This window comes from Colossoma macropomum, unplaced genomic scaffold, assembly GCF_904425465.1.
Source record: "Colossoma macropomum unplaced genomic scaffold, Colossoma_macropomum, whole genome shotgun sequence".
Classification (NCBI taxonomy): domain Eukaryota; kingdom Metazoa; phylum Chordata; class Actinopteri; order Characiformes; family Serrasalmidae; genus Colossoma; species Colossoma macropomum.
This window is the reverse complement of record NW_023494794.1, coordinates 30,210,063-30,313,914: the sequence shown is the minus strand read 5'-3', so window position 1 is coordinate 30,313,914 and position 103,852 is coordinate 30,210,063. Positions and strand designations below refer to the sequence as shown.

Here is a 103,852-nt window from a genome sequence, read left to right as displayed (position 1 = left end):
ATAATAATACAAGGAAGTCTGATCTTACATTTTCAAATAGTAATTAGTGGCCTCTATATAGTAACTTGTAGTACCTTGTGGTCTCAATATATTAATGTAAAGATTACATTTACATTTACTTCATGTAATTGATAGACACAGACCCAGATTATTGTTCTTCAAGCTTAGTGTGTCATTCATGGATGCAAAATATTCCAAAAATTAAATTGTAGTTTAAAGAGACCCTAAAGTGACATAGTGATTTTATTTAAAAAGCGTGGCCACAAATTACCATTTTGAGGTCACAAGTTAAGGTTCTATCAACTCATGGCCTCAATATATTAATGTGTGGCCTCAATATATTAATTTGTGGCCTCAACATAGTAACTCATGGCCTCGATATATTTATTTGTGTCCGCAATATAGTAACATGTGGCCTCAATATAGTAATTAGTACCTTCAACATATTAAGTCGTGGCCTATATAGAGTAACTCATGAACAGAATATATTAATTTGCGGCCTCAATACAGTAATTAGTGGCCTCAATATATTAATACATAAAGTCAATATAATAACTTGAGGCCTCAACATATTAATTTGTGGCCTCAGTATAGAAATTAGTGACCTCAATATAATAATGTGTGGCCTCAATACAGTAATTTGTGGCCTCAATATATCAATAAGTGGCCTCAATACAGTAACTTATGGCCTCAATATAGTAATTAGTGGTCTGCATATATTAATAAGAGGGCTCAATATAGTGACATGTGGCCTCAATATATTAATGAGTGGCCTCTATATATTAATGTATGGACTCAATACAGTAACTTATGGCCTCAATATAGTAATTAGTGGTCTGCATATATTAATAAGAGGGCTCAATATAGTGACGTGCGGCCTCAATATATTAATGAGTGGCTTCTATATATTAATGTATGGACTCAAAATAGTAATTTATGGCCTCAATATATTAATTTGTGGCCACATTATTAAAAATAAACACCATGTCATCCTTAGGGCTCTGTAGTAGTTATTATTAATTGTGTTGTTTTTTCCTTCAGAATGCAGCACCGCTACTGTTTATTATTTCATGACACTGAGGCTGACCAGCCCCTCAATTTAAGGGCAGCTCTCAAAAAAGCCTGGAGAAGAATGTCTGTTTTGTTGTCTACTTTCAAAGTTTTAGGCAATTAAAACTCATACATACACTATTATTATTATCTAATGCGTATATTTAGTGATTGAACTTTGCATCCATAAGTAATATTTGAGGTCCTGTGGGAACTGATCTCCCCTCTCGGTGGCGCAAATGGTTCAGTCTGAGCCTGAACTGCAGCAGCTGTTAAGGTGAAGCCATTCCGAGATCATCAAAGCAGAGAAAGCAAAGAGAAAGCAGGCACAGCGAGCTTCTGCAGAGGCAGGGTGAACTTACAGCTCAGCAAAAGCTGGTGAAAGGTTTAGTCTTGTGTTCAGTCCTGTAGCTCTGCAGTTTATCAGTAATGAACGACTCATTGCTGATGTAATGGAGACACTGTGCTGCCTTAAAGGGGAACTCCACTGATTTTTCAAAATTCCTCCATAATTCAGTGTGTAAGATGTAAACAGAGCGGTTCAGAGCAGTTCAGATTGGTTTGGCATGAAACATTCTTTTCTAGATAAACTTCCCGAGTCAGAACTGTTTATTATTTCAGATTTTCCACTATTTTCCATCATCAACATTCCATATAAACTCAGAAGACTCGTGTAGGTTCACTGGTGGTTCTGGATAGTAAATAAAATGTCTATATTTGTGTTGTAGTCATGGCGACCCCTGATTCCTATCACCACCACTGTAAAGACATCTGAACCATTTCACACCAAAATACTCTGAATCTCTCTGTTTTCATCCAACACACTGAATTATGGAGGAATTTTGAAAAATTGGTGGAGTTCCTCTTTAAGCTTAGCTTGCATTAGCCGAGCTAATAAGCTGAGCTAGCTCATCACAGAGGACCAAAGGAAAAATATTGATCCGTTTGGACCAAAAAGAGAGCAGAGTGGGGAACACAAGTCTGAAAAATGTGCCCACAGGCTACAATCAGCGATAAACTGATCATAATTCTCATAATTACGTTATTTGTCAACATAACATTTAACATTAGCTTTAACGTAGATTCGCTTTAAATCGTTATTAAATGTTGCAGAAAAACCTCCAGACTCTAAAATATCACCCTCGACCATAAGATCCTTCAGGATTATATATGTAATGAGTTTTATTCGGTGTAAAAGTGGATTATTTTGGATGTAAACAGCGCCTCTGTAACAGAAAGAGGTGCAGAAAGCGTTATTTTTTCGCTACCCGTATTCAGACAAGCCCCGCCTCTTCCTGCGCTCTGATTGGCTATTACATTCAGCCCGTCAAGCCCGCCGTATTCTGAGAAGCCCTTTGGCTGCTTGTTAGTTTGAAAGTTAAAGTGACAGCCAATCCGATCGCAGCAGGGGCGGGACTTTCTCCCTCTGGGTGTAACGCTCGTCAGAACGAACTTGTAGCCAATCGCAGCGGGAATGCGCGGTGCGGCCAGCCAATCAGAGCGCAGAAGGCTGATTTAAAAGCGGCGGGGCCGGATCGCGGCGCAGACGGCGAGTGAGATGTGAAAGTGGCGGTTCTGACTGAGTTCAGTCCGCAGTTGTTGGTGTGAAACTCCTGAACAGTCAGATCGGCTCCCGCAGCGCTTCCACTGAGACCTCGCGCTCTTTCATCACCTGCTCCCTCCATTCAGACTGAAAGAACGATCAGAGGAATTTAAGAAGTTCTCGATCATCTCCTCTGATCTGCGTCACCACACTGACCCCCGCGACCTCCACACAGGGGTCTTACTGCTCACCAGCTTCGACAATATAATACAATATCATTTACCTCCCATATCATTTACTGGTTTACACACAGTGCACCTTCACAGCACGCATCAGTGTGTAGATATATACACACACATATAGTATAATATATATGCTTATTAAGGGTATACTTAATTATATATATATAATTAAGTATACCCTTAATAAGCATACCCTTATTATATATAGCATTTATATAATATACTGCAAATGCAATCTACTGTTACTACAGTATAAAAACAATGTAACATTATTATAATGTTAATACAGTATAACATGAATCTGATATAATGTTAATTGTTAATAGAATATAATGTTAGTGCAGTATAATGTTAGGGGGTAAAACTATATAATAATATTAATAAGCATACCCTTATTACATATAGCATTAATATATATATATATATATATATATATATATATATATATATATATATATACATATAGCATTAAAATATATATATATATATATATATATATATATATATATATATATATATATATATATTTTAACCTGCTAACATTATACTGCATTATATTCTATTATTATTAACACTATATCAGATTAATGTTATTAAATGTTATATGTAATAACGGTACACTGTTATACTGTTTCAGCTTTATTAACATTACACTGTATTAATGTTATACTGTAGTGATGATCTGCTGCATTAGCATTACACTGTTTTAACACTGTATTACACTGTTGTGTTGAATTAGCGTTCTATTACATTAACATTATACTGTATCAACATTATATTGTATTAATGTTGTATTAATCTTATATGAACAGCATACTGCCTTAATATTATGTTGTATTGTAGTAATGTTATATTAACATTATAATAATGTTGTGTATTGTATCAATGTTATATTAATGCTATATTATGTTGTGATAATGCTATATTAATGCTATACTGTGTTAATGCTGTATCATGTTGTGTTGTATTAATACTATATTATGCTGAACTGTATAAATGCTATATTATGTTGTATTAATGCTATATTACGTTGAGTTAATGTTATACTATATTAATGCTGTATAATGTTGTGTTGTATTAATGCTATATTAATGCTATACTATATTAATGCTGTATAATGTTGTGTTGTATTAATGCTATACTATATTAATGCTGTATAATGTTGTGTTGTATTAATGCTATACTATATTAATGCTGTATAATGTTGTGTTGTATTAATGCTATATTAATGCTGTATAATGTTGTGTTGTATTAATGCTATACTATATTAATGCTGTATAATGTTGTGTTGTATTAATGCTATACTATATTAATGCTGTGTCATGTTGTGTTGGATTAATGCTATATTAATGCTATACTGTATTAATGCTGTATCATGTTGTGTTGTATTAATGCTATATTAATGCTATACTATATTAATGCTGTATCATGTTGTGTTGTATTAATGCTATATTAATGCTATACTATATTAATGTTGTGTCATGTTGTGTTGGATTAATGCTATATTAATGCTATACTATATTAATGCTGTATCATGTTGTGTTGTATTAATGCTATATTAATGCTATACTGTATTAATGCTGTATCATGTTGTGTTGTATTAATGCTATACTGTATTAATGCTGTATCATGTTGTGTTGTATTAATGCTATACTGTATTAATGCTGTATCATGTTGTGTTGTATTAATGCTATATTAATGCTATACTGTATTAATGCTGTCATGTTGTGTTGTATTAATGCTATATTAATGCTATACTGTATTAATGCTGTGTTGTGTACTCGGCTCTGCGCTGGCTGATCTCTGTAACCTGAACACAGAACTGTACACATATTAAAGGTCTAACAATGCACAATTTTAACACCATGACAATAGTCGGCAGTTTCTGCACAATAATATGACACATTACTGACGCAGAAATAAAAAAAAAGACCACATTAATTTTGCAATTTTTAAAACAAACTCTACCAAAGTGCAGAGTCAGCATAAATAACACACACGAGTCATCTGTGTGGAAGATTAAGACAAATAAATGTGGATGAAATGGTTCAGCTGCACTGGGGGGTTATTTACTTTGTGTTTTTGTCGTTTAGGAGTGTTACTGAGTGTTTTTATTATTCTGATTTATGTCAATATCACAAACACATTTACAGCATAAAATCTAACAGGTGCGTATGGTATTGAAACCCCCTGTTCTGAAAAAAATGATCATTAATATGCATATTATATTATATATGTTTAATACTGGAGCACCATTTATTGACCATACAGCTCTGTGCACACTTAAAATGGCACTTTTCACAAGTAACTCACTTTTTGGTTAACTTTTAGTGCACAATTTACATTCATTAACTGAATTTAACACATTTGGGAAAAAATAAAACACAAAGTATGAAAATGTGCCCCAACTTTTGCACATTTTGTTTTATTTTTCCCCAACATGTAAAACTCAGTAAACAAACAGTAACTGTGTATTAAACTGTGCAGTAGTGTGTCTCTGTAGAGGATGTGTAAACTTATTCACACAGAGTAAATCAACAATCATATGAAGTTTGACCAGGGGTGCACACACTTTTGCACACTGCTGTAAATAAAGAATAAAGTCATGAAGAAACACCATAAAAATCTGAGTATTTATATAACAGGCTAAACTGAAAGCTCAGGTTATTAAAGCTGATCGTCATCGTTCAGTTCTCCTCTTAATGAAGCAGAACTGTGGAACTTTAGAACATCTTCATAACGTTCTCCTCGAGCTCTTCACCTTTCTGATCCGAGAGATAAACAAGAGGAACGTTCTAAGATGAGAGCCACACCCAGCCGCCGTTTTCCCGCCATTCTCTTCTCTCAGATGGATTAAATTAGTATAATAATAATGCTCCTATATGAGAGAGTTAATCTCAGCACGGACACTTTCAGAACCACGACTTCTACATTACGCTGAATTATTCACCTCACTATTATGATTATTACTACAGCAGCACTGCGCACTATGACTGGCTCAGTCCGTCACACTTTAAAACCACAATACAAACAAAAATACAGCACAAAATGCTGATTAAACGAACCAAACAGCTAAAATTAATAAGAAATCAAATTCAGAATTTTTCCCAGCCTGTTTATATCACTAAAATCGATGCACTGCTGAATAAATATGAAATTGGTATGTTTCCCTGTGTTTAATCTGGAGTATAATCTCACCTGCACCTCTGCTGAGGGTTAGAGTTCTCAGTCCAAACTCAGAAATACAGAAATATTTCAAAATTCGTCTATATTTACAAAAACAACTATGACTGCAGGTTTTTAATTGAACTTTTACCCTTTAAATGTCAAATTTACCTACATGACAAATCCAGCACCCCTGCAAAATCCAAAAAGCTGATTCTAAAGTTTCAGCATCACCAAAACTGACCAACATAATCAATAACAAATATCAAAAAATGTAAATATTAAAAGCTTTAATCCCAAAAACCCAAAAACTCGCTCTGCTGTTTTATTCCACAGTAAAAGCAGCTCAGCACAAACTCCATTTCATGTGCATTTCCTCACTGGCTTTCCCTTTCACCACAAAATCCCACTGAAATTCCACAAATAAGCACACTGTGCGGCATCGGAGGCTCTAATTATCCAAAAACAGAGGAGAAGTGTGAGAAAATCGGCACCTTAATTATCTAATTAAAGCAAAGTCACACAAACCTGAGCTCAGTGTCCCTGTAGCACCTTCCTAAAATGGCTGACTATGTCAGCCTGAACACTGGATAAAACTTTTTCTTCCGGGAATCGGCCAAAAAACGCTGCCCAACTCGTCAGTCGACGTTGTGAAAACGTCTAAAAAGCGAAATTTATGTTTTTTATAAGTAATCGTGAGTAAACACTGCAGTGTTGTATGTTTATATCTGCTCAGAGGAGCACATGTCCTCTAGCATGTAGCAGCTCAGAGCTGCAGCACCAGCTCTGCTAAATATTTCGGCTAAAATTCGTGAACGTGGCGAATTTTTACCGAAATTAGCTAGAAGCAATGAAAATGTATCCTCGATTTGATTAAATAGATAAATTTAATCGACTACGAGCTATAAATAGCACTCAGACAGAGCTACTCACCTGCAACCATAGTCTTCAGTTTCTGCATCAAAAAACGAACAAAAAAAGTCGTAATCGAGGTTCGAAGTCGAAGGCAATTCCGCGTCCATCGTCGGCGAGAAACGTACGTCCGTTTAGCGCTATTTTCAACAAGTTTGTGTCGATTAAAGGCGCATGCGTGGATTTGAACTGCAAAGTTGTCAAATAACAGTCAAAAACGTCACAAAATGGGCGCAACAGGCAACCAATAGAATTTCGTACATTTTTCGGATGCGCGGCGCCGCCGGATATGTTATAGATTTGCCGGGAATTCGGAATTTCGGGAATAAAATCGCATATTGAGAAGCCCTGTAGCACCTCCAGGAGAAGGAAGACAGTCTCCAAACAGGGGTGCTTTGACATTTTCAGCATTAAATTAGTTAACGAGGTGGAATTACGGTACGTACGATAAAACGGCCACTTATTCGGGCGAAGTTGACAAAGAAAAACAGGAACGAAAACAAACCTCCGGCGCAAGGAGATGCGGTAGTCCTGTCCAGATGATGATGATGTGCCAATCCATTCATCTCAGACACAGCTGCACTTTCATTTTGAGTCGTTCTCTTCCGGACGAATGAAAACAGACGTGAATAAAGCAGTCCAGGAGTCCAGAGACTGTCCGCCGCGCACCGTTTATTTTTGTGTATTTTTTAAATTTTTTTTATTTCTGGAAAGACGCATCTCCTGATTCACCAGCGTTCTCTTCCTCCCGCCCCCTCCCTCCTCCCTTCTCTCTCTCGCTCTCTCGCTCTCCCTCGCTCGCTCAGAGAGAGAAAAAACTGCACAGTCAACTTCCGCCTCGCTCGGCTCACAAATGGCTGCCCTACATACGAACCTGTTACTCATCTCAGCCTGAAGTTAACAGCGTGTTTACTCTGATTTATGGCGAACGTCGTCGCCCGCTGGATCCACAGTCAGCCGCTCTGACTGACACTCGCTCCCTCTTTCAATTTCTCATCACCATCACTCTCTTCCCGCCTGTTCGACACGTGATCTTTCATCATCTAACCTTATTTGACTGCTGTGGATCTCACACCCACATCAACTGTCAGCGAGACGAAAACAGACCAGCTGACGGTCAGAAGCTCCAGAGAAACGGGGACTGAAACCTGTTCTGCGGCAGAACCACCGCTGTAACCAGATAAAGGCTGCAGCCAGGCTGCTTTTTAGGGCTTGTCCAGATTATTTGGACACTCGAGTGACCCACAGGTGTCGCTGTGAAAAAGTATTCACCCCCTCTGGTTGCTTCTGTTTTTGTCATGTATGTCACACTGAACAGTTTCAGATCTGATTTCAAATTTAATACACAAACAAAACCCTGTTAAAACCAAAATACAGTTTTTAATGCTGATTTCATTTACTGAAAAAAAAACACCAACTGCACCATGTGGCCCTGAGTTAATCAGCCAATTAAACAAATTTAGGTGATAACTGGGATCAATAGAACTACACGCTTAAAAAGACAGTGCTTCAAAGGTTCTTTAGCAAAGACAGTGGTTCTATATAGAACCATGAACACTCAGAGAACCATGTGCATGCATAAAGTGTACATTGCATGGTTCAGATGGAGAATGTGTTGGTTCTGTACGGCATCAAAAAGGGCAGAACCGATTTTGGGGTTACATAGAACCAACATATTCTCCATCCAAACCATGCAAAGAACCATTTAAGCATGCAAATGGTTCTTTGAGTGTTCATGGTTCTATTCAGAACCACTGTCTTTGCTAAAGAACCCTTGAAGAACCACCTTTTGTAAGGGTGTAAACACACCCAGGCTTGATTAACCTAAACATCTGAATACAAACATCACTAACAGAACCTTTCCAGCTGGGCTGGGCAATACGGCGATATTTATCGTTATCGTGATAAACTACGCATAATCAGAATATTTCGTATATCAATATTTTGGGCTTGTCATGAAAATCGTCTGTAGTTAAAGAACAACGGCCGACTGCATGTTTCATTACAAATAGAGCTCTAATGATTTGTACTTGTGGTTTCTGATAGTATGTTAAAGACGGCTCTACTGTTTGTTTCTGTCTGTTCTGACTTCTTAAATCTCAGAAAAGCTAAAGATTCAGACATTGTGAAAAATCTCTGAAGCATCGTGGTGTTACATTTTTTTAAAGTCGCGCACCTCCACCTCCCAGGATAGTGAAGTTGGTCAAAAGGTCTCACCAAGCAGCGCACTGTGCCAAAAGAAACTGTGGAAGAAATGACTGAAATATATCAGTCTGGAAAGATTACAAAGCCATTTCTGACTCCAGAGAACCACAGTGAGAGCCGCCATCACCAAACGGAGGAAACCTGGAACAGTGGAACATCTTCCCAGAAGTGGCCGGTGTGGAATCCACTCATATATCCCTTGATCTTACTTCTGTTTTTGGTCACAATTTTTGCAATTTTATTGAATGAATCACTTATATCAGAGTTTTCAACCAACAAATCTGGGAGGAACCTCGAGACCCAGGTAGACACATATGTGCCTGATTTATGGTAACTTCAAATATATTCATGAATAAATGCAGTGAAGCGAGAACTCACTGAATTCAAGCAGTGACATCTTTTACAGTTAACTGTAATTTCTTGCATGATAATGAAAATGTTCTTACAGCAACTCTGCTTGAGGGTCCTTGGGAAGTGAAATCAGGATGAGGATGTGAGACTGGGCTTCCAAAATTCCTCCAAAAAACACATCCAGGAAGTCCCAAAAGAACCCAGAGGAACATTTAAGAAACTGCAGGCCTTGCTATCCTCAGATAAGGTCAGCAATCATGCATCCATCATTAGAAAGAATGGTGGGCAAAAACAGAATCTATGGGAGAGCCGCAAGGCGAAAACCACTGCTAACCAAGAGAAACTTAAAGGCTCATCTTACATATGCCAAAAAATACCTCGATGACCCCCTCAAGCCTTTTTGGAATATTGTTCTGTGGACTGATGGGTAGAAAGTGGAACTTTTTTAGAAGACAGGGATCCTGTTACATCTGGCGTAAAACTATAAAAGCATTCTTAAATAAGAACATCACACCAGCAGTAAAACATGGTGGTGGTAGTGCGATGGCGTGCAGATGCTTTGGTGAGTCAGGGCCTGGGGACCTGCCCTAACTGAAATAACCATGAATTCTGCTTTCTAGCAGGAAATCCAGCAGGAGAACATCTGTTCATTAGTCCGTGATCTGAAATGCTGTTGGGTTCTGCAGCAAGACAACGACCTGAAGCACCTCTGAACGGTTCCAAAGGAACAGAATAAAGGTTTTGGAAGTCAAAGTCCTGAATTAAAGCAGTTCTACGTAGCAGAGTGGGCCAGAATTCCTCCGGGTACAGGAAGTGTTTGGTTGAAACTGTTGCTACAGAACCAGTTATTAAGTTTAGGCAGCAATTCCGTTGTTATTTGGGTGATTTTGGTGTTGCAAAAGTTTTTTTTCTTTGACAAATTCAATGATCATTTTAAAACATTTTATAACCTCAATGTCTTATATTACATTTCATTTGAGGATCTGAAACCATTCAGTGACAAAAATGCAAATCTAGAGGAAATGAGGAGGGGCAAAAACTTTTACAGCACTGTACAATCTCCCACCAGCCGAGCGAGTCTGTCAGAGCTGGCTCTGGTCTCCTGGTTCTGGTCGCTTCGACACACGACATAAAAGTTGTTTCCTCATGTTCTCGTTGCCTTACATTATGTTTTGTAGGAGAATCTGAAACCATTCAGAGATGAATATGCAAATACAGAGGAAATCAGGGGGAAATACTTTTTATAGCAATTTACAATGTACTCACAGAAATCACGTCACAGTTTCGGAAGTAAACGGCCGTGCAATGAAATCTGCTCCAGTATATGTCCCATAAACTCTATTTCCCATTTTATATTCGCTTTCTAGTAGTACTAAACTCTAATCAGCAGTCAGAGGAATATATCACAGTAATGATGAAAATATCACATTAAGAATGAAAATATCACAGTAATGATGAAAATATCACATTAAGAATGAAAATATCACAGTAATGATGAAAATCTCACAGTAAAGAAAACTCAAACTGGACAAATGGTCGTAGATGTCACTGATATTAATGGTAAAAATGTTAAAGGTATCAGTGAATTCATACACGTTGTAGGCTGTGAATATCAGAGTTACCGTCTCTAGAGATTCAGACCTTTGATATCCGTTCATTACGCTGGTTTTCAGCTTTCTACTTCTAATTAAGTGTGTGAGATAAAAAGGGGGGATTCAAAGCAGTTCAGGTACATTTTTCCTTCATCGAGGTACAAACAGTGTAAATGTTCCTCAAAGCTCCAACAGTGGTTTTTAGGTCTGATTGTGAACCTTAAATAAGTTTCTCCAGGTGAAAAGTTTGTATTTGTACCTTTTCATAACCGAATGTTTTAAACAGAACAGTAAAATAAAAGCCTGGAGACGAGACGGGGTGTGTGGAGTCAGTACAGCTTAGAACATATCATTCAGTGGATTATGGTTCAGTTATGTTCCCTGACTGAAGGTACTGAGATGGACTCTTGAGGGTTCCACCCCAGTGACAAGAGGGGAACTGACCCAGTAGCTTTATTTCTGAGAGTGAATGGTTCAGATGTCTTTACAGTGGTGGTGATAGGAACCAGGGGTCGCCATGACTACAACACAGATATAGACATTTTATTTACTATCCAGAACCACCAGTGAACCTACACGAGTCTTCTGAGGTTATATGGAATGTTGATGATGGAAAATAGTGGAAAATCTGAAATAATAAGTTTTCTTTGGGGACTATTTTGCCTCACAGCGCCCTGCATGTATCCCTCCACCATGAATTGAGTTTAAGGCCGAAATCTTCTCAACACTATACAGGGCTGCTTTTTAGTTTTGGTTTAATTAGCAGTCACACTGTCATACAGAGACGCTGGTCTTTGGGAGCCGTGCTGTATTCTGGTCTAACTGAGCTCATAGGTTTATATCCAGTACTGTACAAACGTCAGAAATCACCCGTCATTCATTTAATTTCCGATCAAAACAGCCATTAAGTATAAATTATACAGAAAAAAGAAAAATTCAACAGGACATTCCACAGAATCCTCACCAGCTAAATCTCCTCTCAGCTGTGTGAGTCAGTGAGTCACTCTTTCCCTTCATTCCAGCTTCCATTCTTTTCAGGAGACTCACTTTCAGCTCCTCAAAGAATCTGCAGACACACCTCCAAAGTTCAGTCTTAGAAGCTGGTTGATCATTTTCTGAAGTAATCAAACACATTCAGTGGTGTTGAGGTCTGGACTCTGGGGTGGTCAGTCCATCGTTCAGCTTCTTTGTTTGATGTGTCCGTCTCCTTTTCTCAGTGAGGTTCTTCTTGATCAGCTACACATCCTTTCAGACCCACAGCGCTGAGTCGTCTTCTCACAGTGGAAGGATGGACAGAAACACCTGTGGATGTTTTCAGATCTGATCAGCTTGATTTTCTCCTCTCTCTCAGAGATGAAAGCTTTAAGTGCTGTTTATCTGATGGGGGCAGTTTGGTGGTCGACCAGCTCTTCCAGGTGGTTGTTAGGAGGCACATTTTCTCTGGAGCTTTTAATCAGTTTTCAAAACTAGTGTTTTTATCACCCATTATCCTTTAACTCTCTCCTTCCTTATGCAACTGGATTATCTGATCTGTCTCATATCTTATAATCTCCTCACAGATATCAGCTGAAAAATCAATAACTTACTTAATGGCTGTTCTGACTCTGACTTTTGCAGCGCTACATACGGTAAGTGGAGCTGATAGAACAGAGAATGAAAGGTAGGTATGCACAATAAAGTGGACGGTGAGTGAGGATTTTACACATGAATATTATATATGTATTAGTGTATTAGCATATCATTAGCATATTTTCATTTGAAAATACTCAGAAAAGTACAAACACATCAAAACATCACTGAAACAGCTCAGAACAGTTTGATGTGGTGGGGTTTTCTGAGTGTGCAGGAAAAGAGATAATTACAGACTGAAACTGTGTGTATGTGTTTGAACTGGTACACTGTGTATGCAGGTGTGTGTGTGTGTGTTGTGTCAGGCAGGAAGAGCAGTGAGGTTCAACCGTTACACTTCTACACCATTTATTATAAATAAATAAATATATATAGTTATTTATTTTTATGTTAATAAAATATATTAATAAAAATAACAGTAGAACATTTAAGAATGAATATAAGTGTATATTCTACTGAATTAGTTCACACTGCGCTCCCACATCAAACTATTAAAAAATCTTAAAATAAATAAGTTAAAATATTTACAATCTTTTTTTCTGATCTATTCAAATAGACATTAATAGAGACAGTAATAAGCTAAATATGTCGCTGTTGTCGGAAGAAAGCCTCGTATCTCCATTTTTGACGTTTTTCAGTTTTTGGCATAATTTGAAAATGAATGACCCTGAAAAAACGTCTGGTTCCATTGACTTACATTAAAAGTAAAGTATGTTTTTTCCTTCTCCTGTAAAGTTACCATTTTTGGAGATACGAGGTTTTGATCCGACAGCAGTGATAAACAACATCATAATTTATAGGGTGCTTTTTAATTGAGAGGAGTCTGTCCCAAACCCTAAACCCCTAAATTTACACTTCTGAAAATAATACAAAACCTTCATTATTCTGTTTATTATTTTTATATATACTTCTTTACGATGTTTGTTTTAACCTGATGCTGAAAGATTTAGATTCATCATGAGTTTAATTTGTAAATAAAAAAGCTGTCCCACGTTTTTATGTCATTACTGAAATACAAGGAGCTTTAATCTGTGGGCCTTATTTTAGCCACGCCCCTGCATTTCAGAGCAGGAAGTGAGGCTGCATCCCTGTCCCTCATGGCCACATGGTGAGCAGTTAGATCCCATTGTTTTAAAGGAAATGTGTCCCAAAATCTGTGCACCATGAAGGTCACTTGGGGTCTTCTTCATGAGGCAATACCCTGGCCACTCGTTTATAAGAGCATGTCAAAGTAAAAGTCCTTTGTTTTTGGTTGTGCCGCCCGACATTTTGAGAAGTAAGAACTTGCAGATAAAAGTTTTTCAGTGATTTCAGCACTTTTAACGTTGCCTTATTTTGCAACATGGTTTTTATTTTAAAGTTTTCAAACATACAATCATGCCAAACTTTTATTTACAATTTTTACTGTTTTTAAAATGTTATAACTAAATTACCTTTTTTGATAGTTAACTGAATCAGCATATGTGGTTGGACGGTTGCTCCACCTGAAATTTTTAGACTTCTGGAGGCAGAAATAAAAACTAAAATGAATTTTTCATGGAAGTAAAATTTAGTAGAATTTTAGTAGAAAGTAGAATTTTATATTTATGTAATACTTGATTTACATAAAAATGGCGCTGTTGAATAATTTGATATATCATGTATTTATTACATTATTTTGTGGGAAAATAATATACTTGGACACAAAAAATGATGTCATATATATATATATATATATATATATGTAGACAATGTAAAAAATAAACTACTGTGGCATGTACAAAAGTTTGGACACCCTTCCTAATGTCAAGTCTCATGACTTTAACTGACTCATTAAGACTGGTTAGGCGGGTCATTAGGATCTGTCAGCTGATGTTGATTCCAGAGTGTAATAAATTCTCTGACTCTTCAAACTTCATGCCAACACTCATGAGCTCCTCTACGATGCTGAGGATCTGAAAATGAAGCTAACAGCTGCCTACAAAGCAGGACAAGACAACAAGAAGATATCAAAGCACTTCCAGCTCACAGTTTCCACTGTCTGAAATATCAGCAAGTAAGTAATGGCAGTTAAGGGGAACTGTGGAAGCCAGGGCAGGATCTACAACTCTCAGATAGAAAAGTTTGTATGCTGGACAGAAAGGCAAAGCAAAACCCCCACATGACAGTAAAGGACCTGCAAGAAGGTTTAGCTGATAGAGGAGTGGTGGAGCTCCGTTCTACTGTACAGCTCTGCTCACACAAACATGATCTGCACGGAAGAGTCATCAGATGGAAACCTGACCTGCAACCTAATAATAAAAGTCAACGTCTGAAGAGTACAAAACAACATCTGGATCAGCCAGAGGCATTTTGGAAATGAGTGCTGTGGACTGATGGAATTAAACTAGAACTCTGTTGCCACAAACACTAAAGGAATGCTTGGGAAAAAAAAGGAGCAGCGTTTAATGAAAAGAACATTGTGCCAACTGTTAAGTATGAGGGCGGATCTGTTATGCTTTGGGGTTCTGTGGCAGCCAGTGTGTAGATGGAAGAATGGATTCCAGTAAATATCAGCCAGTTCTGGAAATGTGACACAGTCAGAGAAGAAGCTGAAGCTGAAAAGAGGCTTTTACAGCAGGACGATGATCCAAAACACAACTCAAAATCCACCACTAAATACTTCAGTAAACTCAAGCTGAAGCTTCTGGAATCTCCCTCACAGTCGCCTGGCTGTTGGAAATCTGTGAGTAGATCTTCAAACATGCTATGAATGCAAGAATATCGCAGAACTAGAACCGTTCTGTGAGGAAGAGTGGGTAAAAATTCCTAAAACAAGAACAGAAAGACTCGAAGCTTGATACAAAAAGCATTTACAGGCTGTGATTTCTGCTAAAAGGGGTGTTAGTACCAACTAAGTAGGGTGTCCAAACTTTTACACATTATTTTTTTCTATTTTAATCACATTTAGAGTAACTGTGCATGAAAAACTGCATACAGAAAAGGGTAAATAGTTTGCGGCAGAGACATTTCTTCATTTTTTTACGTCAAAAATCAATAAAATATATAACCTGTCCTTTTTTTGGGTTTCATTTCAGTCTGTTGTGCTGGTTCAGCTGCTGTTCTGCTGTACTGTTGATCACTCCTCTCACTGTGGAGCTTTAGAGTTTTATTTTACACCAAAAGGATCCGAAATGTGAAGAACAGAGACGTCAGTCTCTATATAATCTCTCATTTACCAGCTTGTTATCCAAATTTCCCCTGCACCTTAAAAATGGTGCAGCTACGGTTTGTAACAGCTGCACCTTTAATAAGGTGTAGCAGAAAATCCAGATAAGAAGATACCAGATTCCAGCCTCATATTTCCTCCACTTTGTTTTTCCTTTCTTCTTTGACTGTATTCTGATATGACGTGTGTTGGAGGACGTGTTTGGGAGACTCTACGCTCTGATATCATTCAGCGCTCAGCCGATAATCCGTGGTGTAGTTTTCGTATCAGTGTCTGTGTGTGTGATCTCACACAGTTAAATGAGTATCTTTGTCCCTCCACCGGTTCAAACCTGCTGAAACCGACACGGCGAGTTTTCGCCAACTCTGCGCTAAACACGAGGAAGAAATCTGGTGCTTACCACAAACTTCATGGTACTTTCCACAAGACACTCTCACTGACTGATCTGGGAGCAGTTAGCTTCACGGTTAACCTCTTAGACCCTGAACGGCCTCAACACACCACTTACACCACACATACACACACACACACACACGGCGGGTGGAGAGGTGAGAACCGGGTGCAGAATTATTACATCAGCGCTTGGTGACTTCAGAGGAATCTGTATCCGCTGATTCAGAGTCTAAATACAGAGAGAACAGCATGAATCACCAGCTAACGACAAAGAACTGACCTCTAAACCCACTCAGAGTGACCGCTGCCCTCCCACACACACACACACACACACACACACACACACACACACACACAAACAAACACACACACACACACCCTGTGATTGGCTCAGTGAAATCTGTGAAGCTCAATTTCATCAGGTCTTAAACCTGCTTTTATTCTCTCTCAGCAGCGTGTCATGCACTCCAAATGCTCTAAATAAGTGACTTATTTCTCAAAATATTGACTTAATATCTCTGAATAACATCTTTTTCCTTATATAATGCCTTATTTTCTCAAAATATTCACTTACTAGCACAAAGTTAATTATTTTTAAATACTGACTTAGATTAAATTATTAATTTACTAGTAAAAGATGTTATTTTTAAATACTGACTTAGTATTAATCAATATATCAAAAATTGCCTTGATCTCTCAAACTAATGACTCAGCATCTTATAAAATGACTTACTTGCTCAAAATACTGACACCATCAAAAAAAGATTTTTTTGTATTTTTTTTTTTAAATAATGAATTATTATCTCAAAATATTGACTTCTTAAGATTTTGAAATGCTGTTAATAACATTCGATTTCAAGAACATGGCTATTTTGTATAAGTATTTTGGAATAAAAGGTCATTATTATGAGATCCAACAACGTTATTTAATGACTATAATGCTATATTAACACAGCGAGTCATTATTTTTAGATAGTCAATATTTAAGTCAGTATATGACAAACTGCTGCCAGAAAGTGAGAAGGAGGAAAAACGGGTGATTTTCTTCTCCTCTACAGGGTGAGGAGGCACTTCCACAGATATAATCCACAAAAATCCCCTTTTCCCCAAACACGCTGTTATAAAAATCAGTCCATTATTGATTATTAGCAGTTTGTCTTTTATTGCGCGCCAGAAAACACTAAATAAATACAGTCTCCGTTCCAGGCGTGTGTGTGTGTGTGTGTGTGTGTGTGTGTGTGTGTGTGTGTGTGTGTGTGTGTGTGTTCACGCTCTATTTCAGACGACAGGAGCAAAATCAATGTATAATTTTTCCTCATAATGGTTTATTACCGTTGTGTGAGATCTGATTTTAAGTGCAATTTCATCAAACTGAGTTAAAAATATCACATTTTAATTAAATTAAAATATTGTTTTGTTTTTATTTTTAGGAAAATAACTCTTCCTCCCCGTTTTTCGCGTGGCCATGTGTGTTGGGGAATTTATCAGTATCTACACAAAGTGCCCTGAGAGCTTTACTCCCTATTAAAAATAATAAAGCAGGAAAAGCTCAGACTTCCTGCCTCAGATCACACACAGCCGAGTGTTTACAGCTGTTATGCCTGTCAGTTTAAACTGCCTTTCAGTCTGTACTGTGTGCTCTCTTACTAAGGTTAAGCCTGTGTTTATTGTTATTGTCAGTATTTTTTATTTGGCACGACTGCTGAACATAAGAACATCAAACAGAACTCACTGCACTGATAACAGCTTAAAGGAATATTTCAGTATTTTTTCATCCTGATCTCTATCTGCTGTACCTGTAACGTACAGTTAAATACCACAGACAGTTATTTCCGTACGTTTCCCTGAACTTAGAAAATAACAGAAAACGTATTAGCATAAAACATACTTTCAATGGAAGTCAATGGGCAGTTGCTGAATTCCATCGATAAATGGTTAAATAATATGTGAGGCTGAAAAATTTCAATTCTGTTAGAGTGAACTGGCAAAAGCAGCTCTGATTTCATTCGCTTTCACTAAGATTTCTAGTATCCATGGCGATCAGGAGGCGGAGCCTCTGAAAAATAATGCATCACCACAGAATCCAGTCTCTGGAAAACTAGTCCCACGTCTGAAAGAACCAGTTCTTTGTTTTCCTATTAAATAAATCAATTCTAATTTAAATTATTATTAATTTTAATTAAACTTCATATCAAGTCATTATATAATACCTCCTTTTTTACAAATGCATTTTTAGTGCATCAAAAAATAATTAATTTCAAACACATTTTAATTAATTTCAAAGTGTGACAGTCTGAAAATGTCAGGTGGTGTGATTGTCCAACCACCAACCATATATGCAGATTAAATAAACTATTAAAAAGGATAATTTATATTTAAAAAATTAAATTCGAAATAAAATACTTTGATTTTATGTTTCACACCTTTAAAAGCACAATTAGTCGCAGAGACATGCAGCTTATGAAAAGTTTTGAAAAACTTTCAACTGACAACAAAGGACTTTTATTCTGGCATGACTTTAAGGAAGAGTGGGCCGAGATCATCAGCCTTTTTACAAATACTGTAATTTCTGAATCGTGGTTCAGCTGCTTCAGCTCAGTCAGGAGGTGCGACCCCAGCCAAACTATGAACGTGTTATTATTACATTAATGTTCATCATTTGAAACAAAATTACGTATAACCTTGTGTCCAAGTACAAAGGCTAGTTAGCACCCCTTTAGTAGCTGTAAATAACTTTAAAATACGTAATTCATTTCATTGTGTGGCTGCACCACATGACTTCTTCTCAAAAGACTAATTTTATACTATTATTAAAATAAATATCAAGTAATATCCATATTAAACTGATTCTTTTTAATAAGAAGTTCATAAATTTCATGTTAAAAGTCTTTTTTGGCATGACTGCAGCTTCATTTAGAAATTTCAACTGAATAAATCATGAAAAGGCTCTGTAAAAATACGGCACAAGCTCAGGAACTGCCCACTGTCTTCTGCTATAAGCGAGTTTGATGCTACTATGTTTTCTGATCTTTTTTCGGTTCAGGGAAACGTGTTGAAGTTACTGTCTGAGCTACTCGGCTCTGAGCTACAGGTACAGCAGACGGAGAGCAGGACGAGAAACAGTGAAGTTCTCCTTTGAAGCACCTGCCCACTGACGGTATATAAGAGTGATGACCCTGTGCTAGTGAATATTAGCGGATGCAGAAATGAAGTATGAAGCTAACAGACGTTTGTCCTCATGCTGATTAACTATCATAAACGTTCTCTACGCTAAAGCGTTACTGCGGTACTGTGTGGTTGTGACGTGCTGAAGCTGGAGTGAGTCAAACCCAAATCTAACACCACAATCTCCGCCACCTGGTAGGCCGGCTATTTGCCATGGTGATAGAACCTCTGTCCTGACTGGCTGTGAGAGAGGTAGGCGTGGCGTGGGGGCGGCTGGGCGGAGCTCTGAAACGTGGCCTGATAAAAACAGAGAAACATACACGACACGTCAGATCCGGTTCAGAAACTCTGTAGGCAGGAATAAATGGAGACGCCACTCAAACTGATAAAGTTCTACAGTCTCATATGAACAAACGCTGCATGAGATGTTCTGGGTTCTGCCAGCAATACAGACCTAGAGTTAACACTTCAGATGCAGAACACACAGACATATATACAGTACAGTACTGTGCTTAAGATTCAGACACCACAGCAAAATTATTCTTTACTTCATTATGTAAAATCAGGAGCTGCTGATAGAATCTAATAAATCCAAGTAATGTCCGGAGACGTCCAGGAGAAATCTAGAACCAGACTTTCAAATACTTTTTTCAAAACAAACAAAAAAATTGGTTCTTTTTACTGTATTTACTGGGTTAATTTGCATTTACTCTATTATGTTATATAGTGTTTTTACTGTGTTTATTTGCATTTATTCTAATGTTATACCGCATTTTTACTGTATTTATGTTTATTTGCATATATTATGTTATACAGCGTTTTTATTGTATTGTTTATTTGCATTTATACACAGACATATATACATATATAATTTGTTTATTCGCACTTATTCTAATGTTACACAGCATTTTTTACTGTATTTATGTTTATTTGCACTTATTCTAATGTTGTACAGCATTTTTACTATATTTATGTTTACGTGCATTGATTCTAATGTTATACAGTGTTTTTACTGTATTTAGGTTTACTTGCACATATTGTATGTGTATTTTTGTTTATTTGCATCTAGATTTTAAGTTAACAGTAGTTAAATTAAAGTCAACAGTAGCTAATTATTATTATTTAACAACATCAAATATTTAATAGTGTGCGTGTCAGAAATTGTCGCAACAGCCCGAGTATCATTGTTCTCTACGGCCGGTACCGATACAGTATTTAAGTTCTGGCATCAGCACCGACACTGAGAGGAGAAGATTTTATTACGCCTCGATGTCTGGATCCATAAACTATCAGCACTATAACCTGCACCTTGTCTCGGCATAAACTCAGCCTAAACCCTGTGTAAAGGTGTAGTGTAGGCCGGGCTTTACGGGCTGGTGTCCAGCTGAACTCACCGCGTGTGCTGGCTGTGGGGGGGCCGTGTGTGTGAACGCTCCCGGGGAGGCCGGCCTGGGTGGGTGGGCATATGGCAAGCCAGTCTGGCCAAAAACAAACACAAAGAGAACAAACAAACCCTTAGCATATGGCGAGCGTTAAAGTAAACAGTCAAACAGAAGAGCAGAACGAGACGGAAGCTCCTTCTGGCTTCTGCAGAAATACAACAGCTTTATCAGCTCACAGCATAACTCAACATTAAAGACTGTTTACTGTCACTCAGCGGCACTGCTGGAGTTTTGGATTTGAACTCTAACAAATTCCACAGAACGTACAACATTAATATGGATGATATGATTATTATGGGGCTGGAATGAATGAACAACTGGCTCTAAATGTAGGTATTGTGATATAAACTGAGTCTGTTCTACAGTTTCTCATTAGGCTGAATGAATAACCGACTCTAAATGTAGGTATTGTGATATACACTGGTATAATGGGATTTGTACCAGCTTGTCTAACTCCACAGCAGTAGGTACAGATTTGTTATTTGTTAAGTTGAATCTAAAGAAGCTGCTGGGCTGAAGGAATGGGTGTTCCCATCCTTTCCAGATCTGCCAGACCGCCCAGAGCGCTGGCCAAGAACAATCAACGTAACAGACTGACTCACTGACCAAACGGCTCCCCGCTCCTCTCCCTACACAATGCATTTAAGAGTCCGGATAAACCACACCGGCCTCGACTCAGCCTCCTTCATGTCCTCATACTGTCTGAACACTCCTATCTGCTGGGACTTTCCTCTCACAAACAGCTGAACATAACCACACAAACAGATTCTGTCATTTCCATCCAGGGTGCAAATGTCTGACCTCACTAGGAATGAGTCAGAATTTTGGAACGTTATACGTTCTCATATTTAAGATGAACTGTCTGAACTCTCCACTCCACCAGGGGGCGGTGTAGAGCTGCATCTTATGTTTTGGTCAGAGGTTCTAATCTGTTTAGTCCAATGAAGAAAACAGAGAAAATACCACACACCGTCTATAGACTAATGGTCACCATCTTAAGACTACTGCAGCCGTCTAAAGACTACTGCACACCGTCTAAAGACTACTGCACACCGTCTAAAGACTAATGGACACCGTCTAAAGACTAATGGACACCGTCTATAGGCTACTGCACACCGTCTAAAGACTAATGGACACCGTCTATAGGCTACTGCACACTGTCTAAAGACTAATGGACACCGTCTATAGGCTACTGCAGCCGTCTAAAGGCTACTGCACACCGTCTATAGGCTACTGCAGCCGTCTAAAGGCTACTGCACACCGTCTAAAGACTACTGCACACCGTCTAAAGGCTACTGCAGCCGTCTAAAGACTACTGCACACCGTCTAAAGACTACTGCAGCCGTCTAAAGACTACTGCACACCGTCTAAAGACTACTGCAGCCGTCTAAAGACTACTGCACACCGTCTAAAGACTACTGCACATCGTCTAAAGACTACTGCAGCCGTCTAAAGACTACTGCACATCGTCTAAAGACTACTGCAGCCGTCTAAAGACTACTGCACACCGTCTAAAGACTACTGCACATCGTCTAAAGACTACTGCACACCGTCTAAAGACTACTGCACATCGTCTAAAGACTACTGCACACCGTCTAAAGCCTACTGCACACCGTCTAAAGACTACTGCAGCCGTCTAAAGGCTACTGCACACCGTCTAAAGACTACTGCAGCCGTCTAAAGACTACTGCACACCGTCTAAAGACTACTGCAGCCGTCTAAAGGCTACTGCACACCGTCTAAAGACTACTGCACATCGTCTAAAGACTACTGCAGCCGTCTAAAGACTACTGCACACCGTCTAAAGACTACTGCAGCCGTCTAAAGACTACTGCACACCGTCTAAAGACTACTGCAGCCGTCTAAAGACTACTGCAGCCGTCTAAAGACTACTGCACACCGTCTAAAGACTACTGCACATCGTCTAAAGACTACTGCACACCGTCTAAAGACTACTGCACATCGTCTAAAGACTACTGCAGCCGTCTAAAGACTACTGCACATCGTCTAAAGACTACTGCAGCCGTCTAAAGACTACTGCACACCGTCTAAAGACTACTGCACATCGTCTAAAGACTACTGCACACCGTCTAAAGACTACTGCACATCGTCTAAAGACTACTGCAGCCGTCTAAAGCCTACTGCACACCGTCTAAAGACTACTGCAGCCGTCTAAAGGCTACTGCACACCGTCTAAAGACTACTGCACATCGTCTAAAGACTACTGCACATCGTCTAAAGACTACTGCAGCCGTCTAAAGGCTACTGCACACCGTCTAAAGGCTACTGCACACTGTCTAAAGGCTACTGCACACCGTCTAAAGACTACTGCAGCCGTCTAAAGGCTACTGCACACCGTCTAAAGGCTACTGCAGCCGTCTAAAGGCTATTGCAGCCGTCTAAAGGCTATTGCAGCCGTCTAAAGGCTACTGCACACCGTCTAAAGGCTACTGCAGCCATCTAAAGGCTACTGCAGCCATCTAAAGGCTACTGCACACTGTCTAAAGACTACTGCACACCGTCTGAAGACTACTGCACACCGTCTAAAGACTACTGCACACCGTCTAAAGACTACTGCAGCCGTCTAAAGGCTACTGCACACCGTCTGAAGACTACTGCACACCGTCTAAAGACTAACGGACACTGTCTAAAGACTAATGGACACCATCTAAAGGCTACTGTACACCGTCTAAAGACTAATGGACACCGTCCAAAGGCTACTGCACACCGTCTAAAGACTACTGCAGCCGTCTAAAGGCTACTGCACACTGAAGTCTACTGCACACCGTCTAAAGACTAACGGACACTGCCTAAAGACTAACAGACACCATCTAAAGACTAATGGACACCGTCTATAGGCTACTGCACATCATCTAAAGGCTACTGTATGCAGTCTAAAGACTACCGCACACCATCTAAAGGCTACTGCACAGTCTAAAGACTACTGCACACCATCTAAAGGCTACTGCATGCAGTCTAAAGACTACTACACACCGTCTAAAGACTACTGCAGCCATCTAAAAACTACCGCACGCCGTCTAAAGGCTACTGAACACCGTCCAAAGACTACTGCAGCCATCTAAAAACTACCGCACGCCGTCTAAAGGCTACTGAACACCGTCCAAAGGCTACTGCACACCGTCTAAAGACTACTGCAGCCGTCTAAAGGCTACTGCACACTGAAGTCTACTGCACACCGTCTAAAGACTAACGGACACTGCCTAAAGACTAACAGACACCATCTAAAGACTAATGGACACCGTCTATAGGCTACTGCACATCATCTAAAGGCTACTGTATGCAGTCTAAAGACTACCGCACACCATCTAAAGGCTACTGCACAGTCTAAAGACTACTGCACACCATCTAAAGGCTACTGCATGCAGTCTAAAGACTACTACACACCGTCTAAAGACTACTGCAGCCATCTAAAAACTACCGCACGCCGTCTAAAGGCTACTGAACACCGTCCAAAGACTACTGCAGCCATCTAAAGGATACGGCACGCTGTCTAAAGGCTACCGAACACCGTCTGAAGACTACTGCAGCCATCTAAAGACTACCGCACGCCGTCTAAAGGCTACTGAACACCGTCTAAGGACTACTGCAGCCATTTAAAGGATACGGCACGCTGTCTAAAGGCTACCGAACACCGTCTAAAGTCTACTGCACAACAAACGAAAAGCTCCGCACAGCGCAGCAGACTGTACGAACAGCACAGTTTGTATAAAACATTCAACATCATTTAGTGCAGCAGTTCTCAAATTGAGGGTCACAAAAAAATCTCAAATTGAAATTAGTAATTTTAAATTTGATCAATTTTTTTAATCTAGTTAAGATGTAGCAAGCAGAACTTGTTTAAAATGGTATTTGGAATGTTACAGAACATCGCCACATACAACTGTATGCAAAAGTTTGGGCAGCCTCAGCCAAACGATGTTTGTGTTGACTGTCTAAGTGTAAATAATCCTCTACAGAAAACACCCTTCTGTACATTTAATCCACAATTTCTGTTTATTTGCTGAATTTAACATATTGGAAAAAAATTAAACATGTAAATTAAATGTGCCATGACTTTTGCATGGACCACATTTTATGTTTTATTTTTTCCAGTCTGCACAAAAATATTGTTTTATTCACTTTCCTTTTTTATCTCCACAGAAAGAAGCGTTATATTTCTCTGTAATGCTGATCCAGGTAGATTTGGTGGCGATTTATACATTTATGAATGTTTATGTATCGGCATCAGTGGAAAAATATCAGATATCAGCCCACAGTTACTGTATCTGGGCATGCAGTATTATTATAATGATAAACATTCCAAATAATTTACAGTGTTCATGTTTTGTTTTTGCTTTTTTTGTTACTTTAATTCTTCATAATTATTTTGTTCTTTGAGGGGAAAGTACTTTGAACCTCTTTTTTTATTTCTCACAAGCTGGTACTTTTTGCTTCTAATCTATCTTCAATTTTAAAATGTATAAAATCTGAGTGCTGTCTTTTCCACATTTGCCAGACCACCTAGTGCACCAACCAAAACCAGTGATCGTGTTAAACAGGCTCCCTGACCTGCTGCCCTCTGCTGAAGGACAGAACGCCTACACAGTGGCAACTCTGTTAGTCTGCTGTGGCTACAACAATTATAACACACAAAGTGGGCAAATATTTCAGCATTGACCGCAGCAATAAATGACCTGCTGCTGTAAAGAGGGACCACTGTTCTCTCGCTGTTCACTTAATGACACTGAGCTACTGACACAGATCATATCCAACACTGGTGTTCTCTAACGTTAGCCAGCAAACCATATTACACACTTCAGCAAACACCAGTCACAGTGTGACTAAACAAACCTACGTCCTCCGGTATTAAAGAGCCCATAGCCTACATTTCCTGTGATTTCATTTTTGTGCCTGAGGTTTAATTAGATTATTATTCAGCTTCTCTTTATCCCTTAGAAGTAATGAAGCCATTTATGTCACTGTCCATTTAAGACAGAAAGTCAATGAGCTCTGTTCTGATTGGCTGAATTCAAACAACAGTCCAGGCCAGGCTTAAACACTCAGCATGAGCTTCAGCATGAATGTGTGGGGCTAAACTGCTGTAGGCTGAATGGGTGGGGCTAAACTGCTGTAGCTGAATGGGTGGGGCTAAACTGCTGTAGGCTGAATGGGTGGAGCTAAACTGCTGTAGGCTGAATGGGTGGAGCTAAACTGCTGTAGGCTGAATGGGTGGAGCTAAACTGCTGTAGGCTGAATGGTGGGGCTAAACTGTTGTAGGCTGAATGGGTGGGGCTAAACTGCTGTAGCTGAATGGGTGGGGCTAAACTGCTGTAGGCTGAATGGGTGGAGCTAAACTGCTGTAGGCTGAATGGTGGGGCTAAACTGTTGTAGGCTGAATGGGTGGAGCTAAACTGCTGTAGGCTGAATGGGTGGGGCTAAACTGCTGTAGGCTGAATGGGTGGGGCTAAACTGCTGTAGGCTGAATGGGCAGGGCTAAACAGCTGTAGGCTGAAAGGGTGGGGCTAAACTGCTGTAGGCTGAATGGGCGGGGCTAAACAGCTGTAGGCTGAAAGGGTGGGGCTAATCTGCTGTAGGCTGAATGGGTGGGGCTAAACCGATGTAGGCTGAATGGGTAAAGCTAAACTGCTGTAGGCTGAATGGGCGGGGCTAAACAGCTGTAGGCTGAAAGGGTGGGGCTAAACTGTGGTGCTCTCTCACCTTGGCAGAAGGGATCTGGACAGCGATGGACGGAGTGGGCAGCAAACCGGCCGCACTAGCATGGAGAGCCTGGGGATGCATGGGCCTCAGGGTGCTCTAAATAGACATACATACTGAATGAAAAACCGACTCTAAATGTACGTATTGTGATATAAACTGAGTCTGTTCTACAGTTTCTCATTAGGCTGAATGAATAACCGACTCTAAATGTAGGTATTGTGATATAAACTGAGTCTGTTCTACAGTTTCTCATTAGGCTGAATGAATAACCGACTCTAAATGTAGGTATTGTGATATAAACTCCTCCTGAATAAAGTCCTGATTGAACTCACAGAGTCAGTAAAGCCAGACTGCTGGTTAGCGTGCTCCAACTGCTTCTGCAGAGGAATACCAGCGCTCGGAATAAAACCTACAGAGTGACAATGAGAGAGAGAGAGAGAGAGAGACAGAGAGAGAGAGAGAGAGAGACAGAGAGACAGAGAGAGACAGAGAGAGAGAGAGAGAGAGAGACAGAGAGAGACAGAGAGAGAGACAGAGAGAGAGAGAGAGAGAGAGAGAGAGAGAGAGAGAGAGAGGTACTACAAGTTAATTAAGTTACTTAAAATGTAAAAATAAAACAGAACAGAATACCTGTGTGCGGTGTTGGTGTGTGTGTTACTCAGTGGTCTGCTGGACCCACCACATTATTGGTTTATTAAATCAATACAGCCATAATTCATGTAAAAATGCCAGATGTTTAAAATATCGCACGTATCCAGCATAGGGTTCTCCTTTAGCAGCTGTAGCCAGTCAGCAGCCTGTCCATGTTGTCCACCCTCACACACACACACACACACACACATATATATACAAACACACACACACACACTAACAGCAGGCCATGTAGGAGGAGAACAGAGTGAAGGACACAGCACCTCCACACTTTTACTCCCCGTGGGTTCACCCAACACCACATGCGTAGTATAAATGTGTGGGGGGTGAACAGAGTGAAGACACTGAAAATGGGTTATTTTATATGTTCTCCACTGAAAATGAGCAAAGGACCAGAATCTGAGGCTGAAATAATAATAAATCACATCATTTTCTCTTTTGGTAAACTTTGAAAATTGAGTCCCACAGACCCGAAAACCACACAAGGGTTAAATTAATAAATAACATTAACAGACTGAGAACCTAAGCTTGGCCCTGACCACCAGCTGGTCCTGTTTTAGGGCTATTCATGGACACTTAAGCCACAAACTGACTCAACACAAAGATGCAAAAGCAAATGATGGCGCTCAGCCAACGCACTGCAAACGCTGGGTCCTTCTGTACAAACTCACTGTGCGCTCTTACGTTACTGTGGCAGTTAAAACACTCAGTACTGAAGGGGGCGCTAGAGGACAAACCCGAGAGGATCTTCTGTTATTCCAACAGCCTCAACAGCTAAACATGGACAGTAGAGGAGAGTGAGCTGCTTTAGCTCTTCTGCTGGAACTGAAGGGCCATAAAGGATCATATTTTTATGTTTATGTAAGCCGACTTTGTGTGACACTCAGCAGCTCGTCTGTTATGGCAGCTGGAAAACAAGCTGGCGGTACGAGACCACTTGAACAGACTTGGCTGTCGTTATAGCGCCCCTTGCTGTAACACTCAGAATGCAGCTTGCGCTTGTGCGTTGTGACACCAGAGCCAGGTCTAGCCTCTTCCTGTTTCCCCCATTATATCAAAAACAAGACTGCTAAACAGCAGAGGGCGCCCATGAGCGTGTCCTCAATGAATGAAGGCAAAAGGAGATAAACGGCTAAAAAATGGAAAGTTAAATAGTTTCTAATCACTGAACCAGAACTTTCCTCTAATTTTAGAAAGTAGAAGGATGTATTTCACGACAACACCAAAGAAAACTCACCTGAATGTTTTCTTTTTTTCTACAGCAACTACTGCTGACTGGTTAACATTACTGCTACTGAGTGCTGATTGGTTAGCATTACTGCTACTGAGTGCTGATTGGTTAACATTACTGCTACTGAGTGCTGATTGGTTAACATTACTGCTACTGAGTGCTGATTGGTTAACATTACTGCTACCGAGCGCTGATTGGTTGGTGAGCGGAGCAGCTCATTGGCTGTTTGCGGTCACTGACGTCATGAATGTACATGAGCCGCCATTTAAACTCCTGTAACTCGGGTTTAAAAGCTCTTAATAATATAACAGCAGTGTTAAAGTGTTTTATGCTGTTCAGGAAATGATCGAATTCTTTTACATTACAATGTTTAATCATTTATAAACTATGATTTTGCTCAAATGCTCCATATCAACCCATTCATTTTGGACTCGCTCGGGAGCGCCCTCTAGCGTCTGAGAAACCCAGAAGATATTACAGAGTGGCAATTCTCCTCTCTACAAGTTCTCTGGTGGCATATTTTTGAACGCAACTATGTACGAAACCCCGTCTGCGAAGCTCGAAGCGTTTGCATCCTTGTGTGAAGTATGTTTCAGGACTTACAGAGGAGGTGGTTCCAAAAGTTAATGAAAATGATTTAAAAACATAAAAAGAGTAGCGCATCGTCACTGCTGGGACAAAATACACGTTTTTGTCCAACAGCAACTACATGATGAGTGATACTGTACATCACATTTACGTTTATAGTACTATACACTTCTATACACCCCCCACCTGGCTGAGAGGTGAAGTGGCTGTGTACGGTGTAGCCCTGTTGCTGATGGGGCAGGTACTGCATAGCCGGGAATGCTGACGCACCTGCAACAACACAAGCACAGCTTTCTCATTTAAACACAGTCATTCAAACAAATGAAATGTGCAGATCATAAATGTTAATGCTAATTGTGGACGAAAGCAAGTAATGACTGTTTCGCGCTTTGGTGAACTTTTCTTCCCACTGAGCTTTACTCCTGACCGATTTACATTAGGAAATGTGTATAATAATCATTGATAAATCGGTATTAAATAATATTTAGTATCGTACAGCCAGACCTCTGATCTGTTGACTGCTGGCGTAGCTGACCGGCACAGGCTGGCTGGGGGTGAAGGGGGAGGCGTGTTGTTGCTGGGTGACCCCGTAAGGCCCATGACCCGGCTGAGCTCCGGAAAACTGCCCGTGATCCGCTCCAGGAGCGCTGAACCCTTGCTGGGACTGATAATGACGACCCTACAGAGAGAAACAGAGTCACATAAACAGAAGTCAGCCTAATCAGTAATACTCCACGGTCCAATCCCATTTCACCCCTCGCCCCCACCACTTAGCCCTAGTCCTCTGTTTTGTGCAGTCATGTCTAGGAGGAGGGTGTCCCTATTTTTTGAGACAGAGCTGTTCACGCCAGAAGCAAAATATTTCCACAATGGTTTCGTTTTCGCAACTCGCAAGTGAAAAGTGTCGCAGGACGTGTTAGCCAACGCTGAGATCTGTTAGCTGATGTAACAGAATAAAAGTTGACATTCTCCTCCAAGCAAGCTGCACTCCTGTTATGCTGTGTTAGCGGCAGTTTGAGAAGATGTGGTGGAGCTTCACTTGTTTCAGAAGAAGCATGTGCTGGCCTTCACCTTCTCAGCTTTGTAGCATAGGACACCTAGTTAACGGAGGAACTGGTCGCAACGAAAATGAAGAGGAACTAGAAAAAATGCAAAAATAAATAAATAAATAACCTTAAAAAGTGTGTGGCTCAGCTTCAGTCCTGATTCTCTGGACCAGATCAGGACAACTCTAGGAGAAACACTAAAATGAGCAGGACAGGAACTGAATCAGGGCTTGGAACCACTGTGTAACTTGGAAGTCCATTACAAATTTTAGTTTAACCTCTTTGGATCAGAGACAAAGTCAAACTTATGAAGCCTCAAACTAGTGCTGCAGGCGAGACCATTAGAGGCGAATGAGAGCACAAACAGTGTTAAAGGCAGCAAATGAAATTAATAAATAAAAAATAAAACATGGCAAAACAGTTGAAGACTTAAACTATACACTTTCTTTTAGTTATGAACATGTAAAGTCCAATAATTCAGAATCTACTCCTGGCCCTGACCACCAGCTGGTCCTGTAAGGCTGTGGCAAAGTCTTCAAGAACACTAACGGTCAATTTACGGGCAGTTTTCTCATCTTTTCCTGACTATGAGGAAACCTCAGGCACGCCTGTTAAGTCTCCCGCTGGTCTGGGGTCAGTTTTCGCTCCACATTTTCTTTGTGCGTGCAGCTTTAAGGCCGTTGGCTCTGACCCCAGATCAGTCTAGCTGCTGTGGGTGAAACTACTGAGTCATCATCCAGAGTCATCCGGAGAACAGCGCCAAATTTCCACACACCCACAAATCTGACCAACCACGCGCTGCATCCGCTCTTCAGGAGCACTCTGATTGGCTGGCTGAGACAAACGAATACTCGAGAGCCAAGAGAGCTTTATTCCACTCCGGCCTGCCAAATTTAGAAGCGCTGCACTTTGACATACTTGGCAGAGATGCAAATGGAGAAAAATCCAGATGGAGAAACCTGTAAAAGTAATCAAGTATATATTTTTATATAATAATAAGATTTCCTTCATTACAGGAGGAGACTTAAGCATCTTAACAGGTGCGTGTTAAGAGGTGTGGCCAGTTTCAGCTCTTCAGCTCTAAGTGTTCTCAGGGCGATGACTCAGCAGTTTCTCTGCACGTAAAACAAACTCAAACTCCTCTAAATCGGCCTCGAACTCCAGAGGTGGTCCAAGTACGGTTTGTTTCTGGTTTGTTTTGTGGTCTGATTGATTTGTTCATTGTGAAACCAAACTATCCTTGAAATAAACCCGCAGTCAACCATAATCGACACTCTTCAAGGGTTCTCTGTTAAAGAAAATATAGAACCATGAACAGGCAAAGAAGTCACCCTTCAGATTGATGGAGAATGTGTTATAGATGGTTTTTATATAAAGCTTTTTAAAAAGGGTTCTATATATCATCAAAAGGGTGCTTCTATGATTACGAGGTCAAGCTTGTTACCATACAAGAACCCTTTTTGGCGCTATATAGAACGATGAACATTCAAAGAACCCTTTGCATGATTAAATAGTTCTTTGCATAGTGAAATGGTTCTTCAGATTGATGGAGAATGTGCTAAAGATGGTTCTATATAGCACCAAAAAGGCTTCTTCTATTGTTACCAGATTGATGTCGTAATAATAGAAGCACGGTTTTCATGATATTTAGGACCCTTTTCAAAAAAGATCTACGTAAAACCAAGTACAACACCATCTCCATTAATCTAAAGAACAATTTCATGATGCAAAGAACCCTTTAAACACGCAAATTGTTCTTTGAGTGTTCATGGTTCTTTACAGAACCACTGTCTTTACTAAAGGACTGTTAAAGAACCATCTTGTTGAAGAGTGTACCGTAACTGCAATCTGTCCCACAGGTGACAGTAATAGTGGGCCAAACGTAAATTAATTAATTTAGGTTTTTTTCTTTATTTCTTCATTCAGTCGTGTCCTCTTCCCCCCGTTAGGTAGGTCTCCCACTATCACACGATGCTACCAAGCTGGGAGGGTGATTCTAACACGTTCTTCATCGAGACACGAGAAGATCCGCCACATCTTTTCAAACTAAATCAACGTCACTGGAGCTCAACACGCTTGGAGGAGAACACTAACTGCCTATTCTGCTAGTGATCTCTGAGTGAAGGGAGCTGAGCGAGGACCATCCACCTCCTCCAGAGTGGAGCTTGAAATATCTGTCTAAACTCGACTGCTCACATTGTTCATTTTCCAAATATGTGTCCGTCTCCGGTCGGCTGCAAATGTGGACTTCTCAAAGTCCGTCTCTCAGAATTTACCATCATTTCACAGCTTTGGTTTCACGCCTTTCTTTATTCTGCACTACTTTCACCACCTTAAAACAGCTTCCTGGAGGCTCCCGAGTGGCGCAACCGTCTAAGCGTTGGCCCTATCATCAGGAGATCGCGAGTTCGATCCCTGGTGATGCTACAGCCGTCTGTAGCCGGGAGTCCGAGAGAGCACAATTGGCCTCGCTCTCTCTGGGTGGGTAGGATGGCCCCTCCTTCTCCCCCCATCACTCAGCGCGATGCTAGTCAGCGCAGGCGTCTGTTAGCTGACGTAACAGATCTGGCGGTTGGCGCTTTCCTCCGAGCGCGTTCGGCTGTCCAGTGACGTTGCGTGAGCGGCAGTTCGAAAAGAAGCGGTGGTTGGTTTCACAGGTCTCGGAGGAAGCCTGTGTTAGCCTTCACCCTCCTAGCGTTGATAGCGTCGTGTGATTGGGGGAGTCCTAACTAGCGGGTGGAATTGGAGACGACTAAATTGGGGAGAAAAAAAAAAAAAAACAGCTTCCGATCTGCACGAGAACCCAAACTTTGACAAAATGGAGAACCCAATTTTTGGCAAATGGAGGATTAAACTTACTATTTAGCACAAGAAAAAGTGAGGGAGAGTGAATCTTCACCGTCAAAAGGAAAACATGAAGAAGAAAACTAAATCGGGACAGACGACGACAGAAAACCTGATGGCCACCGTAGGTTCTGCTACACGCTTGGAAAGGGAGGGGTGAGGGAGGGGGATTCAGCTGGGTGCAATCTGCAACCTCACCGCTAGATGACGCTAAATCTTACACGCTGCACCTTTAAAAACTTACCCGACTCGTCTGGACCTGTACAGGACCTGTACACACTGTAAAACACAATAATTGCGATAACCTCATTTTCTTTTAATATTTTTCCTTCAATATTTTTTAATTACTAATACAAATGAAGTAACACACACTATTTCTTGTATAATCCTCAGTTACTGAGGTAAATCTAGTTGAGTCAAATTAGATAAATCCTACAGATGGAAAAGTCTTGTACCCAAAAAGCTTTTCAGCATTCTTATCGTTTTTGTTATCCATCCATCCATCCATCATCTAAACCGCTTATCCTTCTGGGTCGCGGTGGGGTGCTGGAGCCTATCCCAGCTGTCATTGGGCTGAAGGCAGGATACACCCTGGACAGGTCGCCAGTCCATCGCAGGGCGTTTTTGTTAGTTACTGTTAATTCTCGTTTTTCTAATTTATAAGTATAATTCTCTTTGCAAAATGTTTTTTTATGTGAGAGCGAATAATTCTTAACCTAAATAATTTAAGAGTACGCAGGGCTTGAAAAAGTAGAGCACTGCCAACTAATTTAAGTTTACAGTGCAGGTCGCCACCACGTCAGGAAGGATAAACTGGAGATGAGCATAAACATGTCCTAATCTCAAGTCACAGCGTCCATCTCAAGGAACGTCACAGGCTTCACAGAGACACCGTAAAACTATTATCCCTAAGTGTTAATATATTCCTAAATATATTGTGAAATATATATATTGTGAAATATATTCCTAAACAAGATATTCTGTATTACGAAAACTCAAATTTGACTGAGGGAGATAATCTACATGCTTTCACAATGAAAGGTGATCTTTGTCTTGCAAGCCAGACGTCCAGCATCACCAGAGAGTCCGGTAGGTTTTGTCACCCAACGTGGCCAACATGGAGGAAGAGACCACCAACAGGTGCGTTTTCACATTTGGCCACATTCCAGCACTCTCAAAGCAATGGCATTTTTGAGCATGTGAAAATGACTCAAACTCCTCTAGAGAGACCCGACGCTCCAGATGTGGTCTAAACTGGTTCATTTTGTGGTCTGACTGATTTGTAGATTGAGAAAACAAGCAGTCTCTGAAATAAACCTCCAGCGAGAGACTATCCTCGTCCGTCAAGCCAGATGTCCGGCAAGCCAGATGTCCGGCAAGCCAGATGTCGGGCTATCATTAGACAGTCCGGTAGGTTTCTTCACTCAACATGGACAAGAACCGCCTACTTTGATAGAAATAGATCATGTGACTGACAAGCAAAGTGACCATCCTCAGATGGTCTATATTTACATTTGTGGCATCTAGCAGCTCCTATCCAGAGTGATGTAGATGAACGCAGCACGCTATATGAATCATTGTTTTGCATTATGTGCTACAACAAAAACACACCCGGAGGAAACAGCTCAGTGGGAAATGCTGTGCTGGCTATCTGAATGAGTTTAAAAGATGGGATATCATAAACTTCACACTTCTGTCTGGTCAGCAGCTATACTTGGCTCCAGGATGAAGGTTCCTCTTGAACGTTTGAATGGCTCCTCTTGCATGCAGTGCTCTACTTAATAATAATAATAATAATAATAATAATAATAATAATATTTTCATTTATAAAGCACTTTCATAACGGTGGCAGCTCAGAGTGCTTTACAGACAGGTGATAAAGCTTAACAGTAATAGAAGAAACTATGAGTTTTAAAATCATATAAGACAATAACAAAGCTAAAAAAATAAATACCAAAGAGACAGTTTTAATTAAATGCTTAAAATTAAAGAGGTTCATTTTCAGCTGTTTCTTAAAACTGAGCTTGACTGTCTAAAACGTTTTCTGTGTTTTACTGAAGGAGTTCAGAAGGTCAGAATCTGCAGATCTAAGATCATAAACAGACACACATTCAGGAGCTTTAAGGGCATTTAGAGCTTTAAAAACCAGCAGCAGAGCTTTAAAGTCTGTAACGGGGTGATATGAGCTCTCTGTGTTGGTGCTGTGAGGATCCGTGCTGCTGAGTTCTGTACGGGTTCTAGAGGATGGACTGTTTTCTCCAGTTAGAAGATCATTACAGTGATCAACTCTGCTGAACACGTTTCTCTGCGTTGCTCTGAGAGAGAAAAGGCTGAACTTTAGTGATTTTCTCACATGATAAAAAGCTGATTTAGTGACTGTGTTTACATGCAGATTAAACAGAGCTCAGAGTCTCAGATCACACCCAGGTTTCTACTGCAGGTTTAGAACCAAGGATCAGTATTTCAGTTTTTTCGTGATTTAGTTGTAGAATTTTTTTTAAATATGTGACACACAGCAAGTTAGTCTACAGAGTCTTGATCATCAGAAGGAATGAAAATCTATAACTGTGTGTCGTCAGCACAGCTATGAAAATTCATATGTTTCCTAACTACATCACCTAGAGGTAACAGTATAAAGAGAAAAGCAATGGCCCTAAAACTGAACCCTGTGGGACTCCACAGGAAATGTTAAATTTCAGCTTTTAGCATCGGAATCATCAGTCTGAGCTGATTTTATACAGCCTATGTTGGGTAACCAAACACAGTGACTTATGGGTGAAGCAAAGCTACCCATCACATGAATATTTAGCTGAAGAAAAAAGAAAGCAAACGATATACGGAGACTCATATTTAAATGATTATGTGATGGAATGTATGAAATCGCCTTGAGAGCTGGATGTGGCACGTAGGCCGGTAGAGACCTTTGTGTTGAAGTACTGGGAATTTCAGTTCATCAGCACAGCGTTAAGCTTAAAAGATCAAACTTCTTCCAAGTTTTGCATCTTGTCCTCATTACGAGTGCATGTGAAGTCCCAGCTGGTCTGGGGTCAGTTTTTGCTCCATGTTTCCTTTGTACATGTTGTATTAAGGCCGTTGGCTCTGACCCGGTGGGTGAAACCACTGAGTCATCATCCAGAGTCATCCGGAGAACAGCGCCAAATTTCCACACACCCACAAATCTGACCAACCACACGCTGCATCTGCTCCTCCAGAGCGCCCCGATTGGCTGGCTGAAACAAACGAATACTCGAGAGCCAAGAAAGCTTTATTCCACTCCGGCCTGCCAAATTTAGCAGCGCTGCACTTTGACATTTTTGGAAAATGTGTGTCACTGAAACCGGAGATAGAGAGAATATAGATGGAGAAAGAAACAGGCTAAAGAAATAACCAACACACCTCGTTTCATTAAATGAACTTAAGCAGCTTAACAGGTGTGTTTTAGGGTGTTTTCACATTTAGCCACTTTAAGTGCTCTCAGAGCGATGACTCAAGTTTCTTTGTGCACAAGTGAACATTAAACAAACTCACACTGCTCTAAATCGACCCCAAACTCCAGAGGTGGTGTAACTGCGGTTCATTTGTGGTTTCTTTTTGGGATTCTTAGAAAACAAACAGTCCCTAAAATAACCCTGAAGTCATACATAACCCAGCGAGCAACTCCACACAGCGCGTCCCACAGGAGATAATACTAGTGGGCCAAATTTAACTGTAAAATGACTCAGTATATCCTTTGATCTAACACAAAGTTGTTGTTTTAAGACATACCTTTTGATCTTACACACAGCCTTTGAGCTAACATATATGCTTTGATGTAACACAAAGCTTTTGATCAAAGATATATTCTCTGATGTAACACAGCCTTTTAGTGAACATATATCTTTTAATGTAACACAGAGCCTTTGAAGAAACACACAGCATTTGATTTAGCACACAGTCTTTGATCTGGTAAATGCCTCTTGATCTAACATCTCTGTCAAAATGAGTGTCCTGTAGCTCATAGGTCAAAACCTAAACTACATCCAAAACCACTTACTACTGTACCGCACATTCTATGCTAATGGATGGACATCTATTGGTGGTTGTCATGTGCCCGCCCAGATGACGGCAGCGAGAGCCGGCAGGAAGGTGGGAGCCACACTACGAACGAGGATGAACCCCGACGAGGTCCTGCAGTGAGGCCACATTAATTCGCCTCACGTTCGACCCGGGCGGACGAGCTGCGGTTCGGTGGCAGTGACAAGGATGCGGAGCAACGAGCTCTCGTTCCCTCTCGGCTCAGGTGCTCACTTTTAAAAACAGCAGAGAGGAAACAGAGAAAGAGGGAATGAGAGCTCGTTGCTCCACCTCCTCGTCACCGCCCCCGCTCCGCAGCTCGTCCGCCCAGATTGAACGTGAGGCAAATTAAAGTGGCCTCACTGCGGGACTGGAGGTGGCGCCCAGGAGGCAGGGCTCGGGACTCGCGCACTGTCCCCCACTCACTCGCTGTGTTTCTCTTCCAGCCGTCCTCGTCAGGGTTCGTCCTCACTGGAAGTGCGGGCCCCGCCTTCCTGCCAGCTCTTGCGGCCGTCATCGGGGCCCGGGGGACGGGTGCATGGCAGTGGTGTACTATGTTTGAAATACTATTTGGTGTGGAGCTATGCTCTCAGTTTTGGACGCAGTTGAAGATTTTTCATTTTTTTACGTAAATATAACATTTAAAAAAACAGTTACAGACATTCTAAACCACTCTGCTTAAAGTCGATCATTATTGTTGTTGTTGTTTATTTCAGTTTTTGATCCAGTTAATTTATTTCAGCTTTAGAAAGTAAGTTTTTTTTAAACAGGAGTCTCTTTAATTGAGGTTTATTATCTGCTGGTATGAGAAAACACAGAGAGATCGTACTCACAGAAATGACCGGAGGCTGGAACAGCTGTTTATTACGCTCTCCTAACAGAGCCGCCGGACGGCCGTGACTTACTGGACTCGCTGAGAGAGAGAAGAGAGACAGACAGGCAAACAGAATTATTCATTTATTCAGTATCTGCTATGAATTATTCCGTATCTACTATAGATTATTCAGTATCTACTATAGATTATTCAGTATCTACTACAGATTATTCAGTATCTACCATGAATTATTTAGTATTTACTATGAATTATTCAGTGTCCACTCTGAATTATCCAGTTCTTACCCTGCATGCTCAGGAGGTGCTGGCCCGAGTGGATGGCCATGTTGGGCTGATAGGCAGCTGAGGGCAGAGTCGTCATGTCGCTGTGAGAACACAAACATAATAAATATCAACTTCTGCTTAGCAAAACAGCACCAGAGCTGTTTAGACTAGTGCGGCTCTGAGTGGATGATACGATATTAAGATATTAGCTGTGCTGCTGACCGATCTTCTGCTGAGCTCTGTTCTCTCCTCCTGTCTGTTCACTGCAGTTTTTACTGTCGCTGTATTTTAGACACTGTCCTCAACCTGTCCTTACGGAAATTCCTGACCAAGTCGCAGAACCGTTCCTCAAAAAAAAATGTTCCACCATTTTTAAAGTTTCTCCTTCGCCATGTCCACAGACCCACGGCTGTGGTCGTGTCTTGCTTGAACTATCGGCTACGCTGCCCCGGCGATTTCCGACAGTACCGCTCTGTTTATCTGTATCCATAAGCTTTCAGAGAACCTGCACAAATGAACGCAGAGATCCGAACAGCCTTAAGAGTCATTTATGCTCAACGCTGCGCACTGCGTAAAGCTACAGACAAGCAGCTTTAAGCTTTGAGCAAGATCAGCTGTTTGAGTCCCCACAGCGCCCACTAATGGATTTATAGGTTGACTACTGTGGGCAGCCAAACAGCTGAGCCTTAGTTAAAACTTACCTGCTACCTGCCTGTAGCTGTACACAGTGCACATGTTCACTCATAGGCCTGATCCACACATACTGCGTCTGTGCAGCGAGAGCGACACGGAAAGTCTTGCTTTTCATTTCGCTGCCCGTGTTAACTAGTCAGCACTTTCACACAGTCCCAGACGCCACAGTGAAGCGGTGCAGTGTTTAGAGAATAGATCTGGCGCCGAAAATACGCTGAAATAAGCCACGAAAATCAATGAAAATTAAGCTTAAAACGCTATCTTTTTATTTTATTTAATTCATGATGAAATACCAGTTAAACATTTTAATGCATGCTGTAAACACATTTTTCTCGGTTGGTCTACCAGGCTTGATCCTTTTGCCTAATCAGAAGTCAGAATGCTGTTGAGGATAAACAAACATAACGTGCACTTTCATAAATGATATTTTTATTGAGCAGAGTGACTGATGTGACCTTTTATCCGTCTGTATAACTTTCTCGCTGCTCTGCTCTGCAGCTCAAACACTGTATGTATGAAAGGCCAGTGCGTTTGAGCTACAGCTTTTTTGAGGAGAGGATGTGTGACCTGGTCAGAAATTTAAAACATCTATGATGTCACGTCGCATAGGGACAAACTGTTGATACAGAACAGCTGGTAGGCTTATTATCACAACCTCCCCCACCGTCGCCATGTTTGTTGTTAGAAGCTTTTGACTCTGGACTGCCCTCTAGTGGATGTACCGCTTAACATCCATGCCAACGTACAGGACGCACTGAAGTATGTGGGCAGTGATGGCGTATGTATTTTCGTACATAAATTGAGCTACATGAGTCTGCTGCCTGTGTATTCAGGCGTTTCATTTTCTCACCTCTGTTCTTTCCTCCTGCGCTTCTCCTCCTCATGCAGAACCTTCTTCAGCTGCAGGAAGAGCTGGTGCTTTTCCTCCTGAAGACCCTGCAGCTTCTCCCCCATCTTCATTATCTGAGAAGTACAAGAGGAACTGTAGTGTACTTCAGTAATAAATGCAGAGTTTGGAAAAATTCTACTGCAGTGCAGGAGAAACACTGACCTGCTCCTTGGTCTCCTCTAAAGACATCCTCTCCTCCATCTCTTTCTTTCTCTTCCTCTCCTCCTCCTCCTTCATCTTCTGCTCCATCATTTTATCCACCTCCTCCTCTTCTGTAAGACAGAACACAGAACACTGTCTGTAAACACCTGCTCTGATCATTAACAGGTGCACTAATTTTTGACTTGCTTAAGTAAATGATCTCACTGCACACTAACATTAGAAGAAATACACAGAAACAAACATGATTCAGAAATCAGCCTGAGCTGAAACACTCCTTATAACTTCAGTGTGAAGGGGTGAGGAAGAATGGGCAGAAACTGCTGTAGGGTGAATGGGTGGGGCTAAACTGCTGTAGCTGAATGGGCGGGGCCAAACTGCTGTAGGCTGAATGGGTGGGGCTAAACTGCTGTAGCTAAATGGGCGGGGCCAAACTGCTATACGCTGAATGGGCGGAGCTAAACTGCTGTAGCTGAATGGGTGGGGCTAAACTGCTGTAGCTGAATGGTGGAGCTAAACTGCTGTAGCTGAATGGGCGGAGCTAAACTGCTGTAGGCTGAATGGGCGGAGCTAAACTGCTGTAGCTGAACGGTGGAGCTAAACTGCTGTAGGCTGAATGGGCGGGGCCAAACTGCTATACGCTGAATGGGCGGAGCTAAACTGCTGTAGGCTGAATGGTGGGGCTAAACTGCTGTAGCTGAATGGGTGGGGCTAAACTGCTGTAGCTGAATGGTGGAGCTAAACTGCTGTAGCTGAATGGTGGAGCTAAACTGCTGTAGCTGAATGGGCGGAGCTAAACTGCTGTAGGCTGAATGGGCGGAGCTAAACTGCTGTAGCTGAATGGTGGAGCTAAACTGCTGTAGGCTGAATGGGCGGGGCCAAACTGCTATACGCTGAATGGGCGGAGCTAAACTGCTGTAGGCTGAATGGGCGGGGCCAAACTGCTATACGCTGAATGGGCGGAGCTAAACTGCTGTAGCTGAATGGTGGGTCTAAACTGCTGTAGGCTGAATGGGCGGGGCCAAACTGCTATACGCTGAATGGGCGGAGCTAAACTGCTGTAGCTGAATGGTGGGGCCAAACTGCTGTAGCTGAATGGTGGGGCCAAACTGCTGTAGCTGAATGGGCGGAGCTACACTGCTGTGCTCACCCTGCCTCTTCCTCTCTCTCTCCCTCATGATGTGTTTGTGTAAAGCTCGCGCCATCGCGTTCGACAGCTTCGGCCTCTCCAGCAGCGCGGGCATGATGGCAGGGACTGGAGGGGCCAGCTGGGGCCAAAAACAACAACAAAACAACAGGTTAAACAGAATAATAACAAATCTACAGATTAATGAGAAAAAACAACAACAAATCAGGTTAAAGTCGGAGAGACAAAATTACACGATCTAGTATTTCCAACTCTAGTGCTGCAGCCCACTTACACACCAATAATAATAACAATAATAATACTAATAATAATAATAATAATTGTATGTTTGTTGTTGCAGCACCTTTCTCACACTTTACAATTACAATAAGGCATTGAAAAAGTCAGCAGGATTTAAAATATGATTTATCATAATACAAACAAACAGGCAAATAACCACTGCAGATTCATCTAAAGGCTCAATTTAATGGACTTCTATGTTTTAAATGGAGTAACTGACTAACTGAGTTACACTGACAGCCATAATCGTACACATGTAGCACCCTCACTGTAACCTGGCGTTCTGTGCATTTTATCATGCATATTAGTAACTGATCAGGTTCTTCTGGAGCAGAACAAAATGCGCAATTGGAGATGCTGCACTGATAATAGAGAACGTTCTAATAAACAAGATAAACAGATCAGACAGTTTATTATACAATAAACAAGCAAAGCTACAAACGTTACTGTAAAACCAATAAGAAGACATTCAGAGACTACTCCAGCCCAAAGTAAAGGAACCACAGGAACCCTGATCTGCTCTGACAAGTCAGCTAGAACCTTTCACAGCATATACAGAACAGCTCAAGTAAAGCTAGAACATTTCAAAGCATGCACAGAACGGTTACAGCAAGGCTAGAAACTTTTATAGCATGCTTAGACAAAGCTAGAACCTTTCGAAGCATGCACAGAATGATTAAAGCTCAGCTAGAACCTTCTATAGCATGCACAGAACAGTTAAAACAAAGCCAAAACCTGTCACAGCACGCACAGAACCTTTAAAGCAAAGCTAGAGTATCTTACAGTATGCCTAAACAAAGCTAGAACCTTCCACAGCATGCAGAACCGTTAACGCAAAGCTAGAACCTTCCACAGCAGGCAGAACCATTAAAGCAAAGCTAGAACCTTCTACAGCATACACGGAACGGTTGAAGTCAAGCTAGAACCTGTCATAGCACGCGAAGAACAGTTAAACAAAGCTATAATATCTTAAAGTTAGCATCCCTAAAAAGCTAGTTAGAACCTTCCATAGCATACAGAACCGTTAAGGCAAAGCTAGAAACTTCTGTAACATACACAGAACGATTAATGTAAAGCTAGAGCCCTTCACAGCATACAGAACGGCTAAAGCAAAGCTAGAACCTTCCACAGCACACACGACAGCCGAACAGAGTGACTGTGCGGCGTTATTAATGTTTAATAAGCGCGCTGTCTGAGCTCCGCGTCTCTATAAAGCGAGTATAAACTGATATAAACGGTCTGAGCGGTTTGGGTCTCAGACTCTGATCTGACCACTTCTAAACACGCCGTCCGCCCAGCGGGGCTCTCCTGCCCGAACCCCGCAGGCCTGCGCGGGTAAACGGAGGACTTTATTTAAACTTATTTAGAGTTTAATTCACATTAAAACCAGGCCGAGCGGCTCCGTTAGCCGCTAGCATGCTAAGCTAACTCCCCTCAGCAGAGCCAGTCAGCGGCGCTCGGACGCACTTTTATCCGTTTGGTGGCTCTGGTGCGGCTGAAGGTCAGTAAATCTCTCTGGTCGCCGTTTTTGGGCCTTTAAAAGGTTTTTCAGCTCCACAAACTCAACATTTAAAAACGGAGACAGGCCAAAAACGCAGCTGAGACGCACTTCCGGTCAGGGGGGCGTGTCCGCGGCGCCTGCGCGGAAACACTTCGTAATTTTACACTATTTTATTATCAATTATTGTTTTTATTTATTTATTTATTTATTTGCTTGGGTCCTTACTGTACATACATTGCCTGTTTATTATTATTTATTTTAATTATGCATTTATTATTGTTTATTATATATTTATTATTCTTGTCGTTACTTATTGCTTATTTTTATTTATTTTTACTTTCATATCAAATAAGACCATAATTAAAACAAATGCTGAACAGTAATTTCTAGTGTTAGTTATTTCTTCATTAAATTCTCATTTTTTCTCCTTTAATCAATCCTTTTTTATTATTTCTAAAATAAACCATTTTAAAATGGTCATTATTATATAAAAGATATCAGCAATGACAGTATTATTACCCTTTTTAATAATGATGATAAAATGAACTGTTAACAGACTCCCTTGGCCCCTTTCTCTCTCAAAACTATAACTCAGTATAATGTATATAATTATGAATGTAATTAAACAAAAATAAAAATAAAGCTCTAATAGCCAGTGAACTGATTTACAGGTAATTCACAGGTGAAGCACAGTTAGACATTTTTAGGACACTGAACTGAAGCTACATTTATCACCATGAACTAAAATATCACTTCATCACATTCATATCACATTCATCCCGTAAGATTTTGATTCTGAATATCTTAAATATTATGTATCATTATTGTTTATTTATTCTTTCATTATTGTTGTCTTTACTTTCATTTAATTTCATATAAAATAACACAGTAAATGACCAATAATTTCTCATTTTAACAATAATAAAACTGTGTTACTGCATCACTGCAAACTGCATCACTGAAAACAGGAAACTCAGCTTTTTTCATTATATCTCAGTGAACTCGGTGTAAAATGTGAATGTAAAAGAGCTGCAGAATGAAAAGAATAAGCCACACAGTCATTTTCCCATCACGTTTATAATGTTTGCAAGATCAAGCTGAATGACAGAGCTTCTGCATAAACAAATAAAATAAAAAAAAATCATAACTCTCACAAATCATATCTGCCCAATTACCAAGTCTCCACCATATATGAATCACTCAGGATATACAGTGTCCATTTCACCAAAGCAAAAAGCAAACGTGCGAGACGACGACAGAGCCGAACCTCATAAACCAGGAACTCAAACAAAAACCTTTCTGTGAAAAACAAACTGAATAAAAAACAATCAGATCATCGCTGGAAATGATTCACGCACAGAACGCGTCATTATAAACAGAACACAGTCAGTGTATCAAACTGTGGGAGTCCAGTTACATCAGCGGAGAGGATAAGAGACCAAAGAGACGAGCAAGAAAAATAATAAAATACAGAAAGACAAAAGGTAAAAACAATAAAAAAGTGAAATAAAAATTAATTAAAAAAGGCAGAAGAGAGACAGGAACAACATGAAAGGATAAAAGGAGAAAATAAACAAAAAACTAAAAATACAAAACCGTAGAATGTAAAGTGAAAAAAATGATGGGAGAGAAAATAAAAAGAAATTTAAACAGAAAAGTGAAAGAGAGAGAGAGAGAGAGAGAGAGAGAGTTAGTGGTGTTTGTGTGTTTCAGGTAGACGAGAGGAGAGAAGTGAGGAGCAGAAGTGAAAGTGCATTAAACATACACACTCAGGTGGGCTGCTCTGTTTATTACTGTGTTTATCAGGTCTGTGTGTGTGGGGGGGGGGCGTGTGAACAGTAGGGGGTTAGACGGGCGTCTCTCTGTCGCCGTACACGCTCTCGTCACTGTACGCGATGTAGAGGAAGAAATCCTCCTCGTGATGCTCCTGTAACACACACAGTCACACACAGATTTTACATTTAAAAGGTAAACAAGCAGCTGAACTCGACATGCTGAGATCACAGAACCTCAAATGATAAGTTGACACATTTAAACACACATTTAAACACACATCACTCTCCTGTTAACTTAACACTACAAGCTCAACAAACTCCACATTTCAAGTTAACCTGGTTAGTTTTTCACATTAAAAGTCTTTGTATTTTGACGGCATATTTCTCTCACACTGTTATTATAGTAATATTTATGAACCTGACAGCACTAAACAAACACAGCACAAACAACGGACACAGATACAGTTTAAAACTGGCAAGCTGAATATATTAAAGCTATCAAAATAAAAGTGTGAAAAACAGGGCTGGGCGATTAATCAAACATCAGTTTCAGTTAAGATTCTGGTAATGAGTATGAAAACAAGATAATCCAGATAAAACAGTTATTGTGCTGCAATCTGATCCACAGCGATGCTCTTGTTTAGTCGTGTGTTATGAATCCAGCACACGCCTTTACTCTTTAGTACTGAACGGCAGAATTCATAGTACTGAAGTGAAAAAGTACTGAATCTCAATACTCAATACTCGGCAGGTCCAGCTTTAGTTTAGTTCAAACACCTCAGTGTCGCTGCCGGACTCAGAATAGTCCACCAACCAAAAATATCCAGCCCACAGCGTCCTGTGGGCAGCGTCCTGTGACCACTGATGAAGGACTAGAGGATGACCAACACAAACTGTGCAGCAGCAGATGAGCTATAGTCTCTGACTTTACATCTACAAGGTGGACCGACAAGGTAGGAGTGTCTAATAGAGTGGACAGTGAGTGGACACAGTGTTTAAAAACTCCAGCAGCACTGCTGTGTCTGATCCACTCGTACCAGCGCAACACACACTAACACATCACCACGTCAGTGTTACTGCAGTGCTGAGAATAATCCACCACCCAAATAGTACCTGCTCTGTGAGGGTCCATGGGGGTCCTGACCACTGAAGAACAGGGTAAAAGCGGGCTAACAAAGTATCAGAGAAACAGATGGACTACAGTCTGTAACTGTAGAACTACAAAGTGCACCTATATAGTAAGTGGAGCTGATAAAGTGGACAATGAGCGTAGAAACAAGGAGGTGGTCGTGTTTTGTATTTAAATTCTATAAGGGGGCTACGCACCTAAGATTTTGACTCACCTTGCACCTGTGTAATGTGATGCAACAATAAATGTGATTTGATTTACTTAGAAAAAAAACACTGAATTTGTGCAGAGGACAGAGGAAGACTCAGTGTCCCACTGTATGGGCCCTTTAATGATAGCAGGCAATAAAGTTAGCACTTCTTTCTGCTGCTGTTCTCAGCCGGAGCAGCACATGAACGTCTGTTAGAGATCTGCCACCAGACAAGGCCCAACAAAACCATGTTTATTGCTCATTTTTAACACGTCGGCCTCGGGTTTGTTTTCTAACGCATCACAAATCTACCACAGTAGGTTTGAGTGTTTGAGTGAATATTCATAAACAATAATAAGGTCAGACAGACTGAAGGTGAGACCAAAGAAGGCTGTACCTGGTAGAGCAGCCCCATGGTGGCGGACGTGGGAGGAATGACGTTGTTGACGAAGAAGAAGAGCGCGTCTTCAGCCCTCAGGTGGATCCTCTTTCGGATCAGGAAGTAAAACTGTCCCACTTCAGAAAAACAAAACAACAAAAGTTAAAGGGGAACTCCACCAATTTTTAAAAAATTCTTCATAATTAAGTGGTTAAGATATAAACAGAGCTGTTCATAGTGGTTTGGTGTGAAACGCTCTGTTCTAGAGAAACTTACTGAGTTAGAACTGTTCACAGTGGTGGTGATAGGAACCAGACGTCCACCTCTAAAAGCTCCCTCACAGAAAGTTCCTACATGAAACGGTTATGAATTCACTGCCTGATGACTGAGACACTGTTTTATGATAGTTTAGAGAACTTAAACTCCATTCATGGTGGAGGGATACATGCAGGGCGCTGTGAGGCAAAATAGTCCCCAAAGAAAACTTATTATTTCAGATTTTCCACTATTTTCCATCATCAACATTCCATATAACCTCAGAAGACTCGTGTAGGTTCACTGGTGGTTCTCGATAGTAAATAAAATGTCTATATCTGTGTTGTAGTCATGGCGACCCCTGGTTCCTATCACCACCACTGTAAAGACATCTGAACCATTTCACAACAAACCATTTTGAATCACTGAATTACGTAGAAATGTTTTAAAAAAGTGGAATTCCCCTTTCATATTGCAGAGTAAACAGGCTTTCACAGGCCTGGTTTCACTGCAGGAAACAGTTTTAGATGATTTACAGTGAATTTCAGTATAAAATGTGCTCCAGCTGTTCACCTGTGAGGTCAGATGGCACCAGATACTTCTTTTTATCCAGATCTCCTATTCTGGCTTTGGGAGCTTTCTCAACAATCACCTGGAAAAGGAGAAGAAGAAGAGCAGGACAAAGAAAATTAGAAAGAGAGAGATTAGACCGAGTCTGATCCAGAAGAAATCCCCTGATTAGGGTTCAGAGGGCCTGCACTGCTCTTCTCCAGCTTCTGTCTGACTACAAAACATCTCAGTTTCAGTGATTTCATGATTTTAGCCAAATAATAATCAACAAAACAAACATGAACGTCTTATTTTGGCACTGGATCGTTAATTTGACCTCCAGCAGTTCTATAAAGGATCTTTAATCCAAGTATAGTGATCTAAAACGACTTAAATGAACGTTTAAGCACAAAATAATGCCTAATTTCTCCTCTACACTCTTAAAAAGGTGGTTCTTCAAGGGTTCTTTAGAAAAGGGAATAGTTCTATTTAGAACCACTAGTTCTATACAGAGCCATTTGCATGTTTAAAAGGTTCTCGGCATGGCGAAATGGTTCTTGAGATTGATGAAGAGACAGAGAATGTGTTGTATATTGGTCTATATAGCACCAAATAGGGTTCTTCTATTGTTACAAGCTTGATATCGTACACAATAGGAGAACCCTAGTTGGTGCTAACATATAGAATCATTTTCAAAACCTCATGGTTCTAAACAGAACCATTGCCGTTACTGAAGAACCCTTGAAGAACTATCTTTATACAAAACACCTCAGTTTCAGTGATTTAATGATTTTAGCCAAATAATAGTGAACAAAACTGAAACATACACGTCTAATTCAGCTACTGGTTCGTTTATTTGACCTCCACCAGTTCTATAAAGGAGCTTTAATCCAAATGTAGTGATCTAAAACGACATAAATCAACATTTAAGGACGATTTTGACCAAAATCAGTCCTTCATCTCTCCTCTATTGTTGCTCTGTTGATTCCTGCTAAGCTAAAATGCTAAGCTAGCAAGCAGCCAGTGCGTTTCTAGCTTTTATATCGGAAAACAGCGAAATATATCGGTGACAATCGACACAGGACTTCACTACAGCGCAGTGTAGACGGTTAAGGTGGACATTAGGCGGTTTAAATGCGCTCCGGCGGTGGATTCTGCTTTGTCATTGAGAGGTTGCTACGCTAAGCGAAGCTCGCCGTGTTGTTGTGGTGAACAGCTGGTGGGGATGCGGACTCACGGGCACTCTGTCCGGGTACTTCTTTCTGATTTTCTCCCCCTCAGACCGCCTCTTCTCGAAGGGATGCTCTTCTTTGTACAGAAACTTCATGGTTGGAGAGTTTGAGGTGAGAAAACCCGTGAAAAATTCGTCCTCTGCTGGATTTTGGCCGCTAGAGACGGAGAAGCAGCAGCGCTCTGACTCGGTATTTACAAACTGGCCTCGGCTGCGTTCCAATAAGCGCACTTGCGAGGACGCTTGGCTAGTGGGCGGAGCCCTGGCTGCCCGCTATGACGTCACTGGCTCGCTGCACCAGCTGTACGCAAGTTCAAACGAAAGCTAGTTGTAATCAGGGTTGGGATAGCTACTGAAAAATGAGCAGTTAGCCACTTTCCCTAAATGTGTATCTAACTACGATTTAGCTACCTTTCCAGAAAAAGTAGTGGCCACTTTTTAGCTACTTTCAAAGCGCGACTGTCACTGTTTGTGATTCTCCACCTGACACACCAAACAAGCCCAACTGACAGAGTGAACAGGTCACTGCATTTAATCATGAGCCAGAAAGAAACAGTTAAAAAGCTGCAAATCTACAAAAAGATCACCAAACAGTGAGTTTAAGTGACTAACAATCAAACTTACACAACCAAAGGCCTGATATCCAACAAAAACCTAGGCTAAAGGCAAAGTCAGTCATTCCAGGCTTTTCCTAACAAAACTCAACAGAAATAACTGAATACAAACCAAACAACTTTGTGTGAAGCATCGTCAACTGCTGAACTGAAACTGCTCCAATTTACACATTTCAGCCAGATCTGTACAGACAGACACGACATTCAGAGTCCTTCAGCAACTCTTCAGCCTCAGAATCCTCATCAGTGACTCTGGCTCTGTTTGGGGTGAATCAGGCCTGAATAGTCTCCACTGCTGCAGAGCTGCTGCGGCTCCACAGCAGAACTAGATTTTTAATAATCATAATATGATCAACATAATAATCCTCCTTTACTGTAAAACCATTATAACACACAGTTCTAACACAGTTTAACAGTAAATGGTCTTAAACTCTGGAGTTAATGTAGAACTGCTAATTCACCCTTTAATGCTGCAGACTGACATGCAGACTGCTGGTCACCATAGCAACACAGACAGTCTCGCTTGTAGCTAACGAAACAGCAAAGAGAGAGACTTAAGATGAACATAGATAATTTGGAGATGAATGAACTTATTTACAGTTATAATCACTCCAGCTGGTTTCCTGATACGTTTAATCTGCAACAACTCATGAAGCTGAAGTCGCTTCTCGTTCTCCAGCTTCTCGTTCAAATTCTCCCATTCCACCTTAAATGGCACAGCAGTACTGGCACCTCAGGCACCATTTAAGGTGGAACAGGACAATTTGAATGAGAGGCTGGAGAACGAGAAGCGACTTCAGCCTCGTAAAAAGTCGAATGATGAGAAACATTTTACAAGAAACTCGTGGAAAAGTTTCCTGACTGAGATGCGAGAAAAGCGGCTACAGCTGAGCTAAAGCTTAAAGCAGAGCAGAGCGAGTCTGAGTTTGTGTTTATATTCTATTTTTAGCCTGTAGGCTGAGCTGAGCCTATTAGTAAGGGGTGGTCAGCATGTGACCGTTTGCTCGACCTGTCCACAGCTCAGTCAGGGTTACACAGTCGCCACCAGCCCAGTTACTGACCACGTTCTGTGGTTCAGATTTTGCGTAGATTACCTGAAGCTTGTAGTGAAATTGTAGTGAAATGATCACTATAGCTACACAAACATTTGTAGGCGCTACAGCTGTTAGCTACATTTCATACAACTGTAGCGGCTACAGCTACAAACATTTGTAGTTAGCTACAAAAAGTAGCGCTACTTAGCTACTCCCCCATCCCTGGTTGTAATTTAAGTGTTTACTAAGTTCAGATTTATCATCACTAAATCAGAACGAGCTGCACTACAGACTAGTTTAACGCTGAGTTCAGTAGCTGCTAAATATTTACGCCCCCTCAGCAGCTGTAGGTTTTGGGGAAACCATCAGTGACCATGTAGAATGAGCACAAACCAAAACATGACGTCACTGCTGAGGAAAGGATCATCGGGAGCCATTAGGATTAACGGTTTTGCTGTCTAATAGGAATTGGCTCAATGGTTTCCAATACAGCCCACTAGTTTCATGTAGAACACCTTTAGAACCCATTAGGAAACCATCAAATGCATTTAGAATAAGCTGTTGGTCACCTCTTAAACCATTAGGATCCTTTACACTGTGATATCAACCTAAAAAGACAAAACACATTACAGAACCATCAGGAACCGACAGTCACACTTAATGGTTTCTATGTTTTTTTTCAGTAGGCTTATTTTTGGTTAGGTCCACACTTAAAAAAGATGGTTCTTCAAGGGTTCTTTATAAAAGAAAATGGATCTATATAGAACCATGAACACGCAAAGAACCATTGGCACGATTAAAAGCTTCTTGGCATCATGAAAGTGTTCTTCAGACTGACGGAGAATGTGCTGTAGATGGTTCTATATGGAACCTTTTTGATAAAAGTTCTTCGGTTGTTACAAGCTTGACATCGTAACAATAGAAGAACCCTTTCTGGTGCTATATAGAACCATTTTCTACTAAAGAACCCTTTGCACAACATTTTTTTAAGAGTGCTGTGCAAACACTGCCCCTGCGTACAGAGTCCAGTCAGCATTCAGTACCATGTTCTTAACTGCTGAACGTCGCTAGTTTATTGGCCACAATTGTGCTCTGTTTTGGTTTCTGGTTTTGGGCAGCAGAAGGCGGGCATTACTGCTACTGAGTGCTGATTGGTTGGCGAGCGGAGCAGCTCATTGGCTGTTCACGCTCACTGACGTCATTAATGTACATGGCGCTTGTTTCTACCCTCATTGTCCATTTTATCAGCTCCACTTACTATATAGGTGCACTTTGTAGTTCTACAGTTACAGACTGTAGTCCATCTGTTTCTCTGATACTTTGTTAGCCCCCTTTTACCCTGTTCTTCAGTGGTCAGGACCCCCATGGACTCTCACAAAGCAGGTACTATTTGGGTGGTGGGTCATTCTCAGCACTGCAGTAACACTGACGGTGGTGGTGGTGTGTTAGTGTGTGTTGTGCTGGTCTGAGTGGATCAGACACAGCAGTGCTGCTGGAGTTTTTAAACACCTCAGTGTCACTGCTGGACTGAGAATAGTCCACCAACCAAAAATATCCAGCCAACAGCATCCTGTGGGCAGCGTCCTGTGACCACTGATGAAGGACTAGAGGATGACCAACACAAACTGTGCAGCGGCAGATGAGCTATCGTCTCTGACTTTACATCTACAAGGTGGACTGACAAGGTAGGAGTGTCTAATAGAGTGGACAGTGAGTGGACACAGTGTTTAAAACCTCCAGCAGCACTGCTGTGTCTGATCCACTCAGACCAGCGCAACACACACTAACACACCACCACCACGTCAGTGTTACTGCAGTGCTGAGAATGACCCACCACCCAAATAGTACCTGCTTTGTGAGAGTCCATGGGGGTCCTGACCACTGAAGAACAGGGTAAAAGGGGGCTAACAAAGTATCAGAGAAACAGATGGACTACAGTCTGTAACTGTAGAACTACAAAGTGCACCTATATAGTAAGTGGAGCTGATAAAATGGACAATGAGCGTAGAAACAAGGAGGTGGTCAGAATGTTGTGCCTGATCGATGTATAACCATTGGAATAGTCCATTATAACCATATATATATATATATATGGTTATAACCGACTATTCCATGTTGTTACATGCCTAGTATGAACAAGGCAATAAAGTGATAATTACATGTTATAAAGGAGATTCTTCAATATGAACTGAGCACCGCACAGACTCAGCAGCACACAGTGCTAACGCTAATGCTCCAGTGTTGAGTAATCACTCAGAAAAAGTGAGTATTTAGTCCTCCTGAAATGTAATAGGACCACATTACCTGCTCATCACCTCACTGAGCCAAATCACCTCAGCAGATTATTCCACTATCAGGACAGGCAATGATTGTTTTCAGCATCATTTCTTAAAAACAAGCAAGACGATCTATCAGTACAGCGAGATCATTTCACCAGATACAATTACTAAAACTGTCCAAGATAAATAATCTAACAACATACTCAAAATGAGGAATGTTATGGTTATTAGAAATCATCATTATTTGCAGCGTTAAAATGTAAAAATGTGCCTCCAGGGGCCCAAACACTTAAAAAAGAACCATGACCACGCACAGAACCATCTGCATGCTTAATAGTGAAATAGTTCTTCAGATTGATGGCGAATGTGTTGTACATGGTTCAAGGTAGTGCCAAGAAGGTCCTTCTATCATAACAAGCTTCATCACAGTAGCAGAACCCTTTTCGGTGCTATATAGAACCATATTGCTGTCGGAACAAAACCTTGTCTCTCCATTTTTGACGTTTTTCAGTTTTTGACACAGTTTGAAAATGCCTATTGCCCTTTATATTGTATGTAAATTTCATGATAAATGGACCAAAAGAACTGATCCAAAATGACTTGTAATAAAGTCTGGTTCCATTGATTTACATTAAAAGTACAGTATGTTTTTTCCTTCTCCTGTAAAGTTACCATTTTGGGAATACAAGGTTTTCTTCCGACAACAGCGACATACAACACATTCTCCATCAATCTGAAGAGCCACTTCACCATGTAAGCATGCAAAAGGTTCTCTGTGTGTTCATGGTTCTATATAGAACCACTGTCTTTATTAAAGAACTCTTAAAGAACCATCTTTTTAAAGAGTGCATGCCTGTCTGTTAGCTGGCGCCCCTGAATCACTATATCGGCTCCTCTGTATGGACAGTGTTAAGGACAGTGTTATGGACAGTGTTAAGGACAGTGTGTTCTGTGTTGCTGCTGTTGCACCAAAATTGGCTCGTTTGAATCAATACAGTGTGTTTATCTGTGTGTGAAGTGTTTGTTTAGAGAGCAGACTGTGTTTGACCGTCTCAGCGAATCAGAAACAGTCTGACGTTCGATCTACAGCTGGAAGGAAAAGTGGAGACGTCACCGTCCTCCAGTTATCGGGCAGTGTACTGTCACGGTCAGGCCCGTTTCCTGCCCTGAGTGGTCAGCAGTTGCTTAGATCCACAATTATGACTGTGTCAGTCACTCTATTGGCAGAAAAGTACACATGAACACAGAGTCGATGGCTTTGATTTGTTTTCGTTCTATTACTTTACCATTAGCATATATTAAATTTCTTTCTGGATCCGTTTTCATTCGTCCTGCTGGGCTGATCCACCGGCTGGTCCACCAGCTGCTACTGACTGAAACCACCAATATGGTTAAATACTGTATATAAAGAAAAACAGCACAGGAATCCACAATACCACAATCATAATACACTTCCTGTAGTGTATTACAGTCTGTCAGAGTGACTGTGTGGATCATATAAACATTATAGAGCTTTTTAAATGGAACAGTAGAAGCCATATCGCCCCCTACACTTCCTGTAGAGTATTACAGTCTGTCAGAGTGACTGTGTGGATCATATGAACATTATAGAGCTTTTTAAATGAAACAGTAGAAGCCATATCGCCCCCTACACTTCCTGTAGTGTATTACAGTCTGTCAGAGTGACTGTGTGGATCATATGAACATTATAGAGCTTTTTAAATGAAACAGTAGAAGCCATATCGCTCCCTACGCTTCCTGTAGTGTATTACAGTCACACATGTTGGTCAAATTGACTAATTTCAAAGTTTAAAAATACAGGAAAATTATTTAAAATAATTTTCTGGAGCCTGAAACCTTTTTTGCTGAACTTATGGCTTATTAGACCTGAAAGGGTCAGTCTGAGCCAGACTGTATTAATCAACATAATGATAAAAAAACATGCCAACAACGTTGAAAAAGTCTAGTGTCTAGTCTAGTTTTTGCTGATGTACAGAAAAAAATGAATCATTAAAAGTGAACCATGATCTGTAATGAGTGAAAAACGTGATAACACTAAGTATTGATTAAACTGACATTGAGATAAATTATGGAGAAAAATGTTTTTTTTAACTACTCTCTGATGGTTAAAGATGAAGCAGGTCGATCTGACCAGGGAATAATATTACTGGTCCTCACAGCTGAAGATAACAACAGGGTTAATTAAACAACACTGTGCTGTAATCAGTATCATTGACGACTGATCGTTGCAGTGCCGTCTAGTTAGACGTTTATAAGCTTTAAAAGCAAAAGCGACACAAGAAAAGCGGCAGATCCACGGTGACAAGAGTTTTTATTGGAAATACGCACAGACCTGAGGACCAGTGCGCTCAGACACTTCGCTTTGTACTGCTCAAACAGGCAGAGCTGTCCAGTACGATACGGGAGAGAGGGAGAGAGAGAGAGAGAGAGAGAGAGAGAGAGAGAGAGAGAGAGAGAGAGAGAGAGAATGAGAACGAATGCCGCATGATTGAAGGAAACGGTGGGCGGGAGATTTACTTTTCTGACCAATCAAATGAGTCCTCGGTACAAAAACGAAGAAAACAGAGAAAAGTAAGTGCGTCTTTGTCTTTTGCGTTCGGAGGGACTGAAACAGCTCAAAAACGCTTCCAGTTGTGAACGACTGTGAGATCCAATGGGACGAGAAACGGAAGCGAAGACGACAGCGTCTCCCGAAGAGTCCATACTGATCCGTCTCCATGACGACACTCCATGTTTTAGAGGACAAAAATAAAAAAATAAATCATAGTAATGAAGACAATCTCTCAATCATCCAGACTCGCCCTGAACAGGCCAGCACCTTTAGCTTAAATCAGCCGCGACCTGGAGAGGACACTGAACTGCTGAGGAGAATCGGCACTGAACTGTGCTGGACTGACGCCCTGCAGGCCCGGAGCCGGACTGAGCCGGACTCTGCTGGGTTAAATTAGGGTTAGATTGGTGGATTTTGCTGAGGTGGCTTTTCTGGATCATTCAGAACCACCAGAACTCAATACTGAAACAGATCAAACAGAACAGCCAGAAACACTCAGTTCATATGAGCTGATACCTGAGATGGCTGGGGTTAGAGAGAGGAGAGAAGGAGAGGAGGAGAAAAAGACAAGACAAAAGAGAAGATTGAATAAAAGGGAATAAAAGACAAGAATAGAAAAGGAGAGGAGAGGATAACAAGAAGAGACTAAAAAGGAAGAAAAAGAGAAGAAAAATGAAAATACGAGAGATACGAGGAGAAGATATGAGGAGAGGAGAGAAGGAGAGAGAGGAGGAGCAGGTGGGTGTTACTGTGTATTAGAGCTGCACGATACAGTGCTTGTTATCATGATATCAATCTGTACAATACTGATATTAAATATGTAAATAAGCTTTGTGCTGAGAGCGTCAGACCAATCAGAGACGCCCTCGGTGCGTGTGGATGAAATCAGGCTGGTCGCACGATCCGACGAATAATTAATAACGTTTACAGGTACGTATATCGCACATCGGTCTAATCGCGATGCTGCATTCTGTCTGAATCGTGCAGCTCTAATACCACAGACTGAACACTGATACTGCAGCTAAACTCAGGCTAATGTAGCCAAGAGGTAATGAAAGGCTATAGTCCACCAATTAGCATGGTGCTAACTGCATGCCTGAATCATCACACGCTCGCCTTAAACGTGTTCGCCAAGCTGGCGCTGTTCTCAAGCTTTCTGCTGGAATCCGCTCCACCTTAAAGCAGCACTGTAAAACACCCTGTTGCTAATTGGTGGGGTGTCTGCTTCCATTACCTGTTAGCTACATTCGCCTTTTAGCTCCTGTGCTAATGTGAAAATCAGATCTGCTATCGCTTTTAAGGTTTTAGATGAGCTTTAGCATCCTGCTCTTCATGTATACGACAATAAATGTACTTGAAAGTCCTGCAGAGTCAGAGAGAGAGAGGGATAAAGGACAGAGAGTGATGGAGGGATGAAAAGAGGGTAAAGATAAGTGCTATGACGATGAATGAAAAACTGATTTTTTACCAAATTTCTCTTCACAACAGAGGAGGAGACGTCCGAGAATAAAATCAACATGACGAAGGGAACGTTCTCCCGCACGTTTAACAGTTTTTACAGACTCACTCCGGTCATGCACGCCCCTGCGGGACTCACGCTGTAAGGCAGTTTCCAATCCGGACCAAAAAACAAAAAACAAAAACAACAAACAAAAACAAAAAAAATCAAAAAAGAAGAAAAAAGGAGAGCGAGAATAAAACAGCTGGCCTCTCCGCTCTGATTTCAGTCTGTGCGTCTCTCCTCTCCCTCCAGTCTGACTGGTGAAGTTCATCACGTGACCCAGAGGGTCGGCCGACCGTCAGAGTGGACAGTTCCAGCGGTGGAGAGGCTAACGGCTAGCGTGTTAGCGGAGGCTAAAACCAAAGGGGGCAGGTCCAGGACTGGGCTGGACCGGCTGGACCAATCACCAGAGCCGGTGCTGGTGCAGATTTCTACTGAGGACGGAGCGGACGTCCGAGGTAAACCTGCACAGGGAGGGAAAGAGAGAGAGCGAGCATTAGTGCATTAGTACCTTGGACGTCCAATGTGGGTGTTTCTGATAAAGTGGCCAGTGAGTGGAAGCGCAAGGTGGGTGTTTCTAATAAAGTGGCCAGTGAGTGGACACACAGATGGGGGGTTTCTAATAAAGTGGCCAGTGAGTGGAAGCACAAGGTGGGTGTTTCTAATAAAGTGGCCAGTTAGTGGAAGCATAAGGTGGGTGTTTCTAGTAAAGAGGCCAGTTAGTGGACGCACAAGGTGGGTGTTTCTAATAAAGTGGCCAGTTAGTGGAAGCATAAGGCGGGTGTTTCTAATAAAGTGGCCAGTTCATGGACGCACAAAGTGGGTGTTTCTAATAAACAGTTTCTATAAATGGTGTTTTCATGTTTACAGCACTCCAGTAACTTCCATCCCTTTGAAAAATAATTACTCAGTAATAGGTCTAATTGCCCCAGTGCATGCTGGGATTCAGTACCTCAGAGCGTCCAGCATGGGCAGCAGGTTCAGCAGGGCCGTATCGCTGGGGTCACTGAACCACGACTTTATAGGTATTGCATTATCTGTGCAGAGAGCAAACTCAGTCAGATTAACTCAGGACATTTCAGACAGACACAGTGCAGATTTTACAGGGGTTACAATCAGCATTTTCTGGAGTTATTAAATACGATTTTCTTGGACGTTTTTGAAGTACATTGGAGATATAAATAATAAGTAATCTCTCAAGTCAGGCGTTATTTTCTCTCACGTTTCATTTAGCTCTGAATATACCAACAGCGGGCACAGATTTGACCCAATGTTCAGCACATTTTCTCTAATAACAATAATAATGATAATAATAATAATAATAATAATAATAATACACAATGTATCTAATTATTTACAGTTATTATTAGTTATCCTGCAGAACACAGTTTATTCATTTACTAACAGCTAATCACTACAAGCTTCATATTAAAGGGTCAGTTTTCCAGCAGATTAGTTTATCCAGTAGGTAGGTGTTTCTAATAAAGTGGCCAGTTAGTGGAAGCACAAGGTGAGTGTTTCTAATAAAGTGGCCAGTTAGTGGAAGCACAAGGTGGGTGTTTCTTATAAAGTGGCCAGTTAGTGGAAGCACAAGGTGGGTGTTTCTTATAAAGTGGCCAGTTAGTGGAAGCACAAGGTGGGTGTTTCTAACTATTAAAGGGCCCATCTCATGAAAAAAACATTTTATTTAAATAAGAGAGTTTGTGCATAAAAACTGTCAAGGTTTAAAAATATACTGTTCACTCAGTCCATACAGTCCATACATGGCAACTTCTGCTTAAGTGATGTCGAGTGTTTCAGCACAGACTGCGAGGCACAAAGTAGGCAAGCTCAATTACATATATCCGTCTTAAAGGCACAGCCTGTTTAACTGTAAAGGATGGAGAGAAGTTGGAAAATGTCATGTAACACTAATAATGACTGTTTTTGGTACATAAAAACACACAAACCTGGACTTTACCTCTGTGGAAACAATCAAATACCACAGAAGTGTAGGATATGGGCCCTTTAACGTCGTATCTCTACACTGAAATGTAGAACCCATCTGTCACGATGTTATTATTGTGGTAGGAAGCGCTGAATAAAACAGTGGCCCAGCAGGGAAACTGTATCACGTCCTGTTTAGTTAAACTGTGGGATTCTGACTTTATTTTGAGGTTTTAGTTTCCTCTGAATTAACTCTTTCACCGACTCTGAGACTGACAGCCTCAGCAGCTGAAGGAAACATCGGAAACTTCAGCCATCACTTTTGGAAGAGTTTACATAATTTGATGTAATGTGGAGCCCCCTTTGGTGGAAACATGTAATTACAACTGACTGATGGATTTGTTCATGGCTATTGGACTTCAGTTAAAAAATCCTTTTGCTTCCATTACTTGCGTCCTGTAGAGTGTCTGTGTGAACGCTCAGGTATGCTGCAGTGTACCTGGATGACTGCGGTAGGCTCCAGGTGAGTTATCCAGGATGACTATACTAGAGAGGTCGCTGTGCACTACTGAAAGGTCCTTAATGTAACTGCCCAGATCCAGCGTACAGTGCTGTAAACACAAAAAGTTACAGTAAATCAGAATAAAATACACTTTCATACATCACAGTGAAGACTTCAGAGAAGCTCACAGCAGCCATGCTTACATGCAGCCTGATAATCTGTTATTAATCCAACTAACAGCTCACTGGGAATAGAATACATCCATGTAAACACCTAAACTGGAATAGTCTAGTCCGATTGAGGCCATTCAGAATACAGTGTCTATCTGATTGATCGAGGTGGGTAATCCTGTAAATAATCCGTTAAATAGAAGAATAATATCCGTGTAAACGCCTGTATCTGATTACATTCCCTATCGGAAAGTTTAAGTCCGTTCTGATCATGTTCACCGCGTCAGTGAAAGTTTATACCGTTCAACATGGCGGAGCAGAAACTGGTCTGCAGAGGAGACGAAGTTTATGCTCTGATCTTTAAAAGACGGCGGTGGGACGGACGTCCAGCTTATGTGTCTCAGAACACGACGTCTTCCTCTCAGCCTTCTTTAATAAGGACATGTGAAGGACGTTTTCCTGAGTCTGACATCATTTTAAAGCAGTTAAAAACACAAGCACTGCTCACTGCTGCTCATCTCACTCTGACTGGACTCACGTGATGCTGGTTGTCATGGTAACGTCTACATTAAGCGGTTCTCTACGTGTGCGTGTAATTTTGGATCTGATTACTTGTAGTGAGCATGTAAACAGAGATTTTCATCAGATTGTTGAGTAGAGTGAGAATAAACACCTCAGAGTCTGAATCTATAATGTGAATGAATTTAATCAGATTGGAGAAAATCTTTGCATGTAAACACAGACAGTGTTTAAACAAAAACAAAAGCATAAAACCGTAAAAACATAAGACAAAATAAAAAAACTGGATGCTGATGTCCCTTGCTGAATGGATCGATGATTACCTGTGTGAACTGTAAGTGGACAGGGGTTAAGCCCAGTCCTGTCTGGGAAACCGAGCCAAAAAGCACAATAAAGGCAAAAAAAATCCTATAAAGCAAAGTTTGAATCCAGATTCCGGTTTGAATTCACTGGTAGTTGACTGAATTGTTAATTGGCCACCCAGTGCCACCCACCAGCATTAAGACCTCTGCATGTGTGCCCTTCCATTACATCAGTTTCAGAAAACTAACGAGCATTAATTATCCACAAACTGCCAAACAGCTTTTTGTTTATTTTAAGGCTTCAATCAAGTTCAGCAGTTTGGTGTAAAGCAGTTTTTGAGTGATCGTATAAAAGCCGTTCACTGACAATGAGTGTGTTTACATGCACTCAATAATCCGATCATAATCAGATTTCTGCAGTTATCCAATTAGTGAAGAGGTCATGTAAACACCATACTCCGATCTAGAAACCTGATTAAGAAATCCAATAAAGAGGCTGGATTTTAGCTCAATAATCAGACGGTGGATGTCGCGAGATGCAGCAAAACTCTGTTGGAGCGGCGCTGAAACCAAACACGAAATAAAGGATTTGAATATTCTTGATCTTCTAGATGATGTTTGTTCCTATTTTCAGGTAAAGCGGCGCGACGTTACCTTTACGTCACGTCTTCTTCTGTGAGTTTATTGGCTGGTTGCAAAGCAGAAATCTGATTACTGTCTGACTCATGTAGACCTGGAGTTTCCCATTATCTGATTACTCAAGTACATGTAAACGCGTTGATCGGATTCCTGATAAAATCAGATTTTCTGCAGTTATCGGATTACTGAATGCATGTAAACACACTCAGTAATTATTCACATTCATTTTAAGTCGACGGTTATAGAGACGCAGGCTGTGTTGGATTCTGCCCAAAAGCAGTGAGCCGTATGCAGAGTGTGACCAACACTAATGTCTCCAGTCCACCAAAGAGACCCAGACGAAGTTCTCCGTGACTACTTCTGCATTCCAAAACGCAGCGTGGCGACTTCAGGAGGACGTAACCACGGACATTCACAGGCTGGATCTTTTAATAGCACTGGATTTGGCCTTTCTGTACACTGAAAACCGCAAAATTAAAGGAATCTGTCCAAATGCTGCAGCTGTCAGTGTAGCACTGAAGTCACACCAGCTCCCTCTGCTGGTCATGAAGTGGGTTTGCTGACTGTGTCTGTTCTAGTAAAGTTAAATTACTTGCGTAACGTACATAACTTTATAAATTACATAACATACAACACATATAACGTTAAAACAGTAACTCAGGCTACGTTCACATTACGTCTCACTGCTCAAATCAAAGCAGTGCTGTTACCTGTCTGTAGTATCTGCGTTTGAGGATGCCCCTGTTGTTGTCCAGTTTATCTGCCACAGCGGAGCCGTAGATTTCCATACTGGCCGTAAACACGACCAGCTCGTACCACTGACTCACCTGCACAAAACACACACCGAAGTCAGCTCAGACACTCAGACACACAGACACACACACACACACACACCTGTACAATAGATCAGAGCACTGAGAACTGCAGAGGCTCAGATTTCAACCACAGCTTAATTCAGACACGACCAGAAAAACCACCATCAGCACAAACTCCCAGCTGGAACCATTAGCCCCGCCCCCAGATCAGCTATAGGCTAAAATCTGACCAATCACAATCACTGATGCATGGAACAAAGACCCTGTTAGCAGAGCTTCAATAAAACACCTATTACTCTATAACACTATAACAAAAACAATAACAACCAAGATTACTACTAAACATATTTCAATAACTAATTTCATCTTATTACTATTACGAACATATTACTACATAAATCTCTGCTTTTTAATTAACTGCTACAAATACAATAATCACACATTAATTCATTTTCTCATTACTGGATGAACTACTGTTATTACTAAACATTTACCACTTATAACCACTAATATTAAACTGTTTATGTAATTACTATAAATAATACATGAATTATTAATTTAGTATTTTTCTACCTCCTTCTAGAACTAAATAAATGTTCTGTTTCTTTAACCTGCAATAAATGACTTCTATTACTTTTCTAACCATATTAACATATAAAAAGCACAGACTTTGGAACGTCTACCTGACACTATTAAGAATGGTCTTACCTAAGAACGCGTCAAAAAGTGACATTTTAAGATTTTTAAGGACAGTTGACTTTTTGCTTTCTTTTCCATAACTTTTATGATTAACTTTCAAGAACACATGATATTTTATTTTATATTTGGTTCTACATTGTTTAACTATTGGTTTGCTGCGCTTTGGGTTTAAAAAAAGCATGTTATAAATGTGTTATTACTATTACTACTGTTATTACTACATTTCTAATAACAGCATGGGGTCAGATGTACACACGTGTCCAGTTTATGATCTCTTCTGCATTTGAACTGAAAAGTGAAAGATCTTGATTCCTAAAAAGGTTCATAAAGTTTACTGACAGTGAAATAAAACTCTGCCCCCATGTGGACTGAAATGGAAGTGCTGGGTCTGTTTGTCCAGCTGTATGTTAGTATGTGCTGTTCGCTCCACGAGTCACAGAGATTAAATAAACACTCTGAGCTCATAAACACGCTAACATTAGCAGTAAAGAGCACCGAACAATCACAGACACGCTGCACTGTAAACGCTGATATAGCTCTGCTTTGTTTACACGACTCACTCACAGAGTGAATATCAACACCACAAACAAACACGGATTAATAAATAAATACGAGTAAATAAACAAAGAAAATGACTTATTATCACAGACTGAACACATACAGTACGGTGAAAAAGTTCATCTGAGGACGTGACCTGTAAAGCTGTTTATCCGGGGGGGCAACTGTTCATTTGTTTACAAAAACACTAACATTAGAATAAATACAAATAAAACACTGATTGTTCTGCCCTCTCCTCGTCCAGTATTCACGGTTACCTGGCCCACCTGGTCTAATTAATTGAATGTAAATAAATGTAAATTCTCTCACAAAAAAAGAAAAAAAAATTGAACACAAGCGGAACTGGACCCTAAGACTTTTGCACAGTTTCGTAAATTTACAGAGACACTTACCACTTCTAAGAAGAAATCGACGTGTGGCCTTTTATGGACAAAGAACCTCACTGGATGTTTATCTATTACCACCTAAACACAGAGTGAGAAAATACAATCATTAAAATGGGCAAAGCACAGTAATATTAGAGCTTTTTAAATGAAACAGTAGAAACCATATCGCCCCCTACACTTCCTGTAGTGTATTACAGTCTGTCAGAGTGACTGTGTGGATCATATGAACATTATAGAGCTTTTTAAATGAAACAGTAAAAGCCATATCGCCCCCTACACTTCCTGTAGTGTATTACAGTCAGTCAGAGTGACTGGGCTTAGTGTGTGTACCTTCAATATGAAGTCTGGCGGTGTTCCAGGTCTCACTGTAGGCCTCAGCACTCCATCGTGGTGAGAGTGGATCAGAGTTTCGTCCAGATCCAACACGAGGATCTTCCTCTTTACTGCATCTGCACAAACAGGACAAACACAGTCAGCAGCCGTTTGAGTGAGGGAAATTTCTAGATTTCTAGAGTGAGAAGGTTTAACTCACTAAGTCTGTTTCGAGATGCAGGAGACAAAGGTAACAGATCATAACGAACTGTCTGATACTGGATTATCTGTGGAGAGAAAAAGAGAGAGATTATTATCGTGATAATGATGTCACAATACAATACACTTTTCTGAACATACAGTGTTTATCATCAGTACTTGACACTGACCAGCTGCATGTTTCATTATAAAGAGAGCAAAATTAGTCCTGTTTAACTGGATTTACTGCAACATAGTTTATGAAAGTTTGAATAATGTTCTTGGTAGTATTTTTTAAAATGTAGCACTACTGGTTCTTTCTGCTCTGTTGTAACTGATAAAATGTGTTAAAGAATAATATCGTGGCATATCATGTACCGTGAAAATTTCCTGAAAAAGTATCATAATATTACACTTTTTCCATATCGCCCACCTGTAATTATTAATTCTACAAAACTAATAACAGCTATGTATATAGTACCTTGCTGACACTAAAATGCAGCTTTATTGATAAAGAAACAAATATAAACAAGCATAACAAAGCAAAGGAGAATAGAAACAAAGAACGAAAACACAGGAAAATAATACAAAAAAGACTAATTATGGTCTTAATTAACAGTAAACGTGAAAAAAAGAACTTAAAAATGAAAATAAAGTAGGACCAGATTAATTAAAAATTAAGTAACCAAACAAATCCAAATAAAACATTGCAAAATAATACATCACATAAAATTAGATGGAATTACAACAGCTGAAAAAGAAAAACATCCCCTTTATTTCTTAATAAAATGAAAGATAAAAGTCCCAGGGGCATCACCGAACATCCCGGTTCACAACACAGAACCGTTCACCTGCATTTTAACCCTAACTGACATGCATAATGTCAACACACCAATAATTTAAAGAGATAAGCTGAATTTTCCACCAAATTAACAGAACTTTTCTTTCTTCCACCAAAAGGAAATAATCAATCAATCAGTCATATAAAAATGGACAAAAGTACAGAGCAAAATCAGGCATTAGATTAATCTGATGCACAAAACTGAAACTCTTTTCTTATTTTAACGTTCCGTTCCGCCTTAAATGGTGCAGCAGTTACATTCTGGCGCCTCAGGCTGCGTTGAAAGGCCATAATGGAACATATTTTTATGTTTATGTAAGTCGTCTTTATGCGAGACTCAGCTGCTCGTCTGCTGTGGCAGCTGGGAAACAAGCTGGCAGTACGAGACAGCTTGGACAGGCTTGGCTGCCGTTCTAGCGCCCCCTGCTGTAACATTTAGAATGCAGCTCTCGCTCGCGCTGCGTTATAAAATGCGAAACCCTGTCTGCGTAACTCAAACTCTGCGTTCATGTCCTTGCGTGAGGTACGTTTTCAGGCCTCAGACTCGGCATGTCGGACCCATCAAGCTCCGCGCGGCCACATTGGATGGAACCGACGCTTTACTTTGAAAAAGAATGGGATACATTGCAGCGCATTGACATGCTGGAACAGTGTAAACACAGCATCAGGTGGACCATTTAAGGTGGAACAGAGCGTTTCAGTAGGAAGCTGATGTGCGTTTGAGGTGAGTGTGTGATTTAGGGACGCAGTTAGCACCATGCTAATTGGTGGGGTATAAGCTTCCATTACTCGTTAGCCTCGTAGTTCCACTGGCTGACGGACTACATTTCAGGTAAGGTGGGAGAAACTGAGGGGGCTTTGATTTTTTTTCTGAACTATCGCTTTAAAACCCTCAGACTGACCCGGCTGAGCTGCGTCCTTAACCGTCACACAGATTAGACGGAGGATCCCTGGAAGTCTGGAACATTCCCAACACCCCCACCACCCCCACCAGGCTCATATTACCCTCATGTACCGAGTGCACTCGGTCACTTCAGACACTCGCTACACATGCAGACGTCCCTTTCTACTGTACTCACTGTCTGCACTCTGAGCCCTTAACTTCTCTTTATGCTGATTTGAATACAAAGGTTTTGTGGCTGATTCAGATTTTAAAATTCTAATAACCGATAATATTGACTCATATTTGACCCAATGACTGTCAAAACGCATTTACAACCAGCTCTTTTCATTTATTAATGAACTTCATGCAAGCAGCAGGAGGACACTAGTATTCCCACACATTAACATAACTGAACTGACATTAAAGGGCCCATATCGTGATAAAAGTGAACAGTGATCAGTTTAACGTGTCACTGTTAAAGTTTCAAAACGTCCCCAGTCTGCGCAGTCTGTGAAGCCTTGGCTGCAAAAGCAGCTCTTTCTGTATTCGCTGTTTATGTGATGTCACAAAAACCAGCGTACTTACATATATCCACCACAGTTTAGCCCCACCCACTCACACTGAAGTTATAAAGGTTTCAGCTCGGACTGCTTTTCGAACAAGGCACAACACAGGGCAGCCAATCAGAACAGAGCTCATTTACATATATCAGTCTTAAAGGTGCAGTCTGTTTAAAAAGTGGTCATGTGAAAATGAATTAAGACTAGTTGTGGTGAACTAACGTTATAGGTGGACGCTCACCTTAACGCAGAATACGAAGAAAACGCAGCATATGGGCCCTTTAACACCACAGTTACTGTACTAATGTAGATGAGCTTGTTGTGCTGAGCTGAGCCACAGAACATCCTCAGAGTGCAGAGTCAGGCTTAGATAAGCTACACCGGACCGTAAACTTCGTCCCCTATTCTGTTCTTTATTACTGGATTGATAAGAGTTTTGTAACCAAATTAAAGACGACAAACTACAAAGACAATTTTCTGTGTTTATTTTAATCTAATAAAGATTAGGGTTCAGCTCACACACTGTCACTGTGTTTACTCTCCATCTGCTTTCTGCTTCAGAGTTAGAGACCGTCACAAAATTACAGGGGAAAAGGTGTTTCTGTTAAAACAACAATAATAACAATAATTATTGTTATTTTTATTATTATTGATATATTATAAATAATAGTAACAAGCTATGTTATACTTGTTTAACCATTTATCAGCACAGGCCTAACGATAATTTTATATTTCACTTTTAATGTTGTACTAATGTCCTAATGTAGTTACCCAGAATTATTTGTAGTTCTGTTTTGTGATAATTTTATTTTTATTATTGATCAGAAAGTTTTCTGACTGCTAGTCTGTAGCAAAGTGGGCGGGGCTTATGCTAGGGACACACCCACACTCAGCGCTTTTTCCCCTGAAGAGTTTATAAATGGTAGGCCAGTGGTTCTGAGTCCGGTCCACACGGCCCCCAGCCCGTCCACAAATTTACTTCACACCCGTGTGCTGCACGTTGGGCTGGAGCAAAACCGTGGACTGTCTGCAGTCGCTGAGGAGCGGACTGAGGACCAGCCTGCAGAGCAGTGAGAGTTTATGGGTTTACTTCATTAGTGGGGCTGAAAAAGTTCTAGTGGAAGACGTTTATTTATCTGAGCCAAACCAGCCTGTAGAACAGAACCAGAGCTCGGTTCAGAAAACAAACAGAAACCCGACTCTGAAAGTACAGTGTTGTTACAGATCTGTCAACCAATATATTGATCAGGCTGTGATGAAAAGGAACCACACAGTCTGCTCGACCGCAGTAGTGCAGTAAGTCCAGTATGAAGCAGACACAGTTACAGACTCCGCGCCCCCCAGCCCCCCCGCCCCCCAGCACTACAGTACTATTTATATCCCCCCGAATCAGCTGTCAGGGGCCGACTGAGTAAGAGGAGAGTCTTCAAGGAGACTCAGCACTAAAACGCAGGGACAAAGTCACGGCTGGCCTCGAGCTGGTTAACGCCAGGATCGTGAATCGCTGACAGAGCACGCTTAGGGCTAACATCTTAGCTGGTGGCTAGCTCACTGGCTAAAGGGTAATAAATTAGCTTGTGGCTAGCTTGTTAGCTTTGGGGTAACACTGCAGTTCATTGTTTCTCATGAACTGTAAGCTCAGTCTAATAGCATGTTAGCTCCTGGCTAGCTTGTTAGCTCAGGGGTAACAGTAGCTAGTTCATTAGCTTGAACTGATAACGTATTAGCTTGCGGCGGCCTCGTTACCCCTGAGCGCTATAAATCACGGCCTATGTTTGTGTTTCTGTGCTGCTAATAAACCTAGAAAGGTCTGAAATCAGACTAAACTAAATGTATGGTGTTTAATTCTCTAATAAACTGGAAACATTACAACTGCAAAAAAACGAGTTGGCACCAAGAAGACGAGAAAGAAGAAGCTAATTAAGGAAGATGAGGACGTATCCGAGCAGGTGGGCGCTGAGAAACGGCGACCTTGACTTACTCAACTAGCAGTCGTGGGCTGGAGGTTAGGGAACCAGCCCTGTGACCGGAAGGTCGCCGGTTCGATCCCCTGAGCCGACAGTACGTGACTGAAGTGCCCTTGAGTAAGGCACCTAAGCCCCAACTGCTCCCCGGGCGCTGTGGATAGGGCTGCCCACCACTGCGGGCAAGTGTACTCACTGCCCCCTACTGTGTGTGTTCACTAGTGTGTATGTGGTGCTTTCGTTAGTTTGTAGCACGTTGAGAGCCATGACTGTGTAGGGCTGAACGATCTGGGTAAAACATCTAATCGCGATTTTTCTGACTAATATCACGACTGCGATTTAAATTGCGATTATTTTCTATCAATTAAGGTTCAGACCCGTTTTTTTTGCCAGGAAGACCAGAATATCCACTGTTTCTGGCATGAGGCTCAACCCCTGAATGTAGTGCGCTGGAGTGCCAGTAAGTTGTGGTTATGAGGTCACAAAACATGGGTGTTCGGTTGACACTGATTGGTCTAACTCATCTACAGGTGGTTCACAAGCTCTGTGGTGCAGCCACTTAAAACTTATGACGTTTTTGATTATGCAGGCTGTAGTTTTAAAAAATTGCTGTTTGTGGTTTGAAAATTCTATCAAATTGTGATTTTGATATAAAAATGACCTCATGATTGGACACATTTAAGATAAAATTAAAAACTGGGGAAAACTTTTAACTTTAGTGAGAGCGACCTCGGCAATCTCAGTGCAGCATTTCGTTGTTTTCAGAACAAAATCTCCAAAATGGTGACTTTACAGGAGAAGGAAAAACCTTCTTTACTTTTAATGTAAGTCAGTGGAACCAGACTTTCATCCAAACCCCCTTTTACCCTGTTCTTCAGTGGTCAGGACCCCCATGGACCCTCACAGAGCAGGTACTATTTGGGTGGTGGGTCATTCTCAGCCCTGCAGTAACACTGACGTGGTGGTGGTGTGTTAGTGTGTGTTGCGCTGGTCCGAGTGGATCAGACACAGCAGTGCTGCTGGAGTTTTTAAACACTGTGTCCACTCACTGTCCACTCTATTAGACACTCCTACCTTGTCGGTCCACCTTGTAGATGTAAAGTCAGAGACGATAGCTCATCTGCTGCTGCACAGTTTGTGTTGGTCATCCTCTAGTCCTTCATCAGTGGTCACAGGACGCTGTTGGCTGGATATTTTTGGTTGGTGGACTATTCTCAGTCCAGCAGTGACACTGAGGTGTTTAAAAACTCCAGCAGCACTGCTGTGTCTGATCCACTCAGACCAGCGCAACACACACTAACACACCACCACCACGTCAGTGTTACTGCAGGGCTGAGAATGACCCACCACCCAAATAGTACCTGCTCTGTGAGGGTCCATGGGGGTCCTGACCACTGAAGAACAGGGTAAAAGCGGGCTAACAAAGTATCAGAGAAACAGATGGACTACAGTCTGTAACTGTAGAACTACAAAGTGCACCTATATAGTAAGTGGAGCTGATAAACTGGACAACGAGTGTAGAAACAAGGAGGTGGTCATAATGTTATCAGTGTATAGTTGTAGTTTAAGGTGGGCTGGTCTACGTCATGTACTCCGGATCTAAGTCCCCCAGCACTACCTTATGGTCAAGAGAACATGATTCAAACTTGCGCAACCAAATAAAAGTCACCAATAATCAGATCATTAGTGCTCATGTTTTAATAGACGCCAATAAAACCATTATAAACGTCAGGATCTGCAACAAACGACGTACCGTGCAGCGTTTGGAAAGACGTGCCAATGTGAGAAAACTGCAAACTCATGTTTAGAACCAAAAACAGAACAGAATTAAGCAACAATGAGATTTAACAAGAGTTCCAGCCAGAACTGAGCAGAAATCCCTCCATCACGTCAGAGCTGCTTACATAAACACACACCAACAGCTGAGGGTTGTTCAGACTCAGAACGGCCCTTATCTAGACCCTCACTCACTGCAATCAGTACACACACACACGCAGAACCTACAGGCTGTAGAACAGCAGCAGGAGGAGAAGTGTCTCCACTGAAGGTGAATCCATCAGAGCGGAGCAGCTGAACTGTGGGTGATCTACCAGCTCTGTTTCACAACACGCAACAGCATCAAAGCCAGAGCCACAAATCTGCAGCCGTTCTAGATACGTGCAGCTCACATCACAGTCTGAAACAGCCCGACTGCACGGTTCACAGCTAGAACAATCAGTAAAGCAATCAGACAGTAAAAAGTGTCAAAGTTAACAAGTTAACAAAGCGTTAATCAGACGATATTCACTGACATCGCGATACTTACTCACAATACGCTTTGCTAAGCATATCGTGGGTATCGTCAGTACACTCTTTAAAAAGATGGTTCTTCAAGGGTTCTTTAAGAAAATCATTCTATGTAGAATCATGAACACCCAAATAACCCTTTGCATCATGAAAGGGTTCTTCAGATTGATGGAAAACGTGCTGTAGGGTTCTGCTATTGTTACGATGACACCCTTTTTGGTGCTATAAAGAACGCTTTTCAAAATGCTTCTATATAGAACCATATAAAACACATTCTACGTCAATCTGAAGAAGGATTTCATGATGCAAAAGAACCTTTAATTATGCAAAGGGTTCTTTCAGTGTTCATGGTTCTACACACACACACACACACACACACACACACACACACACACATATGTATATATACATGTGTGTGTATATATACACCTACATACACACACACACACACACACACACACATATGTATATATACATGTGTGTGTATATATACACCTACATACACACACACACACACACACACACACACATATGTATATATACATGTGTGTGTATATATACACCTACATACACACACACACACACACACACACACATACATATGTATATATACATGTGTGTGTATATATACACCTACATACACACACACACACACACGATTAGAGCGATTTATAAAATATATTCACAAGTAATATTTATTTTATTTTTAAATATATTTCTATAAAGCTGTGATTTTCACCTCAACAGTTTCTGTATCTCTGTTGATGTATTAGTGTGTATAAACCATTCGAGCGACGCTCAGCTGTAGTAACAATTTCAACACAACACTGACAGAACTGTTTGTGTTCGTGCTCAGGTCAGTAAGACCCACAGGAGTCCAGAGTCCAGGAGAAATACCGGACCATAAAACAGCCCTGCGACACAAACACGGTCAGCACGTCTCTACACACACAGCTGAACCGGGGGGAAGGTTCTGATGTCGATCTCTGACACAGAGGGTGAAGGATTCGGCTACAATAGCCATTTTAATGGAGCCATGGACCAGAATTTGGCCTACAATACAGCATTGATACAAGACTGAGAAATATTCCCAAACAAAAACACCTACAGTTATATTACAGAGACAGTGCTGGACTCTATGATCATCTATAACAGTTTCTGCTCTGTTTAACATTCCTGTACTGCTGTTTTGGAGTGATCTATAATATAAGTACACAGAGCTGGGCAATGAGACAACATTTATCATTATTGTGATGAATTACATCACACCATGCTTTTCTGAGTGTACTGTGGATATCAACAGTACTCAAAAACACTCGTCAACTGTATGTTTGATTAAAATAGAGTCCATTCAATTTGGATTTAGTGCAGCCCAGGGTGAAATGTTGAATTATGGCTGGGCAATATGACAATATATACTGCTTTTGTGAAAATTACATCACAATATAAAATGTAATACCCTTTTCTGAACCTACTGTGTATATCACCAGTACTTGTATCATAAAGAGAACAAAATTTGTCCAGTTTAACTGGATTTAGTGCCAAATACTGATTAAAAATCACAGTGTTCACAGTTTACAATGTAGCACTACTGGCTCCTTTTTCTCCGATCAGACGTCTGAAAAAATAAATATCGTGCCATATTGTGTATGAAGTATCACGATATTGTACTTATGCCATACTGTCCACCTTTATAATGAATGAAAATAACTGAATTCATAATTTTGATAGTATTTTTAATAGGCTCACTTTGTCTGTTCTAACATCAGATGTGAATAAAATAAAATATCGTGTATCATAAAAAACATCCTTAAATATCGTGATTATATTATGCCATATCGCCCACCTCTACGTGTACAGTATTCTCTAGTGAACTACAGTAAATGTTGGCACTCTTATAAGAATCCTGTAAAAAGTATCGGACGATTGCTGTAGATCATTTATGTATGGATTTACATCAAGATAGTTTTAAAACAGGACTCAGCAGAGTCGTCTCGAAGGGCTCTTCACTGGAGAACCTGAACTTGATGCGCCTACACGGTGCCGTCAGAGCTCCTGGTGGAAATATTACATGTGTAGAGGGCTGAAAGGTATCATATTTATAACTGTATTCAAGTTAATCTAGAAAGAATATGATTTAAAATACTACTGTGAGTCACTGAAGGTAATATTAAAGAAAAATTGATTCAGAGTGGTTTGGTGCGTTCAGATGTCTTTACAGTGGTGGTGATGGGAACCAGGGGTCGCCATGACTACAACACAGATATAGACATTTTATTTACTATCCAGAACCACCAGTGAACCTACACGAGTCTTCTGAGTTTATATGGAGTGTTGATGATGGAAAATAGTGGAAAATCTGAAATAATAAGTTTTCTTTGGGGACTATTTTGCCTCACAGCGCCCTGCATGTATCCCTCCACCATGAATGGAGTTTAAGTTCTCTAAACTATCATAAAACAGTGTCTCAGTCATCAGGCAGTGAATTCATAACCATTTCATGTAGGAACTTTCTGTGAGGGAGCTTTTAGAGGTGGACGTCTGGTTCCTATCACCACCACCACAGAACTTTAGGGAAATAAGTAGAATTCCCCTTTTAATTTGATGTATAACTAAATGATATACAGCACTTTCACCTCTGATACAGAAGTAAACTACATTTTTACTCGAGTAACATTTTCCACACTCAGTGAAGAGGTTCTACTTTTCCTCCAGCCCTGATCCTGATACCGGTCCGCTGTGTTCTGTGTCTGTCTGGTGGGCTCACCGTTCTGAGATGCTTCCTGAGGATGTAGAGGATGAAACCCCAGATTCTGCTCGCCACTCCGAGGAAAGTGCGGATCCCCAGCAGACACTGGCGTGTCTTCAACATGCTGGCAGCCGAGGACCTGCTCTGGACAAGGGGACAGCACACCGGGACCGCTCCCGTCCCGGTTAAAGTCTCGGTTAAAGACGGGAAAACAGCTGTTGCTAAAGCGGCCAGCTCACCGCTTCCTCTCCTCTCGGCTAACGGAGCAGCCCGGGCTCAGAGTCCCGCAGCCTCCGCGCTGGACCAACCGGAGGCGGTGATCAGCTTCCAACGCCGAAAAGTCTGTTAAAAACCGGCTGTAAAATCGGTCATTTCTCTTACCGAGCGGGATCTGAAAGCGGAGCCACGCAAACAGCGCCGTATTAACGGCCGCTAGCCGACCTAAGCTATGCTAAGCTAATACGAACACTGGAGGGAGCCAGTTAAGCCAGGCTAATTAGCTTAGCTTAGCGTGTTTTCTGTTAGCCGCTAGCGCGGCTCGTCCGGCTGCCCCTGTTAGCGCCTCTCGGCCGCGCCGTCCGGACAGAAGAGCTCCAGAAAACGGACTGTATCCGAGCCCGCCAAAAGCTCGTGGAAAGCTCCGTGAGTTGAGGTGCAGCAGAAGCGCCTGTCCACCGCCGCCGAGCTGCATCAGAGCAGCGAAACCCGGGCAGAACTGCGGGCCGCCATCGGCACTCCAGCTGCGTCACTTCCGCACAGCCACCAACGCGGCAGCTGCGGAGAGAGTTAATTTTAAAGAGGAGCTCCAACAACTGTCCGACTCAAACTGTCCAGCTCATACTGTCCAGCTCAAACAAACAGTCCGACTCAAACTGTCCGACTCAAACTGTCCAGCTCATACTGTCCAGCTCAAACTGTCCGACTCAAACTGTCCAGCTCATACTGTCCAGCTCAAACAAACAGTCCGACTCAAACTGTCCGACTCAAACTGTCACGACTCAAACTGTCCGACACTCAAACTGTCCGACTCATACTGTCCGACTCAAACTGTCCAACACTCAAACTGTCACAACTCAAACTGTCCGACTCAAACTGTCACAACTCAAACTGTCCGACTCAAACTGTCACAACTCAAACTGTCCGACTCAAACTGTCTGACTCAACTGTCCGACTCAAACTGTCCAGCTCAAACTGTCACAACTCAAACTGTCCAACTCGAACTGTCCCAACTCGAACTGTCTGACTCAAACTGTCACAACTCAAACTGTCCAACTCGAACTGTCCCAACTCGAACTGTCTGACTCAAACTGTCACAACTCAAACTGTCCGACTCAAACTGTCCGACTCAACTGTCCGACTCAAACTGTCCAGCTCAAACTGTCACAACTCGAACTGTCCGACTCGAACTGTCCGACTCGAACTGTCACAACTCAAACTGTCCGACTCAACTGTCCGACTCAAACTGTCCGACTCAAACTGTCACAACTCAAACTGTCTGACTCAAACTGTCACAACTCAAACTGTCACAACTCAAACCTTTAATCATGACCACTGCAAATTACGGAGCCACTAACGGGACACGGTGATTATTTTTTAATAACGCGTGACCACAAATTAACATATTAAGGCCACGAGTTGCTATATTAATTTGTTGTCTCAGTATATTAATTTTGGCCTCAATATAGTAACTCGTGGCCTCAATATATTTATTTATGGCCTGAGTATGGTAAATTGTGGCCTCAATATAGTAACTCATGGCTTCAGTATAAGCTGTGGCTTCAATATAGTAACTTGTAGCCTGAATATATTGATTTGTCTAGTAATTCAGGCCTCAGTGTATAAATTTATGGCCTGAGTAATTTGTGGCCTCAATATAGTAACTCATGGCCTCAATATAGTAATTAGTTTATTCAGTAAATTAATTTGTGGCCACAGCTTATTAAAAAATAATCACTACGTCATCTTAGGGACTCTGTAGCAAAGCTATCAAAATTTGAGAAATAATAAACTTTGCACACACACATTGTAAAATAAAATATCACAATATTAGAGGACATATTCTCTATACACAATATTTATAGTTTTATATTATATTTAGTATAATAGTTTTTTCTGAGTCAGAACAGAGAAAAAATCACCAGCAGTGCCACATTTATCAAAATACAATGATGTTTATGTCCACTGATCCATATAATGATGTAATGTGAGGTAAGTGATCACGCTTACATTAAATATAATCATATTTTCCACACCATTTTCCAGAATGGTGTAATAATAGTTGTCTGAAAGTGTCAGGCTGAACTCCACTGTGCTGTGCTCAAGTTTATAATATTTTACTTTTTTATTATGTTTTATAATAATGTTATAATGAACTGAGAATGAAAACATTAATGTACTAACATTAATACCAGGCACAGTCACAGCACTCCTTATTTTTGCTGTGTGGATGGACTCACAACCTTATCGCATCAAAGCGAATTTTGAATTGTGTGAATCTGTATATCTGAATACGTCCTTTTGTACAAACGGTCTGTGTGAGGCGATGCAAAAGAGCTGAATCGATTTTCCTAATAAATAAAGACAACATTCTCCAACAGGATATTCTGAATGTATGTAGTTCCAGTCCACAGAATGTATTCATATGTGTTCATATTCAAGCGTACAAAGCAAACTTTCTAGAAGATCTGAAACACACATATTAACGGGCTGTATGAGTTATGACTGGTTATCATATAGAACCATGTTAAAATTGAAATGAATATTGATGATTCTACAATTAAAGAAATGTAAAAAAATTCAGACAAGTTGTTAATATTTTATTTTGAATGTACGCTCAGTTCAAGTCTTCCCATTTGAAAACAATTCTTCACTCTTATTCTTTATATTCCTTTTCAAATGTGAAGCATCTGAGAATGAAAATTACATTGACACAGCGAATACGACTGAAGTCCTTTATCAGTGTTTGTGAAACGTACAGTAAACGTTACAGGGCCTGTTAGAGGGCTTTTATTTTGAAATAACGTACAACCGCACATTAATATGTATACTAACAAACATTTCGACTTATAACACAAAAAGAAAATTAACCAACCTCTAAATCCACTCAAAGAAGGGAAAAAGTTATTTCCAAGTTTTTAACAAAATTTCAACTGAAGTCTCGTCAAACCTCAAATGTATTTGTGTATGAATTCTTTGCTCTGTGTTTCTGAGATCTCGGGTTTGTAGAAATTTGTAGGTTTTACTCGTTTTTGTGGGAAACACTCGCTCTAAGGACGCGACCTGTCAGCTAGTTGGCGAAAACTCAAAACTTTAATTTTGAAATTTGCTGCTAAAGGCCAATAAAGCCCGCCTTCGTCTCTCGCTGATAGGTGGACGGCTTGTGAGGAAGAACTGGTAGCCAATCAGAGCGCAGGAAGAGATCCTGCCAGCCAATCGCAGCTCGGGAGAGGCGGGAAAAGTCTAAATACGGGCGGGAAAAATAATTTCGCTGTATTTATTTACATGAACAGTTTCTGTCTGATATATATCATTAATATTATGATTTAATTATAGAAACGTCTAATTAGCCATGTAAGTATTTTTAAAAATAAAAATAACTGTGATTTCGTGGTTTGCAAAGCTGTTTGCTTTCTTTCTGTACAGAACTTCCAGCCAGCTAATGCTAACTTGTCAATATGTGACATAAAGACCTGTTTCTGTAAAGTGTGAATGATTATAAATTTAATATTTAATTTATGTAATCTTCATTAATGTTTCACCAGCAAGGTGGATTTACTGTCTACACATATGTCTTATAATTTTATATTTATAATTATGAACAAAATGTATGTAAACAAAGATAAACAACACTATTTAAAAAGGGAGCTCAAGGGTTCTTTAGTAGAGATAGTGGTTCTATATAGAACCATGAACACTCAAAGAACTATTTACATGCATTAGTGGTTCTTTGCATGGTGAAATGGTTCTTCAGATTAATGGAGAATGTGTTGTATATGGTTCTGTATAGCACCAAGTTTGTAACAACAGAACCCTTTTCAAAAAGGTTCTGTATAGAAGCACATTCAACACATTCTCCACCAATCTCATGAACCATTTCAGCATGCACAGAACTCTTTAATCATGCAAATGGTTCTCTGAGTGTTCTGGGTTCTAAATAGTATCATGGTATTTACTAAAGAACCCTTGAAGAACCATGTTTTTGAAGAGTGTACATAAACACTACATGGAATATACATATTTAAATATTTAAATCATCTATATAACCCTTGCCATCACTAAAGAATCCCTGAAGAACCATTTTAAAGGTATTAGTACTTATTATACTATTAGTACTTATTGTACTATATATGTACTACTGTGCTTTACAGGTGATCAGCAGTGTCGCTTTGGCTCTTGTTCATCAAGGACTGTATGTAGATAAAGCTTCGTGCCTGTTCACCAGAAATGGCCCTTAAAGCGATAAAACTTTATGACTCCTGGCTGTAAAAGTGGTGTTAGGTGTTATTGGGCCTTCACTGGATTTAAACATCTCCTTCTGGTTCACTTCCAGCCTCTGGAAAACAGGGAGAGCACAGAGGTGGTTGTCTATGCCAGATACAGGCAGGCGATCAATCATTTATGGAGAGCAATCAAATCAAACCCTAACAGAAACGCTCAGATAGCAGGTGTGTGAGAGTTTGACACTAACGAGGCGGTAAAATCAGACATGCTCATACACATACAAGATATATTAAAATAAATAACACTGAATTATGTAGAAATATAGAAAAGTGCAGTACTGTTCAGGTCCAGGTGGAGGAGACAGCAGATTAGATACGTTATACATCACATGATCACATTTCATGATGAATGACTAGTTTATTGGCCATGATGTGAGAGTAGAGTTGGATGATGGTTCTCTGTTGTTGCCTCGTGTCACGTGGAGAGTGAAAGCGTCTCTCTCAGCAGTGACTGAAGTCTTTCGTACTGTGAGCTGTATCTGTTTCCTGTTTTGACGCAGGTGTTACTATGAGAACATGTGTAAAGTAACCACAGAGATTAATGTAGTGTACCTTTGGAAACAGGTGTAGCGTACCCATGGAAATGAGTGTAGTGTAACCATGGAAATGGGTCTAGCGTACCCATGGAAGTGAATGTAGCGTTACCGTGGAAACCGGCGTAGTATAACCATGGAAATGAGTGTAGTAGAATACTGTAAACAGGCGTAGTATAACCATTGTAATGAGTGTAGTGTTACCACGGAAACCGGTGTAGTGTAACCATGGAAATGGGTGTAGTGTAACCATGGAAATGGGTGTAGTGTAACTTTGTAAATGGGTGTAGTGTAACTTTGTAAATAGGTGTAGTGTAACTTTGTAAATGGGTGTAGTGTAACTTTGTAAATAGGTGTAGTGTAACTTTGTAAATGGGTGTAGTGTAACTTTGTAAATGGGTGTAGTGTAACTGTAAATAGGTGTAGTGTGACTTTGTAAATGGGTGTAGTGTAACTGTAAATAGGTGTAGTGTGACTTTGTAAATGGGTGTAGTGTAACTTTGTAAATGGGTGTAGTGTGACTTTGTAAATAGGTGTAGTGTAACTGTAAATAGGTGTAGTGTGACTTTGTAAATGGGTGTAGTGTAACTGTAAATAGGTGTAGTGTGACTTTGTAAATGGGTGTAGTGTAACTTTGTAAATGGGTGTAGTGTAACTTTGTAAATAGGTGTAGTGTAACTTTGTAAATGGGTGTAGTGTAACTTTGTAAATAGGTGTAGTGTAACTTTGTAAATGGGTGTAGTGTGACTTTGTAAATAGGTGTAGTGTAACTTTGTAAATAGGTGTAGTGTAACTTTGTAAATGGGTGTAGTGTGACTTTGTAAATAGGTGTAGTGTAACTTTGTAAATAGGTGTAGTGTGACTTTGTAAATGGGTGTAGTGTAACTTTTAAATGGGTGTAGTGTAACTTTGTAAATGGGTGTAGTGTAGGCATGGAAATGGAGTAACAATGGAAATGAGTGTAGTATAATAATGTAAACAGGTCTAGTGTAACCATTGTAATGAGTGTAGTGTAACCATGGAAATGGATGTAGTATAACCATGGAAATGGGTGTAGTGTAACCATGGAAATGGGTGTAGTGTGACTTTGTAAATGGGTGTAGTGTAGGCATGGAAATGATTGTAGTAGAATACTGTAAAACGGGTCTAGCGTACCCATGGAAATGAGTGTAGTGTTACCATGGAAACCGGCGTAGTGTAAGCATTGAAACGGGTGTAGTGTTACCATTGAAATGGGTGTAGTGTAACCATGGAAATGGGTTCAGTGTAACTTTGGAAATGGGTGTAGTGTAACCATGGAAACGGGTCTAGCGTACCCATGGAAGTGAATGTAGCGTTACCATGGAAACCGGCGTAGTATAACCATGGAAATGGGTGTAGTGAAGGCATGGAAACAAGCGTAGTATAACCATGGAAATGGGTGTAATGTAGCCATGGAATTGGGTGCAGTGTAACCATGGAAACGAGTGCAGTGTAACTTTGGAAATGGGTGTAGTGTGACCATGTAAACAGGCGTATCCCTCTGTTCCATGCATCAATAGTGCAGTTCACCCGTCTACACTTATAAAACAGAGGAAAACAACCCGTTCTGTCCTTAATTAGACTGAGTTCAGTTAAGGACAGGACGTTTGACACAGAATGAGCTGAAACAGAACAAGGTCATATAAAGTTGTTCGTACAGGAAGCTCGCGTACGTCTGCTGGCATTTAACGCGTCACTTTTTTAGAGTGTGCTGTGTGTCGATCTTTGGCACAGGCTTTGTTCCTCTAATGACAGATTAACTTTTATTGTTTGTCACATGAATATGAATAAGGTTTTATGGTGTATCAAAAGGTCAGCAGGAGGATCTTCAGCTTTTTCCATGATAAGTGAGGGTGTTAGTCACTTCATGCTGATTTCGTCACTGTCACAATGAAACCTCTGAAACAAGAACCGTACAGGAAACGGAAGAAAACCTCCTCGACTTTAGTGTAACCAGATTTTATTCTAAGTCAGTTTGGACTGATTCTGTCGGTCCATTTACACAGTTTAAAGAACAGCTGGTGTTCTCAGACGGAGTAAAAATGGAGTGAAGAGCTTTTAATGTAGTGATCTGTGTGTAAAACACATCACAGCAAAACATCTCAATTTACAAAGGTACAGCTGTGTGCAGAACCGTCAATGCTGGTTTTTCTGGTGGTTCTGTTTAGTGAAGATTGAAATAAATAAATACAATCCTTTAAAAATGTGTGACTGTATTTAATTCGTTTGAACTGAAGAATTTTTACTCTGCATAATTTTTTAAGATAATGAAATTTGGCTCATTTTCTGTGAGTTCTGTCAAGACCAAGCTCTGCCTACTTGTTTCAGCTCTCCAATCACTGCTTAGCAACGGTTGCTATCCACCACTGCCTCAAGCCTTCGGTTCGTTATCAGCACACCAGTTTTCGAAAGTTGAATCTCCAGTCATGGTTAAAAGATGTAACTGTGGAAGTTTAAAGTGACATTCCGTCTTGTAGAGTATGTTGTTTTATAACCATCCAAACACAAAAATCATATGTAAAGAAGTTGTTTTGGTACTCACAATGTTCTTTTACTAAAAGCCGAAATGGGCTTTTGCGAAAACATCAAAGCAAACCTGTAACATCACTTTAATGCATCAAGTCTTCAAAGGTGAGACATAAATGGACCATAAACATTTTCATGGCAGTATGCTTTAGCCTGCACTCTTAAAAAAGATGGTTCTTAAAAGGTTCTTTAGTAAAGACAATGGTTCTATAGAGAACCATGAACTTTCAAATAACCATTTTCATGCTTAAAGGCGTCTTTGCATGGTGAAATGGTTCATCAGATTGATGAATAATCTTATATAGAGGTTCTATAAAGACACTTTTTGAAAAGGATTATATCACCAAAACAGAAGTTACAACCTTGACATCACACAATAGAAGAACCCTTTTTGGTGCTAGGTAGAACCATATACAACACATTCTCCATCAATCTGAAAAACCAAATTCATGCTTCCGTTTCAGTGTAAAAACATGAAAAGCGCCCTCTAGAGTCAGTGTTTGGTTTGTCCGCTCTGGGCTGCTGTAGAAACATGGCGGTGCAACATGGCGGCCTCTGTTGAAGAGGAGCTGCTCCTTATGTAGATATGAAGGCTCATTCTAAGATAACGAGAACAGAATGATTCATAGTTACAGCTGATTATTCACTAATGAACACATAGTTTTATTTACTATATTCCATTTCTGATAATAGATCCTGTAAATCTCACACACTGCACCTTTAAGTGTTTACACAGTAATGATTTCATTCATGTTGAGTCAAATATGCAGTTGAATGTAAATTTAAATCAACAGTTCACGCCGCCCTCACAGCAAACGACTTCTCAAGCAATTTCACTGTCGCAGACAAATATCCACTGTCGGAATAAAATCATCAGGGTCTTGCTAGAGTCGCGTCGCGCTCGCGTCGTCTCGATCGTTTAGTGTGAGGTGGTCAGGACGGCCGTCTTAACTCGGTCTTTTTCTCGTCTCGACACTACGGCAAAATCAACCGGGTTCAATATTATCATAAGTTTTAAGTCGTGGCTAATGCAAGTAGTGACATGCCAGAAGTGAGCGAGAGAGAGAGAGAGAGAGCGAGTTGAAAGAGAGAAAGAGAGAGAGAGAGAGAGAGAGAAAGAGAGAGAGAGAGCGAGTTAAGAAAGAGAAAGAGGGCGAGAAAGAGGGAGAGAGAAAGAGAGAGAGAGAGAGAGAGAGAGCGAGTTGAAAGAGAGAAAGAGGGAGAGAAAGAGAGAGAGAGAGAGAGAGAGAAAGAGAGAGAGAGAGCGAGTTAAGAAAGAGAAAGAGGGAGAGAAAGAGGGAGAGAGAAAGAGAGAGAGAGAGAGAGAGAGAAAGAGAGAGAGAGCGAGTTAAGAGAGAGAAAGAGGGAGAAAGAGAGAGAGAGAAAAAAGTATGTAATATATGTAAAAAATATGTAAATCTTTATGTTAAATAAAAAGTAGCTGCACATTTTACAGGTTAATTAAAGATGCTGGGTGATGATCTGCCAGAATATACAGCTCTACAGTGAACTGAGCCCCAGATCTTTACACGCCCAGCCAACGTCTTCCCATCCGTCCCACTACAGAGTGGAAGAAAAAGGGTTTATCTGCTTGTAAATTCCCACCAGGTGCATGATGGGAAATAAACTCAAAACTCTAGTTGCAGTCTTGTAAACAGTGACACTGCAGGATCCCCAGTCTTTGCAAAATCTCAGTCAGTGACTAAAAGCTCTGTGACACTGTCTTTAGATGTGAGAGGACATCAGACTTCAGTCTCTCAGAGGTCTTCTAGTGCACGGTTAGCATAGGAAACCTTTTATGGATGTGTTGTAATCAGCAGGGTGAGACTGCACTACCGACTGATGTTACGACACCGCGGGACGTTAGCTTACTCACTTTTTCACAGGCCGACCCGAAAATGTATTCAGGCCTGCGCTGCCGGCTTGAGCTCTGAAGTGACTCCAGAGTTTTATCAGACTCAGTGAGCTCTGTGACGCTCCTCCCTGCTCTGCAGCAGTTATTACTCCACCGATTCACAGTTTTACTGCTTTATTTCTCCTCTGTGCTCCAGTTTGAGCTCAACTCTCCACTCAGTCACAGCACAGGTGAGTCACTCTGGAATTAAACTTAAACTGTTTTCCTTTTATATACCCATTTTAAACATTTACCGTTTGGGTTTTAGAACATAAGAATAGTTGTGCAGTTTACCAGATTGTGTTTCATAGTTATGCGCACTCTAAAATAATCTACAGGTAAATAAAGCTTTACGTAGCCTCAAGTTAATTTCTGTGAAATAATCGCTTTCTGAATCTTTAAAAAATAATTTAGAGATGATTTAGAGTTAAGATCGCAAACTTTATTATGGAAAATCTTCACCTTGTTAAATGTTTTAGGACAAACATCTGCTATGTATTATTATTAATTATTGTTATAGTTATTAATGTTATCACTAGCAGAAGTATTTTATTAGGATTACATTGTCAGATTCTTCTAAATTAGCCTGTCAGCACAGAAAACGCTTAAAATTTTGATATTTTAACACAAGCAAAGCCACTGATGCTTCATTTGACACTTCTCCTTTAGAAAGTGTTTCTGTGTGAAAAGCTGCTTATTATTTCTGATTGACATGTTAATTGCAGTAATTATCTCCTATCATCATTACAGCTGCACATTCTGCGTGTTAGTAATAAACAATCAGCTGCTTTAGTGGTGATGGACGGTCTTAATCAGAGGTGGGTGGAGTGGCCTGAATCAATATTTAAGTAGAAGTGTTGATACTTCGGTAAAGAGAAGACACAAGTAAAACTAACAGTACCTTCAATTAAAACAACTTGAGTAAAAGTACAAAAGTATCAGATCAAAAACTACTTAAGTACTGAGTAACTTGGACCCCGTTTACACCTGGTCAGTTCCTGTGTCCAGTATCTGATCTGATAAGATTTTAGCCTCATTACACTTGGTAGTCAAATGCGTCTCTGGTCAGTCAGACCGCAATCTGATTGCTGTGGGGCGGAATATGCAAATCAGCTCGTTACACAGTAACCAATTACCAACTGTTTATCTGTTCAGCCTCTTCGCCTGCAGTGTGTCGTACAGTCGCGTCCGTCTGTGTTGATGTTAAGCCTTTAGTTTCATCCACAACCTCCATGACTATCTTCCTCTCAGACACGGGTCACATGACCAGTGACGACCTGCAGAGGGAGGAGTTTCAGTTGCACTGGGAGGGGTTTCGGTTGTAATAGGAGGAGTGTTGGTTGTACTGGGAGGAGTTTTGGTTGTACTGTGAGAAGTTTCGATTGTACTGGGAGGAGGTTTGGTCGTACTGGGAGGAGTTTCGGTTATACTGGGAGGAGTTTCAGTTGTACTGGGAGGGGTTTTGGTTGTACTGGGAGGAGTTTCAGTTGTACTGGGAGGGTTTTGGTTGTACTGGGAGGGATTTTGGTTATACTGGGAGGAGTTTTCATTGTACTGGGAAGGGTTTCGGTTATACTGGGAGGAGTTTTGGTTCTACTGGGAGGAGGTTTGGTTGTACTGGGAGAAGTTTTAGTTGTACTGGGAGGAGTTTTGATTGTACTGGGGGAAATTTCGATTGTACCGGGAGGGGTTTTGGTTGTACTGGGTGGAGGTTTCGGTTGTACTGGGAGGGTTTTGGTTGTACTGGGAGGAGTTTTGGTTGAACTTGGAGGAGTTTTGGTTGTACTGGGAGGAGGTTCAGTTGTACTGGGAGGGTTTTGATTGTACTGGGGGGAGGTTTCGGTTGTACTGGAAGGAGTTTTGGTTGTACTGGGAGGGTTTTGGTTGTACTGAGAGGAGGTTCAGTTGTACTGGGAGGGTTTTGGTTGAACTAGGAGGGTTTTCAGTTGTACTGGGAGGGTTTTGGTTGTACTGTGAGAAGTTTTGGTTGTACTGGGAGGAGGTTTGGTTGTACTGGAAGGAGTTTTGGTTATACTGGGAGGAGTTTCAGTTGTACTGGGAGGAGTTTTGGTTGTACTGGGAGGCGTTTCAGTTGTGCTAGGAGGGGTTTCGGTTTTACTGGGAGGGATTTTGGTTGTACTGGGAGGAGTTTTGATTGTCCTGGGAGAGGTTTCGGTTGTACTGGGAGGAGTTTTGGTTCTACTGGGAGGAGGTTTGGTTGTACTGGGAGGAGTTTTAGTTGTACTGGGAGGAGTTTCGATTGTACTACCGGGGGTTTAGTTGTACTGGGAGGGGTTTTGGTTGTTCTGGGAGGGTTTGGTTGTACTGAGAGGAGGTTCAGTTGTACTGGGAGGGTTTTGGTTGTACTGGGAGGGTTTTGGTTGTACTGAGAGGAGGTTCAGTTGTACTGGGACGGTTTTGGTTGTACTGAGAGGAGGTTTGGTTGTACTGGGAGGGTTTTGGTTGTACTGAGAGGAGGTTCGGTTGTACTGGGAGGGTTTTGGTTGTACTGAGAGGAGGTTCGGTTGTACTCATACATAAAACCTAAATTTATAAAAAGTATTTTGGAAAATGATTACATTTTAAAGATTAAAGATTTCACATTCAGATGTAAAAAGTACACCCTTCAAAAATGAGGATGAAAATCATTGATTTAAACTGCAATATTATTATTAATATTTCAGCTCAGTTCATTGCTTTTGTAAATTGTTAAACTCAGTCTTTACACTTAGAACCTGTTGAAGTAAAATTTTAAGATTAATAACTAAACGACTATTTATAGAACAACTCTGAAATTTTGCACAGTTGTAGAAATTAAATAATTTTTTTCTAGAAGTTCTTCATAAAAATCCATAATGTAATCTGTTGGGAACTAGGCGAGCAACATGACCCTCTTCAAGACATCAATAGCAGGACTGAGAGATTTTTCTTAAATTTTTTCATATTATATTCTTAGGTCTAACTTAATTTATTGTATATTTTATTATTTCACTTTAACAACAAAATATTCTTTTTATGGCAGTTTTTTGTTTTAACTGTAGTAACACTGGACTGTAATTTTTTAATCATTATCAGTGCGAATAATGGAGAAAACACCAGTTTATGGCTTTGCTGCTCCAGCTTATGCTCCACCTGCAGCCCCACCTGGACTGGAATACCTCTCACAGGTGAGAGTCTAACCACATCAAACAAATTTTTGTTTGTTTCTTTTTTATTCTTTACTTTTAATTTTTGGCATTTTAGTATTATCCCATATACACACTGGAATATGTTAACATACACCATAGTTCAAAGGTTTAGAACCAATTTGTTACATTAATAATTGCTGTTGATTTATTGAGTAATAACTTATACAGTATAAGCTGAAATACTGTAAGGTAAACAGCAGAGGGCATTTATTCAATATTTAACATTTTGGGAAATTCCGAACAGCAAGTAATACACTGTAATTTATTTATACACTGTAATCTATTTATCATATTTCTCACCAATAGATTTGATACCATTTTTCAAATATAAGACATTCTGGACATTAATTTTATTAGAACTTCATTTCTTAAATTAATTTTATTAGAACTTCATTCTGGATATTAATTTTATTAGAACTTCATTCTGGATGTTAATTTTATTAGAACTTCATTCTGAATATTAATTTTATTAAACTTCATTCTGAATATTAATTTATTAGAATTTCATTCTGAATATTAATTTTATTAAACTTCATTCTGGATGTTAATTTTATTAGAACTTCATTCTGTACATTAATTTTATTAGATATTCATTCTGAATATTAATTTTATTAGAACTTCTTTCTGGATGTTAATTTTATTAGAACTTCATTCTGGATGTTCTCCAGCTTTCTCGAGTGTTTTAGAACCTTCTCTGTCTCTGTTCTTCACTGTGGACAAACTCATTCTGTTTCATTTACAGCTTCATATTGATTAGTTGAGATCTATGAAGTTGTGGAGTGATGTCATCATATTAGAATCATTATATACTCACGAAAACCTTATAAAAATTGTTACAGTGTATTATATGTTGTTACTGTCCAGAGAAAAACAAGTGTCTCTAAAATGCCAACTTTACAGCAGAGGGTAAAAACGCTCTTCCCCTTTAGTGTAAGTTAAAGTAAAGAGATATTATTCCAGGCATTTTTGGAGCATTTCTATTGGTCCAATCTTCATGAAATTTTCACACAATGTAAACAACAGCTGTCACACTCAAATGATGTAGAAAGGTAAAAATTGAAAAAATAAAGATTCATATTTTTCTTTGGACAGCAACAATATATTTAATACATAACAGTATAATGCAATATAATAATAATATATTGTATTAGAGTCCAATATATTACATCGTTGTGTAGATCCTCACCCTATTGTCTAATCCAACATACAAGTACATCAGTTAATAGAACTTTGTTAATCTTTATTTATTCTTGTTTAATAAATACAGCATTATTGAAAATGTTGGGACACATCATAAAGAATGGATTTGGACACAGTGTTCGTATCTCAGCTACCTGTGTGTTTTATTAGTAGCTGCAGTCAGAAATCCTGAGCTCTGTATCAGTATAATAAACTAATAAAAGATAAGGGTTATAGTTAGTAATAGTTCAGATAGGAGAGCTTTATTAGCCGCAGGTGTTTAGGCCTGGCGGGTCAGAGGTGTGGAATCTGGTTTCTTATTAGAATTTTCCGTTCCACCTTAAATAGTGCAGCTGTTAAATCGTGGCGCCTGCATTTACTAAGAATAAGAACAAAGCTGTGGTAATTAATGCACACATACACCCTTAAAGATGGATCTTCAGGGCTTCTTCAGTAAAGACAATGGTTCTATATAGAACCATAAACACTTAAAGAACCCTTTGCATGGAGAAACGGTTCTTCAGATTGATGGAGAATGTGTTGTATATGGTTCTATCTGGCACCAAAAAGGGTTCTGCTATTGTTTGTCAAGCTTGTAACAATAACAGAACGCTTTTTTGTTGCTAGATAGAACCATATACTTAAGACATGACTTCATGTGGTAACAAATAAATTAACTAGTTTTATTCAACCTAAATAAATACTTTGAATGAACGATTCTTTCAATTAAAGTCATTTTTGAGTTGAATTAAACTGGTTCAGTTATTTGTTATCAGATGAAGTCATTTTTTTAAGTAGATCTGATGAGACACTTTTTACAGCGTGAAATGATTCTAATATGCTGCTATGAACTGTTTCACATAGCAGGAAGCTGTAAATAAAAAAGTTCTAAATTGACTGAAAATGCAAGAGTTAGGAACGTTTATAAAAATATTCAATTAAATTTACATCCATAATGAAGATTTACTAAAACTGTGCCTTTCTATTTTGCAGATTGATCAGATTTTGGTCCACCAGCAGGTCGAGCTTCTTGAAGGTAAAGATGATCTGTGACGTTTGGTGCACTTTCTCCTGTAAAACTGATTCGTCCAGCCTTTACACAACATACAGATATTAAGCTTATATAATGTTTGTTGTATATTAAAATATATGGTGTCTCGTTCATAGTATATTGTAAATATATTCTACAATATATTTGTAATAAGAAATTATTGATAGATTTTATATACATGGAGAAAAAGTATGGACCACAGACCTGAGCATTTCCATACATTTGATGTATATAATGGTTTATATTGGTACATATATTGATCATATGATTGTATAATATATTAATCATGTACAGGTAGGGAACTTTATACTGCAATGCATTATTTTATTCAATCATACTGTATATTTGGGCTAATTAAAGATAACAACGTATAGATAAGATGGAATCCACCAGTATATTCTGTTATTTTGAACCGCAGCAGCCGATGTTTTCCTGACGTCGTAAACAAATTAAATGGTAACATTTCAGCAGAAGGAAAAAACATTTATATTTTCAATGTACATTAATGTACCAGTGTTTTGAATAATTTTAGGTTCATTCATCCTGAAATTTTCACACAATGTAAAAGATTAAAAAGCCAAATATTTTAGATGGTGTTTTAAATCCTGACATATATTGGCATGAGCTGCATTAGGAACCATATGCCATATTATTTTCCAATATATAGCAGCACATTTCCACTGTGTAAGAGATTAGCTTCCGTTCAGAGCCACTCTGACTCATCTTGTCCTCTCATCACTCCTCGTGCTCATGTTCAGCGATCATCGGCTTTGAGACGAATAACCGGTATGAAATAAAGAACAGTTTGGGTCAGAAGATCTACAGCGCCAAGGAGCAGAACGACTGCTGCACCCGGAACTGCTGCGGCCCGCTGAGGAGCTTCGACCTCAAAATCACTGACCACAATGAACAGGAAGTGATTCACCTCGTTAAACCATTCCGATGCACTTCCTGCTGGTGCCCCTGCTGTCTGCAAGAGGTACTGCAACTCAGTCCAACTCAATACAGCTCAATATAGTTCAATACAATTCAATACAACTCAATACAACTCAGTACAGCTTAATACAACTCAGTACAGCTTAATACAACTTACTACAGCTCAATACAACTCAATACAGCTCAATATAGCTTAATACAATTCAATACAACTCAATACAACTTACTACAGCTCAATACAACTCAATACAACTCAATACAGTTTAATACAACCCGGTACAACTATGTACAACTTCTTACAGCTCAATACAACTTAATACAACTCAGTACAACTCAATACGGCTCAATACAGCTCAGTACAGCTCAATAAAGCTCAATACAACTCAATACAGCTTAATGCAACTCAGCACAACTCAGTACAACGATGTACAACTCAATACAGCTCAGTACGGCTCAATACAGCTCAATATAGCTCAGTACAGCTCAGTACAGCTCAGTACAGCTTAATACCACTTAATACAACTCAATACCACTCAGTGCAGCTTAATACAACTCAATACAACTATGTACAACTCAATACAGCTTAATACACCTCAATATAACTCAATACAACTCATAACAGCTCAATACAGTTCAGTACAACTCAATACAGCTCAGTACAACTCCATACAACTCAATACAGCTCATAAAAGCTTGATACAACTCGATACAACTCAGTACAACTATGTACAGCTCAAAACAACTTGTTACAACTCAGTACATCTCAATTTAACTCAATATTCGACAAAAAATTCAGTACAACGCAATACAGCTCAATGCAACTCAATACAACTCAATTCAGCTCAATACAACTCAGTACAACTCAGTATAACTCAATATATCTCAATACAGCTTAATCCAACTCAGTATAAATCAATATAGCTCAATACAGCTTAATCCAACTCAGTATAAATCAATATAGCTCAATACAGCTTAATACAACTCAGTATAACTCAATATAGCTCAATACAGCTTAATACAACTCAGTATCACTCAGTATAGCTCAATACAGCTTAATACAACTCAGTAAAACTCAGTATAGCTCAATACAGCTTAATCCAACTCAGTATAACTCAGTATAGCTCAATACAGCTTAATCCAACTCAGTATAACTCAGTATAGCTCAATGTTAAACAAAAAAATCAGTACAACTCAATACTAATCAATAACACTCAATACAGCCCAATACAGCTCAGTATAGCTGGTTTATTGTTGTTATTGTCCATATTTCACTACTGTGTAAACGGTTCCTCCACTTACTTTTATGTATTCAGTATATTTCTAATAATAACTTTGAATCATACCAAAATAACTGGATCAAACTGAACGGTGGTGAAATCTGAGGTTTGTGTTGTGCTGAATCGTTTCCTAATGAATGTAAAGGCAGTGACTCACTCTGAGGTCAGAGGTTTACACCTGTATTATGTACAGGACGTTTTACTGCCTGAGATTTTCCACTGTTTACTTCTGGAGGAGCTGCTGAGTGAGCAAGAAGTTAGTTATTAAACCTGCATGTACAGCTACTACCTTTATTACACTGTCAGACAGGATCAAACAGTGATGTAAATAATCAATACTGCACTCCGGCTGTAGTTCAAGGACTCGTTCTCAAGGTCAAGATTTGATCAGTTTTATCAGTGACTTCATGCAAATGATTAATTTGCTGCTGTTGAGCTGACTGTTGATTGATTGTACTACGACTAATACTACTAACAATATTGATAATAATAATTGTTACTATTATTAGTAGTAGTATTATAATGTCATAATGTTGTATTATTAGAGACTAAAATCTTGTCAATTACACTAAATTTTTGGTAACACTTTTCTGTTGTGTGCTGTTCATTGGGCTGTAAGACACCTACATAAGGTTGTCATGACAACTGATGTAACTCTAGATAAATATTTATTAATGCTTTTTCCAATAGGCGCCTTCTGTCACAAGGGCTACTTTAGCTAAGTAAGTTGGCAAATATATCCTTTAGAGCGAATGATGCCCATTGGAATAGGCCTTCATAAACATTTATAAAGGGTTATGTCAGTTGTTATGACCATGTTATAACCTTATGTGGGTGTCATATAGCCTTATGAACAGAACCCTACAGTAGTGTTGCCGGAACTGCTTTATTTTGTTTTAAAATCATTTTGTTCGTATCAGTGTATGATTATATAGAACTCATTTGCATTGACATATGTAATAGGCTAATAATATCCTCTATAGCAAATAGCATTAAAGTATGTCAGTGTGTTTACTTAATCATTTACTGCTCTCTCCTCAAGGAAGGCTCATCCAGTACCTACTTTATCTAATCAATACTTCATTAACTCCTTAAATGACCAAAGTTTTATTACACACGTCTATAATCTTAGAATAGCTCAGCCCGTTTTCACTGACATCCCTGTAGTTACTGAATACTAAGCCTTAATATGAAATGAGACATTTTAAGGGGTTAAATTAAATCAGGTGCTGCTGAGGGAATTTAATAAATGACTCTAAATGTAGGTATTGTGATATAAACTGAGTCTGCTCTACAGTTTCTCATTAGGCTGAATGAATAACTGACTCTAAATGTAGGTATTGTGATATAAACTGAGTCTGTTCTACAGTTTCTCATTAGGCTGAATGAATAACCGACTCTAAATGTAGGTATTGTGATATAAACTGAGTCTGTTCTACAGTTTCTCATTAGGTTGAATGAATAACCGACTCTAAATGTAGGTATTGTGATATAAACAGTTTCTCATTATGTTTAATGGGGGCTGATCTCTGTAAATCTTGTCCACAGCAGTAGCTATGAAAGAATACAGATGTGGGTGGATCCCTGAGAGGTTGACGGATTGCAGCAATAAAGCAACTGATGACTGTTTATTGATGATTGATTGCAGATGGAGGTCCAGGCTCCTCCGGGGAATACAATCGGATTCGTGGTTCAGAACTGGCACCCATTCCTGCCCAAATTTTCTGTGCTGGGGGCTTCGCATGAGCCGCTGCTGACCATCGAGGGGCCACTGTGCACCATCAGCTGCTGCGGAGACGTTGACTTTGATGTGTGTGTTTCAGCGTGAGATCTTTAAGGAATAGTTCAGTCAAAGAAACTTCCAGCTTCCATTCACTCTCAGCCACATTAGCATGTTTGTTTGAGCTGTTTCTCTAAGACTTCTGTTCGTTAGTTTCTTTACATCAGCTTTTTCACGTATTCAAGGCAGGTAAACACAGTGGCTACAGGTGTGTTATGTTTGTATTTGTTTTGTATGTTGATGTTTCATTTCATCACTGTCAGGAGAAAACGCTGTATCACCAGTTTTACATTTGTTTTCTTCACCTGTAACACACCTGCACACCTGTAAGGCACCATTTACACACCTATGCAGCTGTAACACCTGCACACCTGTAAGGCACCATTAACACACCTATACAGCTGTAACACACCTGTACACTTACAGGCACCTGCACACCTGTAACACACTTGCACAACAGTAATGCACTTGTAAGACACCTGCACACCTTGCAACTTGTAATATACTGGTAACACACTGGCACGCCAACATCATGAACACCTTTAATACACCTATAACACACCTATAACAAACCTGTGTCATGCCTCCACAGCTGTAACTCACCTGCATACCTGTAACACACCTGTATCATACCTCCACAGCTGTAACAAACCTGCACACCTATAACACACCTGTAACACACCTGTATCATACCTCCACAGCTGTAACAAACCTGCACACCTATAACACACCTGTAACACACCTGTATACCTATAACAAACCTGTGTCATGCCTCCACCACTGTAACTCACCTACATACCTGTGACACACCTGTATCATACCTCCACAGTGGTAACAAACCTGCACACCTATAACACACCTGTAACACACCTGTATCATACCTCCACAGTGGTAACAAACCTGCACACCTGTAACACACCTGTTATCATGCCGTCACAGTTGAAACACACCTGTATTGTGCCCCTCCGCTGTCAGGTGAAAGGTAAGGACGGCTCTGTGATTGGCCGGATCAGTAAGCAGTGGAGTGGACTGATTAAAGAGTCACTGACCGACGCCGATAACTTCGGTATCAACTTCCCTCTCGACCTGGACGTCAGAATGAAGGCCGTTCTGCTGGGAGCCTGTTTCCTCATAGTGAGTCATGGGCTGTGTTCATTCATTCATTCGCTCATTCACTCACTCATTCATTCATTCATTCATTCGCTCATTTGCTCATTCATTCACTCACACTCATTTTCATTCATTCACTCATTCATTCGTTCCCTCGCTCAGTTATTTTGTGTTCACTCACTCATTCATTCAATTATTCAGTTATTTGGATCATTCATTCATCCGTTCGCTAATTGGCATTCATTCATTTATTCATTCATCCATTCGCTCACTCTGATTCACATATTCATTCATTCAGCCACTCAGTCACTTCATTATTCACACATTCATTCACATATTCTTTCATTCATCCATTCACTCAGTTATTCACTCAGTCACTCTCTTTGGTTCTCTGCAGGATTTCATGTTCTTCGAGAGCACCGGAGACTCGGGTCAGCGGTGCAGTGTGTTCGGATGAAGATGAAAGACTTTTACTGTGCTTCATACTCTGGAGTATGAGAGTAATTAGAGTAATAATTGGTTATAATAAATACTTAATTCTTAATTCACATTGTTATATTTCATTAATTGAATATATACCTGAATGTTTATGTTTAATTTTTAAGAGAACTGTGCTGTATTGTAAGTTCAGGGTCTTATTTATACAGTCTTTATAACTGTGTTAAATATCTGTGAACTATAATTTAACTATTACTGTAATTGTGCTGTTTTTGGTGTCTTAATAAAGAATTTAATTCCCCCTAACATTGGAAAGCCTGATTACGCAGTGATAGATTCAGGAATTCTACATTAAGCCTCTAATAAAACATTACAAAAGCAGGATAAATATTTATAATATTAATATTTTATGTACTGGATCTAATAGCAGCACACTGTCCTCATATTATCACACAGATCCTTAAATATATAGGGAAATATTATTATATTAAGTATGTAACTGTGTGAGAAGAGAGTGTGGTGCAGTCAGTCTTACTGTAAAGCAAAGCTGCTGCCAAAATATGTATTTTATTAAAGGGCTCATATTCTACTATTGATCTGGTTTTCTTTTTCTCTGAGATTCATTTACAGTTTACTGATATACTGATATTCCATCATTTAAAGCTTCTCCACACTTTAGAACACCTAAAAATGACCTCAACACAGCTATTGTACACATTTTAAGATTTTTTTTGGGTATAATTAAGTATATTGGAAAAATTTATATTTTCTCACTTCACAGTTTAAGAAATATTTTTTATGTTAGAAAATGTAACATTTTCTAATGTACCAATTTAAGAAATATTATCATTATATTTAGATATTAGAAAAATGTACAACAGTTTAAGAAATATTTAGAATTTTTTTTTTTTGATTATTGGAACATTTAAAATTTTAAATATTTAAAAATAGAAATATTGAGAAACATAACATTCTTTCCCACATCAGTTTATGAAATATTTAGAAATATTATCAGAAAAATTAACACCAAATTTTTTTCATGCATAAAATTAAAGAAATATAATCATTTTTTTCAGATATTAAAAAATGTATTTTTTTTTCACATGACGACTTAGAAACTGTTCTAATTTTTATGTTGTATGGAAAAAAATTTTTTACCGCGATCTTTTTTAATTAAATCTATTAGAATATATAATATTAGACAGTGCGGGACATATAAAATAAATTTCGTTGATTTTTTCGTAAATCGGGGGAAAAAAAGCGTTTCTCACACAAAATTAACTGAATATTGATTAGCGGCGCAGTTATCGCGGCTCTGATTGGTCAGGCCGAAGCCCGCCTTCCTGATCGCAGCTTCTGATTGGAAGATCGAACAGTTTCCTCGCGGTGGCGTCATCGGCGCGCGGCGGAAGTGCAGTGTTTCGCTGTAAAGTCGCGCCGGCGCTCAATGAATGAGAGCCGAACAGAAACAGGAGCGAATTAAACCCGGAGCTCCACCGAAACCCAGCGGTTATAACGCATTATAACGGCCTATTAGCGGATTACTAGCGCCTTCTGCTGCGGGGCTCGGCTGCAGGTGAGTGTTTAACCGAACAACCAGCGCGCGGCTGAAGTTGGCTTCCTAACCGCCAGCTCCTCCTCCGAACTCCCCCGGTCCACCTTAAATACGGCAGCGCTTACAGTCAGGAGCCTGGGCGCCGGAGCGCGGCTGCTGCAGCGCTTAAGGTGGAACGGGAATTCGATAAAGGAGCTAAATTCAGCTTCGTGCGGCGAACACAAACACACACCACCGATCCCCCTGAACACACTGGACACATCAAACACGTTCCACCTTAGGTTAAAACGACTGAGAACCTGAGAACGTTTAGGAACGTAGAACGTTAATCATTAGTCCTCTTTAAACCATTTAAAGGGAAATTCCACCCACTTTCCCAAATATCTGCCTAATCCACCGGTTAAGATGTAAACAGAGCGGTTCAGAGTGGTTTGGTGTGAAACGCTCCGTTCTAGATAAACTTACCGAGTCAGAACTGTTCACAGTGGTGGTGATAGGAACCAGACGTCCACCTCTAAAAGCTCCCTCACAGAAAGTTCCTACATGAAATGGTTATGAATTCACTGCCTGATGACTGAGACACTGTTTTATGGTAGTTTAGAGAACTTAAACTCCATTCATGGTGGAGGGATACATGCAGGGCGCTGTGAGGCAAAATAGTCCCCAAAGAAAACTTATTATTTCAGATTTTCCACTATTTTCCCATCATCAACATTCCATTTAAACTCAGAAGACTCGTGTAGGTTCACTGGTGGTTCTGGATAGTAAATAAAATGTCTATATTTGTGTTGTAGTCATGGCGACCCCTGGTTCCCATCACCACCACTGTACAGACATCTGAACCATTTCACACCAAACCACTCTGAATCTCTCTGTTTACACCTCACACACTGAGTTACTCAGGTTCAAAGGCTTTTATTCCTGTTTACTAACATGACTGCATCGTATTACATTGTTATAATGTATTTTGAAGAGAAAAATTGTTATTGTGAAAGACAGTTAAGAGGCTCCCATTCCTGGTCCTGGAGGCCCGCTGTCCTGCATGTTTTGGTGTTTTCCCGCTCTAACATACCTGATCCAGCTAATCAGCTCTGTAATAAGCCCTACCTGAGCTGATGTGTGTGTTATAGCAGATAAATAATAAAACATGCAGGACAGGTGTGCGAAACAACTACTTGATAAAATATAATAAACTATAATACATTAGATAAACCTTTTTTTTTTGGAAGGAATTTTTCCAGTTCCACCCACTAGTTCTGACTCCCCCAGTCACACGATACCATCAGCGCTAAGAGGGTGAAGGCAAACACAGGCTTCCTCTGAGTTCTGTGAAGCTCCACTGCATCCTTCTAACTGTTGCTAACGCAGCTTCACTGTACAGCTGAACGCGCTCGGAGGAGACGCTGACCGCCAGATCTGTTATGTCAGCTAACAGACACCTGCGCTGGCAGCATCACGCTGAGTGATGGGGGGAGACAGGGGGCCATCCTGCCCACCCAGAGAGAGCAAGCTCTCTTGGACTGCTGGACACCGACGGCTGCAGCATCACCGGGGATCAAACTTGCGATCTCCTGAAGAGAGAGACAACGATTAGACCTTGTTTATCAGACTCCAGACCTCACAGACCAACACACTGCAGACTGCACTGCCTCATTAAACACACTTTGCACTTTGGACTGGAAGGTCTCCACTTTGACCTGCCTGGCTTAGACGGTTGCACCACCATCTAAGGTTCGTTTCCCGCCTACTTTGTTTGGTCTGAACCAAAATAGCAGGTGTGAAAGGTGCCACGGTTCAGACCACAGGACCAAACCAAAAGAGGTGGTCTCTGTCGTCGACTCAGAGAAAGTATCCTTTAGTACAAATAGGTCAACTACAAACTACTCCTGAGCTCAGATACTGCTAGGAACAAAAGCCTGTATTAAAACTTAAAAGAAACAGAATTGGACACAGTGTAAGTGCTGGACAATACATTACATTAAGTACTTAACTCAGTGCTCATTTAAGTGCTGTATAAAGAGACGGTCTTCAATCTGTGTTTGAAGGCCGTGAGAGACTCTGCTGTTCGGACAGCCAGTGGGAGCTCATTCCACCACCTGGACTCCAGTACAGAGAACAGTCTTGATGCTCGTCTTCCACATGTGTTGAAAGACGGCGGGTCCAGCTGAGCTGTACTTGAAGCTCGAAGCGCTTGAGGTACAGTTTGAGTTTTGACCATTGCCATCAGGTCCATTTTTGGCTTTGTAGGCATCAGGGTGTTAAATCAGATGCAGCTACAGGAAGCCAGTGAAGGGAGCGCAGCAGTGGAGTGACGTGACTGAACTTAGGAAGATTGAAGACGAGCCGAGCTGCTGCATTCAGGATGAGGTGCAGAGGCTTGATGGCCACATAGGAAGACCAGCCAAGAGCGAGTTGCAGCAGTCAAGGCTTGAGATGACAAGAGACTGAACGAGCACCTGGGTGGCCTCTCGAGTGAGGAAGGGTCGGATCCTCCGGATGTTTTACAGGAGAAACCTGCATGACCGAGTCAGGTTCGCAGTATGAGCTGAGAACGATAACTGACCATCCAGAACCACACCAGGACTTCTAGCCTCTTCAGACGAGACAATCAGAGAGCTCTCGAATGAGATGGAAGATCATGATGACGACCTGTTAAACAGTGGAGGAAGAAAAAGAAGCGGGAGAGAAGTAAAAGTGAGCCGTGGTAGCTCTCAGGGAGGAGACCGGACATTTAACTGAATTCGGTTCAAAGAAAAAGTCAAGTCAACATTTTACCCCATTCAAATGGAAAAGGCTGCCCGCCGAATTCACGCCACCATCAGACGCTCTACAAACCAGTCTAGTCCAGTACAGAGATGCAGCCCACGCAGGTGATGACGACAGGATGCAGGTGTGTCACGCAGAGTTCTTTAGTCGCACGATAAACTGCAATGAGGAACCAAAACTAACCAGATTAGATGTAGACAGTGTGACCTAAACATGAACCCTGGTCTGGACCTTCAGTGGTGAAAGCATCCTAAAACTATTTAATGCTTCAGAACTGTTTTTTAAAACCTGAAATGTTGTGGAAACCTACAGTGTTAAAGCTTGTTTTGGGTTAAAAAAAACATCTTTATTTTTTATAACACTTTTCATGCCAGTGGCAGCTGAGAGTGCTTTACAGACAGGTGTTAATGTTTTTACAGTAATAGAAGAAGCTGTGAGTATTCGTTTAAAATCATATGAGACAATAACAGATCAGATTAAACAGATAGAGTAGAGTTTTACTGAAGCTCTGAGTTAAAGAGCTGCGTTTTCAGGTGTTTATTAAAAGTGAGCTCTGAGCTCGACTGTCTAATAAAAGCTGAACTGAGCTCCACAGTTTAGAAGCAGAATAACTGAAAAATAATGAATTTATGGATAAATTTAGCATCATGAAAGATTTCCCTCAATCAACCCCACACAGCGTGGTGGAGAGGCGGAGCTGCACTGAGGATCAACACAGCTCAAACAGCACCATGGCAGAGAAACAGGTTCTCTCACAGAACAACAAAATAACTAAAACAGAAGGTCTGTCTGTGAGTGGAGGGAAAGTCAGGGAGACTAAATGCACACAAGACGCGACAAACGTGAAAATAAAGATGCAAACATGACAAACTGTATTAATGAACCAAAACATCAGGTTGATGGAAACATTGACATTTTTTACGCTTTTTTATTTTTACCACTTGCAATTTGGCCAGAAAGACGCTGGAAAATAACTAATGTCTATTATGAGTGGGTATATGACACACTGATTACCTACAACCAGCAGTGCTCTATAATGTTCATATGATCCACACAGTCACTCTGACAGACTGTAATACACTACAGGAAGCGTAGGGGGCGATATGGCTTCTACTGTTTCATTTAAAAAGCCTCTATAATGTTCATATGATCCACACAGTCACTCTGACAGACTGTAATACACTACAGGAAGCGTAGGGGGCGATATGGCTTCTACTGTTTCATTTAAAAAGCTCTATAATGTTCATATGAGTTATTCTGTGTTATGGTTATTATTGTTATCATTTGTTTTTTCTTTTTCAGTCTGAATTCCTGTGCCAGTGTGAGCGCCCCCTTCTGGCTGGCTGTTGCGCTGTATTAGTGTTGGTGTGGAGTCAGGCTGGCGGAGGTGGTGGGGTGCCCGTGGACCATGAGGGACAGTGCTAGCGGCCTAGCACAAACGCACTGGCCCAATGAGCTTATGCTAACGGCGGGCGAAGATGGCACCGCCAGCGGGGGCGCTATTGGTGGGAGGCATCTAATGGACCCAGCGGCGGCCCAGTACGCACCCAGCCCGGCTCAGCTCAAACTGGGCCGCGGCGTGCAGGACGTTAGCCTGTGGGGGGCGGAGTACACCGTACCTGATGAAGAGGAAGAGGAGGAGGAAGAGATGGATGGGGAAGATGAAGACATGGAAGAGGAGGCGGATGAGGATGAGAGTTTCCGTGGAAACTCCGAAAGCGAGGACAACTGCGTGCTGCTAGAGGCCCTGCAGCCGCTGCGTAATCAGGCAGGCCTCAAAGCCAGGGACTTTCCTGACTACCCTGCCCACACTTGGGCTGACGCGCCAAGCTTGAGTCGACCAGCTTGGTGGGGTCACAGAACCCGGAGGTGTATGAGCATTCGGTTCCGGCTGGCGCAGCAGTGGAGAACCTGGCGTCAGCGGGCAAAGTGGGCGGGGTCTGTGGGGTTCAGGAGGTCACGCTGGAGGACCAGGAGGAGGCGTCAGAGGCAACCAGAGAGGGCGCTAATGCACAGAGAGCCCCACGGTGCGGACAGAGAGACAGCAGGTAATAATTGTGGAGTGATTTTAATCCAGTATGAATCTGCAGTGTGTGTAGTTTTACAGTAATAATTGTGGAGTGATTTTAATCCAGTATGAATCTGCAGTGTGTGTAGTTTTACAGTCTGACTGTAATAATTGTGGAGTGATTTTAATCCAGTATGAATCTGCAGTGTGTGTAGTTTTACAGTCTGACGGTAATAATTGTGGAGTGATTTTAATCCGTTATGAATCTGCAGTGTGTGTAGTTTTACAGTCTGACGGTAATAATTATGGAGTGATTTTAATCCAGTATGAATCTGCAGTGTGTGTAGTTTTACAGTCTGACGGTAATAATTATGGAGTGATTTTAATCCAGTATGAATCTGCAGTGTGTGTAGTTTTACAGTCTGACTGTAATAATTGTGGAGCGATTTTAATCCAGTATGAATCTGCAGTGTGTAGTTTTACAGTCTGACTGTAATAATTGTGGAGTGATTTTAATCCAGTATGAATCTGCAGTGTGTGTAGTTTTACAGTCTGACTGTAATAATTGTGGAGCGATTTTAATCCAGTATGAATCTGCAGTGTGTGTAGTTTTACAGTCTGACGGTAATAATTATGGAGTGATTTTAATCCAGTATGAATCTGCAGTGTGTGTAGTTTTACAGTCTGACTGTAATAATTGTGGAGCGATTTTAATCCAGTATGAATCTGCAGTGTGTAGTTTTACAGTCTGACTGTAATAATTGTGGAGTGATTTTAATCCGGTATGAATCTGCAGTGTGTGTAGTTTTACAGTCTGACTGTAATAATTGTGGAGCGATTTTAATCCAGTATGAATCTGCAGTGTGTAGTTTTACAGTCTGACAGTAGAAATTGTGGAGTGATTTTAATCCGGTATGAATCTGCAGTGTGTGTAGTTTTACAGTCTGACGGTAATAATTGTGGAGCGATTTTAATCCCGTATGAATCTGCAGTGTGTGTAGTTTTACAGTAATAATTGTGGAGTGATTTTAATCCAGTATGAATCTGCAGTGTGTGTAGTTTTACAGTCTGACGGTAATAATTGTGGAGTGATTTTAATCCAGTATGAATCTGCAGTGTGTGTAGTTTTACAGTCTGACGGTAATAATTATGGAGTGATTTTAATCCAGTATGAATCTGCAGTGTGTGTAGTTTTACAGTAATAATTGTGGAGTGATTTTAATCCAGTATGAATCTGCAGTGTGTGTAGTTTTACAGTAATAATTGTGGAGTGATTTTAATCCAGTATGAATCTGCAGTGTGTGTAGTTTTACAGTCTGACGGTAATAATTGTGGAGTGATTTTAATCCAGTATGAATCTGCAGTGTGTGTAGTTTTACAGTCTGACGGTAATAATTGTGGAGTGATTTTAATCCAGTATGAATCTGCAGTGTGTGTAGTTTTACAGTAATAATTGTGGAGTGATTTTAATCCAGTATGAATCTGCAGTGTGTGTAGTTTTACAGTCTGACAGTAATAATTGTGGAGCGATTTTAATCCAGTATGAATCTGCAGTGTGTGTAGTTTTACAGTCTGACGGTAATAATTGTGGAGTGATTTTAATCCAGTATGAATCTGCAGTGTGTGTAGTTTTACAGTCTGACGGTAATAATTGTGGAGTGATTTTAATCCAGTATGAATCTGCAGTGTGTGGAGTTTTACAGTCTGACAGTAATAATTGTGGAGTGATTTTAATCCAGTATGAATCTGCAGTGTGTAGTTTTACAGTCTGACAATAATAATTGTGGAGTGATTTTAATCCCGTATGAATCTGCAGTGTGTGTAGTTTTACAGTAATAATTGTGGAGTGATTTTAATCCAGTATGAATCTGCAGTGTGTGTAGTTTTACAGTCTGACGGTAATAATTATGGAGTGATATTAATCCAGTATGAATCTGCAGTGTGTAGTTTTACAGTAATAATTGTGGAGCGATTTTAATCCAGTATGAATCTGCAGTGTGTGTAGTTTTACAGTAATAATTGTGGAGTGATTTTAATCCAGTATGAATCTGCAGTGTGTAGTTTTACAGTAATAATTGTGTAGTGATTTTAATCCAGTATGAATCTGCAGTGTGTGTAGTTTAACAGTCTGACAGTAATAATTGTGGAGTGATTTTAATCCAGTATGAATCTGCAGTGTGTGTAGTTTAACAGTCTGACAGTAATAATTGTGGAGCGATTTTAATCCAGTATGAATCTGCAGTGTGTAGTTTTACAGTCTGACGGTAATAATTGTGGAGTGATTTTAATCCAGTATGAATCTGCAGTGTGTAGTTTTACAGTCTGACAGTAATAATTGTGGAGCGATTTTAATCCAGTATGAATCTGCAGTGTGTAGTTTTACAGTCTGACAGTAATAATTGTGGAGTGATTTTAATCTACCTATCTATATCTATCTATCTATCTGTCTATATATATATATATGCTCTTGAGTAATCAGATAATGGGGAAACTCTGGGTCTGCATGAGTCAGACAGTAATCAGATTTCAGCTTTATAACCAGCCAGTAATCTCACAGAATAAGACGTGACGTAAACGTAACATAAAACTCAAAATGTCATGCTGCTGCTTTACCTCAAAATATGAACATACATCATCAGAACATGAAGAATATTTAAACCCTTCATTTCGTCAAGCATGTATTTGGTACAAAAGTGTTTTGCTGCGTTTTGCGGCGACGCTGCTCGCTTATTTCCGGTGCCGCCGTTTGTTTCGCACATGCTCAGACTGAGATATCCGAAAGAAATCAGAGTAAGAGTTTACAGCACTGAGAAATCTGATTACTGAGCTAAAATCCAGCCTCTTCATCTGATTTCTTAATCGGATTTCTAGACCTTACCCTGATCTAAAAAATCAGAGTGTGTTGTTTACATGATCATTTGAATAATCAGATAACTGCAGAAATCAGATTATGATTGAATGCACTCACTCATAGGCCATTATAGACGATATTGGTTATTGATCAGCACCCTTTTCCTGCTGAGTGAGCTCCTGTAGTGGGACTCTCCAGCTCACAGTGCTGATCTGTACTGTGCTGTTAATGATGTGTGAACTGAAAGCTGTTGTTTCCTCCTGATCCTCAGACTCCTGCAGCTCCAGCAGACTCTCCACGAGTAAAGACGGCTCCGTCAGGGACGACGGTGAAGGACGGGGTTCCCCCTGCGGTCCTCTGGCGGCCCGCGACCGGCCCAGCCCTCAGAACCAGCTCAGCAGCGAACACATCTCCTGTGTACAAGGTAGAGCTGCGACGCCACCGCGGGGCTGAGCTCGTTACCGTCACTGCAGAACCTCTGTTTCTCGTGTTTCATTATGTTTTGGTGGGAAAAGTTGATCAAGGTAGTCGCTGAGTTGTTTGGTAGCTGCTAAATTGTTTCAGATTGTTGCTAAGTTGGTCCTTGGGTGTTGCTAAGCGGTTTCTAAGGTGTTAAGTTGTTGCTATGGTGTTCCAGGTGGTTGCTACGGTGTTCCAGGTGCTTGCTGGGTTTTCAATGCATGGTTGCTATGGTAATCCTGGTAGTAGCTAAGGTGTTGCTGGACAGTTGCTAGGAAGCAGTTGCTACGAAGTTTTAGGTGGTTGCAAAGGCATTGCTAATCAATTTCTACCAAGGTTGTCACTGGGGTTTACTATATTGTTTCAGGTTGTTGCTAGGTTGATGCTTGGGTGTTGCTAAGCAGTTGCTAAGGTGTTAGGTGGTTGCTATGGTGTTCCAGGTGGTTGCTTGGGTTTTAAAGCATGGTTGCTAGGGTATTTCAGGTAGTAGCCAAGGTGTTGATAGGCAGTTACTAGATTGTTGCTAGGGTGTTGCTAAGCGGTTTCTACAATATCTAAGGTGGTCGCTATGGTTGACTTGGTAGCTGCTATATTGTTCCATGTTGTTGCTAGGTTGATGCTTTAGTGTTGCTAAGCGGTTGCTATGGTGTTCCAGGTAGTAGCTGAAGTGTTGCTAAGCGGTTTCTACAATATCCAAGGTGGTCGCTATGGTTTACTTGTTAGCTGCTGTATTGTTCCATGTTGTTGCTAGGTTGATGCTTTAGTGTTGCTAAGCGGTTGCTATGGTGTTCCAGGTGGTTGCTTAGGTTTTAAGGCATGGTTGCTATGGTATTCTAGGTAGTAGCTAAGGTGTTGCTAGAATGTTGCTAGTGTGTTGCTAAGCAACAGCTGTGTTTTAAAGTGGTTGCAAAGGCATTCGAGTTGGTTTCAACAGTATCCAAAGTGGTCACTGGGTGTTTACTTGGTAGCTGCTATATTGTTTCAGGTTGTTGACAGGACGTTGCTAAGTGGTTGCTGGTGGTGTTTAATGTGTTTTGGAATAAAACGGTTCAATTATTCCAGGACTGGGTTTAATTTGTTCTTATAAAAGTCTGTAATTGTGTGAGTTCTTATTTTTTCCTCTGTGCTGTTTGTTGTCAGGTATTCTGGACGAGTTCCTGCAGCAGTACGGCAGTTTGATCCCCATCCACG

General features: G+C 40.5%; 5 protein-coding genes across 5 annotated transcripts in view; 2 read left to right on the top strand and 3 right to left on the bottom strand.

Annotated features, from left to right (window-relative positions):
• Positions 1–17,407: 17,407 nt before the first annotated feature.
• Positions 17,408–42,898, bottom strand: gps2 (G protein pathway suppressor 2). The gene is made up of 12 exons (XM_036580816.1): positions 42,740–42,898; positions 40,997–41,114; positions 39,850–39,959; positions 39,649–39,761; positions 38,127–38,206; positions 37,841–37,920; positions 29,569–29,743; positions 29,251–29,334; positions 26,927–27,003; positions 26,595–26,690; positions 20,829–20,912; positions 17,408–19,731 (listed from the first exon to the last, which is right to left on the bottom strand). Exons 2-12 carry the CDS (start codon positions 41,088–41,090, stop codon positions 19,639–19,641), a joined length of 1,086 nt encoding a protein of 361 aa, XP_036436709.1. The 5' UTR covers positions 41,091–41,114; positions 42,740–42,898; the 3' UTR covers positions 17,408–19,638.
• A 932-nt stretch (positions 42,899–43,830) lies between these two features.
• LOC118814956 (gamma-aminobutyric acid receptor-associated protein) lies at positions 43,831–48,510 on the bottom strand. The gene is made up of 4 exons (XM_036580867.1): positions 48,288–48,510; positions 47,075–47,153; positions 46,265–46,383; positions 43,831–44,700 (listed from the first exon to the last, which is right to left on the bottom strand). The coding sequence occupies exons 1-4, from the start codon at positions 48,375–48,377 to the stop codon at positions 44,620–44,622; spliced, it is 369 nt and encodes a 122-aa protein (XP_036436760.1). The 5' UTR covers positions 48,378–48,510; the 3' UTR covers positions 43,831–44,619.
• A 6,013-nt stretch (positions 48,511–54,523) lies between these two features.
• Positions 54,524–73,315, bottom strand: LOC118814933 (CTD nuclear envelope phosphatase 1A). The gene is made up of 8 exons (XM_036580831.1): positions 72,609–73,315; positions 63,330–63,396; positions 63,128–63,246; positions 62,804–62,875; positions 61,050–61,166; positions 58,707–58,818; positions 57,234–57,318; positions 54,524–56,745 (listed from the first exon to the last, which is right to left on the bottom strand). The coding sequence occupies exons 1-8, from the start codon at positions 72,711–72,713 to the stop codon at positions 56,685–56,687; spliced, it is 738 nt and encodes a 245-aa protein (XP_036436724.1). The 5' UTR covers positions 72,714–73,315; the 3' UTR covers positions 54,524–56,684.
• Positions 73,316–81,837: 8,522 nt separating this feature from the next.
• plscr3a (phospholipid scramblase 3a) lies at positions 81,838–93,328 on the top strand. The gene is made up of 7 exons (XM_036580834.1): positions 81,838–82,254; positions 85,139–85,230; positions 87,424–87,466; positions 88,240–88,460; positions 91,343–91,504; positions 92,450–92,608; positions 92,982–93,328. The coding sequence occupies exons 2-7, from the start codon at positions 85,147–85,149 to the stop codon at positions 93,039–93,041; spliced, it is 729 nt and encodes a 242-aa protein (XP_036436727.1). The 5' UTR covers positions 81,838–82,254; positions 85,139–85,146; the 3' UTR covers positions 93,042–93,328.
• Positions 93,329–94,441: 1,113 nt separating this feature from the next.
• The window catches only part of senp3a (SUMO specific peptidase 3a), a 15,963-nt gene continuing 6,552 nt past the window's right edge, over positions 94,442–103,852 (top strand). The window contains exons 1-4 of the mRNA XM_036580800.1: positions 94,442–94,598; positions 98,646–99,391; positions 102,474–102,626; positions 103,802–103,852. The exon at positions 103,802–103,852 is cut by the window's right edge and continues 61 nt beyond it. Coding sequence (XP_036436693.1) covers positions 98,752–99,391; positions 102,474–102,626; positions 103,802–103,852 — 844 coding nt within the window. The 5' untranslated portion in view covers positions 94,442–94,598; positions 98,646–98,751. The remainder of the gene's footprint in view (positions 94,599–98,645; positions 99,392–102,473; positions 102,627–103,801) is intronic.

Bases quoted from the DNA above. Each gene is read 5' to 3' on its own strand.
- gps2 (XM_036580816.1), bottom strand. From the start codon at position 41,090: ATGCCCGCGCTGCTGGAGAGGCCGAAGCTGTCGAACGCGATGGCGCGA. The intron at 37,921-38,126 runs GTAAGAACTGGA...TCTCTCTCTCAG, and splicing joins GCACCTCCTGAGCATGCAGG to CGAGTCCAGTAAGTCACGGC. The intron at 19,732-20,828 runs GTGAGTTCAGCT...TGTTTTTATCAG, and splicing joins CCCCACAGCCAGCACACGCG to GCCACGTTTCAGAGCTCCGC.
- LOC118814956 (XM_036580867.1), bottom strand. From the start codon at position 48,377: ATGAAGTTTCTGTACAAAGAAGAGCATCCCTTCGAGAAGAGGCGGTCT. The intron at 47,154-48,287 runs GTGAGTCCGCAT...CTCCTTTTCCAG, and splicing joins AGTACCCGGACAGAGTGCCC to GTGATTGTTGAGAAAGCTCC. The intron at 46,384-47,074 runs GTGAACAGCTGG...GTTTTTCTGAAG, and splicing joins GGTGCCATCTGACCTCACAG to TGGGACAGTTTTACTTCCTG.
- LOC118814933 (XM_036580831.1), bottom strand. From the start codon at position 72,713: ATGTTGAAGACACGCCAGTGTCTGCTGGGGATCCGCACTTTCCTCGGA. The intron at 63,247-63,329 runs GTGAGTTAAACC...CTGTTTGTGCAG, and splicing joins TGCATCTCGAAACAGACTTA to ATGCAGTAAAGAGGAAGATC. The intron at 57,319-58,706 runs GTACACTGCAGC...CTCTCTGCACAG, and splicing joins AGCCTACCGCAGTCATCCAG to ATAATGCAATACCTATAAAG.
- plscr3a (XM_036580834.1), top strand. From the start codon at position 85,147: ATGGAGAAAACACCAGTTTATGGCTTTGCTGCTCCAGCTTATGCTCCA. The intron at 91,505-92,449 runs GTGTGTGTTTCA...CTCCGCTGTCAG, and splicing joins GCGGAGACGTTGACTTTGAT to GTGAAAGGTAAGGACGGCTC. The intron at 92,609-92,981 runs GTGAGTCATGGG...GGTTCTCTGCAG, and splicing joins TGGGAGCCTGTTTCCTCATA to GATTTCATGTTCTTCGAGAG.